A 121889-nucleotide genomic window follows, 5' to 3' on the forward strand; every position below is an offset into this window, starting at 1 on the left:
GAATGACGATTTTTTAACCGATATCATTACACCTCATAGAAAAACAAATCATGGAAAACATGACAAAAGGGGTAAATGGAAATAGAAATTGTTATATTATGCATAAAATTATTTTAATTTACTTTAAAATAAATCGTTATCATTTAACAAATCAATCCAGTTTGTCATAAACAATTAAAGATTAGACACAAATATGTACTAGTTCAAGTAGTCCCATTCTAAGATGAATGAATACTAAGTAAGGCACATTATTGCATTTAACTCATATATATATATATATATATATATATATATATATATATATATATATATATATATATATATAGAGAGAGAGAGAGAGAGAGAAAGAGAAAGATTAAGAATGAACACATCTCCATCGCTATAATCTATCTTCAGACGTTTAACTCGAGATCTTCAAGTAACTGATTAAAGTAATTGTGACCACATTTCACAATAGAAATCAATAACATATCAATGACTGAGCATTATTATTAGCAGTATTGATGGTAAGAGTAGAAGAATAAAACAAAGTCAAATCAACACATCATGTATAATTATGCATAAGTGAATAATAAAGTGAAGTACAAAAGTAAAACACTATTTGATTCTATATATTTACAGAAAATGTAGACGAAAAATTAGTAATTCGTAAAGTAATCATTTAAAATATTAAACATTTGATACTGTAAGAGAATTAAAATAAGTTGCATTGAAAAAATATCCGTCTTTTACTTCTGTATTAATATAATAACTGTGATGTCAGATAAGCTGTTGCCTTATAGATATTCATACTGTTTTTGGATATATTACACAAGCCAATATTATTCATTTGAACATAATTCTAAAATGTAAAATAGATTAATATAAAGAGAATTAAAGGACGATATGTGTTATATCCCGATAAGAATAATGAATGGTAATTTTTCGGATCTATTGATGGACCAATACTATGAGTATATTTTTATCGTATAATTGTTATGTAACTTAAACTGTTCACACATTCATGTCCCTCTTGTTATGGGTTTTATTTTGACCTATGAACTATTATTATACGATTTACCATTCTTGAATTATCCCCTGTCTGTTATTCACTACCTCCCTCATTCACAGCCACTTTTGGCTAAATATTGTACAAATGTTGTTTCATATTTTATGGTAGGTTGTGGTCTGTCTGGTTGATATATACCGAGTATGTTTGAAATAAATGATTCATATTGAGGAAGCTGAGATTGGTGTTCTGGACTCAACTGGCTGGGCTAGGTGGAAAGCAGGACCAATCAGGACTCTAGGCTGCTCGCACGTGTTTATTGCGTCACTAGTCCGATCGATAACTCACTGCTCTCTGATTGTTGATATCGTTGCGTTATACAATAAACAGGGCACACAGGTTCACAAGATATAACAATATGATAATTAACTATTAACTAATAGGATTAAATACCTCTCTGACAGTGGTGGTTAAAAGAAACCTTTAACCCCACACTGAAAATTATCATGTGGTCATTAGTGACCAGTTTTAAGAGGAAATTTTTGGAGTTTTATTGAGAAGCCATGATTCGTAAAACCAATCCGTGTCAGGTGTGAGGCAGTTACCCATCGAAGGCAAAGGAATATGGTTGAGGAATATCATGGATTGGTTGAGGTTAAATATTAGCACTGTTGAATGGAGGCTTAATGTTCTACAGGTTAAGCGTTCACGCGAGAGACCGAATGTTCGGGTTCGTTTCCAGCGTGAGGAGTCGTGAATGCGCAGTGATTAGGATTCCTGTACTATGACAGTACAGCCACCCAGTTCTTCTAGGTTCTCAATGGCGATCTATCTTGGATCGCTCCATAGCTTTAATGAAATTCAAAGAAATCTATAAATTAAAAAAAAGTCAACTGAATAGCTAACAAACATTTTCCCTATACCAATACCAAGTTGTGACTTGGGAAAAAAGCTCTACATCAATAACTATTAACTATGCAGATGATTCAGAAAAGAACAAAATAGTTGAATAACACAACAAATTGAGTCATAAGATCGGGTCTTAGTGAACACCATAAGTTCAGATCACAGGACAAAATTTTTGCGATAACAGTAATTGTGGGTTGTACAATATTCACTGATATAAAATCACATACTAGTATAACTAACTAACGTCTCGTTGATTACTTAAAAACAACGTACTAAGATATATATAACATTGATCAGTATATTGTACATGTTTGCGCCATTTCTATTAAAAATGCATTAGAATATATATTTTTTCCTTCCAATTCTTGTCAACTGGCAAAAATGATCATATTCATCAGTCAGTCAGCTACAACGTAGGATCAGGCACGTATATGCATCGGTCCAGGTTGCCATACTTCGTTAACACAACAAGATAGACACCGGATTCATAAAAGTAGTTAATCCAGTTGTGGTAATATATAAAAGAAAGATTGCAATAAGGATATAGTACAGGAAGAAAGAACTAGTTCATAGAAAGAGAGATATGAAGCGATTTTAATCTCTTAGTTTAAGGGAAGACAGAGAGTGTATACACCTACGCCATTGTGATCGATTCTGAGCAATGTCACCAAGAGTCTCCAACCATTGGTTACGATAGTCACGCGGACCCCAACCAAGTAGTCTACATCTACCAACATGGCTCAGACTAGAAGTTAGTGACTTCATGCACTGATGCCACATTTTGGTTTGGCCATCATATTCATCAGAAAATAAAAACGAATGTACTATAAAACAAAGATAAGCAATTGAGTAAAACATTATCAAAATTACTGTAATTTTTTAATACAATAAGATATAAATTAAAATTACCCAGTATAGCACAATATGTACAAGACATGAATCAGGGCAGCGGGGCGTAAAGAACAGTATATAAAAAAAGATCAAACATAACAAGTAACCTGTTAACATTTAATACAATAAATATGAATAGCTGAAAAACAGATAGCAACTTACATTATAAATATCAATTGAAGTTTTATCTATAGGCAACGAAGACGATGATGATAAAGTATTGAGACTAGCAAATTTATTTATATAATAATTATCAATTTGAATTGGATGTTTAATAAAATCTGTACGAAGATAATCTGTATGAAAATACAATATAATTGAAAAACAAAAGAGTAGAGATTAATTGAATATAGTTAGTTAATCATGTTTCATAAACACAAAAATAATACAATTTATCCATTATACTACAATTACAAACTAAACTGTAACATTAACATCTACCATTGGTTTTATTGTTTGTTTAAAATGAAATATTTAAGAAAATGTTGTTTAAACTATATTATATCTACATTATTTAAATAAAAAAAGGTATAGAATATTAATGTTTCATACACATGAATAGAGTCAAGCTTAAAAACAAGTTTAAAGTTTAATGGTCAATTTTATTAACCATTTAGCTAGTTCATGTGGTTAGTAAAATTGTTAAACCTAATTTGTATTAAACTATGTAAGTTTTTTCTTAAAATGATTTCATTTTTGTTATATCTAGAAGGTTGTTCTTGATATACCGCGTACAACGTGAGCACTAGAACGCCAGAACCCTTCCTAGTCACAATGAGAAGATAGAAGACTAATGAAAGGAATATTATTCCCAGACAGTGTAAATTATAGTACAAAACTGTCAAGTATTTATAGTTTTTAGTAAGAACAAATTCATCATTACAGTCCACCAATCAGCATACAGGGGGTTACTGGCATTGTCCAATTGGGAAGCTACACGTAGAAATTCTAGAATATTCTTCCGAAAAGTGATTGGAATGAATATCTTTGGCTCCTTCTGAGCCTCCTACAGCTTCCTCGAGTTCACCCGTGGTCCGTCGTCACAATTTTATTGTAGGATAATAAATGTCAGATTACAATTTTAATGTTTTCATTTTTTTCTTAATATTAGTGAAATAAAATTAATCATTTGTCTTTCCTTATTATTTATGTAATAAAACGAATAGAAAAAAAAACGTTGAAAAGAAAAAGAACTACTGATATTGTAGTGAACAAGAACACGAGTAAGAGACAATCGAAGGTATTTCGACATGAAATTACATAGCATCTCAATAAAATCTGAGAACCATATAGTAAATAGTTAGTTGCTGAAAAATTCCCATTAGATTAAAACACAATTGTATGAACGAAGAATATTCTTTTCAATTTTTATAAATTCCAATGATGTTTTCGTTTCTGTGAACTTTGCGTTATACTTCAGGAACTCATTGAATGCCTTCAACGCAATGGGAATTTTTCAGCAATTAAAATCTTGTGATCAACCCATTGCGTTAAAGGCACTCAATGAGTTCCTGATGCATAATGCAAAGTTCACAGAAACGAAAACATCATTGGAATTTATAAAAATTGAAAGGAATATTCTTCGTTCATATAATTGTTTTAGATAGTTAATTTGCAAAATATCAATCCATCATCTCAAACCTGACTGTTTCGTTTGCAAATATCGGTTCATTGTCTCAGATTTCATTGTTCATATATTTTCATACCAATTGCGTTCCGTTTCAGTTCCTTTCTTATCGATCTTCTACTGAAATACATTCTACGCCTGACCACCGTTATATATTAATTATGTGGATATAAGTAACCCACACCATAATATAACGGTAGAAAAGTTGAGTTACTATTATTAATTGTTGGCAAATAATAATAGATATTACACTTTACGTAGTAAACAACTTGCCTAGGATACGGTTGGATGGAGAGTGTTGGTGGGCGGCCTACGCTCCTCCATGAGGAGTAACAAGTAAGTAGTATATAACTATTTGATACACGAATTTTTATTCTTTTCAAATTTTCACCATAAATGATTGATTGTAATCAATGTTTGCTTTTTCTTTTTTAGTGAATATTATTACCATATTTTCAGTTAAAAGAATAAAGTAATAACTTTAATTATAGTGTACAGACACACATCAACAGGAATCATACTTGAATAGTGTAATAAGTTATTATAAGATCTAAATTAATATACTGAAGTACAAACACACTATTCAAGTTTAGCATATCTAGTTTTTCCGTTATACACTCTTGGATATTAAGTGTGAAGTTAGCCAATAGAGCAAACAAATGTTTACTTCCAACCAGCTTATCATCATGGATCTACACTTATCGATATGCATAAATATAATTAACAGTAATAAAACAATACCAACCGAGTAGTAGTGTTGTGTTGTATGCTACTTATGTTGATAAACATAAGTAGTATGCAACACCAAGCGAGATTGGAAAACCTAACAGCAGAAGGCTAAGAAGATCAAGCTGAAGATAACAGAAAGGAATTGTGAATCGGAAGAATTATACAGAATGTGAAAGACAAAGGATGCAAATTCGCCAATGAAGTATTCAGTGTATGGTTCTCTTTACCAAAATATTCTGTATTTTGTACTAAATAATAAGCCGGTTGTCCTCACCTGAGTCTCGTCCATTATAGTGTTACATAATGATAATACAATTTCACAACTGATTACGAAAATAACATTGAGTGATTAATTAGATAATTGATATGATACCGTAAATAATCAAAGCAATCAATCGTAGAAATCCCCAGACTAAACAATTTTTACCGTTGTAGATGAAATATATATATCAAGGTAGAGCCATGATGAAAAAAATAATTGAGAAGAAATATTTACACATTCTGTTTCTCTCTTTAGTACATATGCATTGTTGGGTTGAATAACGTAGTGTGAAGAGCACCAGTAGATATGCAATTAAAATACCGAATCAAGAAGGGTCTCTATGAGGTTGAACATTAGTTTTACTGATGAATAATTACCCGTAAAACAAAACATCAATCCAAAACTTTATAATGATTGGCGGCAAATGTCTTGTGATAAAAATGCTACCGTGTCGTTTCGTTTTAAATTAAACTCAGCCAACATCACAATAAGGCTTTAAATAGAAACTAATGACGAACTCGTGAATAGGTTGTACTATTTCACTGCTAAGAATAAACAGAACAATAATATCATTTATATACCTTCATAGACATGTTTATTTGGTAAATTTAACACGATCTCAGATGATGATACACAATTTGAATAGGTGGATTCAGGATCTTCTTTGGATTTACCAAGTTGGCCAACTATTGTTTGTTTTCGCTTTTGACGTTTTGTAGAATTTGAAGTATACGGGTAACTTACAGAATATCCTTTATTATCAAAATATTTGTCAGGTAGACGTTTAGATTGTATTACTGATAAGTCTGGATCAAGAAGCAATTGAAATAGATTCAAATCGGGCGGAAAGAAATTAATACAATTATTTATCGACTCCTCATAATCGCTAAAAGGAGAAAAAAATGATAATGTAAAACTTCATGCTATGCAATGGTCATTTACAATTAGTTAGTCATATTGTGAATACACATAGTGCGTTATTGGTTGAAATATTGAACTACTAACCATTTAATAGAAGGTTCGGATTCTGTCTAACCTATTCTATTTTGATCAGTTCGGAGTTATTTTTGTTCCTTGATATAACTGAGGGGATTCATACGATAACAGGAACATATATGTACGGAAAATAGATGGAACGATAACATATAATGTCTAACCCGAGAATTCTATATTTTACTGGTCTGTAAGACATCAGAAGATAAAAGCTAAATTAGTATTTATCTAAAATACTACTCTTTTTATATATAACTTTAGGTAACCTAAAATTAAGACGAACAAGTGATTAAACAAATTGTGTCTAATGGCTTAATCAAGTCATTCCAACTACGTAGCAGTATAAAATCGAAATATAGATTATAATAATTTTCGCATCAGTGATCAATCACTTAAAATGTTGATTTCTAATTCAAGCGCTATCTATTACCCTTACATATAAAGTGAAGTCCAAAGCCAAATACCTAAAAGTGTACTTATTAAATGTGTTACGTCAATATTAGTGATGTAACAATACAACTTTTAATTTCTATTCCACAGTTATTAGTAGACCATTCAACTTTACATGTTGCGAAGAGTAAAAAATCTATAACTAATTATCAGAAGGGGTTTGTGGAGATTTTAGAAATTTCACAGATTGAAATCATGAGTCAGTTGAAACTAGACCACCATGGAAAACCTGGAAGCACTGGACGGCCGTTTCGTCCAAGTATGGGACTCCTCAGAAACGCGAGTCCACGATCCCGCACCCCGCGAGACTCGAACCCAGGACCTATCAGTTTCACGCCAAGCGCTTAACCGACTAGACCACTGAGACGGCATCCAATGGTGTTAATGTCTAACTTCAACCAACCCACGAAGTTGCACTATCGTATACCATTGTCTTCAGTGAGCTTATATCTCACAACAGACCTGGTTGAACTCCACTGGTAACGGCTTCTCACTAGAACTCCAGGAGTCCCATACTAGGACGAAACGGCAGTCCAATGCTTCCAGGTTTTCCATGGTGGTCTAGCTTAAATTGACTCATGATTTCAACCTGTGATATAACTAATTAACGCAAAATGACGGTATGTAATAGCTTAAAAAGTGTATTTTTTAAATATTCTCACTCGTACAATGAAGAATAACTAAATAATTCAATTCATTATAAATCGTATGATTTTAATTCAAATTCATAAACGGTAAAGGTGTTAGCACATTTCCAAATTGTATACTACGCTCACTTAGTATCAAATAACAAAACGTTTATTGAAATCTATGGAGAAATGAACAATTATTTTGTGCAGTTATAATTATGCTCACATTGAATCATTGTTAAAATTGAAGGCTAATTAAGATTGAACAAGAATATATTAGACTTAAATATTAGACATTTCATTGATTTGTTTTTCTTTCAGAAATTTTGTTCGTTCTTTTTAAACTATCCTTCGTTTTTTCGCTACCAATGATATTGCCATTGTTTCGACACATTTACGATTCATCTTGTAAATTTTTTCTAGTTATACTGACATATGAAGTATGTTGTTTCAAGGGCAAGTGGATATTTTCACCGAGTTCTATATTATATCTGTTTGTCTATTTAATTATCAGTAAGTAGTAACTAACATCAAACTGTCTTATCCAGAATTCGGAAACTAGGACCTATGAGTAAAAGAGGCGAAAACTGAGGAAAAACTGTACACACAGGTATACTCAACTGACTGAAAAGTAAATAAGTAGATTTTTTTTACATTCTCTATTTACAGCCTGATGTGATATTTAGGTTTCATGAAGCTAGCTTGTGACCTTGATCGTGATGTATTATTTATTACACTCGCTCTATCACATAAGAAAATCTCATACAATTATTATAAATTAGAAATACTTATTAACAGATATTTCATTAATTAACACTACATACTAAAACTGTCTAAAAATGGAAGAGGTATCGGGTAATCAAACCAATTAGATGCCTTGTAATTGTATCAATAATTCAAACTTTAAAGTAGATAGTGATCATAATATTCTTAGAAAACAGCAAGAAAAGTTCCACAAATTATAATCAGAAAATTTGTGTTTGAAACTAACTGGTGAGATTACTTTTTTAAAAATAAATTATTATTATTATTACTATTAATGGCTTTACTCAATATTATATTTTGGTACAATATAGAATTCTCAGCACAGGGTATCTCAACAAGTTTCTTACACACAAAAAACAATAACATAGACAAGAAAAGGAATAAAAATGTTTAAAAAAAACCGAGGAACTGTACAACTTTACAAATTAGAGACATGTTAAGAATCTAGGTTATTGACTTGGTTAACTCTAACAACCTGTTCGTCACAGAGTATATTTGCTAGGTAAGGTATTATAGAACTTTCATACTTTTGCTTGCGTGCATGGATTTTAATGTAATTACGTCTCGTTCTACCAGAAGATATACAAGGAGAAAGATAAGAGTGAAGGGGATGGTTAGTATCTGATAAAATAACACCTGCCAGGAGTTTGCATGATTTTAAATGTCTATCCACAACCATATTAATTATGACTTCGAAAGATTCACCACACATCTTGCTAACTTCCTTCAACACTATTGATTGATCACTGGGTGGTGATCAATGTCATGCTTGTCTAGTCCTTATTAGTGCAGATCGAATGCTATCGATCATGTTGCAATGTGGCCACCAGTCTAGGTGATTCGACACTGCTGGCACTATGTATTGAGATTTAGATGGTGATTGGAGGTAGTCAACAGGAAACCCTGGACCTGGGTTTCGTGCTACTTGGCACTCGTCAGCAAGGTGTACCTGTAATCTTGAGGGAACTGATGCTCCCTGGCGGATTCGATCTCGTGTCACCCAACATGATCGATAGCATTCGATCTGCACTAGACAAGCATGACATTGATCACTACCCAGTGATCAATCAATTGTGATTACATCTCAGTCCTACAGGAGGTTAGTCACGGCTCGGATAGCTCAGTGGTAACGTCTCTGACTGTGAAGCTGGGTGACAAGAGATCGAATCCGCCAGGGAGCATCAGTTCCCTCAAGATTACAGGTACACCTTGCTGACGAGTGCCAAGTAGCACGAAACCCGGGTCCAGGGTCTCCTGTTGACTACCTCCAACCACCATCTAAATGCCTTCAACACTCTCAGCAATACAGCAAAGTCTTTTCTCAAAAGCCCGGGAATGACAATAACTGTACATTTTTAAACGCTGGTTTGTTATCTTTTAGGATTGATTATAATCTAGTTATGGGGTTCGGTGTAAAGTTTACTTAAAAATAATCTTTTGATATGATAGTCAGCGTCTGAATTGACTAGAAAGAAAACGATGCATAAAAATGATTGAGTTCAGTCACCTAAGACATTCGATTATGTCTATTTTTTTGTCATTATGTTATATATACACGTATGTTATTTTATTACATTAAAAAAAACTTTTTCTACTGGACACCTAATTTGTCTTCTGATATCAGTTCAGCTATGGGGTAGGCTAGGGGTTATGCCAATAATTTGGTTTGGTGAGAAAACAAAAATCAGCCACGTTATTGTATTAGATATGATCTAATTTTGCATTCTTTCCTTTCATTTTAACAGTTAAAAGTTCATTTACTAACGCCTGTTTTATAATATCACAAGATTCGATTTTAAAAAATACAACAGGATAGCTACGCAAGGTCTCATATACTTAGCTTTTAGTTACACTTTTGTACCTGTAGCAGACTACAAAGTCATAGTCAAGAACATTACGAGTGACTAAATAGGATCATTTCAACACCAGAACATTAATTATAGTGTAAAGAAATTATACCAACAAATAAATGTGAGTAGTAGCATTCATGGTACCTATCTGAACTAGATTTATCTTCATCATTATCACCGTCATCCTCAGCAACAACAGCAGATTTTTCTTGTTGTTTTTTGTCTATTTCATCATCGAAATTATTATTTACTGGACATTTGTCTTTTACTTTTTTAAACTTTTTTGTTTTGTTTAATTCAACATTACTAATTGAATGATTCAATGCTTCATTTGAATTGTTGCCATCTTTATAATATTTAGACGAAAGATTATTTCGTTTAGCAGACCAATCAAAATGTGGTATATCAGTAAAATTAGGAAATGAATGCGCAGCACATATTGAACGACCTAAATCCATGTAAATATTTGATAATGTAGGATAACTGCAGTTAGTAGGTTGATCTTTTTCAGGAATAGACGTGTATTTTATATTATTATTGTTGCTATGTTGCGAATGTAATTGTTCATTGGTCTTTAAATCTTGAAATAAAAAATTTGAGAAAAATGTGTAAATTTATGTTTTTGAATTAAAAAAGACAAAATAAATTAAAGTAACCGTTTGAATATCTCATAATACTGTTTAGTGTAACTCATCTAACACAATAACCACAGAAAGGTAGAGAGAGTCGAGGGCCTTTAAAGACCGAAACAGCCAATTATGTTCTGAGTCCTATTTTCGTCGGCTCTATTACATTACTCAAACATTTTAAAGGTAATTTTCGTCACGGGCTGATATTAGCTGAAAAAGCGCGGAAAATGGGGGACATTAGACAATTATTTCATACTTTTTGGGGACCCCTTATCGGGGAGCAGCAATGAGCCTATACTATCTTGAAAATGAGCCTAGAGGGTCTCCAGGATAAAGGAGTAACATTGAACTAATGAAATGATATCAGATTATCCAAATGAACAACTTCAGTTAAACTGTGACATAGGTTGAGCATCGTTTAACATTATCAGGGAGTAATTGCCTTACTCTCGAAGTGGGTAGTAAAATGCGATACTATGAAAAATAACCTAAAGGGCTTGGTGGGGACGTTTTTATTTATATTATTCATTTGAACACATAAATATTGATACAACGAGGCACCGAATATATATGCGCCACACAAATCTTATTTGATTTGTGTGTGGACTGTGATACCACCCGATGCCCAAAGAAAAGCAGGTGAGTTTCTCAAGAGGCCACACCCAGAACCTTCGACCTAAAGGTCTGATCCTTAAGGCAGTGGAGCATCGTAAGGAGATGCAATCCCATGGTAGCCGGTGACCAACGATTGGTTCATACGCCATTTGTTCCTTCAGGATATTGGAGCCCGTGTGCACCATTGGTTTGGAATCAGGGTTTTCTAACTCCCGTGGGTGGACTCTCCATGCCCACCGACCAGGTTAAAGCGCCGGACATTCGCTTTTCGTTCACAATTTCGTAAACAACACCCCGCCGTGAGAAGGCAGTAAGACTTCCCTGGCAATGGCTGTATACGTGTGGCCGTGTGAGAGCATTTCGAGAAGGAAAGCTAACTTTTCTCACTTTCGGTCGTACCAGGGCATGTGGGGGCGTGCAATCCCTAAATACAATTTATGAGAAAGAAAATCAATATCGATTAAGATGAATTGCTGTTACGTTGAATTATTCAATATAGACTCTACTTATGAACCTTTAAAATATTTTTACTATGATTTTTGTATAGCGACAAATACTCAGTTCAGCAATTCTAATCTTTAGTAATTGACATTTATTTGTGAGACAGGAAAGAAGAGGATAAAAGTAGTCTCGTTAGTCATATTGAAGTCAGGGTTGCGAAATCTTAGCATAACCCATGAATGTAACAGCACTATGAACACTCATATGACTATAAATTGTTCAAAACAACGCTAATCGATCTACTATAACGAAAATAACTATGATAACTCATAGGAGTTAGGTGTCACACAAGAAATATGAGCAAAATAAAAGCGAATTCAACCACGATTTAGGTATGTCTAGCATGCTCTTTGTATCTTTAAGAAAATAAATAATAGAGTGATGGACTAGTAGTGGGTTGAGAATTCGGTTTTCGACCAATAGGTTGCAGACACTTGTAGGCAGAGATCGGTGGTGGTTAGTATTAGAATCCGGGACGCACCTTTCATCGTACGTAGGACTAGTCAGCTGGATCTCAATATTGACGTCCACTCCAGGACTAAAAACCGATGCCCTTCCCTTAAAACCCCTTCAAGTAAATTAAGACAAGTTACAGGTTCAAATATCATTTTATCTATTTCTGCTCCGGGTAACCGGCTAGTAGTACCGACCCTCACACAGACGATGTTGCAGGAAGTGGATTACACAAAGCTATACTTTGCAAATGAGTTGGATTTGATAATATGGAAGACTGCAATATTCTGTGTGCGTCATATGTCGTACATAAAAACTAAGCGCTACACTAAAAAACTCATTGAGAACAGTCGTTTTTACAAAACTGAATTAAAAGTAAACCGTTACATATTTACTGACACACACACATAGGCTTTCCTAAACTGGATAAATTATCTAATGCTTACTAGCCTTCAATGGTACTTTAACTGGAATGTGAGGTGTAAAGAAAGTCATCTCTGTTAAATGAATAATCAAGTGAATTTGTTTCGCATAGTATATCTAACAATGATCAATGAAGCTGTTAAAACATGTACATATTATAAGCTATAAAACATTTTTAAAATAGACGGTTTGTGGTTAACAGTGGAATCCATGACGTATATTCAGTCCTATTGGTGTTAATCAAACTGATGTACCTGGATTCTAATGTTGATGTTGTCGATAATCGAATCCAGTACTATTTACTCCAAAAGCTAACGTGTCATCCACTGAGCTACTAATATTTAATGTCAGAATCGATCAAGAAATAAGAAAAGGAAATTTGTTGAAATAATTTTTGCTGAGAACTCTATATTTTACCAAAATATAATATTGAATAAAGCCATTAATAATAATAATAAATAAATAAATCAGTTCAAATATCCCGTTTTTTTCAACGTGTATGATTAACAGATAAGTACTTGTAGGAGTTTTAATTATCCCATTGCTGACCAGTCTTAGTTGACAATAGGTGAGTATTGCCTCGATATGGCTATATTGTCACAAGTTTTTTCTAGAATGGATGGACTGTGTCTAGCAACGGACAACAGGACAATTCAAACTCTTACCAAGAAGAGTATAAAATACTTAATATGGCATTTACGGTAATAGAAATAGAGAGAGAAAAGACGAAGTATTTACTTGGATATGACTTCGGAATCATATAATCACCTAAATGATGTTCAACAACAAGTTCAGTTGACCGGATATGGGGATTTGAGAAACGATCCAAATCGACATAAGATGTTAAATCATAAAATTCATTGAACCAATCAACTCTATAAAATGAAAAAATAAGACATTTGAATTACAGTGGATTTTTGAATAACATTACTCCTACTTGCTGACTATTATTTGGCAAACAAAGGGGGGAGTAAACAAGTTTTTATATTGTTCAGGTCTTAGTCAAAATCATGTGTACGTTTTGCTTTGATTCAGCTTACACATTAAACACAGTAGAGCTTTGAGATCAATTGGATAAGCCAGCATTTGTTACGACATATTAGGCATACGAATTTGATATTAATGATCAGACAACGTTAAAATACTTCAACTTACCACTATTCATAACAGCCCAAATGAAACAAATAAATGGAATTTTTTAGTCGAAAATGAATAATGTATAGAATTACGAAGTAAAAATACAAACACATATTCACTGTTATTACACCTGTCACGTTAATTCATTCAGAGTTTCCTGTCAATGGTTTCTTATATCAATAATCCCTACTAGGATGGCTATATATTTGCAAATATTTCAGTTACTGACTTCACATACTCTTACTGCAAACGAAATAGGATGTCAAGATAGGTAGAATAGTATGCATTACATCAGTCTTAATCATCAAAGCGAGTTTGGTACCGTGACCCCACCCATATTCAACCTTATCCCTATTAAATTTATGGTTAAAATATAGTAGTTGGATTGATTGCTAGCGAAGAGGAGAGAGCACTACATGTAAATAAAGTGGTTTGGGCACTTAACCACTTCATTTCTTATATATAAGTGGGCTAGCGAATACTCGTTTTAGAGAAATAGTTTGGCACTAGGAACCGAAACTCTCCAGACGTATAGAAAGCTGTACTTTCTAAGGGTTATTATTCAATGTGATCAATTTATTTATATGGTTTAAACTGATATTAGGGAACCCTGTAAAGATTCATTGGGTCAAGGAGCAACGAAAAGTAAGTACTTTTGGGATATCCTAAACTAGGGAGAATTGATTATCCAACGATTTATGGATTCCCAGAATTTTTTGAAAAACTAATTTCAAACAATAAATTTCATTTTACCACTTCAAACACCACTCACCTGATATCATTTGATGGTAATACAAGGCATCGATCATCATAAAGAACTGACTTTTGTGTTATATCCATTGCTCTGGGTAAACATTGTAAGAGATCACGAGAGCACCAATCAGTTAGTGAAAAGCGACTTGTTGGTAAACGTGCCCAAGCGTCCAACCAATGTAAATAAGCATCACTACACATATCCCAGATACAACCAGACAGTGAAGCAGCGACACTGGCTAGAATTTGATCTGTGTCTGAATGAAAGAGAGTTGGTATGTCTGATTTGAATGTATCAGTCTCATCTATTGAATACCTTGGAATTAGATGATTTTTTATGAAATCATATAGTGTACCAGACCATAAATTAGGACGATAAATGCGTAAAAATAAACTTATTGCACACTGTTTTTCCCAATCAGAAAATTTATTAGAATAATATCTGAAAAAGTCAAAAGGTAAAACCATAATAGATACTTGATAGGCAGATAAGAATAAATATTATATTTATTTATTTGAACACATAAATATTGGTACAAGAGGGCACCAAATATATATGCAACAAACAAAACAATGAAAATAGGAAGAGAGAAAAAAGAAGGTAAGAAGTGTAAAAAATAGAACAATAACGACCAGATTAGTGTAAGGTAGTGTAATAATAATAATAATAATAATAATAATAATAATAATAATAATAGTAATAGTAATAATAATACTGGGGAAAACGGAAAGGTACAACTAGAAGGATTCTTCCAGTTAAAGAACAAACAACCACTTTTACGAAGAAAGTAAAAGAACATTACAGCAGGATCGCCACTGACTTCTATTCTGAGCCATATCTGATAACGTCTCTCGCCACTGTGTTGCACCATCTCTCAGACCCCAACCATGGAGTCGTGAAGGACCAACACAAGCCAGCCCTTTGCAGCTTTCTTTCATACCACGACATTATGTCATGCACTGACCACCTCTCCGCTTCTTCCAACCAGTCCCAGAGTCGGCAAATAATGCACGACGTGGAATTCTCTGGGACGACATTCGTAGAACATGTCCAAGCCACCGAAGTCGGCGTTTCAAGATGGTGACAACAATTGAATTATCATCTCTGTACCCGAACACACGATGCCGAACCTCTGCATTACTGACATGGTGTTGCCGCTGGATGTCAGCACTCCTTCGGAGACAACGATGACCGAACACAGAGAGTCGTCTAACATCCTCAACTCGGAGAGACCAGGTTTTACAAGCTCTCACCGACGCGTTGTAGATCCGACCATTTACAGCCAGACTAACATCACGAGGGCGCCAAAGATGGCCCAGATTGGCATAAGATGCTCGGACTTTCATTATACGTGCACTGATTTCATCACTCACACCCCCACCAGCACTTATGCAGCTACCCAGATACACGAACTTCTCGAATACTTCTATAGGCTCACCATCCAGAGTGAGTACAGGATTAGAGTCCTGTCAGTCTTGTAGAAGTACTTTGCACTTCGAAGGTGCAAAGCTCATACCGTACCTACGAACACTGATTGCCAACTGATTAAGTGCGGATTGCATGCCTTGGGCATTATCGCACAGTAAGACAATATCATCCGCATACTCAAGGTCGAGAAGTCTTTCTCCAGGCAATAGATCCACACCGCCATTACTTACATTCATCAGAGCTGTTTCCAGAATGTCGTCGATGGCAAAGTTGAAGAGGAATGGTGAGATTGGGCAACCCTGCCTAACCCCACTGCTCGAATAGGACAATGGAGAAAGGTGGTTGTATGCCCTCACTCTGCCTGAGGTGTTTGTATATAGGGCCTTTAAGATGTTGATGAACTTCTCAGGCACACCCTTCTTCAATAGACATTTCCAGAGAACAGTCCTATCCAACGAATCGAAGGCAGCCGTGATGTCAAGAAACACTACGATTGTTGGCCTGTGATAAGTATGACAGTGTTCTAACATTTGGCGGAGGGTGAAGATATGATCAATACATCCTTGACTAGAACAAAAACCAGCCTGCCTGAAATCTGGGCACATAAAGTAGAGTTTACAGTGTATCCAGTTACGTATTGTTTCACAACTAGCAAATAATACCAATACAAATATATTGAGGTCAGTATTTGACAGAAATGGGGTCATTACTGAAATGTAAATTTTATCCTAGAATAAGAAAACAAGCAATTTATTATGATGATTTAGTTATAATTTATGTGAAGGACATGTTTCAGTCCCATGCCGGACTAGGATTAACACAAATGATGACTTATGGGTCTTCCTCACGTTGTTACTAACTTACAAAAGTCAATAGATCTAATGAAGTTATCATTAATGAGCCTAAAATATCAGACCACAATATACAATAAAGTAACAATAAACAACGAGAGCAATTAGGTAAGAAGACTATATGATGCCTAAATAATTAAAAAAATTGCTTCTGAACAGTAAAAAGATATCAGTTAGATTGAGAAATCAAAAACTAACTTATAAATATGGTTATATTATATATTCCTAACTATTTTGATATGTATGAAATAAATGAAAAAAATACTGCCGCACTATTATTGAATACCTATCGGGACGATAGGTATGCATAAAATATTCTTTACACCATTAATCACGGTTATTCACTGAATTTTATGAAATAACTGAATAATAGTCTAGAATCTGAAACCTAGTGAATTACTTCAATCTGATCTAATAGTTTAAAAGAACCCATTTTTACAGTTTACATCAAAAACTGACCTTAGTTAAACAACCATTAAGAAATAAGAAGTACTGGACAGCTTTTTTGTCTTAGTATAGGACTCTTAGGAAGTGCACATCCACTAACCCACTCGGATTTGAACCCAATACTTTTAGATTTTTCATCCAGCACTAATTATTTGGAACTAAAACTATAAACCACTGGATGGTGACCCACTGGTTTGAAGGTTAACTATAAAATCAATCTCTGTAAACCTCACTATTTCAAGAAGCTATTTTATTTACAACCGAATTAGGTGCCTAAAAATGGATAAATCTATGTAGTTGGTGAGAATATAAATCAACAGTATTGGTACCTCTACTTTATCACTTAATACGAACAAAAATGAGATGATTCTAGTTTTAAAAATTTTCAACAGCTCTCCAAATAAATGTATTAACTACCCACATTACAACAGGAATGTAACATAGTTGTGAATAAAGTACAGATGACATTGCATAAAGAAAATGTAATTTATCTATAAACTTACCGTGACAGTGTTTGAACAAAATCACGCGAGTGACTAGAGAGCTTTTTTACTTTACGATAAGTATTTATATTGTGCACTAATTGACTACCGCCATATTGTAAGGCCAGTGTATCTCCATGTTCATCATATAAATCCTATTAATTTTTTTTAAAATCCAAATCATAATTTGTACAAATGATCAGTATGTGTGTGTGCATGGGGTAAAAAAGATTAGCATGACTGTTTGCTAAAATCTGAACTGTACTGAAGTATACAAGCAGCTAGCTTTTGTTTGATAAAAGATTGTAAGCTGGTGGAAAACGTTCAAGGAATCACAAAAAAAGGATTCTAGAAATCTTAGAATATTTATATGATGCTACGATACTTGAATACAATCTGTTCATTTTAACAAACAGAAGAATTTGAGATAGTTTGATTAAGGTTATCAGATTACTTAATAATATTCTACATCTGACATCATTCATTTTCCAAGGTTTTATAAATCGTAAATTTATAGACACAAAAGAAGACTCAGAACTAACTACTTGTTATCCGCCTTTCATACTGAGTTTTTGACGAGTGAAACTCTATGGCCCAACAAGTGACAACAACTCATATATGTGCCGAAAGAAGTTAAATTAAATGACAGAAATTTATCACCACGATTAACATAAACCATTTAGTTTTGCCAACTCAAACTGATTAATCAAATCAATGCAAAATTCGAATCATTTGAGTTAATGGTTCAAAAGTAGCAGAAAATAATCAGGGAAGACAAATCAAGAGAGCAGAACTATAGTACTTAATTATTGTTCATCATCATCTACATCAGGATTAAAGGTGAATAAATTTGGCGTATCCAGCGAAAATGAGTCGAGATAGGTTAATGAACGCAGACGAAAATTTATGTATGCTGTAATGTACATTCCTCTATCCCTGTGTGTTTGATATAATACACTCTGTTTGCGTCTTTATCCGGTTACTTGATCTCCTGTTGGATATTTGAACGACAGAGTATTACACAATTAAGAGCTATTCTAGATTTTAGTCTTAACAACCTGATTATCTAAAAACTAGTTTGCAGTTTAAGATCGATAAAAGTGCTTATTTTTTCATCGTAACAGTATTTAAATGACCAATATCGATTTTTAAGGATGATGTTAGCTGACCATGGTGTTGTGACGTACGTGACACTTTTTTTCATTTACCCACAAAACAAACAAAAATTATCGGGTGCTACTAAATCACGACCGGATAATTAAGAACCTTTGTTAAATCTCAAACACCAGCGTACATTTAAGTTTACAAATAAGATCAAGATTATTCAGTTGGTTAGTAGATCTGACCATTGCTTTTATACTTAACTGAGAATACTATTCAAAATAAATATTCTAGAAGAAATTCATAGACATGATAGAGTGTAATGGATAGTTATGAAATCCTTATTACACATCATTTCTATCGTTTGATATTGTTCGAAGTAAAAACTACGAATAGGAAACACATTACCTTTTATTCGAGTAAGTTAAAAACTAAAATAAATGACTATTTTTACACCATGAGATCTCATGGTTATAGAAAACTATATCGATGCTTGAAAAGAATTAGGCTTTTACCATTTTATTGTTGCAATACAATATTTAACAAAAGTATAAACTACAATTTCGAAATATTTGAATTACTTAATCTAGTTGAATGATATATGAAGTTCGCTTTAAAAACAGCTTTCATGGTAGACTGAATTCAGCTGTAGAACAATGGGAAACCACGAGGAAATGGACCAACTGTTTCGTACTAGTTTGAAACTTTAGCATTCTTCGGTGCCAAAGGTGAATTTCAGAAAACGTCTTTTGGAAGGGTAGTATTAGTTTCCTGAGTTATACAAAGAGATTTAGGCACTCAAAATTGTCAGTATTAGGATATATATAATCAATATGGTCCCAACCTCTGAGTTACTTATTGCAATACTCAAGAACTAGTGGTAGTTTTAAGTTATCAAACTGTTAGAAACTTAGTTAAAGTGATGAATCTACTCAGTTAATTTTTTCATAAAATACATCAGGGTAAGAGAGTAATAACAGAATTGTGAACGTACTTTCTCCCTCTAGAAACAGTATCATGATCAATGAATCCCGACCAGTAAAAATATGGGAAAACGATGAGACATATTTGTAGTAGACTGACGCCTAAAAAATACCTATTATACACCAGGGTCAATATATTTTCCAACAAGGTTCCACTGTTCAATGATAATTACAAATGGAAATCTTGAAATGCTTAAGTTTATGAAATGAGCGGCACTATCAGCGAAGGATTTAGCAAAAGGGATAAGCAATCTCATTGATACCAATAGAAAGAATTTACAGAAATTAACTATTATTTACAAAAGAGAAGTAATAAATAGCAAGTTACCTGTAGTAATCGATCGATTTGTGAGTTATCCATAAAATCTGGCTCAGCTAAAAAGCCTAATCCATACAATTGATAAGCTAAAACAACTCGACCGATAACAAACTGTGCAGTGTTAGTTCGATCTAAACAGTCCACACAATTTACTCGGATTATTCCACATTGCTTAGAGCTGGAAGAAAATAGCAAAACATAAGATTATTAGTTGAGAAACATGAAACCTGATGAAGTGCATCAGTAGTAGTAACAGTACTCAGCCAATGATATTAGTGAATCTAAAATGGGATCAGGTTGTGGTAGCTAGTAGTTAACTGACAACCAACTTGTTAAATAACATTAACAATAAATAACTGCAAGGTTCAAAATGAGGTCACACGAAAGGTCGTAAAAGACTGCTCAATTATTATCATACTTGTTTGACATGGTGATGAAATTTTCATAACTAATGCATTTAGTTTTAAAGAGAACCCCAGAAAATCATGTTTGAGACCCACATTTACAAAATTGACAAAATACAACATTTTTAGAAGTGATACGCGAAGACCATACAACAAGGTTTGTCGAATTCCCCAAACACATCAGGATTACTTAGCTGATAAAAACAAGTGTAAGCATCAGAATGAAATATTTAATGAGTGGATCCAATGGCAATATCCATTCTAATACTGTTTGAATCAATTTAAATGTCCATAAATCAGATGATTTATTAGCAAAACTGTTCGACAACAGAGTTGTTCTTAATAACATAATCAGCCTAAACTCTATTTCCTTTTTAAAACTGTAACCAGTGTGTATCTACATGATTCTGTTAGTGGCAATTAACATGAAACCCTACATAGTTTGGTATTTGATCCCAATACTAGGTGTTGTCACTCAATATCCGTCCGTCAACTAAACGATGGGTTTAATGAGCAGCAGTTCGCTCTATTCTACTTTATATTTGAGAAACGTGAACTTTAGAAATAGATATTCTTAGGTTACTAGTATTTTATCATACGTTGCTTCGAACCATTGCTCATATATTTCAGGACCATCAAGTTAGAGATTTTGAGGCTAAACGAAGAGTACAGGTATAGCAAATCGACTGACAAGGTTGTGAACCGTTACTATCTGGAATGGTTAGAATATGTATTACGTGTTCTCATTCACCAACTACTTTGACGTGCAATGATGGCCGGTATAAGAGCAGGTCAGAAGAAAGCTACCAGTGGCCAAACCAAAGCATCAGTCTATTAAGACACTGACTATTGAACTAGGTCATGTAGTTAGGTGCAGACTACTTGGTTCGGGTCCGCGTGAATATCGTAACTAGTTGTTAGAGACTGGGTGGTATGGCTAGGAACCGCTGACAACGGAGCAGATACACTCACTATTTGTATCTTTTTAAATCGTAAGTTTCTAAACTTTTCATAATTTTGTTTGTTTTGGTTTCATTAAATTACACATTTTATAGGGTCGTATCCTCAATGTTTAATCGTTTCTATTATCACTAGTCATGTTATTACTTCTACTACCTTGATATTTGCCCTGACTATTTCATCTCTGTGCTAATAGCACATGTCAACGTCGACCGATGTACATATGTTTCAGGTTCTAATTTTCATTTGACTGACAAACTGAAGTGCTATTAATTCACCTACATCAAACGGTTTGGGATAAGTTTGTTATACTATAGAAATTAATACTAGTTACGCATATATAAAATTATAATTAGAATTTGGGCAGATGTCCCAAAACAGACTAGTATATAGAACACATTTTTTGTGTCATTTATAGCTGACTGTAATATGTGGTACTTGAGTTTAGACTAGAGTTATGAAAAGAGGACACCAATTAGAACATCAGAGTACTAAATAGCATGTCAGAGTTATGAGTTGTAAACATTGGGAAAACTATTATGATAGAAACCTCATTCTTATTCGATTTAGTTCCCTTTACAAAGCTTAGGCAGTCTGCAATTCAGTTTATAAACAAGTATATGATTACTTAGTTGTATTGATTGTCGCATTCTCTTTTATATTCTTTAATGTGAAGTTGCAATAATTCCTTTGAACAACAAGAAAAATTGGTACATAAGACTGATTGTTCCATGTGAAATAAAATACGCTGCATGGTAAATCATATAAATTTTGATAAAACAGAATTTTATTAACTCTCTTGAAGAAAAAAATCCATTTAGACACAGAAAAAAATGAATAGAACTCGAATATTTCTTTACAACGAGTCTGTCATATTGGCTCTCCACTAATACATGTGTTTAATAACAATAATAATAATAATAATAATAATAATAATAATAATAATAATAATAATAATAGAATCGAGATCAATGAAATACTACTGTATTCGATGAGAGTATTGTGATGTGTGCTACTGATATCGACATATAAGTAGTATGTATCATCAATAGAAAGTGGAATACCTGGAGGCTGAAGGTTGAGAAAATCGAAAAGAAGAGAATGGGAACAGAGAGTGATTGGTATGAAAACGAAGGAACAACAAAGTCTGAGACAATTGATGGACACTTCTCAAATGAAGTATTACTGTACGGTTCTCAGATGTTACTAAGAGATTTTGTAATTTAATATCCAAGTACGTTTGGTTGTCTCCACTGGTGTTCTCGTAAAATACAGTATTACCAATATTATTGTATTACTACTACTTGATACATTTCTAATTAATTAACATTGATTTTATCAAAGCTGTTAAACATACATATCGTTGTAGAGTCAAAATGAAAAACTAATTGGATAGAAATATTTCATTGTTCTATCCATTCTTTTTTTTAAACAAATAACTTACTTGAAACCAATTGTTCTATGTTTTTCAAATTGAATTTCTGAGATAGGTAAAGAAGCAGATGATGAGAAATATATTCCAGTACGACGTACACAATTGTCTATAATAGGTTGTAATTTATTTAAAACAACAGTACGTTTCATTTTTTGTACACGAGCGATATCAAATCCAATGTACATAATAGGTGGACTACTATCAATTGTTTCGATAAAAAGTGTATTTAATGAATCAGATGGTTGGAGAATTCTAGAAGGTAAAAACTAACAGAAGAATATTCAAGAGAATTATAATTATAATAAGTTCATATTTTGAGACTAACAATGAGTCAAAAACAAAAACAAAGAAATATTCTGATAACCGAGACTGAAATGTTTGATTTTTTTATAAAAAAGACAGTAAACTCAAGTAAATAGAAGTTTGCACTGTAAACTCTGAAGTATGTTGTTCAATGCCTCTTTGATTATAATACAAGACACAGTAGAAGTAGAAATGGTGTAGTAATCAAATAGTGTATATATTTAATGGCCACTGTAGTGTTCCATCAGAGTAAGCAGTCAAAATAATTCAACCAATAACTTAAAAGGATGATTTCTAAATCAGTCTTAACCTATCACAATGAATAAAGATACAGACAATAAATCTAATGAGATAAGGCGACAGGTTGATACTAACAGTAGTACATTAGTTTTCATTGTTCTACATTTTTGATAGTGAACAGGAATATAATGTTAATATCTTTGATTTACAATAAATGTACTATTGGTGTCATTTAATATCTCTTCTATCATCGACTTCTGTCAATCCTAGTTACATAAACAGTTCATATGAACATTTAACTATTTAATGATTTGATAACAGTATGATCAGCAGTTTAAAAATCCCCATAGAATATTCAAAAATGAAAAATGTTTGAGCGAACAATTGTTTTCAATAACTTCATCATCAGACTCTACAGTTATAAGTCCATAATTATAATATTTTACAAAGGCCAGAAATAAGGCATGTATTAATGAATTTGACAATGTTATGTGTTGAAAACATTATGATCAACAAAAAATAACGTTTACCTTGTGAATCACTTTCATTCACAATCACTAGATGACGTACATACAAAAACGGCATTGGGTCTTAACTATTAATGAAAAATTCTAAGATGCCTTTCTCTAAATTAGACTACACCATTTGCTAAAATTTATTTCAATTACAATAAATACATAACATTATTAGCTTACTTGACTTAAATAGGTAATTCCACGTTCAAATCTATCAGATAAAATTATTTCAAATTGTCTTTTCTCTCGTTTTTTCATTAAATTAAGCACAATAACTGGAGATCCATGACGTTTAAGTAAACTAGAAAAATGTAAACCCATCGATTCATAGAATGGATCATCACGCTGAAGATACGGAAAATTAATTACAATCATTAACAAATTAAAATCCCAATAAAAATACACCAACTAAAGTACAATTAATCATTAACTATTCTGTGATTTTAAATAATACAAACTATATTCTCCTATACAGTACTGTCCATAGTTTTTAAGACAGTGGAATTTCGAAAAAAAGATTTTGAAAATATATAGTTACTTTACTAAGTCGTTGAATATGAAACTGAAATATACTCTATGATAAATTTGTTCAGTTTCATTTATCTGAAGGCCCTTTTGTGTGCCACGATATACTACTTACTAATATAGAGTAGTTAATGTTCCACCATTTCCATTACTTGTATGCTGGAACAAATCATGGTGTTTTAACAGCACTTATCAAATCATTTTCTGATCCTATTTGAGTTATTAGTCCTTCTTTTAATTTTATCGATATTTCCTCTCATTATTATTATTTAGGATTTCTTTTGTGTACTACACTTTGAAATTTTGTTTATTTTGAATATTTTGTTAAATCTCCCAAGAAGGTTTAAGTTACTTTCGTTAATAGTGCAACAATGGTTGCAATTGCATAGCTTCTGAGGGGGAGATATGAGGAATCACTATGCCCTAACGTTAAAAAAAGTGATAGAAACATATTCTTTGGACCTATACGTGCTCTTTTGGAAGATATCGAAAAATGATGTACTAACTAAACTCGTATTGAAGCAACGTAGTCAATAATTTAAGTGACTCGATATTACTATAATCACGTCCTGATGGAGGATAACTGGAAGTATTCATCAGAAAGTTCTGCTCCAGTTAGGAGTCGTCAGAAAAACATGTCAGCACTCTTGAGAGGATAGAGTCACACAGTGTCAAAGTTAAAGATACAGACATCGCAAAATGAGCAATAAAAGGTAATAACGTTAGAACATGTTGATGTGTCACTGTTTAAAAATGTCATAAACTTACTAAAATTTCTAAAGGCGGTCTGCCAACAACAACTTTAGAAGACTCCTGTGACCAGAATAACGGTACAGAACCACGCATTTGTACATATGATGAAACGCGTCCATGACGAAGAAATGAATATGAGCTATCATGTACTATTTGTTCTGTTTCCACCTGAAGAAAAACCCATTTAAATTCACCTGTAAGACATTAGACATTGAAACCTATGAAAAAAGCACATATTAAACATCTAGTTGCTATTACACGATCACACGGTGGAAGGATAGACACAACTACATTCCCCAGGTATAAATGGATATAGCTGAATTGATTCACAATAAGAAAATGTAAAATTGTTATCAGACAGACCTTTCGCTACATTTAATCAGTAATCAGTAAGTTATCAGATACACTATCTATTTTGTAAGCATGAATATTGTACTATATATGCTACAGGGAAGCACAAGTAGCTAAAAATCGTTAGCATTATTTATTAGAAAATGATCATAAGTGGAATTACTGGGATAATTTAGACGCGTCAAACAATTATTAAATAATCGGTTCCCTTTACTGTGGCCAACAAACACCTTAACAGTTTATATTACTTACCACTGATGTTTTATGATTATTTCTAGAATGTCCAAAAATTAGACTAAAAAGAAATTTGGATTTTGGTGTAAAGACCAGTGACAAAAAAATAACTTTTCCAAGTAGGACTGTTGTAAATTCAATGGATAAGTAACGATAGATTACTTTGTACTGACTGATAGAAATAGTATTTACATGATAACTAGTTTGGTTCTCAGTTGAGTAGCACCAAACGTTGTTACTATTACTCAAACGCGTAAACATTGGTACAAGAGACACCATAATATATGCATCACATAATAAAAAAAAGATTGTGAAGAGATAAAGGAAGGTGCATACAACAAAAAATGAATAGAAATAAGTGCATGAGAGCGAATAATATTAATAATAGTCAGACAAGCAACTCAGATAAGAAAATTGCAACCAGCGAAAACTCTTTCATTAAAGAAATTGCACACACTTATATGAAGGAAATGAAAAAAGTTACAGCGGGTCCACCACTCGCTTCTCTTCTGAGAGATATTTGATAACGTCTCATACATGTAAACTGATAGACACAATCGCTTTCGTGCTGTTTGGGCTTTTGGGGAAGCATAGACCTTGTCTTCTCTATAGTGACAAGTTGGGCTGCATAAAATGTCCGATTGATAGCTAATTTAAGTCTTCGTTTCAACATGAGACTATTTGTGTCACCTGTGAATGGTAACGTAATATAAAATCGCTTTTTGGGTGCCAGAAGCATCATAGGTCTAGTCGTATTGCAACCGTTCCAGCGGTTTATGAACTTCAAAGAATAACCATTATTGATTAACGCATCAGTCAAGAGCTTCATCTCTACTTCAATAGTATCACTAGTACAAATACGATTGATTCTATTGAATAAGCTCTTTATTAAACCGCGTTTGTAATGAATAGGGCAGTGACTATGGAAATTAAGATATTGTCCTGTCCATGTTGGTTTTCTATATATAGAACGTTGGATGGAACCATTATCTCTCCTACTAATCAGGATGTCTAGAAAAGGAAGTTAGTTGTTCTTCTCTTCTTCACATGTAAGAGAAATGTGCTTTTGACTACTATTGAATTCTTCTAACAAGCGGTTTATGTCTTCACTTTTATCCCCTACGATTATTATGTCATCTACATATCGTTTATACAGACCCATCTTTCGAATTGAGTCTTCAACTAAATTTTCAACATATCCCATGAACACATCAGCCAGCAATGGTCCTAGAGGGCTACCCATAGCTACACCATCTATTTGTCTGAAGTGTTCACCTTCAAATGTGAATTTTACATTATCTGTACACAATAATTATTATTGTGTAACGCGCGAGCACTTAACCATTAGACCGGCGCGAAGCCAGTAGGTCCTATGTTCGAGCCCCGCGTGGTGCGGGGTCGTGGATGCGCACTGCTGAGGTGTCCCATACTAGGACGAAACGGCCGTCCAGTGCTTCCAGGTTTTCAATGGTGGTCTAGCTTCAACTGACTCATGATTTCAACCTGTGAAAATTTCTCATTACATTATCGAAAAAATTAATTTAAAAAATTACTAAAATGGTTGGGCGGTTAGTGATATTCATGACTCATCATTGTAACTGATGAAATATGAGAAATACTAGAATAAATATGAAATTATATAAATTTATTGAATGACAGGAAAGTTCAAGTTACATTCCACCTAGGAAGCTAGAATTTTTTGAATACCCTCTGAAACGAATAGAGAAAAAGTAATTTGTTTAATAAAATCCAGGTAGTTAAATTCTAAGCCACTAGTGCTTGCTAAATTTTGAAGTTTCCATAAAGGAGAGTAAGTTTATGACTACAAATTTATACCAAGGAATTAAATACCAATTTGAGTTTCACTTTGACTGTAAGTAATGTATTGTAACAAATTATACCAACGACTGAACTACATTTTAGATATTACTTGATCATAAATAAATAAAAATATCACCTTCACTTTGACATAATAGATAGTTTTCACAATGAAGTAACTGGCCTCATCTAAAGAACCTACGAACATTAGAGAATACTGGAAAGCTCTTTCATTTCTTTCCGAGTTTTCTTAATACAGCAGTGGTTGGCTTCGTGATCAAGCTTCTTAGAATTCGAACCCTAGCCTTCTACTTTGGTTTGAGCGATCAAGTTATGTCATTATACCTCATACATAGAGAGATTCAGAAAAAAATTATGACTCAGAATGTAGCGTCCAAAACCTGTACTAGATAAATGGATTACAATAACGATTATTGATCCCACAGTGAATTGAAATGAAGACATGAAAATCTTGTGGTAGATATGTCGCTGATCATTAGTGAAACAGAATCTGAAGATTTACATTTTTCAAATTCAGTCAACTAGTGATGTTAATGTGATAGAAAATAACTTTAGAGCTCCATATAATAGATGGACGGTGGCTAGTAGAGGAAACCAGAAAGTGAGTTTCGTCTTGTTTCAAACCCATTAGCTGGATATACCTTCATATCAGTGTTGATACTCACGTTGAGACTTGAATGTAATATCTTTCGTTTCAAATGCTAACGCGTTATTCATTGAGCTACTGAGTCAAACACCCACTAACTTGTTCAACGAGTATAATGTTTATATTACTATAAATAACAGTTTGAGCTATCTCGTGATTGGTATAAATGACTGAATTTTGACTATTGTTTGTTGGAGGATGTACATCATGTGTTGACTGCCTCAATGCAACTATTTCGTTCTAAATGGGCTAAAATACACACCTTGGATTCCACTGCTACCCACAATCCATCAGTTTAAACAATTTATGGCGAAGTGGCCATATAGAGGTGTGGAGATATGTCTGACAAGCTTATTTTGTAAATAGTTCTCAATGTTATTTGTATTTACTTTGCCAATTTTTCACTGTATGTACATTTATCATTAAATGACTGTACATGTTGTTTAAGTGAATGATCTTGAACATACTTTCCGTTGTGTAACTTACATAGCATGACATACTGTTGATTGCTAACAAATACATTGTTGCACACATATCCCTCGTTCTACATTCATTTGTGATTGAGTTAACTGAAGCCTAAATCAAATATTATCTACATTTACAGACTGTGATTGGGAATATATCATACCTTACATTGGATTGTATTATTGGAGAGTTCATCAACTTGGTTGGAATCATCAAGCATTTATAATTGTGAATTTTCAGCACCAGACCAAATCCGAACACGCATCAATTTGGTGAATTTAAGTAAAGTCCCTATTTTCTATTGTATTTGTAACAATTAACTTATATACATTAACATTACTATTGATCTTAAGTAACTTTGTTAATATTTTTAACGCTCGTACATTGTCTGGTCAACCACAATTACCTGATGAGCCTTGAATCCATTATAGAGGTTATACTGTTTACATTTTTTTTACTTGATACACTGGTCTATTTTGTTTTTCGTACCATGTACTCTCCCAATAAACCTATCGATATGGATAGCCCACCAACGAATCCTCTCAATTCATCACAGTCAGACGATAATATTTTAAGCTCGATCGATACTATTTCCGAGTTAAGACTACCGATATACAGCGTTAACAACCCTAGAATTTGATTCGCCACAAGCCACTATTGCGAGCATACAGTCCCGACAGTATAGATCCATTGCCAGAAAAATATCGTTGTCTAGACATCGCTCCATGTCTCCCAAGCAGGAAACTGGTATCTGCTGGTATCACTCGCAATGGTGGCTTATAGTGATGCTAATCGAGTTGTTAATTGCGTTAATTGTTGCTGGATGTCAAGGGGGGGTGTTCGTAAAATCTTTACTAGAAGTTTGTATGGCGTTTAGCCGCTGACTGTCAGGATAAATTTCCATCATTTTATCCGCCATATCAGCTAAATCATCTGGATTGACAAAGGTTCCTGATACGCTGAGGATTTGTCTGACATTGCGTGGTAACCGTTGGAACCACATTTGCTTAAGTAGTGTTTCGTCTAGCTTGTAGGGGCCGGCTAGCTGTTTCATGTGTCACAGCAACTGCTAAGGTCTCTTGTCCCCTAACTCGCATGCTGTAAGCAGTTGCTGTAAACGTTTTTCGTCTGAAAGTGATGTGCGCTGAATTACTACCGCTTTGATCTTGTCGTAAGGGTCGGTTTCAGGTACGTTATCGATCAATTCGCCAACTTCCGTTGCTATTTCAATAAGTAGTGCACCGACGACGTGGGCATATTTGGTAGCTTGAGAGCGCATACCTCTCGCTAAAAATAGTGCTTCTACTTGTGCGAACCAAATTCTAGGGTTGTTAACGCTGTATGTCGGTAGTCTTAACTCGGAAATAGTATCGATCGAGCTTAAAATATTATCGTCTGACTGTGATGAATTGAGAGGATTCGTTGGTGTATATACGTTAATTGTTACAAATACAATAGAAAATAGGGACTTTACTTAAATTCACCAAATTGATGCGTGTTCGGATTTGGTCTGGTGCTGAAAATTCACAATTATAAATGCTTGATGATTCCAACCAAGTTGATGAACTCTCCAATAATACAATCCAATGTAAGGTATGATATATTCCCAATCACAGTCTGTAAATGTAGATAATATTTGATTTAGGCTTCAGTTAACTCAATCACAAATGAATGTAGAACGAGGGATATGTGTGCAACAATGTATTTGTTAGCAATCAACAGTATGTCATGCTATGTAAGTTACACAACGGAAAGTATGTTCAAGATCATTCACTTAAACAACATGTACAGTCATTTAATGATAAATGTACATACAGTGAAAAATTGGCAAAGTAAATACAAATAACATTGAGAACTATTTACAAAATAAGCTTGTCAGGCATATCTCCACAGAGGCAATCTGCACAGGATGGATTTATGTCAGCAAAGATTGATCGAAGTTAAGTCTTAAATGTCCACAACCAGACAACTTAAGCTCTCACTAATATTGATATTTGTTAAGTCTCAATGAGTAGAACACAGAATTTCTGATGTTTCGCAGCATTATGTAAGTTGATTCTTCGGAGAATAAATAAATAACCGAATGAAATGGATTGAATTTGTATGCGATTATTATCGATTATAGCATTAACTTCATTGAAATTATGAACCTAAGTTAGACCACCAGTGGAAACCTGGAAGCACTACGATAGGACGGCCGTCCATGTTCGGTCGGCGTCCAGAGAACTTCAACGGAGCCTCCAGAGGCCCAGAAAGGAGCCGAAGGGCCCTAGCCAATCAGAGTATGATGGAACGTTCGAGAATTCCAGCTTGGCGTGCTACCATTGGTCGGTAGCATAATATGACGTTAACGGGTTGGCTGAAATATGATGTTGATTTAACAGACGCCAACATCTATAAATACCCTTGATTTTCTGTACTAAAATGAACCTTGGGATAAAGTGTTTTCTCTCATACTTGTGTCTTCTCTCTGGAGTTCAAGTCGCTGTGTAGTTCTAGTTTGCGGGTTACGGGAATAGCTTGGGATTCGTATATAGCGTTCAACCTACACGACTTATCAGTGGCGACGGGGATGAAAACCACAATGAATATTTCCTTGGAGCAATTAGAAGCTTATATGGTGCGTCAAGAAAAGAGGTTTGAAGAGTCCCAAATTAGAATCATAGAAACCCTGGTGCAGAAATTCTGCCTGTCCGAGAAAAACCCTGCTTCTAGTGAATCTCAAGTATCATATATTGATTCAGTCATTAATGCCATCCATGAATTTAATTTTGATGGTGTAGCAGGTGTAACCTTTGAGTCGTGGTTTAAGAAGTATGAAGATTTGTTTTATATTGATCTTTGCAAACTGGATGATGCTTCAAAAGTCAGAATACTTCTTAGAAAACTTGGGACTATGGAACATGAACGCTATAGTAATTTCATCCTACCAAAGAATCCAAGAGATTTTTCTTTTGATGCAACGATTGAAATTTCGTCGCAAATCTTTACTGAACAGTCATCCTTGTTTAATATTCGCTATCAATGTCTCAAGATGACAAAAGCAGGTGATGATGACTGGGTTAAGCATGCGGGTTTAGTAAACCGTGAATGTGAGCGCTTCAAACTATCAGCAATGACAGAAGACCAGTTTAAGTGTCTCGTGTTTGTGTGCAGCCTACAATCTCCCGAAGACGCCGATATTAGAACCAGAATTTTGAGTAAAATTGAACAATGTCCGAATATGACACTACAAGAAGTAACCACAGAGTGTCAGAGATTGGTAAACCTAAAGCATGACACTTCGATGGTCGAAAATAATGGCCAGTTGCCATACGTTCATGCTGTAAGCAGGAAGAACAGTTCTTGCTCAAGAAAGGTATCGCACACAGGCAATCAGCCTTCATCTCCATGTTGGTCTTGTGGGGGTTGGCATTATAAAAGGTTCTTCCCATATAAGGAACATTGTTGTAGCAATTGTCATCGGAAGGGACATAAAGAAAACTGCTGCAGAAAAAGAACCCATAAACGACATTCTTTGAAGCCCTACTCGAAGAAATACAGATATAGTGCTCCAACCAACAAGATATTGGTATCACATAACAGAGCACGAAGTTGCCACCAAAGAAAGTATGTGACCTTGAATATTAATAAACACCGTACCCGCCTTCAGCTGGACACAGCTTCTGATATTACTTTAATCAGCCCAGAAACATGGAAGAACATTGGGAGACCCACAGTTTTCCCAACAACACAGCTGGCACACAATGCATCTGGGGGGAAGTTGAATATTGTTTGAGAAGTGCCATGCACTGTTTCTAAAGGTACGGTAACAACAAATGCAACATTGTATCTTACTAAGAAGCCAGCACTAGACTTAATGGGGTTGGACCTTATAGAAACACTTAAACTAGCAGATCATTCTATCAACAGTATCTGCAGACGAGTAAGTACAGACAACACCCCAGAATGGAATCAGAAAAACGCCATGCTACAAAGACACCAAAACGTGTTTAGAGAAGGATTGGGAGAATGTACGAAGGCCAAAGCACTGTTAACTCTAAAGCCTGCAGCTACTCCCGTTTTTCGACCTAGGAGACCCGTACCATATGCTGCTCTACCAGTGGTTGAACAAGAACTAGAACGACTTCAGAAACTAGGTGTCATTGAACCAGTGAATTTTTCAGAATGGGCCGCACCGATAGTAGTAGTAAAGAAGACTAATGGTAGCGTTCGTTTATGTGCTGATTACTCAACCGGGTTGAATGAAGCCTTAGAAACTCATCAGTATCCATTACCCTTACCTGAAGATCTTTTTGCTAAACTGAACGGAGGTAAGCTTTTTGCAAAGTTGGATTTATCAGAAGCTTATTTACAAATCCCTGTTGCTGACGAGTCTAAAAACCTGCTTACTATAAACACACACAAGGGTCTATTCCGGTATAATCGATTACCCTTCGGAGTCAAGACGGCCCCATCCATATTTCAGCAAATAATGGATACTATTCTACAAGATGTTTCAGGTGCTGCAGCTTACCTAGATGATATAATAATTATGGGAGTAGATAGAGTAGACTTAGAAAAGAAGCTTGACCAGGTGCTGACGCGAATAGCCGAATATGGACTTCGACTTCGTCCAGAGAAATGTGACTTCTGTATGCAAAAAGTACGCTACCTTGGGTTTATAATCGACAAAGATGGAAGAAGACCAGATCCGGAGAATACCCAGGCAGTGAAAACTATGCCCAGACCGACGGATGTCCCCACACTACGATCCTTCTTGGGACTAGTTAGCCATTATGGAGCTCTTATTCCAAACCTTCATCAATTACGTGCCCCCCTGAATAACCTTCTGGTGAAGAATGTAAAATGGAGTTGGTCTGCAACTTGCCAAGCCGCTTTCGATGAAATCAAGAAAGTACTAGTCTCGGAACTGCTGCTCACCCATTACGATCCATCCTTACCCATTGTAGTGGCATCAGACGCATCAAACTACGGCATTGGAGCAGTTGTTTCTCACATCATGCCAGATGGATCCGAGAAAGCGATATCACATGCGGCTAGATCGTTAACGTCAGCAGAACGTAACTATAGTCAGATCGAGAAGGAAGCATTGTCGATTATCTTCGCTGTCAAGAAATTTCACATGATATTTGGACGTCAGTTCACCCTATTAACTGACCATAAACCATTACTAGCCATCTTTGGGTCGAAGAAAGGTATACCTGTATACACCGCAAACAGACTGCAACGTTGGGGAACTACACTCTTGGGTTATGACCTCAAGATCAAGTACCAGCCCACTACTGACTTTGGACAAGCTGACGCTTTATCTAGACTGATTGGTTCACAAGTAAAACAGAAAGAAGACACTTTGGTGGCAGCAATCGAGACGGAAACAGAAGTACATCGAGTCTTGGAAGACGCAGTTGATGGTTTACCGGTTACTTTCAAGGCCATCAAAGAAGCCACGGAAAATGACAAGACTTTAAGAGAGGTTAGTGGTTATCTTCTCACTAAGTGGCCGAACCATCGTTTTCAAGGAGAAATGCTACAATACTTTCGCCGACGGGACTCACTTATGATGGTCGACTCATGTATTATGTTTGGTGACAGAATTATTGTTTCAAAAGTATTACGCTACAAGGTTCTGAAACAATTCCACAGCGGTCATCCTGGTATCAATAAGATGAAAGCATTGGCTCGAAGCTACGCATACTGGCCTACGATGGATCAAGATATCGAAAACAGATGCCGCAATTGTTCATCGTGCCTACAAGCAGCCAAAAGTCCAAGTAAGTGTGAACCGCAACAATGGGAAAAGCCGAATGGTCCCTGGGAGAGGCTGCATGCAGATTTCGCCGGTCCAATACGAGGAAGAATGTATCTAGTCATAGTAGACGCGCTCACAAAATGGCTACAAATCTACGCCACGGTGAATTGCACAGCCAGTGAAACAATCAGCAAATTATCCGACCTGTTTAGCTGCTTTGGAGTTCCGCAGACGTTAGTGACCGATATCGGCTCACAATTCACTGCAGAATCATTCAAGCACTTCTGCGACGTTAATGGCATTGTGCACATACGATCTCCCCCGTATCACCCTCAATCGAATGGCCAGGCAGAGCGCTTCGTGGATACATTGAAAAGAGCACTTCTGAAAGGGAGAGGAGAAGGGACAACCGGGTAGGTGATCGCAAAATTTTTAACATCCTACAGATCCACTCCGAACCCGAATGTTCCAGACGGCAAATCTCCCGCGGAAGCCATGTTTGGAAGGCGCATTCGAACCGTCTTCGATGCCATGCTGCCATCCAAATTAGTGTATCAGCGCAGTCACGATCCAAGTATCCGAAACTTCAGTGTTGGCGACAAAGTTTACATTAAATCCTACATCGGGAAGAACCGATGGGAGCCGGGCGAAGTTGTGCAAAAACTGGGAAGAGTACTGTACAGAGTTCGAGGAGCTTTTGGGACATGTATACGTCACACAAATCAAATCCTCAAGGACAAAAGAACGGTGCAGACTCGAAGTAACCGGCCGATTTTTCCGTTAGATTTAATCTTAGACGCACCAATGCCACAAACGCCCAGGAACATTGAAAAGAAGCCTTGGACAAGGAAGACGACAAGAATAATGGGACGCCGTCGCAACCCAGTCGTCAAACTACAAGTAGATCCCAGAAAGAAATCTCATTCGGGGGAGGTGTTGGGTCGGCTTCCGGAGAACTTCAACGGAGCCTCCAGAGGCCCAGAAAGGAGCCGATGGGCCCTAGCCAATCAGAGTATGATGGAACGTTCGAGAATTCCAGCTTGGCGTGCTACCATTGGTCGGTAGCATAATATGACGTTAACGGGTTGGCTGAAATATGATGTTGATTTAACAGACGCCAACATCTATAAATACCCTTGGTTTTCTGTACTAAAATGAACCTTGGGATAAAGTGTTTTCTCTCATACTTGTGTCTTCTCTCTGGAGTTCAAGTCGCTGTGTAGTTCTAGTTTGCGGGTTACGGGAATAGCTTGGGATTCGTATATAGCGTTCAACCTACACGACTTATGAGTCCAGTGCTTCCAGGTTTCCAATGGTGGTCTAACTTAGATAGGTTCATAATTCCAATGAAATTTAACAATCTCTGGAACCCTATGCTGGAAATTTACCGATTCCGTGAAAGAATCAACTTAGACAAAGCCGAGAAATGTCAGAAATTCAATTTTCTACTAATTAGGATATTACAATTAAATCACTATTGTTGCTATGAAAATTTAGTAGTACTTTTATGCTCCTTGTACGACCGCTTCGCTGTTTATTACGAGCCACTCTATACTAAGGTTAACGTAAGGAGATGCAATCCCATGGTAGCCGGTGACCAACAATCGGTTCATACGCCATTTGTTCCTTCAGAATACTGGAGCCCATGTGCACCATTGGTTTGAAATCAGGGTTTTTCAACTCCCCTAGTTGGATCCTCCATATCCACCGACCTGGTTAAAGCGCCGGACATTCGCTTTTCGTTCACAATTTGGTAAACAACAGTAATGCCACGAGAAGGCAGTAAGACTTCCCTGGCAGAGGCTATATACGCGTGGCCATGTGAGAGCATTTCGAGAGGGAGGGCGGACTCTCCCCACTCTCGGCCGTATCAGGGCATTTGGGGGCATTCTTTATATATGATGCTCTTTAGTTGGATTCTAAATGATATTAATTAGTTTCGAGAATCGATTTTGAAAACGAATCACAATGCATAAGGAATTACCGTTATAAGAGAAAAGCTGCCTTAAAATTGCATGATAAAGTTAAAAGAACGGGCACAGAATCATACTTACTTCATTTGCAACATCACCAACCAGATTAACACCACGTTTCAAAAATCGCCGACCAGCGAAATGTCTTGATCTACGAGCAATAAGAGTAACCATCATTGGCATTCGGCAAGCAGATAAGGCTATTTGATTAATACTACCATGAAATAACAAAGTGAACCATTCAGGCTGATCACTAATGAGACGAGAGCCATTACGGTTACACCCTGGTCGAAATCTCGGTGGAATTAATCTCCAATTCCAAACATACTTATCATTGGGTATATATTTTGATGTTAGCAGATGGATATATTCTTGACAATCAGACTTAAATAACTTGAAAACAAAAAGAAATCAGACAATTACACACGCTCTAAATAGCATGATACCTATGTGGTATAGCTTATGGAATAGATACTCACAGATGGGACAAGAATTAAGTGTGAGACTTGCATGTTCACAGAATTATGAGCATACTTTGACTGGCATATATGATCGAAAACTAACTATGTATCGTTAAATCACAAAGTAATAAGGAAATCTAAACGAGATGCTCTGTAGAACATGTTTTATGAACAACAAATATATATTTTAGTGTTACACTGGAACAGTAATGTGAATAAAACTTGTGTATTTATTAGCGGAATGATATATTTTTTCATTGTGCAAAAAAGTAATATTCATAAGAACGAGAGGGAAAAATATAAATTCTAAAAGAAGTATATGTAGATGTTTCTAATAGCTGAGTGTTTATCACAATCCAAGAAAAAAGAGCAGGATATTTGGAGAACTACATCGTGTAATGGTAGATATCAACCATATCGATTACAGTTCGCCAGTATAATTAGAAACATCTACAACACTGATATTTTTGCGACAGGATTTTTTAAAGGAAAAACAATCTGGTTGGATCGTTAGTGAGTTCGAGACAAAAGTATAGGTTTTTGGATCATTAGTGTGTGGTTGACATAGGTTCATGTCAATAAGCATGAATGATGCCCAAACATTTCAACAAGTTTGCTTAATAACTATAAGAAACTAGCCATCAATCAGTATTCTTGACGTTTCTCAACAAAGAAACTTTACATAGGTGTTGAAGAAAGCTAGATAGTATAATATAAAACCGTGTAATCAAATGTTAAGTATGAAATTTCTGTTGATCAAAAGGCAGGACGACACACTTCGACATTGATAACTCTCTTTTTAAATGGTATAGGTTGAACACTAACCCGTATTTGATCCCTTCTATTCCATATAAATTTATTTCCACCTTGATCGCTTCCTTTAGGGTATCAGACTATACCACCCATTACTATTTGAGGGTTTATGTTGTTATCAACATCCGGATCTGGTAATATTTGATTCTTACCTATCGTAATGTACCGCTAATACTAAGCAATTGCATTTTACCTATTTAAAAAATATTTACATACATGTGATAGAATTCCTTTGCCCTTTTAATTATTTAGTTTATGTTATGGGTGTTACCCATTGAAACTTCGTTTATTCCAATAAAACCTATATTTTGCAAATTAGTGCAGAATAAATGCCAACTTACAGGCCTGATCAGGCTTATACAAATTTTTAGGTAATAATAGAAATAAATTCAAGTCTACTTTATCTGGAATAACATGATCTCCAAGTAACTTAAAAATGAGTATTTTGAATAAATTTTACAAAGCGAATGTGAAACAGTGAGTGTAATAGATAGCATAAAAGTTTGAGTGGAATGATTTTACAGTACGACATTTAGTGATTGTTTACACTCCATAGCAAAAGATAGATTCAGTGGTGATAAACTTATCAATAGTGTACAAACTGATAATATATGCAGAAATACTAAGAATATGATATGAATGAACCGTTAGTTATGTTTTGATATGGACGGTAGTACATGTTCACTAAAGACAGTACATGGAACAGTTTGAGCACTATAACTTTCAGTTAGTTTATTTGCACTATTTCACCGAACCATTATTGCCGTTTGGGACAGAGTTGAATTAAGAGGTACTGTAGTATATCCAGTTTCTCGAAAAAAAATAGGTATAACGACGAAGCAGTAACATTGTTTATGGGTTCCAATCAGGTTACTGTCACATACTAAAATGCCTAATAGCTCCTAAGATACCGGCTAAACTTGAGAGGGCGATACCAACAAGAAAAAAGTCTAGCTTATAGGTTGCAAAACTATCACGTATTCTGGAGACCGAAGTACAAATATCACCAAGCAGTAAGGATAATAGCATATTGTGATTTTATTTCTTTCCAGTTATAACATGTATGTATTCATCAGCAACAAGAAAAATAACAAAAAACAGGATGAGGAGGAAATCGGTAAAAAGATTATAGAAATACGTCTCATACAACACTATACACACACATTTATTCTACCTCAAATTTTATGTATCTAATTATTTCATATCAGCTTGTTTTCTGCAATTTTTCTCACTTTTTTTAACTATTTAGCCATTTGGTGATAACTAATGTACATTTAGTAGACAACGAAAATTAATAATAAATGAAATTATAGAACTTACAGGCTCCATATTATATTGTAAACTATGAGATAAATCATAGGTATAACTAAAGTAAAAGTTGCTAGCTAAATCTACACTGCTAAATAGCTTTAAATATCGCATTTCATCACTGGAGAGTTTCTTACGTCCTATAGAACTTTTAATAAGATGAAATAATCCTGTTTGTTGTTCATCTTCATTAGAGCAAGAATCGTTATCGAGATCTTGTGAAACTGTACTATTTAAAGAAGACATTGAAGAATAATGACTTCTGGAACCATTATTTGCAAGTCCACGTTCATCAACAAAATCATTGCCAGGAATATAAAGTATAGCAGTATCTTCAACCTTTGAATACAAGAAAATATAAAGTGTTGAGACCAATGTGCAATAAAAGGATAGTAAAGTGATTATACATCAAATTAGAAAGTCAGTGTAACAAGTTTAGATCATGATAATATTTACAATGGGCTGTCATAGGAATTAACAATGGCGATTTAGATGTATTACATTATTGAAATTTATCAAAGGGACTAATTGCTTTAAATGGCGATTTCGTCAAACTATTTACCAGTCAACTGGGTGTATCTGTTTCTGTCAGTGATATGCACTTAACAACCACCAAAGTATAATCATATGGGAATTTCTTACAAGGCGGAAAAGTTTATCAACTTTATTAGGTGTGTCAAGAACAGAAATACGGCTAGATATAGAATAGACGAAATATGGCTAGCAGCGGAATCTAGGACACGCGTTTTTTCTTATCGTCATAATGATCACATCAGGATAATCCGCGCAGGATGCCCATATGCCGACCAAAACTGATTGAGTTTCATTAAAAAATATCAACAATGAGGTAATCCAAACCATTTTAAATTGAGTCAGAAATACTAGTTTGAGAAGAAACGTACCGTTTATTTTCTGGAAAATCAACGTGTAGGTTGATAGGAAAAATCTACGAAATTAAGTTCCAAAACCAAAACACTCATTGTGTACGGGCTATCGATACTAACTATTTGCTTGAACAGAGTAAATTAACATATGAGACAACAAGAAGTTTTCATACAGAAACTAATGCAACACATAGTTTATTTCCATTTTCCGAAGGGAAATAGTAGGGATAATTATTAGTTTACGAGGCCTTTGACCGATTGTTTCTAACCAAATAAGTGACTAATCATAATGATACTTTAAAACAAAGAATAAATTGGACATCCTTCCATTTCATTTAATCCAGTCATTACAGTGCATCAAATTACTAAAACTTAAGTAAAAGTTGGAGGCTAAACAAATGAAGTGTTCTTCAATGCACATGATTAAATGTTTGGTTGGAGATAGTTACTACTACAAAGTAATATCTATCGCAAAATCAATGGAAATAATGAAAGGTTGTTCCGCACTGTCAGGCATATGCACTATGTCAAGACCTATCGATACTAATAAAAACCATGGAATTGAGTTTAGTGGATTCCATATCCTTTGAAAGTGTAGCTTCTAAACATTTAAAATTTTGATGAGACAAGTAATTAATGAAAATGTCTTTTTATGCGACTACAGGTAAGTAATTACTATGACATCGTAAAAATATAACCAATGATGATAATTTAAGTTGAAATAATAATGATTGCTTACCATATAAGTTGTTCATGAAGTGGTAAACTCCATGGAGAACTATGCTGTCAATTAAAATTTGAAAACTCCCAGTTGATGAAGTTGAAACTATGTGTCCTTTAGGAAGGGTCAAGCATGAAGTCACATATTGATTGAGTCATTTAATTCAGTTATTTTAAGCATAATAACAGTGTCTTATTAACTAACTAATAAAGCCCCGTTTTTCCAGCTGATTCGTTTTGAATGAAAAGAAAAACAAGAAAACGTTTAAAACGTGTACTGACCTTACAGATTTGATGTTCACCTAATTGTGCAACCACTGAGTATTTAGTAATTAAGATAAGGTAATAACCACGTAGAAATCGTACAACTCCAACGACCCCATAGCATTTTGTAACTAAAACTAGAGAACGTTTACTGCTGCCAGTGAACAGAGCAGAAGCTGCAGCTTGCTGTAAATCCTTTGGATTAGAAAGCATATCGTTAGATATATTTAAATTCGAAATAGATGAAGTTTCGTCGATTTTGGGCAAATGTTCCTGAGGCCGACGCTTTGAAAAAAGTGACCATTTAGGAGATTTTGATGGCTCCAACTTGTCGTTACCATGAGAACTAGTTTGTGAATGGAAATGCTACGAATATCAGAATATTTCACAGAATTACATAAGATAATTTATGAGTAGGGTTTAAAACAATATGCACAAATAAAACTGTAAGTGCAAATTAAAACAATTTTAATATTCTTATGACTACAAAACGAACATCATATATGCTATCTAAATTTCCATAATTTTGATGACTGGAGACATTTTTTACTCAAGTACACATAATAATTATTTGTCAGCAAAAATACATACTAATAGAATGAATGGGTTCTAAACTGATTGTCCAAGAAATAATTTATATTTAACTCATTCAATCATAGTTGCAATTAGGTCTGACACTAATGTATGTTAAGTTGCCATACTTCATATCAGTAAAGCGAACGAAATCGGAAAGACTAGAAGTAGAATGGAATAAAAAAGTAAATGCAACGACAGTGCACACAAGACAAACACATTTCGAAAAGAACAAAGCAGATCCAAGAAAGAAATCTGAGGAATGTCCCTTAACCCAAAGTCCAAGGGGAGATAGAGCATGAATGCAACTGCGCCACTGTGACCAATTTCGATCCATGTCACCCAGCACCTCCAGTTGTTGATCATGAGTATTACGTTGGTCCAAACTACGAAAAAAGTACCTTCCACCATAGGACGACGGGTCGACACTTCTTGTTTAGTTCATTTCCAACTATTCACAGCCCAGCCCTCAAATGCCCTGATACGGCCGAGAGTGGGGAGAGTCCGCCCTCCCTCTCGAAATGCTCTCACATGGCCACGCGTATATAGCCTCTGCCAGGGAAGTCTTACTGCCTTCTCGTGGCATTACTGTTGTTTACCAAATTGTGAACGAAAAGCGAATGTCCGGCGCTTTAACCAGGTCGGTGGATATGGAGGATCCAACTAGGGGAGTTGAAAAACCTTGATTCCAAACCAATGGTGCACATGGGCTCCAGTATCCTGAAGGAACGAATGGCGTGTGAACCAATCGTTGGTCACCGGCCACCATGGTATTGCATCTCCTTACGATGCTCCACTGCCTCGTGGATCAAACCGAAGGCTCCGGGTGTGGCCCCCTAAGAAAACCACCTGCTTCGGTTTGAGCACCCAGGTAGTATCACAGCCCTCACGCAAATCAAATGAGATGTGTGGCGCATATGTATTTGGTGCCTCCTTGTACCAATATCTGTGTTACAATAAATAAATTCGCAGCCAAATGGACATTAGGATAGACGGTATCTAGAAAAGAATGACAGAAGTCCCAATCACTTCAATCAGTAAGGGTTCATAAGCTCATCTACTGACTTTCCGCTTTCACTTAGTAGCCCACTTGGAGATTAGGCATTATCCAATGGGTAATTTTCATAGGCATGCGATACTTCGAAGACATGTACGGGGAAATAACTACAGCCTAAGTATATGTTGTGCTTCGACAGAGTACGCTTTAGTCGTACAACACTGATGCACATTACATTTGTCACATGACTCAGACAATCATAGCCACATCAGCATAAAGGAAGTCGAAAAGATGAACAGTAAAAAAGTTGGAGTAATAATGGTATTAATGGTAGTGAGAAAGGCTAGACAAATTCCAAAAAAAGTGAAGAGTATAAAGATTGTGAAATAGTATTAAAACTCAAGAACATCAGAAAGACGAAGAGTAAATGCACCAAAGTTACTGAGACTGACCACAATTCGTATCACTTATTTTCCAACCACAGAGTATCATTATTAGATATCATTATCGTGCGGATCCTAGCCACCCACTATACACCTACGGTGTTTGGACACAAATGACAGCTCTTAGTTGACAGACAGGCGTTAGAAAATGAGACTAGGTCGAGAACTTACAAAATCGTGACTTATGGTACGACCAAATAGCTATTTCATTGATTGTTTATCAATTATAATTGCATTTTTTTTATATTGAAAATTAGTATACAAAATTAGTTTAGTTTATTTTGGTTCGGAACCAATAATTATGACCGGCTACATAGTTAAGTAATCTGATCTAAGCCGTGTTTGTCTAAGACTATATTCATGAAGAGAAAGAAGAGGACAAGACGGTTATCTAAATCGAATTGTGTCACCTAGGATCTGACAGTAGTACATAATACCTCACGAAACTAAAAAGCAAAGTAGAGGAATTTTTACATAACTTTGTTGTATCCAGTAGTACATACCCGATAAATGAAATGGGACGATACTCACTAAAATTCTAAGTCGATATTGCAAACGTACCCGACTAGTTGCCTGGATAACATGCAGCAATCGTGCTAATTCTGATTTGGAATAAATATGAGGATCCTCAATTATATTCAGACGCCATATTCGATCAACTAAACTTTCTGCTTCAACAGTTGCTTCAGAAGCACTACACTCTTTATCAAGCCACAAGTGATCTTCCTTTAAGGGAACAGGAGCACGAGCGATCTTGAGAATTCGGAAATGGCGTTCCCCAACATCAGAACCAACGAGGTAGATGTGCGAGGGGCTTTCATAAACACTGATACTCCTCATCCAATTTATGTATGGTACCTCCATAGCTGGAAAAACGTACAAAGTGATCCTCAATAATATCGTTAGGGATAGAAAATTTCAACAAAAATGAGTGCATAAAAGTTGAAACGTATTTTAATAGTCACTCGGATGAAAATCCATACAAGAATCAGACACTAAAAGTGGGATAATTATTCACGTCTTCGCACATGGCTACAGCTCTCCTGGAAAACATATTCAAAAGTAGGTTCGATGAAGAGAGATTCTCATACCCAAGGTGAATACAGGCTTTCCAGTGTGCTACATTTTAAAGGTTAAACTGAAACTGGGTAACTATACATTTATTACCTAAGACTTAGCTTCATCTAGTTTGTAGAAAATTCAGATTATTCTACTGCCTTCTCCAGTAGAATCATTTTTTAGCAAATACACCAGCTTTACAACCTATCAAGATATAAATGCTTGGCCGATATATTTATAGTCAATCATGGCATCTAAATGATCGCTCTTACTTGTTTCACTAAGTCCTGCAACTAAACACCATATTGATACAGGAGCCAAGATCACGATCAGCGATATATGAACTTTGCTTGCTGATATAATGACCAAGGTCATAATTGACTGGGGAGTGAAAGGCCTACCATACATTTATATGCATGCATTTTTTTATATCACCTAAGCCAAAATTATCCCCAAACGATTGTTTTCAATCCACAGAGGGTTGCATAAGCTCTACAGTTAAGATGTATATAAAATAAGTAAATAATTTATTTATAACTTCAACCCCAATTCTACTCTGAAATACCTAATTGTAAATTCGTCTTTAAAAACTAGTAATCGTTTGAAAGTCAACATGTTGAAGTTTATACCTGGTTTGAAGGTACGGTTTATGTTGAAGGAGGACCTCCCTCCAGGCACGCGAGAAGCACTAAAATTTGATGGTGAAAGCAATCGATGACAATTAGCAATCAAACAAACGTGAAACTAGGAAAATAGTTTTAAACATACTTATGCGATAATCAATACTAGAAATTGTTAATCTGAGATCCTGAATTTTAAAGCACTTCTTATATGTGCATTGAATTGTTGAAGAGACTCACTTGTTTCTAATAATGTAATTCTAACTCTTCGCGTTCATCTAACCACTGACGAACCTCCAACCTTGAGATTTTCAATCTCGAGCCAACTTATTTCAGTCAGTCTTTAGACATCATTGGTAAGGATAGTAGGTTGGTGAACCTATGTTAATCCTGACAGATTGACTTCTAGTGAAGTTCCAGGTTCTCCTTGAAAATATTCACTAATGGAGCTGTACCACATGTACGGGTAACGCGTTCCAGACATTGACTACTCGATGAGAAAAACGGGACCCCACTTTAAATTTATTTGATCGCAGTTTGTGAACCTTCTTGCTATGACCTCGGAGATTATTAATGCTGGAAGGAGCAAAAAGATAAGACACAATAACACGCAGACCATAATTAAAGCTACGGGGTCATCCATAGGAAGACCACTGCCGTCATCGACTATGAGAGTCGTATGCTGGGAGGACTATCCCGCTCTACGCGTCTCGGATTCACTCATATCCTGATTCCAGAGGACTTCAATCTCTCTAGAGTCAACTTCGCGGAACATACGTATATTGGAGGTGAAAACTCAATTGAAGCCCGGTTCTTCAACATCATTGAGGATCTGGGATTATACGAAAATGTGTAGTCGGCAACTCCTTGGAGAAACAGTCAGATACCGTCGCGCTTAGGTTGTGTATTTACAAACGAAAAATTTCTAGTTGACAACCTCTAAATCATGGCTCCCCTGGGGAAAAGCGACCACGCCATTATAGCCTTCAGTCTTGTTAGCAAAACTGAGCTAAGATATCCCACCAACAACAGGTGCTGGAATTTCAAACGATTGAATGTGTCAGCTCTACACGACTATCTACAACAGGTGATTTGGGATGTTCACACTCAACTTGGTGTGGATGCTCATTGGGACGTTTTACTACACACGCCCTTATGTGCTACAAAGCAGTCAGTTCCTCAAACGGTCTACAATAGCTACAAACAATTTACAATTATCAAGACCACACCCTTCGTTTGCTAAGCCGCAAAAGGCACTCTTGAGCAGAATACAAACGAACTGACAATAAAGGTGCGTACATGCAATAAAAACATATAAGGAACATATGCACGAAGGCTATAAGAGAAGACAGACTTCAGTACCAGATAAAGCTTATGGATAAATTTGTCTCCAATCCGAAAAGTTTATTCCATTATGCAGCCTGTCTTCGTCAAACCAAAACTGGAGTTTCGCAACTGCTAAGTCTCAATGGCCCAACCAATAACGACGGCGAGGCCGCTAACCTTTTGGCTGAACAATACTCTCGGAAATTTCAACCGACCCACATTAACTATAGTGATGACAGCTTCATCTGCAACTTCACAGGACTTTCCGTAGTGAACCTGAGCGCTGACTTAGTGTTCCGGAAACTGCAGCACCCAAGAAAAGGCACTTCTCATGGCCCAAATATAGTTCGCTCTGCTATACTGAGGGAAGCAGTTCCAATCCTGTCAACACCGCTTAGAGAGATGTTCGCACACTCGCTAAGCTGAGGCAAACTATCGGAAATTTCGAAGCTGGCTCACATCACACCAATTTTCAAAGGAGGTCGACGCAGAGAAACTTCAGGTTACCGATCGGTGGACCTTCCCTCTTTACCTTAAAAAAATATGGGGTCCCTGATATGCGACGGTATACATGACTATTTACTGTCCTTAAATTTTTTCTCACCCCAACATCATGGTTTCAGGAAGGGCTACTCTTGTATAACTAACCTACTGACTGAGGTGGACAGATGGACAAGCATCCTTGATCGCAAGGGGAAGGTCGATATCATTTACCTTGATTTCTCAAAAGCTTTTGATAGGGTTGACCACATATATCTTATCAATAAGCTCAAACGATTGGGCATCAAACCACCTCTAATTGATTGGCTCACTTCATATATGAAAAATCGACATTTTAAGGTCAGGATTAACTTCACTGTCTCAGGCTGTGGAATGTCCTAGCGGGATTCCACAGAGCTCAGTACTAGGACCTCTTCTTTTCTTGATTTATATAAGTTATCTTCCACAACAGGTACAGTCAGACATTACTTTTTGTTGATAACGTGAAACTTTGTAGAGAGAGATACGCAACCAAGAGGATATACAGGCACTTCAGGAGGATCTGAGTCGAATTCAAAGTTAGGCAGACGATAACAGACTTACCTTGAACAATTCAAAGTGTAAAGTAGTCCATCTGCGACATGTCGCAGACTACAGTTACAACTTAAGGAACCCCTCTCTAGTAGTATACCAAGTCGAAAAAGATTTAAGAGTGCTGGTGCCCTATGATTTGAAGTCTTACGCTAACGGTGACAAAAATACCATCCGAGCAAACCTTGCACTGATAACATTGAAGTGCATTTTCGACCAGTTAGACGCAAGAACATTCCAAATAATTTTCAACAGTTTTATTCGTCCCCATTTGGAGTACAAAAACATAGTATTTCCTCTCTCACTCCAAAAGGATAAGGACACTCTGAATCGTAGCCAACGGTGAGCCACGAAATCAGTTCGGGGACTCAAATTTAAAGGTTACGAAGAGCGCCTCCATTCACTTAACCTTTACCCATTAGAGTATAGGCGTCTTAAACGTGAACTGATGGCTTACAGTATCCTTAACAGTTCTTGACATTCTCTTTAACACCCACTTAGGCTTAGTTCGAACACTAACCTAAGGGGTAACACCCAGATATTGGAGATACATTACAGCAGAACGGACTGTAGACGCAACTTCTACTCCTTAAGAGTTGTCAAATGCTGGAATTCGCTGCCGGCCGAGCTAGTCCAAGCGACTTCCCAAGAGTCCTTTAAGAGGCAACTTGATCTATTCTTAAGGACTAAGGATAGTATCACACTATGATTTACAAATTTCTTTTCCTGTTTTATTGGTAACGTACCTAGGTTCCTGCCTGGAGGATTTGGTGATCTCGTGCTACTAGACACGGAAGCCTGTTAAGCGAAAGCTTCTTCTATTCCATCCACAACCATTTGAACCATTTGAAATGCTAGTATAAGGTCACCTCGCGTCCGAAGATACGATAAGGAGAAAATGTTTAGGCGTTTTAAACACTCATCGTGAGGGAGGTTAGAAAGACCCTACACTGATTTTTTTCACACGCTCTGAATACGCTTAATTGACTTAGTATCCTTTATCAGACATGGGCTAGCTGATTGAATACAGTACTCTATGTGTGGCCTTACATAGGTGGGATATAAAATCCGAAATATTTCCACGTCAAAACTTTTGAATGTTCGGCGAAGTAGCCTTGATGTACGAAAACTTTGACAGCAGCTGCGTTGAAACGCGTAGTTGTTTTCAAGCCATGACTAATTATTCCTCCTAAGTCTTTATGTTCTTGAACGCGTGGAAGAGATGTTCCATCAATAGTATGATTGTAACTATTACCATATCAGATGTTCATAAACACACTTTCTAGAATTAACTTAGAAGCTCCAACCTTGAGCCCTTCTAACTAATTCATCCAAATCAGCTTGGAGATTCAGATGATCAGCCTCACTTATTGTTCTCTAGATTTTACATCATCCTCAAACAACAATGTCGACGACTTAAGCAACAGCGGTAATTCATTGACGTAGGTTAGGAAAAGTAGAGGGCCTAAGATGGTGCCTTGAGGTACACCACTTTTGACCGGCTTTCAGTAATTACGATAAGAGGTCTATCGATCTATATCAATCCTTGCAGTTCAGATTACTGCGAAGGTTCAATCTCGTTCTGAATATAAAAACAGAATATGTTGATATTACGTGCTCCGGTAGAGAACTCTGGTAGATCACTACTTGGTGCAAGAAACGGAACTCAAGATGTAGACGATTTGATCTCGGATTTGGAACCTTCTTAGAGTGTCCTCTCAGATGACCACTCTTCGATGGAATAAAAAGATAAGACATATTAATACCAAGGTCATCGTTCAGTATACGATAAGCCAATATTCGATCACCCCGTAATCTGTGGTAAGACAACGGAAATAAGTTTAGGTGTCTCAGTCTGTCTTCATAAGATAGGCTAGAGGGACTTTTGCCATTCTGATTTCTCGTCGTTGAACTAATTCTAGCATATCCACCTCATACTTGAAGCAATAACCCGCTGATTGAATCCCATATTACAAATGCCGTCTCACGAAAGTTGGGTATAATAATCTAAACATTTCTTCGTCCGAATTCTGAAAAGGCCTACGAAAAGCCAATAATACCCTATAGTATATTTAGGTAGCAGCCTTACAGTCACTTGGTTGGGTTTTAAATTTAGTCAGACTCATTTGGTAGGGACCAAAGGCTTATGGCCCATGTTATTCCTTTTCTAATATGCTTATGTGAGTGTTTAGTCTGCTCTCGAATAAGCTAATTGAGGGTGCGGACAACACTACTTCGGGTAACAAGTTCTAAGAATAAACGACTCGGTGTGAAAACTTGTATGCCACAGGTGATTTGTTTGCTCTTGTGCTCTGAGCCGTCCCGATCTGGTAGGGAGAAAAATAGAGGATATATCAGGTCCAAAATAAATTCTATACATTATGCGCATGAAAATCAGCTCACTTATCTGTGATAGGACAGAGTGAGGAGGTCTAGCTTTTCATCCGCTCTTTGTATAGTGAAACCCGGAGTTCTGGAACTGTACAGGCATATTCGAGTCTCATTTCAAACGGGGGTTTGTACCCTGAACTCAGTTGCCAAGCTTAGTACTGACGAAAAATTTGTATACTGTAGTGAACATGGCACTATCTAATTTGGTGAATATCCATCTTAAATCCCAAAGAGTTCTAATCTGTTTGGCTGCAATGTCCCGGAAGTGAGCCATGGTCTTAAGATCATAACTCACTGTCACCCCAAAGTCCTTTTGAGTCTGTGTAGACTACATCAACTGATTTCCCATTGTTTAGAATCTCTACCTATTGCTCCTTTGCTAGAACGAGACTTGTTGGGTAAGATAAATCTTTAATGAAGCCATGTTTTTCTCCGTTTAATAAGTTGTTACTTTTCACGTATACCGTTATTATCTTTTAGATCTTTCTTACCAGTATTTTAACTACGACACTGGTGAGACTAACAAATCTGTAGTTCGGTGTTGGTCCTGGTTTGTGTATTGAAGTGATAGTTGCATCATTCAGTCCGTAGGCAACTCACCTTGGTGATGTTACTGAATATCGCAGTTAGTGAGGAAGGAATATATTTTGCAATTTGTCTCAAGATTTTGGGGTGTAGTTCATCCGGCTCTGTTGAATTTTTCTTGTATAAAATGCCAAAAGCCTAAAGTAAATTGTCCCTATCAAAGTCCACGATTAGCTGACGTTTTATTGACTTTTATATTTGGGTCTAGTTCTTCGTCTAGAAGAGACTCATGGTAAAAAAACTGTCTCGAAATAGTTTGTCATAGCCTCTGCTTTTTTGTGGTTATTCTCTATCATTTGAGATCCAGCTCGTGTGATTACGGTACTTTTCGTGTATAGGATAACCCCACTTCTCCTAAGGTTTCATCTATCAGCCCCACTAGGAAGTACATCAATCAACTGAATTCTACTATCACACACTTTAGACGTTGATCATATTTAGGAGATGGCAATGACATCAGAGTTTTCTATGTCTACCACTGTCTTGAGCACCGCCATTTTATTTTCTAGGCTGCAGGCATTCGAATAGCACACCTTCAATTCTGTGAAGGGCTTCCTTTTATCACCAAATTGGTTTGAGGAACATTTTGCTCTGAATTTGTACAATGAGAAGACCCTGAAGTAAAAGGTTTTTCTCACCACTCGGAGCGAGATTGCTTAGTTCTACATTTGTCAGTCGTCTCTCAATACGATCAACCGGCATGAGATCCTCATGGATATATATTGCGGGTCCAGTTAGTTTGCGCGAGTTTTCCAGCATTCGGTTTCATTCTTCAACCAAAGTAGAGGTGACAGTTAAGAGGCGCCCATTAAGACTGCAGCACAGATCCAACGCCTTACACCACTCAACCACAAGAAAAATGATAGAAGGTGCGCAAAACTTATTTATCAGTTTATAATGACACTCCATACGTAACAAGTAACTTTTCTACCAAACTGAGATAATAGTACAACTTCCATTGTAAAAGTTGTCATTTCTGTCAGGTTCAATACCTATAGTGTTTGAACATCATCCACGCTAATAACGTAAAAATAACTACTCAGTAAGCTAAGTCGCTGTCTCACCTTTTTACACCTTAAATTCTGGTATAGCAGGGATTTCGTGCACCATTATAAGGATATAGGTAACATAAAGTTTAACCAACCCAGTAGATAAAGTTCCGAAACCCTATTAGAATTGTATGATTAACTTTGAAACTACTTCACTGGTTCCAACATGCGCGGGTAGTGATTTCACGATCATTTTGACCAGATTCTTGTAATGCAAACATAGTTTACCTTCCAAGAAAACACCCTACACTAGTAAAGCAGTTGTAGCGGTAAATAAATCCCCGAAATAAATAGTTCTAAGTTTTCGACATTGGATGCTGACCATATGTTTTAGTGGACTCATCTAGCTGAAGGCGCTCGGTCAGGCATCCGCACCAGATCACGTGTAAAAACGCCGTGCTCAACATCAACCGCAATCGCTAGCCAGATTAGATCAGAGAATTCCGATATATTGGTCATCGCCAAATATACTCTTCCGATCTCCTCGACTCTATCTTTTGATTTCCCTGGGTGGGAACGAATTATATTAGAAGGTGTTACTGGTAGAAGCGTTGTCAAACACTGAATACCTGTGACATCATCATTGGTGAGACTGACGTGATCTGGTACACCTATTTGCAACTGTGAGTCTGTTCCTTTTTGGGATTTTTTTATATATCATTGCCTTATTTTTTTTTGAACATTGTGATGTTGTTTTCGTATTTTTTTCTTGGATATATATATTTTTTCCCCTCGTTCATTATCGTACTTCATATATCATCATGACTGAACAGACACCCAAAGTACTCAAGCTTAAGACTTTGTCCCCGCCTTCGTTTCAACTCATGCCTTTCTGGCCCGACAACATCGAAGCCTGGTTTTGCTACGCAGAAGCCGACTTCTCCGAGCACGGCGCGATCGACACACGTGCACAATTCCTCGCAGTAGTCAAGGCACTACCACGCGAATTCAACAGGTACGTAACACCTAGTATGTTTACTAGTGATGTTTCCGATCCTTACGAAATCTTAAAACGCTCGATTCTTAAACGAGGAGACCTAACCGATCGACAAAGGTTAGATCAACTCTTCAATAACATCGACCTGCAACACAGTTCTGCGACAGACATGTTGCAACGGATGAGAGAGGTGATAGGCCTAAGAACTTTCGACGAAGGTCTATTCAAACAACTCTTCTTGTCAAAACTTCCCCAACAGGTGCAAGCAATTCTGGTCTCGTTCCAGAACAACGGCTTAGACGAGCTAGCTGCATCTGCCGACCGCATTTTAGAAATTACGAAACTTTCTACTACCGAGGTATTTTTAGTCAAAGAAAAACCTCAAACGACTCAGAATGACATAACCGAGTTATGTCATACACTCACGCGTTGTCTTAATCTTCGTACTGATGATGTCACAGGTATTCAGTGTTTGACAACGCTTCTACCAGTAACACCTTCTAATATATTTCGTTCCCACCCAGAGAAATCAAAAGACAGAGTCGAGGAGATCGGAAGAGTATATTTGGCGATGACCAATATATCGGAATTCTCTGATCTAATCTGGCTAGCGATTGCGGTTGATGTTGAGCACGGCGTTACCACACGTGATCTGGTGCGGATGCCTGACCGAGCGCCTTCAGCTAGATGAGTCCACTAAAACATATGGTCAGCATCCAATGTCGAAAACTTAGAACTATTTATTTTGGGGATTCATTTATCGCTACAGATCACTCCCTCCCTAGTGGGGCAGTGACGACCCTAAGACGTGGCCAGCCAGAAGTTTAAACCCAACGAGTTTGTCGTTGGTAAACACTCTTCTGATAGCTTACTAAGTGTAGCAGCGTCTGGCCGTCTTTCCTTACTATATGGGACCGAGGTACAACATAGTAAAAAAAAAGAAAAAGTTGCAACGAAAACTTCGACTCCTCGTAAACTGCATCGTTCTTTTCCAGCCGTCCTGGAAAAGAAAAAAGAAAGTGTAAGTGCATGTCGCAATACACTCGTATGTGCGTAAAAACACAATGTCGGCGAAAAAATGGAAAATATACTCGAGCACACGTAATAGCGTTAAAAAAATAATTTTTCTTTTTTTTTTTAAAATAAAAATATAAATATATAGGCATATTAAAATTGTTTTTTAAAGAAAAAATTTTATATCGTAAAAAGAAAAATCGAGATAATATAAAATGTCGAGTAGTGCCTTACGTGCAGTAGTCGTTTAAATGTTCTGGAAATCTTACTCTTCTTCCAGAACGCGTCGTTTTAGGTATATTTTCAGATACATTCGGAGTATCATCGCTAGTGTTGGTTGTCGGTTGAGGAATTATGAGTGTAGGAGTCGTGTTGTGCGATTGTACCGAAGGAAAATCGACGTGAATAGGATTTCCTTCTAAATACGCTGCTTTTAAGCGATCGATGCTGATGCTATCGTTTGTTCCGTTCGGAAGCGAGTGATTCCTAAAAGTGTGGTCAGACGACGGAAAAGTTCAGATTCAAACTGACGTCCGCGGTCTGTGGTGATGGTTGAAGGGCAACCGAAGTTTGCTACCCATCGTTCGACGAAGGTGCGGGCCACTGTTTCAGCAGTGATGTCCTTAATAGGTACTGCTTCTGGCCATCGAGTGAAACGGTCAACGCAGGTTAAGAGATAAGAGTATCCATTTGAATCTGGTAAAGGTCCTACCAAATCCAGATGAACATGGTCGAAACGAGCATCGGGAGTTTTAAATGAGCCTAAGGGACATTTATTGTGTCTGATAACCTTAAATTTTTGGCAGCTTACACAGGAGTGTGCCCACTCCCTCACGTCTTTATTCATTCCAGGCCAGCAAAACCATTCTGCTATAAGCTTGATGGTTGCACGGACGCCTGGATGAGAAAGTTTTTGCAATGTATTGAAGACATTGCATCGATAATGTTTCGGCACGATTGGGCGATCCCTACCTGTAGATGTGTCACAAAGTAAGGTTTCTTTACCTGTTCCCATCTGTTTGACGCGTAGTTTAAGTGTTGTGGACGATAACTCGTGCTGAAGATCAGTGTTTTCTTTTGGAAGCTCGGCGAGTTTAAGAAGGTCGATTCCTTGGAAACTGTTCAAAGAAGTTATGCGAGATAAGGCGTCTGCAACTACATTGTTTGCTCTAGAGATGTGTTGAACATCTGAAGTAAACTGCGAAATGTAGTCCAGTTGTCGAGACTCACGGGGAGAGTACTTGTCAGAAGGAGAGCTTAACGAGAAAGTGAGCGGTTTATGGTCCGTGAAAAGAGTGAATTCACGGCCTTCGATGTAGTGTCGGAAATGCCGTACAGCACAATACATAGCTACGAGTTCCCTACCGAATGTACTGTACCTCGATTCGGTGTCTAGCAACCTTCTAGAGAAAAATGCCAAGGGTTGCCAAGAGTTGTTAACCCATTGTTGTAAGACGCCTCCGATTGCCGAGTCGGATGCGTCTACTGCGATGCTAATGGGTGCTCGGGTGTCCTGATGTGCGAGCATTGTTGCTTTAGCAATCAGTTCCTTAACTGTGGAGAATGCTTTTCGTGCGGTGTCGTCCAAATTAATGGATTTCGCATTTCCACGAAGTTGGTCGGTCAGAGGTTTCATGAGTAATGCGCATTTGGGTATGAAACGTCCATAGAAACTTACGAGGCTGTTAAACGTGCGTAATTGCTTGACGGTGGTCGGTTCTGGGTAATCCAGAATGGCCGCCACTTTGATTCTAAGGGGTCGGATACCTTGAGCATCGATAGTGTGTCCCAGAAAGTCTAATGATTCGGTTCCGAATTGGCATTTCTGAGTGTTAGTCGAATATGGATAAACTATTGATTACCTGTGACTTACAACCAATGGGAGAATAGATTACAGATTGATTGATGTGCAGACACGCGCACAACCAGACTCACGCAGAAGTTTACATAGTGGATTAAGTATCTAAATTACAATGAGTAGACAAGTAATACCATAGTTCAATGGGCTTACTAAAACTATACACAATACAATACGCGGTCCACACAGACACACACGCATATGCATAGGCACATTCACATCCACATGCACTATCAACATCGAATCAGATCACACGGTCACAACACCTGATCGAAACCATCTCATTCTCACTCACTCACTCACTCTCTCACTCACTCACTCACTCACTCATCGTCTCACTTAATTACTCATCACCATACATCACAGTAGTACCATACTGTGAGACTATCGAATCGTAATTTTCGGTGCTTTCTCGTGACAGCTTCATATCAATTCTTATTTCTGCTATTAGGTATTTTTGCAATAATACCGGCAGCCAAAACATTATAGCTCTACACAAGAGGTAATAATGCTATCTTAGCTTGGTCTCTGGTAAATTCTTCACATAATTATACCTCTTCCGCATGATTATGATTTGTTTCCTGCAATATAATCATCAAGTGGCTAAAATATATAACTAGAAGGTGATATTAACATCTTGGTATGTGTTATTATCATCTGTAGCATATACATAATATTTACAACACTCGATACACCTAATGTTTTCACTATCAACCTATTTCTGTCATGAAAGTCGAAAAAAACAGTGAAAATCAGCCGAAATTGTGATAAAGACGGGAAAAACGATAAGTCTTAACATGGTATCGTTAGTTGTAACGCAGTTTTGGTAGCCTTGACGACTATAAAATTTTTATGACGATATATACCTGAATCATGATATTTCATATAAAAATAAAAGATTTGTTTACCATCAGTGTATACCTAAGTAGAAATAATTGCTAGTCTGCGATGCAAACACGAAAAAACTATTATAGCAACACCTGAATAATGAATTTTCAAGGACTTCGCGATACCATGTAACGCAAAATGAAAAACCCCGTTTTACCTAATTATGAAAACGGAAAATAGACTTTCAAATTTATTCATAATTAATTCCGAAATTTGGTTGTGCACAAAGCAGAAATGAAAAAGTAGCGCAAAAAGTGTCGCGATACCCCTGGAGCGCTGCCGTACAAAAATCACTGCCGTTTTTGAAACGAGCGCGTAAGTAAATTGAATAGTGATGCTATACTTTTCCCATTAAGAACACATGAGGAGTTGCGTTCTTTAGAGGCAGCTTTAGAAAATCAAAAATACCGAGATCATTTCGTAAGTTGTAAAAGGTGTTTGGATAAATTTTAGGTGGCAAGATTATGCAACCTAATGTGTGACAATACTCGGAAATCAGCTAAAGCTTGTCTTCAATACGTCCTGTCGCCGGAGCTCGCGAACACTTACACTTTGCACGGAACCAGGAGGAAATTCGGGATTAGTAAACACAAATTTTACTCCACGGTTCAAAGTAAGTCCACATTACTGTATCAACATATTTGTAAGTGCTTTGTGTTCACGTTTCCGGAGTGCAGCCTGTTCGGAAAAGGAGATCACGCACGCCATGGCCACAGCAAGCCAGGCCTTCTTGCATGACGCAAGAGATAAAGTGCATAAACGTGGATGGCGATCCAAAGAAAGGGTGAGCTAAAACTACGTAATATGTTTGTTATAATACATATGTTAACTTTGTCCCACATTGTTCCTACTCTTTTGTATATTGTTTAATACTACTTAATAAAATTCAGTAGTCATTTGTATTGCCAATAACTGAAGTTCAATTTGGGGATTTCCCCAAAATTCGCAGGATGTTAATTATCATTGTATTTATCACTATAATCACTGTACTTTAATTACTGTAACAGCTTATTACTTTGTGATCAATATTCAAAGTGATATAACTTGTCTCTTTTATGTTTCCCTTGCAGCTGGCTTCGCAGGCTTTATCGGACGTAACTGTAAGTTCTTTTTTCGCATTATTAAGAACATTGTTATACTGTTGGTACATCATCAACCTTTCACATATCTTGACACGTTATTATACACTAAAAATGATTTATTTATTTATTTTTTAGAACATTATCAATGACAGTTCTACGTCTAAGTAAGGTGTTGCTGTTACAACGCAATGAAAAACTTTGTATAAATGAATCATTTGTAATTTATTAACTGTAATAAACATTTATATATTTCATAAATCAGTCTTTTGATAATCCCGATAAATCGGTTAACACTAGGTTTCATTAGCAATGCGCGATTGACGAAAAGTAATAAAACATCCCAGTAAGAAATGTACGTAAGCATTCTCCCTAGGTCTTCCGTGATGTCGATAGGCTTTCGTGAAGCTTTTGCGTTAAAAGTTTTCCAGGAAAACCTAAAGATTTGTGGAAGCTTCCCCAAAATGATATAACTATCGTGTCCGTTTCCCTTTCACCTGGCTTCGCAGGGGATTTCCCCAAAGTTCCCCAGGTCTGCGGAAATTTTGGGTTTTTTTTTCTCATTTCCCCAAAATTTATTATAGCGGCTTCCCCAAAATTTCTCAAAAATGGACTAAATTTTCCCCAAAGTTGGGAGCCTGGGGCAGTATTTAGTATGAATTCATACTGAAGACAACAGGCAGTTGTTCATAGAAACACAGTTTACAGTACAACAAACGTTTCTTCAGCAAAATCATGCACTGACAGTCTATTTGGAAACAATCAACTATGTGAATAAACTCACTATGACTTGAGATATCATCCCAGCGTGCAATGGTCGTACAGTGTAACGCAGTCGGACGTGGCAAATAAAAAGTAAAAACAGAGCAAAATTAACTACGCAATCTAGTTATTCAATTAAAAATACATTATGAAATGACAAAATCTGTGGTTACTTGAAAGCACAGATGACCCTGTGCGATACATTAAGTTTACATGGTTGCGTTGAGGATAAGATCATCCCAATTGGTAGGAGCTTAAGGGCATGACTGATAGTGAATGAATAATGGAAGCAGGGAAACCATGTGTTTCATCATCTGAGAGTCCGTTATATTCATGACTAGTCTGGATATTAGATGGTCTGTAATAAAAGTCCTTAGTGCTGGGTGAGAATTATTACCCATATCGTGAAGTGATTTGAGTGACTGAACTTTACATTCATTTTAGTGAAGTAGTAGTTCATTGGGATGTTTTCTAAGATGCACGATCCCACACTTGTCGTGGTTAGATGGCAGTTAAAATTTTCGCCACAGGTGATAAGGTTCTTAGGGCCACTTTGAATCTGGGACACACTTTCAACTAGAGCCATAGGCTTAAACATGTATACTGTTTTCAGATCATTGGCGTATAAATATGGTCTCTCAAATTTTATGATGGAATCATTTCTGCAAAGTGATACAGAGATAAATAGGTGTAGCATATGTGAAGTGCCTTTACTCGTAGTCCGGTCTCATTTGGATCTTTGGGTGACAGTGGGTCATGATCTCAAGACCACGGCCAACTGTCGGGAGATTGCAGCCAAGGGGTTAAGAGCCATATAGGCTTTAATACGGACATTTACTCACTTAATTAATACCGTATTCACCATAGCATACACAACCTTAGTGAAAACTAAGCTAGAAAACTGCGTTCAATTTGCAAGCCCCTTCTTGATGACTCGGATACCTTGAAAAACGTACAGAAGGCAGCTACCCGTGCAACTTTAGAACTCCAAGGTTTACCATAAGGGGAAAAGCTAAACCTTTTTACTCTGTCCTACCGCAACTTGAGGTGATCTGATTTTGTTGTATGGAATATCAATAAATGATTATGAATCCAATATATACTCCCTTTTTATTCCCCCTAGATCTGGACATCTCAGAGGACATAGCTGGAAATCAAAAAATCTAAGAACGGACAAAAATGCCCGTGGCGTTAAGGTTTTCACACTGAGTCATCAATTCTTGGAGTCTGTTACCCGAAGCAGTGATGTTCGCCTCTTCACTTGACTCATTCAAGGAAATATTAGACACTCTCGGAAGCTCACTACAACAAAGAATGGCAAAAAACGCAGGCTTTCTGTTCTCAATACAGAAATACAAAAGCTCCTTTTATCTCTTTCAGGACCTTTTTAACCATTCCAACTTCAAGGTCGTTGCTAGTCTAGCATTCAACAATGATGACCCAGACACCAGTCTTATTACTTATTTGCTTCATAATAAATTTTATTCAGTCAACTGTGAACGGTACTCACCATTCATAAAGTTTCGTTATGTATAAAGATAGAGCATGCTTGTGTGATATCAGGCCATTGGTTTGTGACAAGTTCTGTCAATGTGACGCAGACTGCTTTAGTGATAAAAATAACTCGTTTTCCTCCTACATCTCTTTACAGAGGTAACTAACATCTTAACTTAATTTTGTAGAGAATCTTATGGTTCGAAATGGTGCATTCCAAAGGCACTTCATTTTTTATCAAATGCAGAATTTACTAGGAGTCAGGACAGTGAAACTATTTGTTTTTCCGATATAAACTGTAAGAATTACAGTAAATTATAAATAAAAGATTTGAGAGGGAACTACCTGCAGTTAAGTCGCGGTGCTGGTCAGTTTGGGATGAATTCTATTTCAGTGACTACTTTAAATTCGATAAACGGTTGTGTAATGTATTAAGTCCATAAGATATTTAGCTGCTGTTTTCTTATAGGCAGAAGACGATTTATGCTTAATCTATAGAAACAAGATACTTGAACGTTTCACATTACCGAGTGGTTCGGGATGTCACGTAGAGTTTTCACCAAGTAAGCCCTTTTTATCTTCCATGTACTAGGGACATTTTCGTATATTTCGTGTATTTGTTGAACTCTTTTTGACTCATATTTTTTGGTTTTGAACCACTGGAGAAACCTAAGCTCTATCCCTGCTTTTCTGACTTGAAAATTCCAATTACTCGAGTTACCCGGTGTTGGCTCTTAGGTTAGTTTGTTCCTCACCTTAGTTTCAATTTGGAAAGGACAGGAGGCTTGATGGTCTGTGTTAGTCCTGGCAATGGTGGTCTCTCAGTTGATCCAACTTTCTTTTGAAAGAGTCAACGGACGGAGCCTCAACCACGTGCTAAGGTAATGAATTCCACTCGTTGATGATTCGATGGGAAAGTCGATAGTCAACAGACAAGTAATTTGTCCTGGGTTTGTGAACTGATTTGGAGTGTCCTCGTAAATTTTTTCTCTTGCAAGACGAGAAAAACGAGAGCATATGAGGTGCGAATTCATCACTAAGCAATTTGGAAACTGTAATCAAGTCGCCTCTAGTTCTTCGATGTGACAACGGGAATAAGTTTAGCTTGGTCATTCGAGCATCATACGGGAGCTTCGCTATTCCGGGAATCAGCTTAGCTACTGTTCTTTGAACCTTCTCCAAAAGCTCACTGTCTTTTTTAGGCAGGGGCTAGCCGCCTGTATGCAGTACTCAAGTTTAGGAAGTACGAACACTGTATATAGAGTCAAAAGCGGTTTAGCGTCGACATGAATAAAAGCCCTACGTGTTGACCATAAGGTTCTAAAACCTTTGGAGGCTATTGCACGGCAATGTGCATTAGTCTTTAAGTCTTGGCTAACGATGACTTCTGAGTCACTGTGTGTCTGGACAGCAGTTAGCTCAGTGTTATTAATCGTGTATGTGTCTGTATCTTGATAACCAATATGCATTACAATACACTTGGAAGTATTTATTGGCAACTGCCAGGTTTGAGACCATTCAGATAATTTCTCCAGGTCATTTTGGAGTTCTAAGCTATCAGCCTTAATTCGTGTCGCTCTCCATATCTTTACATCGTCAGCATATAGCAAGACCGATGATGATAGGAGACGAGGAAGGTCATTTACATACAAGAAGAGTAATGCTGGCTACAACACTGTACCCTGAGGCACCCCACTAAGCACAGTTCCCCAGCTAGATAACTTTGAGTTCACCCTTACTCTTTGTTGACGCCCAACTAAGAAGTCTTTTATCCACATCAATAAATTACCTCCAATCCCGATATGTCTTAACTTATATAACAGCCGGTTGTGCGGAACTTCGTCAAAAGCTTTGCTGAAGTCAAAGTATGCTACGTCTACAGATAACTTTTGGTCCTTAAGAGTGTAGCAGCTTTCACGAGCTACCAATAAGTTAGTGAGAAAAGAATAACCTATTCTGAAACTGTGTCGCTTCTCCGAAAGGATCCGGTTTTCACCAACTTACTTAAGCAGCTCCTTCCGAATAATCTTTTCTAAGATTTTAACAACCACACTAGATAGGCTAACGGGTCGGTAATTCTCAGGTTTGAGTTTCGTACCTGTTTTGAAGACAGGACTTACTATGGCGTTTTTCCAGTCTTTTGGTAAACGACCCTGGGTTACTGATAGATTAAAGCATATACTTAAGGGGTTCGCGACAAAGTTAGCTGATTCCTTTGGTAGCCTAGGGTGTAATTCATCGGGCCCCGTGAATTTACCTATGTCAAGCTTACTTATTAGACCAAAGATATCGAGTTCTTTAATGGTCACGCTGTCCAGTGTGTGTATGGGGGGATTTGTATGGACTGATGGGGTATTTCTATGGTACATACATTGCTAAAGCAGTTTGAGAATACTTGAGCCTTACCAAAGTCGTCCTCCACTAATGATGAGGCAGTAGCTTTCTGTAGGTTACTTCGATCGGTGGTTCGAAATTCTTATTAAGAATACGTGTTTTTCTTTGCTCTGCATGACTCAAATTCGATGAGATCCTTGAAATATCACTACTTATCTTCGGAGAGTTGTTCTTGTCATTTATAATCCCTCTGACACTTATAATTAAGCCCGTAAGACCGCCTAATGGGACAAAATTTTTCTAGCTTGACTTCGTCACGCGTGTATGCAAATTGTAAATTATCGATGATTCCAATCCTCATAGTACCAGCGACTGAAAATTTACCACGTGGAAAGATGAACTCATAGAATTTTAACCTTGGTATATCTCAAGCCTAGATACTTTTGTAAAAACCTCTGTCCAGTATTTCTGTGGAAACTATGTTGTTTGTTGGTCCGAATGCGGCTATTATGTTTTTGAATGAGGGTTTTATTTAGAGATAAGTTAGTAGAATGACTGAAGTGATAATAAGGGGATAGTACTTAGTTTTTTACTAGTATTAAATTTCACCATTAATGTTATCATTTCTAGATAAGACATATAATGTGTTGTCACAACAGGTTTCGCCAGTTATTTTCATGAAAATGTAGGATCGCCACTTATTCTGTAAGAAAATTCAAGGAAAAATATAAATTCATCTACATGCGCCTCAGACTGAAGGATTAATCCTCACTAACTGTATTCGTTCCGTAAAAGTAGGGACTGACGGTTACCTCTGAAGAATTACTAATCAAGTAAATATTTAAAGGGAATATAGTATTAGTATAAATTACTCAGACACAAACATTAAGAATTCATGGTAAAGTTTACCCAGTTACACCATTCTTGACCTATATTGTGTTATTGGTCCAAACATCAAGTATTTCTAAGCATTTGATCACAGATACTTTTTGAGCGCTACAAGAGTTTGTTGGAATCAATCACTGAAAAGATGGTTTTCACCATACAGTTGAATTAAATGATGAAAGATCCTTTATGTCCGAACAAAAAATAAATGAATGATAGCTGCTAGAAATTATTTATGAACTATTATTACATATATAATTATTGAATAAATACTGAGCAACCAGATTATATATATATATATATATATATATATATATATATATATTCTTAATCTTTTTTATCATAAGCTTTCATTTGGCCCATTGGTTACTGTCACACGATAAACCATTCTCACTTCATTCCCGATCTATTATTTACAGTCTTCAATACTCACAGCCACTTCTTTTTTATTCTGCATAATTATTATTTTTCACCGTATGGTGTGATGTGGTCTGGTCTGCTCGCAAATAGGCTACGTATGTCTGCAATATACGATTCACACAGCAGGGGCTGATAATGTGTTGTGGACTGAATAGGCTGTGCTAGTTGAAAAGTTGATATACAGAGGACCAATAAGCACTCAGCGTTGACCATAGGTTGCTCGTGCTGGTTAATGCATCATTGGTTTAGCACAGGGACAAGGTCTTAAAAATCGGTATTCTGATTGGCAATTTTGCCATTTGATATTCACCGAGCCATAGTACATAACAAGAACTTAAATTATGTGATTAAAAACCAGTTTCATAGCTTTTAGCGTATTTAACCTTCGTAATCTTCGGAATCTTGAGTTCATTTTGAATTGGCAAACTTTCCGTCCCTAAACTTTATTCGACTTTTCCAAGCCGTTTCTTAAATGCTTAGGCCATCATTAGTACCACCACTATTTCTGTATTACAACTTTGCATCTTCTCTTTTTTTGGATGTAAGTTGTGTAAATTCAAGTTTATGCATACCTGTTTATAACCAATTAACTGACCAAAAATGTCTGAATTGTGAGAAATATTTTGAATTATGACTTAAAAATTTATTTTAGAATTCCTAAACAACATAACAACCAAGTGCACTCGCACGTTGAGTTTTAACGATAATGGTTCAAGTTGCACACAACTGCCAAGTGTCTTAATGTACACAGATGGATTAAAGTTTTTACGACTGCCGATATCAAAGCTTTTTAAAAACAAGAGCATTCCTTTGGAAGCAGTTATGGCCAGTAATAATACGATTTCAATTTGTTCATCTATTTGTAAGAACTTAAACAATGACGTAATACCCTGTCCAACATCTCCATCCTCACTTGATTCAACCAGCCAAGCGTGTATGTATGCAATCATGGGAGTAAGTTACCAGTCATGATGTGTATTTGCTTCTTATCATTGTTTTTCACAAATGACATATATTTTAAGGTCGAAACTGACTTGCCAATTGTTCTCTGACTACAAAAAACTAAAACTCCTTCCTATAAAAATTTCTATATTCTGTAGAAATCTTGGATATTGAATGATTGATATATGTTAAAGTAAAAGATGATGTATCATTCACCTTTCCTCTTCAGTCGTATGCTATATCATGAGCATTTCTGTCCGACAATTTGTTACTTAACTGAATAAAATCGGCGGGAAGTCCTGTATTTGCGTCAATTTGTGTGAATTGACGCTCAATACCTGGGAATCTATTTAATCTTTAGGAGATAGATGTTATGTCCCGATAAGCATAATGAATGGTAACTGTCGTAATCTATTTCTGGACTAATACTATGCGTATATTTTTATTGTATAATTATTAAGTAACTAAACTATTCATATTCGTGTTCCTCTTATCATAAGCCTTATTTTGGCCTATGCACTATTATTATACGATTTACCGTTCTTGAGTTATGTCCAGTCTATCAATTACTATCTCCCTTATTCACAGCCACATTTGGCTAAATCTTCTACAAATGTTGTTCCCCATTTTATGGTACGATGTGGTCTGTTTGGTTTGCATATAAACCCAGTATGTTTGAAATAAATGATTGATATCACAGAGACGGTGTTCTGGACTTAACTGGCTGGGCTAGGCAGGACCGATAAGTACTCTAGACTGCTCGCACGGGTTTTATGCGTCATTGGTCTGGTCGATAATTCGCTGCTCTCTAACTGGCGGTATTATCACGTCATACATTAGCAGGGTGCTCAGGCCACAAGTTATGACAATTGGCGACGGGGTGAAAACGAAAAAACTAAGGACACAAAACCACAAGTTATAACAATAGATGTATTATATAGTGCTTAAATCTGTATCATCCAGAGTTACAGTCAGTGACATCAAAATTGGTATAATTTGGCCGCAATAGTCTCCTATAGGGCGAACTAAGTTATCTCTAGATAGCAGTCATTATCGTATCATCTAGATTTTAGTAACGCCGAATTTTTATCTAGTGAGTTTCGTCATGGATACTAGCCAGATCTCATTGGGGAACGAACATCTCTAACGTTTGAGATATCTCTTACTGAACAGTGATGGCTCATACAGCTTCTTACCTTCGTCCGCTCAAAATAAACAACACAATGCATTATCACATCTACTCACTTGGTGTATTGACCAAATTATATCTTGTTCGATAGATTTGATTAGCAATATGAACTAGACAAACAAGACGTCCACCATTGCTGAATGGTTGTGTTATGACAACAAGTGAAATGATCATCCTAGATTATATATTATGTAGTGTGGGGATATTTTTAAACTTTCATAATTTACTCCACCGATTGATTTTAGTTAGAGAACCAGTGAAAACCAGGAAACATTGGACAGCTGTCACATTCTAGTGTGATACTTTTCAAATGTACAACAATCTTGTTCTATAATAGCGTGATATTACTGGTATATTTGTATAAATTATGTATAGTGGAGTAAATTTATAATGCGATTTTTATTTCTATGCTATTTTGTTTTCTAAATCAAGGTGAAGTTTAGTATTATTTATAATGAAAATGGTATAACAGACATCTCAGTTGAATTTACCATTACAAATGTCACAACTACAAAATTTAATCAGTTTCACACAGTACAATTTATTGAAGTAAGTTCTAATGAATATTCTGCTTAAACGTTAATTAATAATTACAATTAAGAATACTGTCTGACTGACAGTAGGTATGAATTATGTTTTATAATCAAGTCTGGCGAGACTATAATTTATAGACGAACCAGTCAGGTATAAGACAACATGTATCGGAATTCGGCGCGAAATTCACTCAAACATTTGGTTAGGTAGAGTCTTAACGTTATAGCTGATGTCAGTTCGTAATGAGAACCCTAAATCTAGTTCCTAACCTTGACCATCAACTGTAAATCATAATTCGAATTCCTCACACTAATTTATAACCCTCATTTGGTCCTAGTTATCAGGTGGACACTCTCAAGGTCAGTCTAGCGTCGCTCAAAGGTCATCCATAAATTGTAGTCTCACCGTCAAGTGAATCATTAAAACTGTATCATTCAATCAATTATTCTTTAAAAGACATCTCATCATGTTTACTGCTATGTACCAATTAATATGTGCATAAGTATGTCATTTTGAACTTTAAGAAAACTGCTGATTTTGGTGTTCAGTCTTTTAATAACAGTCCATTTTTTGCACTAATAGATTAGTATGGTGAACAGGTGTTATTTGATTATCATTATGCTACCATCTATTAATCAGGATTTCCGTCTGCTATAATTTATCTTATTATGACCTAACTACTCCTATTGCTTAGTACTCCTGGATACTTCACTTGAAAAGTCACCAAATCAGAACACGGTTGAACAGGAACGTACTTATATGTTTCAAAGCTTAATACTTTGGCAAACAAGCTTGAATTTCACTCATATTTTGATGTTAAAAATCGGATAAGATTCGTTAGATAAAACTATGTAAAATTAATTATGAAGATGTAAAATCTGCTTTTTGGGATAAAAATAGGTGATTTGATGACTACCAACGATAAGTTTCCAGTTTAGCGTAATTTGGAGGTGACCTCTCTAGCAACTTGACATTAACTAGAGAAACATTTAAAACTAAAAATCACCGAAAAGCTGATTTATTCTATCGATGTCATGGCTTCATTTATTTAGATGTCTCCAGGCTAAAGCTCCTTGTTTTTTTTTTCAATAAATTTCCAGTTAACATTGACTTGCTGAGAAAACCATCTTGGTGAAGTTTCGTTCACTGAGCTGGACGGTTTTATCAAGAAGCTTTCAATTTATTTCTAAACATCATCAGCATAAACTTCGCACAGAAGTGGCCTATTTGAATTTCTTCATACATGATTAACAGTTTATTTTGTTCACATAAAAAAAATTATTGGTGAACGAAGGCTTCACAACTAAACCACTCAGCTCAGAAATCAAGGCAACACCATCATCTTTCTAAGCTACAAATCTTCTCTAGAATTAATCCCAAGTTAAAATGATTTAAGTAAAAACAGTGTTATTGTTAAACCTAATGATGTCAGATTTACAGTTTACCGACCCAATCGTTGAGTTTCTGTTATTGTAGAGGAAGAAAGAGAAAGGTGAAATACACTGGTTGTAGTCGAATCTTGTTTTCATAGAATGTAAAAGCAGGTTTCAGTATGGTTCCTAACGGAAGGGAAATAAGGGCGAAACTCTAATTTATGGACGACCTTTGAACGAATCTTCAGTGACCTTGAGAAATATTAGCCAATCAGCAAACAGTCAGTACAGAGTAAAAATATGTTATACAAAACCAAGGAAATAAAGTGGATACACTTCTTGCACGTGGCTGAAAATCCTGTCAAGATTAGAAAGAGGTTCAGGGGTTCTAAAATCGTAATGCATGCAGTAAAGGAAATCATCCATACGGCTACAGAATAGTCGGCCTCTGGAGCCATGATAAAGTCTCAAAAACTCTTTCAGCCTCGACCACATAGCTTCAATATTGTTTATGTGCGCTCAGATTGTTGAGTGCACAAAATGCTACTTGTGGATAACGACACGATGCACATAACCAAACCTATGTAGGAGTCTGTACACTCTCCAAACATCCGTATATATTGTAGTACCTGGCTGCAGCCAGTGTTACTGGTGCTTTTATTATCCAGTTCGTGATAATTGTCGTAATTTGCCTTAGTTAGGAATTATATATGGGGTTTTCATCACGAACTGACATTAGCCAGAAATTTATTTAGCCAAATGCATGAAAGGCTTTCGCATTAAAATCCGAGATGTATTATCTTGTACCTGATTGATTCGTCCACAAATTATAGTCTCGCCGTTTTATTTGTTATAGCCGCTCAATTATCACGTTTTGTACGAAACTCCCCGTGAACCGATCGTACTTTAGCATTAAGCACTGAAGTTGGCGCTGTAACCTTGAAATCTCTAAAACGCCCCTGATTGGCTCGTCCATAAATCAGAGCCGCGCCGAAATAAGTTCTTTCTTTGAATAAGTGGTTAATTTTGGCTGTTAAACAATTATACGTTATCTATAGGTTGTGTTCATCGCGAACTCCAAGATTCTTGTTTCTATCTTCAGTGGCGCTGTGGATATGCATTAGTGAATAGTCCCATATTATGACGAAACAGCTATTCGGTGCTGTCTGATTTTCAATAGTTGTTAAACTAATATCAGTTTATCATGTAAATTATAAAGTTTAACAACCTTTACAAATGTCTTACACTAATATTAGTACCTGTCTATTAATTATTTACACTTCCACACTGTGACCAGTAGACTTCGATTAATAGTTAAGACTAGAATATTCTTGTTGAGATATTGACAGTATTAAGTCTTGTATTTTTAATTGGTAATATACAAAATGATAGATTATCTTCCTATTTACCTTGTTTTCGTATTCAGGAAAACAGTTTATCCAATACAAGTACATTAATAGCTACTGACTATCTAAGCGGAAATCTAGGTTACCTAAAAAATTATCCTATTCGAGCTGGTTATATAGAAAATAATAATAATACTACTACTCCATATATAGTAATGATATCATACCCATTAAATCCAACATTATATCCAAATGAATATGGTCGAATTAATTTTGGCTGGTGGCCTATACCGAATATTGGTGATTGTACAAATTTTGCTAGTCAAAGTAAAACAATATTATTTGGACAAAACACTTTTAGTTCCTGTGTGCTAAGGTGATGTTTTTTTCTCTTCTTTATTTATATTTGACATTTCTTATCATAATTTCAACTAAAGGTTTATCATTTTTCTAAAGTTCATAACTGGCATAATAGTTTGTTCATTGAAAACAATCAGCTTATCAACTATCATAGAGAGTAACCACATAAAGCTTGAATTCAATCTTTTAATTTCCTGTAACTTGTTATCCATCAAAACAATATCATTTTTTCTGTTATAACTTGTGCCCTGTGTTCTATGAATATATAACGTAATGATACTGCCAATAAGAGAACAGCGAATTATCGACCAGACCAATGACGCATAAAACACGTACGATCAGTCTAGAGTCTTTACCGCTCCTTCTTCCTACCTAACCAAGCCTGCTAAGTTCAGAATATCAATCTCAGCCTCTACGATATAAATCGTTTATTTCAAATATACTGGGTTTATATACTAACCAGATAGACCACATCAAACCATAAAATAGGAAACAACATTTGTACAAGATGACGCCAATGCGAATGTGGGAGATAGTAATTGATAGATTGGGCATAACCCAAGAACGGTAAATCGTATAATAATAGTTCATAGACCAAAATAAAGCTTATGATAAGAGGAACACGAATATGAATAGTTTAGTTACTTAACAATTGTACGATAAAAATATACGCATAGTATTAGTCCAGAAATGAAGACCAGCCAAATAGCAACGGAAATGAGGAGATACAACTTGGCAGTACTGGGAATCAGCGAAACCCACTGGACCCAAGCTGGACAGAAAAGGCTAGCTACGGGAGAGATGCTGCTATACTCCGGTCACGAAGAGGAAAATGCTCCACACACACAGGGAGTTGCTCTAATGCTGTCCAAAGTAGCACGAAATGCACTTGTAGGATGGGAATCCCACGGATCCAGAATCATCAAAGCATCATTCAAAACAAAGAAGGAGGGGATCTTAATGAATATTATCCAATGTTATGCACCCACCAATGATAGCAACGACGACATTAAAGATCAATTCTACGAGCGGCTGCAGTCAATCATAGAGAAATGCTCAAGAAAGGACCTCACCATTCTGATGGGAGATCTAAATGCCAAGGTCGGAATAGACAACACTGGATATGAAGATATTATGGGACGACATGGACTGGGAGAGAGGAACGAAAATGGAGAAAGATTTGCAAATTTGTGTGCATTCAACAAATTAGTCATAGGAGGCACAATATTTCCACACAAACGTATACACAAGGCTACATGGATCTCACCGGACCACACTACAGAGAACCAAATAGACCATATTTGCATCAAAAAAATTCCGAAGGACAATGGAAGATGTGAGAACCAGGAGAGGAGCTGACGTAGCTTCAGATCACCACCTAGTTGTAGCCAATTTAAAACTGAAGCTAAAAAAGAACTGGACAAGTGGACAAACAGCAATACAAAGGTTCAATACAGCCTTCCTTCGAGATACTGACAAACTCAATGAATTCAAGATAGCTCTCAACAACAGATTCCAAGCCTTTCAAGATCTACTGAAGGAAGAAGAAACTACCATGGAGGACAACTGGAAAGGCATCAAAGAAACATTGACTTCAACGTGTCAAGAGGTTCTGGGCCTAAAGAAACACCATCATAAGGAATGGATCTCTATAGAAACACTGGACAAGATCAAAGAAAGGAAGAACAAGAAGACAGCAATTAACAACAGCCGAACACGAGCAGAGAAAGTCCAAGCACAAGCTGAATACATAGAAGCAAACAAGCAAGTGAAGAGGAGCATTAGAGCCGACAGGAAGAAATACGTGGAAGAATTAGCAACGACGGCAGAAAAAGCTGCTAGAGAAGGAAATATGAAACAGCTCTACGATACAACGAAGAAACTATCAGGGAAATACAGTAAACCAGAGAGGCCGGTCAAAGACAAAGAAGGCAAGCCAATCACTGAAATTCAACAACAGCGAAACAGATGGGTAGAATACTTCGAGGAACTCCTGAATAGGCCGGCTCCAATGAATCCACCGAACATCGAAGCAGCACACACAGATCTTCCTATAGATGTCAACCCACCAACGACGGAAGAAATTAGAATGGCCGTCAGACAAATCAAGAACGGGAAAGCAGCAGGACCCGACAACATACCAGCTGAAGCACTGAAATCAGACGTCGAAGTAACCACAAGCATGCTTTACCCTCTATTCAAAAAGATTTGGGAGGAGGAACAAGTGCCAATGGACTGGAAAGAAGGACACCTCATCAAGATTCCAAAGAAAGGAGATCTGAGCAAATGTGAAAACTACAGAGGCATTACACTACTGTCAATACCAGGGAAAGTCTTCAACAGGGTGTTGCTGAACCGGATGAAGGATGCAGTAGATGCCCAACTTCGAGATCAACAAGCTGGATTCCGAAAGGATCGGTCGTGCACAGACCAAATTGCAACACTACGGATCATCGTCGAACAATCAGTTGAGTGGAACTCGTCACTATACATCAACTTCATTGATTATGAAAAGGCATTCGACAGTGTAGATAGGAGGACATTATGGAAACTTCTTCGACACTACGGAGTTCCTGAGAAGATTGTCAATATTATCCGGAACTCATACGACGGACTACAGTGCAAAGTAGTGCATGGAGGACAGCTGACAGATGCATTCCAAGTAAAGACCGGAGTCAGACAAGGCTGTTTACTCTCTCCCTTCCTCTTTCTTCTGGTGGTCGACTGGATTATGAAGACCTCGACATCTGAAGGAAAACACGGCATACAATGGACAGCTCAGAACCAATTAGACGATCTGGACTTCGCAGATGACCTAGCCCTCCTATCACGTACACGTGAACAGATTCAGATAAAGACAGCCAATGTAGCAGCAGTCTCTGCATCAGTAGGCCTCAGCATACACAAAGGGAAAACCAAGGTCCTCAAATTCAAAGCGGAGAACAGCAATCCAATCACCCTTGATGGCGAAACTCTGGAAGATGTAGAATCCTTCACATATCTGGGAAGCATCGTCGATAGACATGGAGGTTCAGATGCAGACGTAAAGGCGAGGATTGGCAAAGCAAGGGCCGCATTCCTACAATTGAAGAACATATGGAACTCAAAACAACTTTCAACCAATATCAAAGTGAGAATCTTCAATACGAACGTCAAGGCAATTCTACTGTATGGAGCTGAAACTTGGAGAACTACAACAACCACAATCAAGAAAGTACAAGTATTTATAAATAGCTGTCTACGCAAGATACTCAACATCCATTGGCCGGATACCATCAGCAATAGCCTTCTGTGGGAGAGAACAAACCAACTTCCAGCTGAAGAGGAAATTAGGAAAAGACGATGGAAATGGATAAGACATACATTACGCAAATCGTCAAACTGCATCACGAGGCAAGCTCTAACTTGGAATCCTGAAGGGAAGCGGAAAAGAGGAAGGCCAAAGAACACATTACGTCGGATAATAGAAGCAGATATGAAAAGGATGAATTACAACTGGAAGGAGCTGGAAAGGATTGCCCAGGACAGGGTTGGATGGAGAATGCTGGTGAGCGACCTATGCTCCTTCACGAGGAGTAACAGGTGTAAGTAAGTAAGTAATTAGTCCAGAAATAGATCCCAACAGTTACCATTCATTATTCTCATAGGGATGCAACAATTTCTAATACAAAAGTTGTAACTACTGTCAATAAACGAGTAAATAATGAACTCTTTAAACTGTTAATCTAAATAGGATTACGAACCCCATCAGAACACTTTCCTGTCTTTATGTAAATCACTCAGATGAATTGAACATTTTAATGAAACTAGAGTGAAAAATAACTATTCGACATTGAAAGAAAGTTGAGTAACATGGAGAATTGATCAAAGTTAGAAAGATTAACCAATCAGTGCCGTATCGATGGTCCGATGTCATATGGTGTCATGGATGCGCATTGTTAAAGAGTCTCATATAAAAATGAAAAAGCTGTCTAATCCTTCCCGGTTCTAGGTGGTTGTCTAAGATTTATCTTCAATGTAGATTGAAACAAGTAAATTGTCTAATCCTTTAATAATCACTCATTTGTATTACTACGGTGGTAGAATTTGAAAATCTAGTTCGAGTCACTGAATTTAAACCAGCTACCAGAATATACACCATAAGAAGTATTAATTCACTAACCAATTCAAATATGTCCTATTGATGAGTGTCAGCTGACGCGAAACACCAGATCCAGCACTTTGTAAAAGTGACTTTCAATAGCCAGAAGTACTGACAGAAATATTGATAAGAGCCAATAAAATTCCCTGTTGACTAAATATTTGCTGAGGAATTCTAAGCTTTCTTTGAAAACAGAAATAGTAGGATTGCGCCATGACCAAGACTTAACTTCATTATAATAAATTGAGTAGATTATTAACAAGAAAAATATATTTGTCAAGTTCTGATGGGTAGAAAATTGGAAACAACCATGGATTTACAATCTAACCTTTCAGCCCAGTTAACACATCGTTAAAATGCGATCGAGTTTACTATCAGTCAATCAAACGCAGAGTCTGGCACACATATACCTGTTCAAGTTGCCATACCATATCAGTGCAGCAATATGAAATTATAGATAGATCCCATAGTAGTAGAAGTCGTGATATTACCAGTGGTAGTGGGAAAGGTTTGACATAGGCTATAACATCCAAGATAGAATAAATTTCCAGATTACAAATAAGATAATTTGATGATCGAAATCAAGGAAAAGACTAGGAGTGAATGCGTATGGGCCGATCCTGAACTATGTCACCCGAAATCTCTAGCCATTGGTTCCGATGATCATGTGGACACCAACTATGGTAGTTTGGACACTCCAACACGACCCAGTCAAATAATCAATGACTTCACTAAAGATCATGTCCAGCTATTTAACAATCAGTTCGTTGCATAACTTGTGACAATAGGGTTTAATCAATTATTTTATTGATATTTAACAACCAAATAATTTGTAAAGAAAAAGCACCTCTGTTTAACATTGGTGTTCCTTTTGTAGACTAAAGCCATTGCGGGAAAATAATTATACAAATTGTAATGAACTGGAACAAGTCATTAGTATGTCATTAAATTGTAAAAAATCACCTATTACTCATGTCGGTATTTGGGGCAATGCAGACAATAAACAGATAACAGATTGGATTAAAGCGGATGTATTCAATGAAAAAAATAACATTGTTTTTTCGAATGGAACAAAATCTTGGTAAATGAATAAACTTTTATTTTCTGAAAACTAAGTCACACTTTCTTTTTTCCTTCATAGAATTAATTTATTTGTCTTAACAACAATTACTATTACTACTTTCCGTAGGTACGGCATGTGCTTTGCACCTTCGAAGTGCAAAGTAATTTTACAAGACTCGTAAGATCCTAATCCTGCACACACCTTGTGTGATGAGCAGATAGAAGTAGTCGAGAAATTCGTGTATCTAGATAGCTGCATAAGTGCTGGTGGTGGCTTGAGTGATGAGATCAATGCACGTGTAGTGAAAGCCAGAGTGGCTTATGCCAATCTGGGCCATCTTTGGCGCCTTCGTGATGTTAGTTTTGCCGTAAAACGTCGGATGTACAACGCGTTGGTGAGAGCACTTTTGCTCTATGCTTGTGAAACCTGGACTCTCCGAGTTGAGGACGTTAGACGACTCTCTGTGTTCGATCATCGCTGTCTCCGAAGGATTGCTGACATTCAGTGGCAACACCATGTCAGTAATGCAGAGGTTCGGCATCGTGTGTTCGGGCACAGAGATGATAATTCAATTGGTGTCACCATCTTGAAACACCGACTTCGGTGGCTTGGACATGTTCTACGAATGTCGTCCCAGAGAATTCCACGTCGTGCATTGTTTGCCGACTCTGGGACTGGTTGGAAAAAGCGGAGAGGTGGTCAATGTATGACATGGTGTCGTGGTATGGAAGAAAGCTGCAAAGGGCTGGCTCGTCTTGGTCCTTCACGGCTCCCTGGTTGGGGTCCGAGAGATGGTGCAACACAGTGGCTAGAGACGTTATCAGATATGGCTCAGAATAGAAGCCAGTGGCGATCATGCTGTAACCTTCTTTTACTTTCTTCATTAAAAAAGTGGTTGTAACTTCCTTAACTGAAGGAATTCTTCTGGTTTCGCCTTTCCGTTTCCCCATTATTATTACTATTACACTACCATGCATTAAGCTGTGGTTGTTATTGTTTTTTTTTTCATTTTACACACCATCTGGTGCCCCCTTGTACCAATATTTGTGTTCAAATAAAATAAAAGAATAAAACTGACAATAAGACGTGATATGGATATACAACCTCCGTTTACTCTTATGTGATGTCATGGTACTAGACTGAAAAAAAGCTACGAACTACCAAGCCATAATATAACATTAACATGTCGTGTCATTGGCTTTTAAGTTGATTCGTTTCAATGAATCCAAATCAACTCATTAAAATTAAGGCCATTTACATGATAAATGTATTTGAAGATTTTATATGATATGGCTTACAATCGATCGCATTAGCACCAGTGCATTCATTTCTTAAATTCTTATACTAGGTTCTAATATTATCTCATACATCGTATTCTTGGATTTCGATAGTTATTTTCAGGCTTTGTTGCTATTGCTATTGTTTCAGTTTCTTTAATTTTCATTTTATGAATTTTATTGCTTTTTCTCCATTCAAGGAAATAAGAAAAGTGTAGCATGTTAGATTGGGTGAACTAGTCGGGGCGAGCTGGATCTAGGTTTCGTGCTGAATGGGACTCGTCAGTCAAGAGTAACCGTAGTTTTGACAGAACTGATGCTCTTTGTGGGATTCAAACCTGCCTCAATGTGCTTCATGATCTGAAATGTTACTATAGACTCATTCGGGGAGCCACCACTTAATAACAACTGAATATAGTGCATGCGATGTCCAGTCATTTAGGTCGGTAGCCACATTGCAATTTGATCAATAAGATTCGATCAGCACTAAATGTCTAGATGAGCATGACATTGTTCACTGTATTGGTGGTGTTTCGTCTTTTAAGCTGAGTGTTTCAGTCTTCGAGCATTCAATGTTCTTCTGAACAAAATCAACAGAAAAAATTCCGAGTAGGAGTGATTTATCAACCATAACACTGTAGCATAACTAACAATCACTATAACAATAAATATGTTTTTGTAGTATACTAATGGGTAGGAAACTACATTTCTGACGTTTTGCAACGTAATGTAAGCCACTTTACTTTGGAGAAGTGACTTACATTACATTGCAAAGCGTCAGAAATACAATTTTTCCTCACTGAGATATCACAAAAATATATTTATTATTAACTTTCTACCCAATGCTAATTCTATTTGAAACTATCAAGTCCAACCTTAGTATTAATACCTGTTAACAGTGATTTTGTTTCCAAACTATAATCAGACTAAATATCAAGTGATAATAAGGAAGGTTATCCAAAGTGTGAGAAACTCACAAGTGTAATTCTTATTATGACAAGATTCACAAGAAATAATAATCAAAAGTTCGCTGCTACAATCTGGCTTAGTATCAATTAAGGATTGTTTTCGTCCTGAAATGAAATACTTAGAAAGGATGAATTAATGTTAACTAAGAAAACGGTTATCTTCTTCTCACATGAGACTCCATTCCATCAAAGAGATATAATCCATTTGAACAACAAAAAAAAATTGGAAAGATTTGAATTTACATCCGAATGGCCCTGATAACGACCACCTTGGTAGATGCTTTCTAATTTTCTATCTTAACACTATCAGATCCAGAAAAAAATTCAAATTATAACTGTGACATTGTTATGACGTATGCCACTGTCAATGATCACGTAACAGTATCGCCAATCAAAACAATAACTTATATGACCTGGTCTCTGTGCTAAATCAATGATGAGTTAATCAGCACGAGCAATCCTGTAATCTGGTGTACACTAGTTATCAAATGGTACTAGATATTTGATTTATACCATTCTTTTCTTTAAAACAAGTCTTTGTATGGTTATTTTTTTCAGGTCATGTCAAAATATCATTATAGGTCAAACAATTAACATTTATTATGCCAGGAAAGGTAGTGTATACGATCCACAAAATCGTATTATTTCAGTGCACAAAATTTATAAACGTGGAACTATTGGATATAAAGTAAGACTATTATTATTAGTATACATTACTTTCTTCTGTATAGGACAGTGATTTGTAATATTTATTTGTGGCGCCTATTTTAAATAACTCTACAAATAAACAAACGCAACAGAGTAAAAACCCTAGTAAAATACTACTTGAATTCTCGGCACCATACGTTTCAGCCATCAAACTTAAAATGTTTTTGATAGAGGAATTCATTGGTAACTAGATAAATTTGTCGGTAGTATATTTCCCAAATTGACGATAGTCCACTTCCATTGATGATAACTGACTTACATCCGACAGAGCTTAACTCTACCATACATGACTTCTTGACAGTATTTCTGGAACTCATCTCGAAGTAAGTCCTTGGTGAGCATATTACCAGCTTTAAAGGGGTTGTAAGTCCGCATGGATGAGTAATCTAATGGCTGTCCAGTATTTTTGTTTCTCAGCAGTAACCCAGTTGAGGCGAATCCGTAAAAAATACTGTTTTAACATTTACATTCAATCATCCACTTATAATACAATGTAACTAATCACAAAATAGTACCAAGAAATACTCCAAATAAAACAAGATTCCCCCCATATAATGCAGAAAAACGGGTGAATTCGTGTTTAAAGCAAAGATAAGTGATAAACCAACGTAGAAGCACTTCAATTAAAGTTGGAATACTGGCTAGCAGTGGAATAGGGGACGCGCATTTCGTATAATTTGAGAGAAGTCGGGTGGACTTGCCTGAATCCCAGCGTATATCTATACGGTAGCTCGAATGCAGTATCTTTCGCTTCAAACGCTCATCGTACCATCGTCTGAGTCCACGTAGCCACTTCCTTATGCTTTGAGTATGAATTTCACGTAAGCTTATATCCCTCCACTATCAATGTCATGACACGCAATTAATCAGTCTCTTTCAGCATATACACATCCTGTGCTGTTACAAGTTTTTAATTAAAGTCACAGTTTTATTTATTTATTTCTTTGAAAACATAAATACTGTTACAAGGGGGCACCAAATACATATGCGCCACACAAATCTCATTTGATTTGTGTGAAGGTTGTGATACTGCTTAGGTGCCCAAACTGAAGCAGATGGTTTTCTTAGAGGGCCACATCCGGAGCCTTCGACCTAAAAGTCTGATCCACAAAGCAGTGCAGCATCGTAAGGATGCAGTCCGATGGTAGCCGGTGACCAACGACTGGTTCATATGCCATTTTCTCCCTCAGGGTACTGGGGCCCATGTGCACCAATGGTTCGGAATCATGGTTTTCCAACTCCCCTAGGTGAATCCACCAACCCGGTTAAAGAGCCGGACATTCACTTTTTGTCCTCTCGATTTTGTAAACAACACCCCCGCCACGAGAAGACAGTGAGTAGGACTTACTTGGCAGTAATTGTGTACGCGTGGCCATATGAGAGCATTTCGAGAGGGAGAGCGAACTCTCCCCACTCTCGACCGTGCCAGGGCAACTACTGTTAGCCACAGTAGTGACTACATGACTCCCATTCCCTCCTATTCGGGACTCGTCAACTGGAAAGATTCCGTAGACTTAAAGGGTATAACTATTTATGAACTCAGACAAAAACTCATTAATGAATATGTTATAAATTCTACCTTTACAATGGACAACATCTTATGTTAAATAAGCATCGAAAATGCATTTCCATAAACAATAACACTGATTCCTTGAAATTCGATAAAATCCTATCCTAAAACATAATGACAAAACGGTCAAAAATTGATTTGTTATTCTCAATTAGATCTTTAATGAATTATCTCTGGCCTGAGAAGTTATACTTGAATATGTTCGTTTCATTCCTCAATATACATTTAATTGGTTAGCTAATGTTTCTATATTCTAATAACTATTCAGCCGTAAAGCAAAACAGCTGTGAAACGTGGCTATTAACAGTTGAAGATACTCGTAAGCTACTAGTATTTGACCACAGATGCCTCAGAAATATTGCTCGCATCTGCTGGGATCATCGGGTAAGTAATAGTAAGGTTAGACGCAGGTTATTAGAGAATGATGGTAAATCAGTTGATGAGGTTGTGAATCTACATCGACTCAGATGGTTGGGCCACGTGTTACCCATGCCTGAACACCGATTACCACGACACACAATCCTGACTAGTGTTGGAGATGATTAGAAGGAAGCTAGGGGTGATCAAACCAAAATGTGGCCTCAGTGCTTAAAGTCGCTAATTTATAGCCTTAGCCATGTTGGTAGATGCAGACTACTTGGTTGGGGTCCGCGTGACTATCGTAACCAATGGTTGGAGACTCTTGGTGACATGGCTCAGAATCGGTCACAATGGCGTCGGTGTATACACTCTCTGTCTTCTCTTAAACTAAGAGATTAAAATCGCTTCATATCTTTCTTTCTATGAACTAATTCTTTCTTCCTGTACTATATCCTTATATGCAATCTTTATTTTATATATTACCACTATTGAATTACCTACTTTTATGAATCCGGTGTTCATCTTCCTGTGCTAATGAGGTATGGCAACTTGGACTGATGCATATATGTGCCTGGTCCTATGTTGTAGCTGACTGACTGATAACTAATCAGTCAATCATAGTTTAAAGTATTAATAGCATGAATAAATTATCGATTCAGTCACTTTGATCATCATTTGAGTCCGTGTAAAATAGAATATGGTATAAAAGCCTTCCGCTAACCATATTATTAACACCTTTCAATGTCAGTGTTTTTACTTCGAATTCTCCACAACCCTACATTAAAACCAAAGCTTAATAAATAAATACAAAACTAACTTGGTTCTAGCTAAAGAATTAATATTCATCAAAGTAAACAATGCTGGTCGGCGGCCTATGCTCCATTAGGAGTAATAGGCGTAAGTAAAAGTAAAGTAAACAATAAAACATTTTTTTTTTACTTTTGGAATTCTTATATGACATATTTATCTTTATTTTAGTGTCAAGGCTATGCATGTATAGACAATAGTCAATTAAACACTGAACAGAAATTCTTTATTACTACAAATGTCCTATTTCATGATTTAACCTTATAATGAATATATCCGATCAAAGCAAATGTCAACAATTTTATATAACTGTCATTATTAGTATCAGTAATATAGTAAAATTTTGATTAAATATCTTTTATTTATTGCAAAAAGGTATGTATTTCCTACACAAAAGTATAAAACATTTCTATACATCTGAATAGAATGAATTTATCAGTTATCATTAAAACTATTGTTCTAACAATCTTTGTCACAATAATAAGATATATTTCCGCTGCCGTTTGCTTCAAACGAATATCTACTTGCTTCTCCATTCATTATTGACTACTTTGAAGAGAAATGATTTAGGCACTAGTGAAGAGTAATACTATGTATTGATAAGCGATTATACTGAAATAGTGATAACGCATATTAATTTATCGGTGTATAGGGTTGTGGAGATTGTTGAGTTTAGATTGATATCATGAATGGATCAATGTTAGATCACCATTGAAAACCTGAAAGCACTGGACGGCCGTTTCGTCTAGAGGTTAAGCATTCGCGCACGAGACCGAAGGTCCTAGATTCGAGCCCTGCGTGCGGGATCATGGACGCGCACTGCTGAGGAGTCCTGTACTAAGACGGCCGTCCAGTGCTTCCAGGTTTTTAATGGTGGCCTAACATTGATCCATTCATCAATTTAAACATAGTGATTTAATTTGTAAATGATTTTAATCAGTGAATATATGATGATATACTCTTTTATTATCATCCTAACTTACTACATGTTCGCTAAACCTCTTCATTGTATACACCGAAACAATTGATAAACTACATCATACTGTAAACCATATCAATCAGAATCTTAGGAACAGTAAGTACCCCGGTACTAATTTGTATGATTCAAACTTATATGCATTAAGTACAAAACTACAATATTAATAGTATGAAACTGAGTGACTGATTTCTGACTAATTTACTATAATTTAAAGATATATATAATCCTGGGACCATCGAGTAAGTAGTGAAGTTGTTAGAAAACATGTACTAGGTAAGGATGGTAAATCAATTGATGAAGTAGTGAAACTTCATCAGTTGAGATGTCTGGGACACGTGTTACGCATGCCCAACGACCGACTGCCTCGACGTGCTATGTTCAATGGTATAGGAGTAGATTGGAAGAAAGCTAGGGGCTACCAGAGCAAAACATGGCATAAGTCCATGAAGTCACTGACATGTGAACTGAGTCATATTGGTAGGTGTAGACTACCTGGTTGGGGACCGCGAGATAATAGCAACCGATGGTTAGAGACCCTGAATGACATGGCTCAAAATGGTTTGCAATGGCGCAGGTGCATCCACTCTTTGTGTTCTCCCAAATTTTAATCTCCTGATTCCTCCTTGTCTCTTTCTTATCTTCCCGAATTTATTTCACTGCATTATACTCTTTATATAACATCTCCAAACCCTAATCTTGCCGATTACTGCTTATACTATTACTACCTCTACCGCTACGGAATTTGAATCGACAACTGCATCTCTGTGTTAAAATGGTGTGGCAACTCGAACTGATGTACGTACGTATGAAGTTCTACGTTGTTACTGACTGGCTGACTGATATATATATAATATATATATATATATATATATATATATATATATATATATATATATATATATATATATATATAATATTGTTTTCAATTAGATCCTCATCAGGCTAATATAGACTAACATACAGTAATGTATTGATATGCATAAACGAAATTATTAAATTAATTAAGGCAGTTTATGAGACATTGATAACAGTGGAATACATTACATAACTAAACATAATAAGTAAAGAGTACAAATTGATCATGTAATGAAAGGTGTACTAGTTGTGATAAGAATAATAAAGACTTGAATTAATGTTTCATAATAGGATATAGGTCAATAACACTCATAAAAAGTTACAAGATTACGTAATAAGTGTTCAAATAATTGGACAATGAAGTGTATATTTAAGAAAGAAATAGGGGGGGGAGATGAGGAACAATAAACAAATTGAATATAGAAAATAATAATCAGTGAAATCTTTTACTGAAGTTATTTCTACCAAGGAAGAGATAAAAGTGTTGCACATTATTATAAGCATATATACTGAGCTCTCAGAGAATAACTTCCAAACTTTGACATTTTCATTGATACTTCCTGACTCAACAAAGTTAATAGGTTAGAAACCTACAATGGACTGCAATTCACTTCAAACTGTTGTATTCGTGATGTGTGGGCGAGAATGATTGGTTGTCTCTCTAGTCAGACATGTAGATAGTTGGACAGGTGTCAGATGAGTTATATATTCCCCTATCCTTATTGTTATTATTATTATTATTATTATTATTATTATTATTATTATGACTCACTTATTATTGGCTATTCATTGTTGTTGGATCGTATTGGGTTTTTAGTGTGGAAATATATTTACGTTGTGGTCAGGCTAATCACGTGTTCTTGATCTGAGTTGTGTTAAAGTCCTGTAGAATAGACAGTGAGGGGGAATCTAGTGTAGATATATGTTTAAGGTAAATTAACGTCCCATACGTGTAAACGTGCAAATCCAACCGTTATAACATCAGACGAAGCAAAACCGAGCGTTATAACAACTCGGTCTTAAGATAAAAAATGACCAGGTAGGTAGCGAAGGTTTGAAGTGAAAATTCTTTTTGAAAAATGGTATTCCTTTCTAATCTCAATAATAATGAACTTACAAAGAAAGTATGAATAAACTAACTATCATATAAAGATACTTCTTATGCTTACTAGGGTCATATTATTAGTATAACAATATCTTGATAATTAAACCAATCAACTTACGATGATTGGATAGGAATTCTCCTCCACCTACTTTGTTTCCAGTGATCGTAAGGTATCAGTCAGTCAGTCCATCGTAATCAACAAAGAATGTGGTACAGATGTGTATAGGTTATCGTTATCACATCTCACACTAGTACAAAGCAATGAAATTAACAGGGTATCAAAGAAGTGGAAGTAGTAGCAGTATCAGTTACAGCAAGACTAAATATATATAGAATTTATTTCGAAAAGAAGGGATGAAATAAAGGAATACAATTTATATACTTGCTTTAAAACTCAAGATTTATGGGGAGATAAAGTAAATCCAACTAAACTACGGTAAATAACTCTAAGCCATGTCAACAAATGTTTACAACTACTGACACCAGTTATCTGAAGGGTTTCAAACAAAACGTTTCTATCAACCAAAATACCTCAGAGTAACAGACAATTATTTGTTAAACTGACGGAACATTTTAGTTTGTCCGCAACCAGCTTTTATCCAAAATGATCCCAAGATAGTCATCATTGCACTTTGGGGTAGACAGAAGACGAGCAAATATAATGTATGTCATAGTCATCTTAACCAATGAAGTTGTACAGCTTCACCAATCGATATATCATCATTGCTACCTAGTAAATATGTATCTAACTTCAATACTGCTTATTTGATTGTTTCGAAAAACCCGGATAAAGCTTTGAATGAATCTATGATGCAAATTATCAAACAACTGATACGAAGATGATTTCTTTAATAATATATGAAGTATAATTATTCACTGAATTAATAAATTTTATAAAACATACAATAAAACATATCGTTTCATTCATTTACATGTGTTCGTTTCCTAATACGAGAGAGTAATTCATCTTGATCACGTTTTATACGATCAATCACTTTGACTAAAAGGTTTTCACTAGCCTGTAAAGCTGCTTTAATTTGTTTACAAGTGTTGTTGCTCTCCGTATCCTTTTCCTCCTTTTCTTGTTCATTATTATTATTATTATTATTATTATTATTATTATTATTTTCTATAGTCTTCTCCTTATGGTCTTTATTTTGCAATGTTAATAACTGACTTTTCATTAATTCAACGCAGATTTCCAAATCAAATTTAGCTTCATCCATTTTACCTTGATTAAAATAAGATTGAGCACGACGAAATAGTACTTTATGTATATCTTGATAAGATATTTCAAAATTATCCCAATAGAATTGAAGTTTTTCTTGTGAAAATAATGATGTATTAATGATATCTTGATGATAATAATCATTAGTTGATGAATATATAGAAGAATCTATTTGACATGAAAGAAGATATAAAGCATGTGAACAATTTCGAGCACAATATTCATTAGATCCAACTTTCAATTGACATAAAGCAACATTTGAAAGGAGGCTGCGGAAAAAAAACATGAAAAGACAATTAAATATGTTGAATTATTTAAAACCTATCTATGTAAGGAATGAGAGGAACTTCTCATTTTTCATGATTAGGACGTAACGATGTACGTTACGAATGATTTTTTAAAACTAGGTTTGATTTCTGCTATTCATTGAAACATTCAATCCTTTTCATAAACCAATATTATGTAACTAAAACTCGTCATTAGTTATAATTATTTTTGTTTGAAAGTTATTAAATCGATAATCATCATAGGCTATAAAACAGTTTTCAGTGTAGAGAATGACTAAGAGTAACTAGGTCCAACTTACCATGATACATCAGCATGGCGTGACGAAATTAATGAAATGAATAACAAAGTTGGAATAATAATGGTGTCAGTGATCATAAGAAAGAAGAAACACCCATAACATATAGGAAAGAAATGAAACAATGCATGAAGAATTACTGAGAATTAAGATTTAGTTGAAGATAAAGAAAATGAATGCATCTACGTCATTGCAAATAATTTCGATCCATAACATTCAGAGTCTTCAGCCACTGATCCTGGCCATTAGGTGGATCATATCCACGTAGTCTACGTTTGTCAATACGACTTCGTTCAACGGTTCATGATTTCATGGACTAATGACATTACTTGGTTTGTTTACCTCAAGTTTTCTTCTACCTTACTCTTATGTCAATCAATCAGCGCTTTGAGAGCCCATAACTTATAAAATGGACGTATTATAGAAATAAACACTAAAGGTGTTTTTTAAAAAAGGATAACTGTGCTAAGTATAGTGAAATAATGCAAGTTATTATAATAAGGAATTAATTATTGAATGTGATTAACCTACCAAATAAGGGTTGCTGAGATTGACAACAAGATTTCGGATAGAGAAATGTAAGTTGTTTGACAAATTTGAAGAATTATAACTACAAGAATAGTCGGAATGTGTTACTTTGGTCTAAAGTTGATAGTTTACGTTGATCAGATACCATACTATATTAATGTTATGGTTTAGTAGTTTAAACATCTAAATTTTAACCATTATAAAAGAGGATCAAGTGACAGTCCTCTCACGTAACAAATATATCTCAAAGTCTAGTGCAAAAATACGTACTTATTTATATTCGACTATGAATATGATGTACTGGAATAGAATGACTATTACTTTACTAAAGATAAGGAAATGCTTTAGTAGGGTGGCCTAAACTATTTGTAAAACATAAATGAGTAGTGAACCACTTATTATCAAAAGTAAGACTTTCCAACTCAGTCATTATGTGAACTTTAAAATTTCAGTTCAAATTTCAGTTGGTTTCCCTTTTAGAAGAAAAAAAATCATTCTCTTCATGGTGTTAAATAAACTTTGTTGCTATACTAGTGTACAACAGATTACATACTTATTTTCAAATGAAAGCTGATAAGTCAATTAGAAAAACAACGAACTGTTTCTTGTACAATAGTGGTGGGTAAATTAAGAAAATAAACTGGTGATAAAGTCATGTTTCTTCATCACTTATTGAGTCTTCATTATTATGATAAATGTGCTTCGTAAATTGAGAATTCACATTTATGAGTATTGAATGATGGTGTTCAATGTTAATCTAGATTAAACAAAATAATATATTTGTCATATAAATGTTTCACAATATTAGCCAAACATTCGATCACAATTTTATTTATACAAAACATCAACTGAATAACCTACAAATGGTTAATGAGTAATAGTAGAATCTAAGCAACCGGTGATCTCTGTCCCAAATAACAGAGGTAACTACTAGGCATCTAGATCACTCTTACTTGGTTAACAATACCCAGATATCGAAGTTGGTGATATCTAGCTATTTACATGTTTCATTAATTAATTCATTGGTTTCTAATACTGAGTAAAGTGAACAGAATTACGGGCCTGTGTCTTACTGACTTCTGATGAAAGAAATATTAAGTAGTGAAGATTATATTTGATGTTGAACAAGACGATCCCGAGTGCTGTTAAAGGCGATTGTCATACTCCGGTTCCCCATACCGTGGACGGATACTCCTTCTTGAACGATATGAAAAAGTAAACTAGGTTAGGTCGATGCAAATGACTTGAGAGAGTGACCGTAGTGCTCAAGGGAAAACTGCTTGAGGCTGGTTACGCGCCGCCTTTCTGTTAGCTGTTTTACATGTTAGCTATATACTTATAAGGCCTTAGCGCGGAGGATGCAAATCTATGGTTTAAGGTGAGGTGCGAAATATCCATAGACCGACTTTTTATAACCTCTTTCTTCCGATGTGGAAAGACAGTGTCGCCCCAGATGTTGGTTGTTTAGAGGAAACATCTTACCGTCGTCACACCCCTGTACAGTCGAAAGTGTGACTTTGCCATCAAACCATGAAGGCTTCTGATACTAAGCTTTGATTATGATGAAGCTGCAGTTAAGTTTTTAAAACACTCGGTTTTTAACCAGCAAAATCGCAAGATTGAACGGCGTCTTACCTACTTATGTTTAGACAATCGGTTAGTATAACAGGCCTACATAGGGTGAGAGTTAAATTCAAGTAAGTACACCTATACTTCGTAAATGAATTACATCGACTATTAGTTAACTTACGTATTGAGTATGTGAAATTGATCAGCAGCTTATGAATTTAATAAAGTGTCAAAAACTGACTCTAAAAAAGCATTACTTCACAAGTTACGTGAACAGTATACCTCACAAAAAAAAGTACAGTCGAACGAAAATCAATTCAAAAACTTACATAAACATCAAGCGTAAAGGTTTACATTGTAATGGAAACATAGTTTTGTGATCAATATCCCCAAAACGATCCCAATCTTTGTAGTCTGAACTGTTCAATTTTTCACCGTTATTACAAGTTATGGATTTTTCACCTGATACCACTTGAATCCAGTGTATATTATTATTTGTGTTAGTTTTATTTTTTGTACAATCATATCCATTTTCGTCAGTTCCCATTGGTAAAACATCATTTACACATGTTTTTTCAGCCCAATAAGCTAATGAAACAAGCTGTAAAGCTCTGGAATAACATGCAAAAGCTGATGACCAAATGTATTTGAATAATTCCTCTCTGTTATTATTACTATTTGAATTGTTCAAGTGTAATGTTACACATTTCAAATGATGATTTACCAACCAAGAACCTCTTTCTTTTAAATACCAAGCTCGATATAACCATTGAATTGTTAAATCAGGATTCCAGTCAACTGTAGTATTTTCTCTTAAATCCGATTCTAATATTTTAGCATTAACATTCATAGTAGGATCGCCACAGATCGGTGGAACAAGTACATAGTCAACGCGTAATGATAGATGATACTCCTAAATGAATAAAATATATGAAAACACTCTAAAAAGTTATCTAATGTCTAACAGCAATAAGAAATAGTTATTAAACGATCATATGAAATATTTCTGCAATTTACCATTCAACTTCTTTTTACTCCGAATAAAACATAATGGTTACTAACAAGTAAATAGTAAACCGAAATACAAACTATATATTAGTCTGTCAAATATACAAAAATGGAGATTATAAAAACTATATTTTACTAAATTCCCATTTATGGCAATACATGTTTTATCTTCGTTCTTGTAGTTCAAAATATCTTTAAAGGTACATGTTAACCATTGCCTTAACACGTTACGATTTCTAATGATAGGTGTTGTTGTTCGTTCTACTATTATTTAGTAAACGTTAATACTTTTATTTAAGGTGTGTGAAACTATATATCCCTCCAAATACAATGTTGTGGAGATGCTGAACTATTTTAATTGCATCTTAGTTACTCGCTATAGACCTGTCTGCTCAAAAAATAGCCAATCCTAACCATTAATGATTTTGACATATATAATGTAGCCCACTGGATTTCTTACTGAGAGAAGAACAGTGGATACTACCTTTTACATGGATGTTCTTAAGATTCCGATTAATTATGTACACTTTACACAACCGAATTTGTGACTTTATTGTATGGCACATCCACTGAGATATTATGCATATACACTCACTAGGGATTGTTCGCGAGTTTCTGGCCTATATTTTGATCAATACACTTGATTATGTTTACCAGAACGAGTCATATTCAATTTCTTTTCATTCCCCAAATACAGTATATCATGAGAGGGAACAATGGAACAATGTAACAACTTTAAAATGAGACAATAAAACAATTGGTGAGTTAATATTTCACAACTGACCCGGTTGAATCCACTGGTCACTGCTTCTCACTAAAACTCTAGGATATACCTCTTGAAGCTAGACATTAACACCGCTGGATGCTGGTTCAGCGTTCTGGTGGTCAAGTGCTCGCGTGCGAGACTGATAGGTCCTGGGTTCGGATCCCTCGATGCGGGGTCATGGGTGCGCACTGCTGAGGAGTCCCACAATAGGAAGAAACGGCCGTCCAGTGCTTCCAGGTTTTCCATAGTGGCTTAGCTTAAATTGACTCATGACCTCAACTATTGAAATTACTACAATCTCCACCAAAACCCCTTCAGAAGAATAATTCTTTAAAACATTATGCGTTAATGACATCGAGACATGATTGCATATCAATTAATAAACACTATCTGTAAACCTAAGGCAATTATCATTTTACCATAAGTTTTATACATAAAGATTTGATTTTATTGAGTACAAAAGTAACTAAATTTTCTGGTTAGCCGTGTTGTCACATGATATCAGCTTATTTGTGAAAAAAGGCCTTGAGTTAATATAAGTGGGTTTTGTGAGCAGCTGCTGTTTGATCAGTTTCAACTGATTCAAACAATCTATTTTACAATGAAAAAAAAAACAAAATATTTCATACAGTCGTTATCCCTTTTTAAGTGGACTAAATAGCCATCAAAAAATAGTAAACTCGTTTCCTTTTCAAGAACATAGGAAAATCATACTTTTCGATGACCAAGGAACATTCACTGAGATATGGATATTAACAAAGTTTCTCATCTTAACCGTTTTAAAACCTATTTAAAATTCCTATCTTTAATCCCTTCCAATATCGACATAATGACATTCCTGTCACTGAACAAATTTGATCTAATCGCCTAGTTGGAAAGGCTTCTAGACATTTAAAGCAAATGAGGTTTGAAAAGATATAACGTCCCCAACTTAAATGGCATATCGTTAGGATAGGTTTGTCTTAAAATTATAGTTACTATTTAGCCTTATTAATTCAAACTGCAGGTGGTTACGTTACTCAAGGAACACACGAAACATTTTGAAAACAAAGTATGGTAACTTTAAGTAGATCTTTTACGCTGTAATTACACAGAACTGTCAGTTCATTTTCCCATCACAAACAAGCGATCATCTTCAAAATCAGATTCCAAGAAGTGATATTCGTTCAGAAACACATAGTGACATCTTGTTAAATGTTTTTCGTCCCCATCTTTCTGCTATAAATTGCTGCCACTAATCTTATCTCTCCAAAGGTATTTTTTGATCTCCTTTGCATTAAACGAGGTGCTTTGAAGATTCAAAAACCTGGTGATGAGAACTGACATGCACATGCAAAGCATTGAATAATATAAAGTGGACCAAACTGGAACTGGTATAACTTCTACCATGGTCTTAATGGCTCATAATTTTCTTCCTTCACAGCCATCAGATATCCCTTCTATCTTCTCTATAGACCTTTTACTCCCAACAGGTTTACTTCTGTTCCTATGATCTTCCTGATTATATTTCATCTCGATTTCAAGATTATATCTTGTAACGCTGGGCCATCCTTTCTCAATTATAATTTCCCCGCTCGAGCACTTAGCAATAAAACTATTATTAGTTTCCCTGAAGAAAAGTTTTAATACCTTTGTTTATTCAACTTCACTGTTACCATATTTAACAGAATTTTATTACCACTAGTGTTTTATTATCATCCTGAATAACATGTATATATATTTGCGATTGTATAGCTTTGAGAATAAATTCCCCGAAAAGAGAAGTCTTCACTGAACCAATTTTCCTTAGCTTAAAATCTGTTTAATCTACTCCGACTAAAGATGCCAACGATAGGGATAATTACATGATAAAGTTTAACTAGAGGTTAATAAACGATTGTCTACATTATAACTACATACGCACATTGAGCACACAATAATATATAACCCTCAAGAAATATGGAAAGTGAGGAAACTTACACACGTAGCGGAATTATTTACCAATGTATCAACATCCTATCTGTGACCAAATATATTTAGCTATTTACAAATTAGTCAGTATATTATATTCAGTTGAGGCTTGTTTCACACTGCTTTACGACCGAGATATATGACCACAAAAAGCGGAAGATAGAGGTGCTTGATCATGGGTCAAGTGATTCAAGTTGGTTTTTTATGCAAAAATGTTTCCAACCCATTTATCGTGATTACATAGATTCAAAGTTTAACCTGTCTGGACAAGACACTAGTTGAATAATCCAAAATGAACACTGATTAAACACCCACGCATTGTCAAACAAAATTAATATTGATGAGGGGTATTTCTGGACTCCACAAAACAAAATGGATATCGTTAATATGATCCAGATATCAATTCATTATACGGCTCATAGAATTTCGGGAAAGCCAACAAACTGTTGGTAATTCAGAATTGATAAATATGATTGTTTTACATCTGATAAGGACGTATTGAAACTACGCAAGTCACAAACTGAGTAAGAAAACTGTCTACTTTATTTGCAAATAATGCACTCTTTAAAATTATTAAAAATTCTTCTTATAATAGGTAAGAAAACATGAGAATATACACAAAAATGAAAACAGAATATAGATTTGGCTCACTGTAGGATCTTTGTGTTTTTCGCCTCTCTCAACGGATTCTATATCTACATTGAACACGTCCCCGGCTGTACAATTAAAGAGGATATTCTCTACCACACTTCTTAAAGAAAGCTGTTTCGAATTTGGCTGTTTTTTAAATTGTGTAGTGTCGGGAGAATTACCCAGAAGAATGAGAAAGCGCGAATTGCTTTTCAGAACAATGGGCTCGCACTGTATATTAAAAAGCGAATGAAGTGGGCAGCATTCTAAATCAAGACCAGATTCGTGACTGTGGTTAAAGTCTATTACTGTACAGAAACATAGAGATCCATCTGTAGCTTTGTAGCACGAGGTCCCAGTATCTGATGTACTATGTTCGAGCTTTTTGATGCGATACATAGCGCACTGAGTGGCCATTGCCTAAACAGAACAAACTTAGTAAACATTTTAGCTGATTTCGTCAAAAAAAGAACACGTTTAGGAACTACGCAATATATTCTATAAAAAATATCGGGATGTACAAAACCAGTAACATATATTACAAATACAGTATCGATAAACTACCAAGTTGTGCTGTTTACACCGTGAGCGCAATCATAAGTGAGTATCCAGGATACCATAAAGCATGCAAAAGCTGTCATTAAACCTTCTTTAATGATCTCCCCATATCCACCATATTCATCCTCATCAACACGTTGATAAATTGCAGCGTATGCATAGACAAAGCATATGTTTGTTACAAAAAACATGAGGATTGCTACAAAACCCGTAAACGAGGCTACACCCCAGACAACACCGACTATAATGGCAAAAACTTGCCTAAACCAATACACGACATCCAAAAAGTCGTTTTTGTCGTCAAATACAGATTGCATCTTCAGCGCCTTGAGAAATATACCATAGTTACTCACAAACTGAGTTTTCGTATTCGCCTATTTTTCATAATTAACAACTCCTTACCAAATGAACATTGCTCACCTTTGAGACCATTTTTTCAATACTCAATATCTTTGTCACGAGCTTGTATAAACTGATAAATTTCTTAGGGCTTGCTTCTTGTTGTTTTGGTACGGTTTCAGGTATTTGGTTATATCCGATGGGTGGTAGTTCAACCACTCGACTCCACTAATTCCAGTCGGTTTGGACTTGTGTATCTTGTAGTTGAGAAAGTGCGTTTATTTCAAGGCAGTAGGGTTTCTGGATACCAGCAGCTATCACAAAACCAGGTAGGAGGTTAGTTAGTTGCAATGTGAAAATAATTAAGTGATAATTAGAGTGATAAGAGATTACTATTTCAAGAATAAATAATTAGTTTACTTAAATGACAATGTGTAAGAAGACGTAGTGTTCGTCCTTCAATGTGCAATCATTCGAGGGTTGCCTCAAGGAGCATTGTGATGATATTCTGGTAATATGATGCTCGTGTTGGGGTGGCTTGAAGAACTTAAAATGTTGTGTGCCATCGTTAGATTAACTCTCCTGTAGCTCAGAGAGAATAATTCCAGGTGCTGAAGTCTGTCCTAGTAAGATTTATGTCTCAGTCCTATCACCTAATTAGTTGCCCATCTCTGTACTTGGTCTAAGAGATTCATACCCCGACAACATTGTGGACTTAAAAGTGGGACCGTGAGTACCTTTAGAACAGTGTTAGGGAGAACTTTGGGGTGACCACTCCAAGTTGTCTCTGCATAAAGTGGAGAGTTATGTTTGCCTTAGCTGCATACCCTGTGTACTTTGAACTAGTGTCTAAGTTCTCTATGGTTGCAAATCCGAGATCACTCTCTGAGTAGAAAATCAGGAGAAAATCTACATTGAGTGTGTGTGTTCTATGTCAAACGAGGCAGAATGTTCATGGTATGACATTCCGATAAATTAAGTTTTAATCTGTTGTCTAATCCTTACTTTACTATAGTTGTAAGGTTCTTTTGAAGCTCGAGCTAAGCCTTTTCTTTTTTTATGGACCTCCAGTTTTGCGTCCTCTCCCGAACTAGTTTTATCTAACAGATCGTTAATAAAGACCAAGAACAGAAGTGGACCTAAGATTGTTCCTTGTGAAACTATCTATATTAAGACCTTCCAACTCATCTGCACTCTTACCTTGGTACGAGACATTCTCTAGGTTATTTCGCAGCTAGAACCGTTGCTGCTACTTTGACGTGGTGGTCGGGATCATCTATAATGGTGAACCCATCGAGCTATACTGGCTGGAACAATCGTTCCTCAAGGTCCTACCATACCAGACAGGTTGGTTGAAGAACGGTAAGACTAAAAGCAAAAAACCATGGTCCGAGGGCGAAGTCATACTGCTGACTGTACAGAGGTGTGACAGCAGTAAGGTGTTTCCTTCAGAAAACTACCACGACAGAGGGGTGGGGTTAGAAAAGGTCGAACTTAAAAGTGCACACCTCATCTCATTTCACGGATGTCCGTCTCTGACGTTAAGGTCTCAACAAGTACGGAGCTAACACAAAAACTACTCATAAAAGGTCGTGTGTGACCAACCTCAAGCAGTTGTCCCTTGGGCACTGCGCTCATGCTCTCAGGTCACTAAGACCACCTCTAACCCAAATTCCTTTTCAGGTACCTCTAAAAAACCTTCCATGGTATGGGCAACCGGGAAGTAAAAACCACCGACATACCTCTAACAGCACTCAAAATCGCTGTATTCATAATCAATCTCCTTCTTCAATTCCTATTATTCCTCCTGCCTCGGCTTTCAACTCTAAACTTCCTCTTTTGGCTTCCCCCTCAAGTGTCACCATAGCCAACGATTTTAGAGCTCAAAACACTGTCCCAGGTCTACTGAAACCTCGCTCCAAACTACACACCGGAGTCTTCAACGTATGCACCCAATGTCAAAACGGCCAGCAGGCCTCCTTGGCTAGGACCCTAGAATCTTGTACCATTGATGTATGCTGTGTCTCCGAAACACACACAAGACCCTAGTGTAGTTATTCCCTTGACCTCACCGCGCCAAAACGGGGAGCCGACGAGATACACCCTCCGTGTATCTGGCGGCCGTAGGCGTAGCACTAAGCACGAGGGCAGAACAAGAACTATTAGAATGAATCCCCGTCAATAGTCGCCTATGTGCTGTTCGGTTAAACGGCTCCGTAAGAACTCGAAGAGATAGAGACACTCGTTGCTTTTCCGACGTTCATGCCTACGCTCCCAGTGACTGAAGCCCGGACGAAGCGAAAGACCAACTTTACAGAATGCCTTCTGAACCTGTTCAGAAAGCTAAACGCTCAGACGTAGTACTAGTAGCAGATGACTTTAATGCCCAGGTAGTTGGCTTGAACCAAGCAGAAAGACATTTAGGTGGGAATTTTGATATTCCGGCTCAGCGAACAAATAGTGGTGATCGTCTGCCGCAACTGTGCTCCGACAATCGTTTATTTTTAGCAAAGAATAATTTTAGGCATAAGGATGAACATTGTCTAACATGGCGACCTTCTGCACCAAACCAACGATGGACTCAAATAGACCATATTGCCATCAGTCATCGTTGGAGGGGCTCTATAGAAGACTTCCACTCGTTCTGGAGTACGTGTTTAGACTCTAGTCATGCTTTAATACGAGCATGCATTTGCTTGCACCTCACTGGACGCAGAAAAACCACGTTAAGAGGCCCATTAGAGTTGAACTCAGTGACGAGAAAGCCGAAAGCAGATCCTAGGAACGACTGAGGTAACACTTAGGTATTTCTGGAAACGAGGCTGACCCAGATGTTGATTGGAAAGATATACAAACAGCTGTAGGAACAGTAGCGATATCTATCAGTGATTTGAACCAGAGTTATGGAAAACCAATGGATTTCTACTAAGTCTATTGCACTGATGGATTCTCGTAAACTCATTCCATCAGGCTTTGAACACGATGAATAACGACAACAAATCAGATCTAGGTTAAGCAAAAGTCTATGGAACGACCGTGAGCAGTGGTGGGCAACGAAAGCAAAAAAAGATAGAAAAGGCGGCGGCTATAGGTAACGCAAGACAGCTCTACAGACTAATAAAAGAAACTGGAATTAATAAGTCAAGTGTACGTGAGACGATCTCGCAAAAAAGACGACAATATTATCTGCTCTCAGCCCATACGTTTAGAACGATGGGCGGAACACTAAGGGACAGTTCAGCTGGCCTTCAACTACTCTAAAACTACCCATCATTTCCAAACAGCTTGAATGGAACGTTGAAGTAGGACCCCCGACTCCAATTGAAGTTCACAAAACTATAGCAATTTGAAAAAAGGAAGAGCAGCTGGCCCAGATGGATTAGCTCCAGAGATCTTAAAGGATGGTGGTCCAGTTTTAGCGATTAGTTTGACTAGTACTTTAGCTCAAATATGGGAACTGGATGTAATCCCATCTGACTGGTCATAATCACTTATTGTCCCAACATATAAGGGGTCAAAATCATCACGTGATAACCATAGAGGGATTAGTTTAACTAATATAGTATCTAAAATACTAGCCTCGATAATTGTCAGACGCCTAAGACTCGTGAACTGCAAACACGAGAGAATCAAGCTGGCTTTAGACCTGGTCGTGGCTGCATCGACCACATGTTCATCATTCGTCAGGTCCTAGATAACAGGCATGCTTATCGGCGTCCGACAACGGTCTTTCTTAACTTAAAAGCAGCATTTGACTCGGTAGACCACGAGATTCTGTGGCAGTCTGTCATTTAAAGGTGTACCTCAGAAGTATATAAACCTTGCGAATGCTCTTTACTCGAACACTATTAATCCATCAAAGATTATGGCGAACTGTCCTCTGATTTTGCAACCTCAAGTAGTGTCTGGCAAGGCTATCCGCTATCTGTTTAATTTCATCATAGACCTACTGCTGGAAATAACGCTCTTGTCAACTGAATTTTCGGGCATCGACGTCCTATCAGGTTCACTTGTTGACTTAGAATACACAGATGGCAGTCCTGTTTGTTGAAAATCCTATCCTCAGTCCAGGTGTGGACGCAGGTAAACCCTCAAGCAACGATTTGCATTCAGAGGGAGGAAATGCATGTAAAACATCCTGGCACTGTTGCTCAGTGGTGCCGGAAGACTGCATCTTATCAGGGTTCAGTGAGGCTATAATTTATGGACGACACTAGAGAGGAGACAACGTGACCTTCAGAATGTCCATCTATTACATAAGACAAAATGATGGTTATAGCAAGTGAGTTGTATGAAAATTAGGATTTACAGTTGATGGTTAGGGGTTAGATTTAGGGTTTTCGTCACGAACTGAATTCAGCTAAAGTGCCAAAACCCTATTTGACGAAATAAATAAATGACCTTCGTGTCAAAACAAAAGACCTTTTACCTTTTATCCGATTGGTTTGTCCAAAAACTATAATATTAAACTAAAGCGAAACAACTTAGAGAGGCACCCGAGACAAAAGTTTCAAAAGAGAAAAATAATAAAGATAGATGGTTGCATGGTATATGAGAAAAGGATCTAACAGACACTCAAAATTGCAGTTACCTTTGACCGTCCTAGAAAAGCAACTTTGCGTGGATCCACTAGCTTATCCACAAGTCTCACGTTTTTAAGGAAGTGAAAGTATATTACAGTTGGAGCAATTATGAAGATAGAGGTTGACCGAGACGACAAGACCTATCGCGCAGGTTATAGGAGAAAGTCCAACAAGACTGCCTGAAGACCGTTACGCCAACTCGAACAGCGCGCATCTGTAGACGTTCACAACCTTACGTTATTAGCCTGAATAACCATAGATAGAAATTTAAGTACTGTTGTTTAATAATCTGTTTTTGGATAACAATAATAATAATAGCTGATTTACCACACGTCAAAACAAGGGGTCTAGAGCATGTTGTCCACGGATGAACTGATGTTCAGAGAACTAATGGTTCAAGTGGTTCAAATGGTTGTGGACGGAATAGAAGAAGCTTTCGCTTAACAAGCTTCCGTGTATAGTAGCAGGGGATCACCAAATCCTCCAGGCAGGAACCTAGGTATGTTAACAATAAAAGAGGAAAAAGAAATTGGCAAATCATAGTATGACGCTGTCCTTGGTCTGTAGTGACTCACATTTATCACGAGAACACGACTGGTTTAATAAAAACAATTATTATTATAACCAACTGTACCAGTGCTTGTTTTAATGTGCTTTTGTTTGACTGTGCTAATTATAGCCATTTTGTGCTTCCATTACCTTCCATCATTGTTCCGCTGTTTTTGGTACTGTTCGTACATACTCCTGTCTTCTGCTTCCACTTGTACCATTCCTTGGCACGATCTCGGTATTCGTTCAATACCACGAGATCGCCAACGAAATAAACCTGGTTACGTCCAACCTCCGCCTTCTGATTTACCTGGCACGTGTTTCTTGGTAGCGGTGTTCATAGTTAATCTCAACTCGACGCCACGCTACAATTGGTGATCCCAAAGTTTGGAACACGCCTCAACTTCTGGTCAAATCTTCCAAAGAAGCCAATTCGGTGAGTCTATGATTTATCTATTCACGTCTGTCGTATATTTTCATATTTTTTAATATATAATATTCGCGACATGACGGATAACGATAAGAATAGTATTAATGTAATAGACTCACATGTATGTGTACCGAATCCTTGTCACTTATTATTCGCATGACGATGAATTCCACGCTTTATTCGAGAAATTTTCCCCTATGAACTATTCTCCTCGCTGACCCGGCTGCTTGGTACGGAATGCATTCGCATAAGCATTAACGTCTACCTCCCAGCATCAAATGGTTAAGTTGAACGGTTTCATTGCCAACTTAAAAGTGCTCTACGAGCACACGAGAACGACAACTGGAACGAAACCTTATCGCTCGTCCTCTTAGGTATCCAAACGAGCCTGAAGGCAGATATACAATGTTCCGCCGCCGTACTGGTATACGGCACGACATTGCGTCTGCCCGGAGAATTCACACCACGGAGCAGACCTAATTTCGGTAAATCAGACTACGTCCATCGACTGTCTGCATTTATGCGAACGCTGTCTCCGGTGTCAACTCGAATACAACATCGACAGGTCGCTCTCTCTCGAGAGTTATCTACCTGTTCACATGTTTTTGTACGAGTAGATTCGGTACGCAAACCTTGGCAACAACCTTACGAAGGCCCTTTTCACGTGATCGCTCGTCACGAAAAGACCTTCAAGGTTGATCGATATGGACGCGTCGAGGTCGTCAGCATTGATCGTCTCAAACCAGCACACGTCGATGACAGTGCCCTATCTGATAACCTGAGATTCAATGCTAGACCTAGCAAACCTACTAGCGGGATCCTCAAACCATCTTCAGGTCCCACGCTAGATACATCTGAGACCTCATTCTCACGTCCCGGTCAACAGCACGCGTCATCTGCACCGTCTACGGACGAGACGATAGTCTCACGTCCAGATCAGCAGACCACGCTGCCTCTGACCTCGGATGAGGTTGCAGGCTCACGCGATACGAACGAGACTGCCGTCTCACGTTCCGGTCGCCGAGTACGGTTGCCCGTACGCTTCCGCGACTAGCCGCACAGTTAACAAACGATACGGTGTAGGGTTATTCATATACTACACGCGTGCTACACTCTTCTCTTTTTTGATTTTCTTTTTGTTTCCTGAGCCCACGCCTTCGACCATCTCCGTTTGGTTCCATCGACTTCAGTCAACTTTGGCGAAAGCTGGACTGGCCACCCACGCTCTTGTCAACGCACTCAGTCGATATATTGGTTTCGAATGCTTGGCATACGCTTGGTCTCGAACTTTGTCGTTATGGTCGCTTCTGGTTCATCGGCTCAACGTGGTTTCGTCCTTCGTCTGCAGAGTTTCTGGTCCGGACCCCTACGAACGCCATCTTCAGATTCTGGATACAAACCACTCTCGAGTAGCATGCCAACTCAAGCAATACATACAGCACATCGCTCCTGGTACCGTTCTCCGAAAACGACCCTCGTTGGCAACTCGACGATCAACGATCGCTTTCCTGTTCGCCAATTCTTTCCGTCCTACAATCGCTCGTCAGCCGATCAGTCCCACGATTTAAACCGCTATTTATCGAAAGTGTAAACCCTTTCTAGCGGGGGCTCCTGTAGTGACTCACATTTATCACGAGAACACGACTGGTTTAATAAAAACAATTATTATTATAACCAACTGTACCAGTGCTTGTTTTAATATGCTTTTGTTTGACTGTGCTAATGACAGCTATTTTGTGCTTCCATTCTTATACTTGCACTTTTGATTGTAACTTCGTGCGAATTCGGTTACGTTCTGTAACCAAGCTTGTATCCTGGCACGATCTCGGTATCCTTTCGATGCCACGAGATCGCCAGCAAATAAACATCGACTTGGTCCATTAATTGCCTTCTGGTATTTGGCTTCTCGGGGATTTTATGGATCTATTTGGTTACGTTCAACCTTCGCCTTCTGATTTATTTGGCACGTGTTTCTTGGTAGCGGTGTTCATAGTTAATCTCAACTCGACGCCACGCTACAGGTCCTTAAGAATAGGTCAAGTTGCCTCTTGAAGGACTCCTGGGAAGTCGCTTGAACTAGCTCGGCCCGCAGCGAGTTTCAACTCTTAAGGAGTAGAAGTTATGTCTACACTCCGTTTTGCTATGTTGTGTCTCCAGTTTCTGGGTGTTACCTCCTAGGCTAGTGTTCGAACTAAGCTTAAGTAGGTGTTTGAGAGGATTTCCAGAAGTGTCAAGCATACTGTAAGCCATTAGAACGTCACCTCTAAGACGTCTATACTCTAATGGTTAAGGTTGAGTGATTGGAGGCGCTCTTCGTAATCTTTAAATTTGAGTCCCCGAACTAATTTCGTGGCTCGCCGTTGGATACGCTCCAGAGTGTCCTTATCCTTTTGAAGCGAGGGAGGAAATACTATATTTCCGTACTCTAAGTGAAGACGGATGAAACTATTGAAGATTATATGGAAAGTTCTTCCGTCAAACTGGTCAAAAATGCGCTTCAATGTTACCAGTGCAAAGTTTGCTCAAAAGGCATTTTTGTTACAGTCATCATAAGACTTTAAATCATGGGGCACCAGGACTCCTAAATCTTTTTCGACTCGGGATACTACTAGAGAGGAGTTTCCTAACTTATAACTGCAGTCTGCGACATGTCGCAAATGGACTACTTTACACTTTGAAGTGTTAAAGGTAAGTTCGTTAGCATCTGCTCAACTTTGGAGTAGAGTCAGATCCTCCTGAAGCGCCTGTATATCGTCTTGATTGCGTATCTCTCTCCAAAGCTTAACACCATTAGCAAAAAGTAACAATTCTGACGTTACCTGTTGAGGAAGATCATTTATGTAGACCAAGAAGAGAAGAGGTCCTAGTACTGAGCCCTGGGGCACCCCATTAGGATATTCCATAGCCTGAGATAAAGTGAAATTAACCCTGACCTTAAAATGTCGATTTTTCAGGTATGAAGTGCGCCAATCTATTAGAGGTGGTTTGATACCCAATCGTTTGAGCTTATTGATAAGACGTGTATGGTTAACCTTATCAAAAGCTTTTGAGAAATCTAGGTAGATGATATCAACCTTCCCCTTGCAATCGAGGATGCTTATCCATCTGTTCACCGCAGTCAGTAGGTTGGTTATACAAGAGTAACCCTTCCTGAAACCATGCTGTTGAGTTGAGAATAAACTTAAGGACAGTAAATAGTCATTTATACCATCGCATATCAGTCTAAGCGCGATGTCTGACTGTTTCTCCAACGAGTTGCCGACTTTACACTTTCGTATAATCCCAAGTCCTCGATGAAGCTGAAGAACCGAGCTTCAGTTGAGTTTTCACCTCCAATATACGTATTTTCCGCAAAATTGACTCTGGGGAGATTGAAGTCCTCTAGAATGAGGATATCAGTGAAACCGAAACGCGTAAAGCGGGATAGTCCTTTCAGCATACCACTGTACTACTCGATGTCGACAGTGGGCTTCCTATAGATGACTCCGACTAGGCACCTCGAAATAGTAGACAATCTTACAAAGCACCATATGGATTCTTCAAGATTGGTAAACTCGAGGTTATGAACTTGGTGTATCTCCAAGCACGATCGTATGTATACGGCTACTCCACCTCAATTTCTGTTTTTCTGTCGTTGCGAAACAAAGACATCCCAGGTATTGCTAGCTCCTGGTTCATAAAGCCATAAGATATCCAAGATTCAGATATTCCTATTAGATGAGCACTAGTAGCATCGCTAAGTTCACGTAGCTCATCCATTTTATTTGGTAAACTCAGGGCGACCATGTATAACCAGTTTATGCTTTCAATTTGAAACGTGTGGGCCTCTTCCTGTTTGTCTATGTGAGCCTTACGTGAATGGACAGGTAGCCTACCTATATGAAGTTTGCCGAGTCGGTAGGCCCTGTCCTTTACACGCTTTTTATCATCAGGACAGTCCACAAGTGAGGTCGTCAGCTCCAACTTGCTTTTGTGCTTGATCCTGGCGTCATGTGGCCTATCCGGGTGCATATGGATCCCAGTTGGCAACCAACGTCTGTCGGTACGAAGTGCTTCCAGAGTTGAAGCCGCCATATGGGAGGATGGGAAGGTTATCCTCATTGGTCGGGGTCTGGAGTCACCGTCCTTCTTGGCTAGTCTCGTCACGTGTTGAGTCAGTATGGTTTTGAGCCTCAAGGACTGTTTAATGAAGTTCCATTCCCTGATATCGGAGTTTGCTTGATTAGAGTCCGTGTTTTCCGGTACACCTTGCACAATTATATTCCTTCCACGGAGAAACTGCTCGCGAGATTCTTTGGGGATGTTCCGGACGAGATTGCGCTCAGAATACGGTACGTCGGGCAGTATTCTTACATTCCCATCGGATTTCAGAAAGTCGGTCTCATTCTTAAGTGTTGCACGAAGTAGCCTCGGGTGATTTTGATGCTTAGATTCCTTTCCCCGAATGAGCCGTGTGACCGTTATAGGCTCTAATCTTGGAATTTCAAGTTTCTTGTTCAATTCTCTTCAGTGCATCCTGTCATTTTTGTCCTGTAAACTGAGAGGAAGGTCAGGGTTGTCTTTGAGGTTTATGATTATGAGAGTCATCACGGACCGGTTTTGTTTTCTAGGTTTTCTGGTGCGTTCAGGTTCAGCACCTTGTTGTTTGGAGGTCGAAGCACGTTTCTGAATCCTAGGCTCTTTGATGACTAAACGGACATTCTTGGGGTTAGACTGTGAGATCAAATCAGTAGTTGATTTCCATACAACACCTTGGATTTTCAATTTGGGCGGTGACGCCTGGTCCTTTTTAGCCCTTTTGACGTAGGTTCAATTACCCACAGGTATCTGTGAATATATACGTGAATACTGTGTGCAAAGGTATAGGCGTAACATATAAATGAAAATAAACAAATACTACCGCAAAGCATATATGCACACGGAGTTTCCTCACATTAGCATACATATACAAATACACATAAGATCTTATTACTGTAACACATAATGTTTAAAACTCCGTAATGTGCAGGTTCTAAACTCAAACCTCCTTCACATCATATAGCATCCCGAGCTGTACTTTAGTTTACACATGTTTAGTTTCATAGTCGTTTAATCAACCTTTTCAACAAACATTGTCAATTTTGTTGGTGAAACCTGCTCATATGGTCACGCTAATATACCCGTGCTTCTATAAACGTATGTGCTTGGTTGCCTGTTACAACCTACACATATATTCCTACAACTACCTTAACTGTTGGCTATCTAAATTTCTGGATGACTCATTCGATTGCTTAATATACTTACTTCACAAATCCTACTGATTAACTCCTCAGATTTCGTTCACTTTCCCCACCATTCGCATTTCTGTTTGCATTCGCCATGTGTGCTTGTGATCTGTGCAGTACGATTACAATCCTCGACCAACATTTCTTATTATCTTACGACGTTTGTAAATTGTTCGGAGTTACCTAACAACGGTTATCAGAACGACTGACATATGAAGCTTAGGAATTATCTTGAATATATTCTACCGTGAACTGAATATAATTTGTTTTCCATTCCGAGTATATTTTCAGTTGTTCTTTGTGAGCACGTTCACGAATCGCTCTGTTTATTACAAAGACTCTTATAGGTGAGACCTTGAGCGAACATTGAATTTCGGATAACTTTAGTCAGTTTACCCACTGTACCACAAAGAAACTTAAAGATACGGGAGGCCTAGAGGTCCTTTTACTGGTGGACAAAGCGACAATTTGATAGTCCATCAGGAATGAAATGGATAGAGAATAAACGACGTGTTACTTTAAGATAGTGAACATAATTCTAGGTCGGCCTTACTGTAATATTAATGACAGTAATGATTTGTTCTCAAATAACAATATGTTGCGTGCGTTGTGCCAGTTTACAGGTGATATCAAATCGTTACAGGTGGTGCAGTCTTCACTGTAGCAAGTTACTCTGTTAGTCTGATATGTTTCAAGGCACACTGGTCATAGAATCAAAGGATGACACTTCCCACATATAAATATAAATAATGTTAGTAATATTAGAATCGGCACTCTATGAAGGTTGCGTTGCGACGTGCAACCGACGGCTGAAAATGAATCCGCCTAAATTTGAGAGCCTCCGGGAACCGTAATTTTATATCCTTCTGGAGTGTCTAAACATTAATGATGGTAAAAGACAAAGAAGCGTGTTTTACATATGCCTGGTTTTTACTCATTTACTTTAACAAATAAATATCGGTATAAAGGGGCACCGAACATATATGCGTCACACAAGTCACTTGATTTGTGTGTGGTCTGTGATACTGCTCAGGTGCACGGATCAAAGCAGGTGTTTTTCTTGAGGGGGCACCACCTGAACCTTTGACCTAAAGTTCCGATCCATAAGGCAGTGTAGTAACGTAAGGAGATGCTGTCCCTTGCTAGCCAGTGACCAATAATCGGTTCATACGCCATTTGTTCCCTCAGGATCCTGGAGCCCATGTGCATCATTGGTTTGAACTCAGAGTTTTCCAACTCCCCTAGCTGGACTCTCCGTGTCCACCAAAATTCGAACAGCCAGTCTGAGCGCTGTTCTACAAATAGACCCAAAGATAAGGCAAACTTCATTGACTGCGGAATGTTAATATTACGGGCGGCATAGTGGTCTTTTTACTGGAGGACAATGCGATTGCTCGATAGTTCATAACGTATGTATTTCACTTTTGTGCCTCATAATTTATGCAGGAATGGAGTAGTTCTTCAGGTTTGGTTGGTTTTCATCATTATCTCAGATGTAGATTCTTCTTTATTTTTTACTTGAGGGAAGCTCAAGAGGCAGGTGTGTAAACACCTGATAGCCGGAAAAAGAATGGAAAAATTGAATCTTACCAACATGGTGTTGAATAGCCCTCTCGCGGCACTTCCTCAGATATTCTTGTTTCATTTTCCCACACTTTTTCTCTTGCGAGCACATAGCGAACCGTCAGCGATAGTTGTAGAAAAAATTATACGCTACAAAATAAGGTGACAAGCTAGCAAATGTAGAGACATCCATGGACTAAAGTCGATTCCTGACGAGTTAGGTCCTTGATTGGAAGTCAAACAGTGAGCGAGTTGATAATTCTCCCTTGGGCTGCTAAAACAGAACTAAGGTGTTTTTGACAGATAGGTTAATTGAACCGGCGTTCATACGGAAGCTAATGTAACAGCTTGCATTGATTGGTTAAGAGTTCACCTCAAACAAATAAGCATATATCAAAACAGTAGAGCTTAAGTATTCATTCACTTCCTTTCCTATAATCTTATATTGAATATTGAGAGGCTTTGTTTGTCTGAAGAGGTAATCCCACGCTCGGCTGTGACTGCGCGAAGATCTAAATAAAGACCTATTCGCTACTTGTCTGGTTTCTTTTATCAATAGCACGAGCGTTACCTACTGGCACGAAAAATCCTCTGGGTATTGGCGAGCTGTAAGATAAATGGAAAAAAGGATGCAGAAACGGGAATTAACAAGTATGTAGGGGCATCGGGCCATAAACATACAATTCCCAAAGCTGAACACGAAACAGCTTGGAAAATGGATATTCACTATTTAATGCGGAAAAAAATCCAACGATATATAAGGCGGGAACAATGAATTGAATTAGTTCGAGTTGATTGGATGACTTGGTCTTGCAGACGTGGTCCCTGTTGAACATTACCTTATATCTTTTATTCATATTACATATATTGTTCTATCTCTAGTCCAAGCTTGTTTTCCATCATGTATTGGTGATTGTTACGATACGAATGAGTCGAGGTAGATAATGATGTGACTTCCACGTAAGATCCTACAGATTAGGCAGCTACATCATGAAAAATGTACAATTTAAGGATTAGGTCTTATTGGAGCAGCACTAATATCATAGTAGACCATAATTCTACAAGTAATAACAAATTACTAGGACGTTCAAAGTAGAAAGTCAGGAAATGTCCTTGATAGATTCTGTTCATGAGTGTCGAATTCTAGTTGTATCCGTGTTTAACAGACTGACTGTAAGTACAAAAGTATAACGGTGAAAAGGAGTGATTTCATCGTCCGAAGCTATTGATCAGTCTTAGTCAGAATTTGAAAAGTCGATGTTTGTTGGTATAATCAGTAAGGGTCGAAGACTACAGATCGAGAGCGAAGATGGCACGACGAAGTCTCTATAAGATGACAAATGGTGAGTTCTGCACTTTTTTTCGATAAGTGAACCGAAAAATATCCAAAAGAACATAAGACGTATTTCGTGTATACAACTGTTCATAGACACATGTAGTTCTCTAAGTCTCCACCCCATACAGTAAAACTGTTTGTATCAGATCCACCGTGTTCATCAATGATGCTGCCCAGATATGTAGACGTTTTTACATCCTCCAAAGCTTCTCCGTCAAATGTGGTTTGATTGGTGCATGTTGTATTGTATCGGAGAAATCCTGCTTTTTCTCGTCTTCTAATATCATTATCGAAATTTATCAAAGGGACTAATTGTTTTAAATTTTCTGTTTCTGTTTGTTGAGACCTACTGCTTCTGAGGTTGCTGCTACACTGGTCGTCTTCTCCTGCATTTGTTGTTGCATGTGTGATTGAGGAGCCAGACCATTCGCGTAGTCTAAATCGTCCAGCTGCATTCTAGCTGTCCACTGTATCCCATGTTTCCCTTAGATTTTGACGTCTTCATTTTGCGGTCGTTCACCAAGAGGAAGAGAAAGGTTGAGAACAAGCAACCTTGACTGACACTGGTCTTTATTTCAAGTGAGTTTTTGAACTATCTTCAATGAAGGATTTTACAATTCAATCCATCATAAGAACTCCGTGTGATGTTGACTATCTTCTGAGGCACTCCGTAGTGTCGAAGAAGCTACCACATAAATGTTTGTTTCTAATAAAATGGTTTGAAGGCACAATACACTCAGTCATACTTTTGAAATATTAGTTCCAGGTGAATTAAATTTAACTACTTTTCAATAAAGCAATTCGTGGACGTTCATATTTTCGGCGGTATGATGCTTTAACTAGAAAGTATTCACGTTTTCGAAGCCTAAAACCCTTACTGTCAACTTAGGGGGGCTTATGAAATTGTCTTATGAGTTCACAACAGTGTTGTAAAGCCACCGCTAATCAGGTTTTGGTAGACAACTGTTTTTCCCCAATGTTTTTGCAAGAACTGTTGACAATAATTTCTTACACATAGTCATTTTTCTCTGCTTTAATTAGCTCTTATATTTTAAGGTGTTTTCTTTTTCATCCACTTTAGTTTGTGTGTATTTTAATGGTTGAGTTTTAAGATGTAGGTTAATATTCTGTTTGTAAAATATCATATTCTTTTCGAATTTTCATTTCTAATTTCAAGTGTTTGCACGTATTATCTTTGGATACTCAATATCGAATTTAGTCCATAGCCTTTTAAATGTAAGCTTCTCAACTGGATGACTTACTGTCGCCAAAATTTACCAGTTGACCATGAAACTTGATACTGAGAATTGTGTGGAAAGGAAAATGTATCCTAAAATCTGGATGATAACAACTGACAAACTTTCAGGAGAATGTTTTCAACCTGAGAACATACTTTATTACCATAATGAATCACTCAGTATAATGAACACACTGCAGATAAATTAATAGAAGTTTATTGGAGCTATCGACCAGATGAAATAATGGTAGCAATTGAACAGATAATCGATGTGTTGTGTGATAACAAATACAAGAATAAAATTGGATGATAGAGTAAAACGAGAAGTGTTTGAACTAAAGGAATAAAGGTTTCGACATGGACCTCATAAGATGTGGTAGCAAAGTAGAAAAAAGTTTGCTACTGAATATTTGGAATCAAAATTAACAAAATGATAATTCATTTGCAACAATGTCCTTCTAAATATATGGCAGAATTATCCAGTCAACCTTGAATAAATTTCCTGATGGATTACCTATTAGTCGATTGGAGAACGTGTGGATAAAATGAAAAGTCCTTTTCTGAAAATGTTATGAAACTTAAATATTGTTATTTGGCTTGTAGTGTGGCGTCGAGTCGCGGTTGACTATGATCACCACTACAGGAAAACTACGTGCCAGTTAACCGATAAGATCCCCCGTAGGCCAAGTATCAGAAGACAGTTGATGGCTGTAGTCGAAATGTATTTGTTGGAGATCTCGTGGTATCGAAAGAATACCGAGATCGTGCCAAGGTTTACAAGTGGGGTTACTGAGCGTAACCGAGTTCACGCAAGGTCACATTCTACAGAAGAATGTATGCATTTTGGTACAGTGAAACAAACAAGTACAGTAAAATAATCTTTGGTACAATTGGTTATAATAATAACTGTTTCCATTACACCAATCGCGTTCTCTTGATAAAAGTAGATCACTACAGGCTTGTGACTCATTCGTGATCTATAGTGGGTGTTCCTATTTGAAAAGCAATAGCATTTCAGTACACGCACATCTATAGGAACGTGAACCAGTTGATTACTGATCACTTACTTACTTACTTACGCCTGTTACTCCCAATGGAGCATAGGCCGCTGACCAGCATTCCCCAACCCACTCTGTCCTGGGCCTTCTTTTCTAGTTCCATCCAATTCTTGTTCATTTTTCTCATGTCTATCTCCATTTCTCGGCGTAATGTGTTCTTTGGTCTTCCTCTTTTCCTTTGACCTTCAGGATTCCATGTGAGGGCTTGTCTTGTGACGCAGTTGGGTGCTTTCCTCAATGTGTGTCCTATCCACTTCCAACGCTTCTTCCTGATTTCTTCCTCCACTGGGATCTGGTTTGTTCTCTCCCACAGTACGTTGTTGCTAATAGTGTCCGGCCAATGGATCTGAAGTATTTTGCGTAGACAATTGTTAATAAACACCTGTATTTTCTGGATGATGGCTTTTGTAGTTCTCCAGGTTTCTGCCCCATACAGTAGAACTGCCTTGACATTTGTATTGAAAATCCTGACCTTGGTGTTGGTTGACAGTTGCTTTGAGTTCCAGATGTTCTTCAGTTGTAAATATGCTGCTCTTGCTTTGCCGCTCCGCGCCTTCACATCTGCATCAGATCCACCTTGTTCATCAATGATGCTGCCCAAATACGTAAAGGTTTTTACATCTTCCAAATCTTCTCCGTCAATTGTGATTGGATTGGTGCATTCTATGTTGTATCGGAGAATCCTGCTTTTCCCTTTGTGTATATTGATACCTACTGCTGCTGAGGCTGCTACTACACTGTTCGTCTTCTCCTGCATCTGTTGTTGCGTTTGGGATAGTAGGGCCAGATCGTCTGCGAAGTCTAGATCATCCAACTGCATCTTAGTTGTCCATTGTATCCCGCGCTTCCCTTCAGACGTTGATGTCTTCATGATCCAGTCGATCACCAGGAGAAAGAGGAAGGGTGAGAGTAAGCAACCTTGCCTAACACCGGTCTTCACTTCGAACGACTTTGTCAACTGTCCTCCATGCACAATTTTGCAATGTAATCCATCATATGAGTTCTGTATGATATTGACTATCTTCTGAGGCACGCCGTAGTGTCGAAGAAGTTTCCATAGTGTTGTTCTGTCCACGCTATCAAATGCCTTTTCGTAGTCAATGAAGTTGATGTAGAGTGACGAATTCCATTCAATTGATTGTTCCACAATGATCCGTAGAGTTGCGATTTGGTCTGTACACGATCTATCCTTACGGAATCCTGCCTGTTGGTCACGAAGTTGTGCGTCTACGCAGTCCTTCATCCTGTTTAACAATACCCTGTTGAAGACTTTTCCCGGTATTGAGAGAAGAGTGATGCCCCTGTAGTTATCACACTTGCTGAAATCGCCTTTCTTTGGTATTTTGATCAGAAGTCCTTCTTTCCAGTCTGTTGGTACTTGTTCCTCATCCCAAATCTTGCTGAAGAGAATGTGGAGTATACTTGCAGTTGCGGCTACGTCTGCTTTTAGTGCCTCTGCTGGGATGTTGTCTGGTCCTGCTGCTTTGCCACTCTTGATTTGTCTGGTGGCAATGGTGATTTCTTCAATTGTTGGTGGGCCAACATTGATTGGGAGGTTCGTGGGTGCTGCTTCGATGTTGGGTGGGTTCAGTGGAGCTGGTCGATTCAAGAGTACTTTGAAGTGTTCTACCCACCTGTTTCGTTGTTCTTCAATGTTGGTGATTACCTTGCCTTCTTTGTTTTTCACTGATCGTTCTGGTTTGCGGCGATTTCCAGAGAGTTTCTTTGTCGTGTCATACAATTGTCTCATGTTTCCTTCTCTTGCAGCCTTTTCTGCCGTCGTTGCAAAATCTTCCACATATCTACGTTTTTCGGTTCTGATGCTCCTCTTTACTTGTTTGTTAACTTCTGTGTATTCAGCTTGTGCCTTGGCTTTTTCTGCTCTTGTTCGACTGGTATTGATTGCTGCCTTCTTGTTCCTCCTTTCTTGAATCTTATCCAGTGTATCAACAGTGATCCATTCCTTGTGATGGTGCTTCTTGTGACCCAGGACCTCATGATATGTTGAAGTGATTGCCTCTTTGATCCCCCTCCAGTTCCTCTCCACAGTAGTTCCTTCTCCATTGAGTAGATCATGAAAGGCCTGGAACTTATTGCTGAGGTCTATCTTGAATTTGTTGAGTTTGTCAGTATCCTGAAGAAAGGCCGTATTGAACTTTTGTGATATTGTCCGCCCCGTTGTCCAGTGCTTCTTGAGTTTCAATTTCATCTTGGCGACCAGCAAGTGATAATCTGATGCTATATCAGCTCCTCTCTTGGTTCTCACGTCCTCTATAGTCCACCTGAACGTTTTGTTGATGCAAATATGGTCGATTTGGTTTTGTGTAGTGTGATCCGTTGAAGTCCATGTGGTTTTGTGAATGCGCTTATGTGGGAGTATGGTGCCGCCTATGACCAGCTTATTGAAGGCATATAGATTTGCAAATCTCTCACCATTTTCGTTCCTTTCTCCCAGTCCGTGTCGTCCCATGATGTCTTCATATCCAGTGTTGTCCGTTCCAACCTTGGCGTTGAAATCTCCCATCAGAATGGTCAGATCCTTTGTTGGGCACTTCTCGATGATTGACTGCAGCCTATTGTAGAATTGATCTTTAGTGTCTTCATTGTAGTCGTTGGTAGGCGCATAGCATTGGATGATGTTCATTGAAATACCCTCTTTCTTTGTTTTGAACGAGGCTTTGATGATCCTTGGTCCATGAGATTCCCATCCTATAAGCGCATTTTGTGCTTGTTTGGACAGCATCAATGCAACTCCTTGTGTATGTGGTGCATTTTCATCTTCATGGCCGGAGTATAACAGGAGCTTTCCTGTAGTTAGTCGTTGTTGTCCAACTTGTGTCCAATGTGTTTCACTGATCCCAAGTACCTCTAGGTTGTATCTCCTCATTTCTGCAGCAATTCGGAAGGCTCTCCCGGTGTCCCACATTGTACGAACATTCCATGTACCTAAATAAATGGTCGCTCTGATTGTCAGAAGGAAAATTCGGCCTCGTAACTTCCGAAGGAATTCGGCTTTCATCATGAGGCATCATAGTTCTTCTAAATGAAGACCTTCTGACTCCTAGGGCAGAGTTTAAAAGGTTTGAATAATTTTTTCTGGTTAGCGTTTTTTTAGCGAGTTAGTTTTCTACGGGATGAGGACGCTAACCCCATGCCCAACCCTGCTCCTTTATCCGGGCTTGGGACCGGCAGTAGCCCACGAAGGGACTCCAGGCGGAGACACTGTATCACTTACAATGTCAAATTAAAGGTTTCGATCAAAGAATCATTATATTTGAGTACAAACTTGCTCAAGCACTGATAACTTGGAGTTATTTAAGAAGACTCAGATACCGCGGTAATGACTAGCATCATTCAATTGGTTTTAAAGTGATGTACTTGGGAGTTTAATTCGAGTGAAATAGAAGAAGGATCAACTGAAATAATATAATGTTTTGAATTATTCGAATTATAGTACGAACTAAGAGTCCCAGAAATAACGCAATTGAATTAAGAAGTAAGACATAAGCACAAGCGAATGTATTGTATTTGGAATTCGAAATCGAGCATTCAACAAGTACAAAGGTATCATTAGTTCATTCAAACACCACAAATAAACATGCACTTTGCCTAATTCAATAACCACATCATCATTTCTACAACTGATAGTTGATTATAGTGAAAATTCCCATTTTGCCATTCGGTAAATAAAGAAGGAACGAATTGATTATCTGTTGTGAAGGTGTGTCAACACTGAATAGTGATGAATTTGTCAAATGATAGTTGGCATTAATTTCTGAATTTAACACACAAAGTAATATCGAGAGTAAATATTTTGACTTTGATTTGCTAGACAGTTTCATGGATGATTGACTTCTACGAACAAACATTCTGATCATTATGTAGACTGTTTCAAACTATTTATGCCGATAAGATATGAAGAATTACGCTATTCTGTTTGTGTTTAGGATAACAATTAAATCTACCTTCAATGTCCCGTTTTTTCTGGACAAAATGCGTACTAGGCTATCTTGTTTGGAATTCATTTCAGTTGTCGTTAAATGGGGGTTGAAATAAATGTAAATATTTGGAAATCCATCAGTAACCTGAACAACGTTTGAAAATACTTCAATCAAGTGATGATTGCCTTAATGTGTCCTGCTAAGGACACTGTATTTCAGATGAGACTACTTAATGCACAATATATGTCACATTTATTCGCAACAACGAAATGACTTTAAATGGATGGTTATTGGGTAGTACAGGGTTGTGAACAGATGTTTTGTTGTTCCGAAAATCTCCAACACATAATGTACTTTATCCCTCTATTTTAATCAAACGTTTCTTAATAAACAGTTCTGTATCACAAGTTCTTTCATCTTCTGAGGTGTGTGCTACTCATGAGTGGAAGCCATCAGAGAACCTAAGTCAATCAAGGTTTCCTGGTGACTACCTCTAAGTTCCTAAAATCAAATCACAGTGCCAGTGGTGTTGAGTCACTTAGATCAGCAAAACACTGTAACCTGATCGAGAGACTTCGGTTAACGCTAGAGAACGGGATAAACATGATATTGGTTGTCATCAAGTGAACGACCAATGGTAAACATCCCAATCCTACAGGTGGTCAGTCAATGCACGTGTATCTCAGTGATGATGTCTTGGGTTGAGAAGCAAGGTTTCAGGAGACCGAATTCACTGATCAGCTTAATTTATATTTGAATTCGAGGTTCACTTTGTCGACGATTACCAAATATATATCCAGAATTTCCAACAGACTACCTACAACCACCTGACAACCCAAGCACGTGTGATCACCTTTATCTCGTTTCACTGATTACCTATCACGTTTCAGAAATTACTCCACTTCGTGGAAAACCATTAACCAAATTTCTCCTGTTTATACAAATAACCTTAATTGTTGAAACTATATTAATTAAGTTTATACCACGACTTCTAGAAATAATAACCCTCATCAATTTGTAGCTCCATATGATGATTGTAGTTAATTATCAAGGACATTTTGATCATTCATTCTTGTACCAAATCTTTGCTTATTCGTAATCTGTGAGAGATATAAACAACAAAAGTAGTCACACTACTTTGTTTCAATTGATGTATTTACATTTTCATTGAAACTGTACAAACGTATTCTCGTGTGACAGCGGTTTAAATCTTCCGAAACGTATGACGGACATGTTGGTTGGTAATAACTGGATATTTGTTAATGAATAGATTTATCCAATGCATGAATCATTGATGAAAATAGTCCAATATAATTTACTAAAATACATTTCACTTGACACAAAAAAACAACAGATTCACAATTGATTGATCACTGGTTAGTGAACAATCTGATTTATGTCAAGTCGTTCTTTGTATTGATCAAGTTTTAATGCGGCTTGAATTACTTTTTTCTAGTTAGCAGTTTTTTAAAGTGTTAATTTTCTACGGGATATGGTTGCTAACCCCATGCCCAACCCTCCTCCTTTATCTGGGCTTGGAACCAGCAGTAACTCAAGAGAGGATCCAGGCGGATTTTCAATGTGGTTTCTAGTAAAGGTGAATTGATATTCTAAGCATTATATTGAGATGTAAGATGGTGGTTGGAGGTAGTCGACAGGAAACCCTGGACTAAGGTTTCATGCTATATGATACTCGTTAGTAAGTAGTACCCATACTCCTCATTTCTGCAGCAATTCGGAAGGCTCTCCCGGTGTCCCACATTGTACGAACATTCCATGTACCTAAATAAATGATCGCTCTGATTGTCAGAAGGAAAATTCGGCCTCGTAACTTCCGAAGGAATTCGGCTTTCATCATGAGGCATCATAGTTCTTCTAAATGAAGACCTTCTGACTCCTAGGGCAGAGTTTAAAAGGTTTGAATAATTTTTTCTGGTTAGCGTTTTTTTAGCGAGTTAGTTTTCTACGGGATGAGGACGCTAACCCCATGCCCAACCCTGCTCCTTTATCCGGGCTTGGGACCGGCAGTAGCCCACGGAGGGACTTCAGGCGGATTTAGTAGTGCCCATAACCTTGATGGAAATGATCCTCATTAATTGATCCGATCATCTGTCACCCAGCTTTACAGTAAGTGTCATTACTGTTGGGCTATTCGTAAACGAGTGTCAAATGCTATAAAATCTTAGTTTAAGGTATCCTGATGACAAACTTATTTCAAATATTCATGTCATGTATACAAATCCATGTCGTTTTATGTATAATATATATATGCACCATAGAATAATTGATCATTTTTAAGATAAGCACAACAACTGAAACATGAAACTAGTTTATTGAATCATTTAACTTTAGTAATTAGTACAAAATTGCAATTGAAATTGAAATTTCCATGTTTTCACATAAAATTCTCACTATAGCGGTTAATTTAACTGATCATACATAAAGTATGTATGTTTTAAGTTTGAAATGTAGGGTGGTGATGGTGATGATGATGATGATGATGATGGTGGTGGGGTGAATATTAAAACTTATTGAGGACTTTGAAACATTGTTTATATTACAAATAAATGGTGTGTTTTTATCGATTTTAATAAAAACTCAATATTCATTCATTATCGATTTAATTTTATTAAATATGTGGAGGGAGGGGTTGTTGGCTTGCTTTGTCGTTAAGAGAGAAAAAAAGTTTATTCTATTGACATATTCTCTCTCTTCAGAATATGTATGATCATTGTAGTAATATAAAGTACAAATGTGAAATTGTCGAATAATAACCTGATACAATTAGTTCCCTTTATAAATCTAAATAAAGCTAAAATGAATATGGATACAGAATAATATGAATTCATTATATTTCATAGTTTCTCATTAGTTGCTTACAATCAAATATGTAATAGAATTTTATATAGAGGTAAGATATAGTGTGAACTGATTGATATAATTGAATGTAAAGAATTGCTTCCAAATGCTCTGGTATGATAGAGAGTGGGAAGAGTCTAGTCTACCTCTCGAAATGCTCTCATATATATTTAGTTAAAGCCTTCAAATAAGAGAAAAAAATCTATCCACATATCAAATCATTTTTCATCTAATTGGTGAAACATGGAAATATGTATGTTCCAGTGTTTAAATACTAGTCATGTCGTTCTGAAGAATATTTAAATTAATGGCATAATTTAACAGAATATTCGATTAAATTGTCCCTAACTGCCCTGGTACGGTCGAGAATGGGGAGAGTTCACTCTCTCACTCCAAATGGTCTCACATGGACACGCGTATACAGCCCCTGCCAAGGAAGTCCTACTTACTGTCTTCTCGTGATGGAGGCGTTGTTTACGAAATCGAGAGGATGAAGAGCGAATGTCCGGTGCTTTAACCGAGTTGGTAGATATGGAGGATTCGCTTAAGTGAGTTGGAAAACTCTGATTCCAAACCAGTGGTGCACATGGTTTCCAGGATCCTGAGGGAACAAATGGCGTTTGAAGCAATAGTTTGTCACCAGCTACTATGGTGGTGCATCTCCTTACGTTGCTTCACTGCCTTGTTGACTAGACCATTAGGTCAAAGGCTCCGTGCGTGGCACCCTAAGAAAGCTATCGGCTTCAGTTTGGGCACCCGGGTAATATGACAGACCACATACAAATCAAGTGACTTGTGTGGTTGATATGTATTCAGTGCCCATTCGTACCAATATTTCTGTGTTCAGATAAACAAATAATGCAAAGAATTGGGATGACAAAGGTTATCAATAATAACTATTTATATACAAGAACAGGTAGGATGTCTTTGGTGTTAGAATAAAAAAACATGATGAATGTGTGACGTAATAATTAAGTGAATTTCAGAGACAGATAAGATAAATTATGTGATAATTTCAGAGGTAACGAAGGGTTTGCACAAGATTTCTGGAATTAAAAAGAACTGGGTGGTTTAAATGTACATAAAATAAGAATTCGGTGGTGAAAGAGAAATATAACAGACTGAACATTAACAAAACTAATGACCGAACAATTGAATTACCAGAGTACTAATAGGTTTATTAATATCTCTTTTTGAATACATAGATCAGGTTTGAGTACGTTTATCGCAATCGCTTCAGCAAACCGAAAGGAAACAGTATTTCTTTGTCTGCTAATAATTTGAGGAATGTCAATGGTATGCTTGGTGTCAAGTAAATGCCAAGCTATTGCAATGTTAAGAGCCATTGCCCCTCGTAGTCTCAATTTCTTTAGAACATGCTCGGATATACGAACATGTACTCTTCTCTTGAGCCTCCTAATATATGTGCTTTTGCATATATATGTAAATTGGCAAATGCAGTTAGAGCTACTGACAAAAGAAGACCTGTCAATTTTAGTTTGTTTAAGCGAGCAGTTCGTTTCCCATAGCGTCGTCAATTTCGCTGATGAATAGGTCACCTTCAACCTGTAATTTATCATGTAATTAGTTATTCCAATAATTTCATTTCCTTTGAAATGTAAGCATAAGAAACAAATTCTTTTATTCCATTCTATCATATTTAACCCGATGGTTAATTTTGGCATATTTCTAGATATGCATTTTTCACATAGGCAATTTGTAATGAAAGAAATTTCATCTTCCAAGCATTTCTTTGAGCAAATTTTGCGTGCACGGTCAAATTAATAATATATTTACAAGCATTTAACCCCTTCGATTAGTTAGTGAGACCTAATAACTAGGACCAAATGATGGTTATAAACCAGTGTAAGAAATTTGAATTATGATTTACAGTTGATCATTAAGGTTAGGATATAGATTTACAGTTTTCATCACTAACTGATATCAGTTATAATGCCAAAATTCTACTAAGCCAAACGGATGGGTGAATTTCGCGCCAAGATCCAAGACCTGTTATCTTATATCTGATTGGTTCCTCCATAAATTATAGTCTCGTCGATAAGTTTTGATCAAATGAACAAACTCATTTTTGGATTATTATTATTCTTATTACATTAAGATAGTATATATAGTATAGTTATAATGATGTCCTATCCATTATTACAACAGAATCAATACAATATCAATTATATTAAACAACCCGCTAAAATCATTCAAAATAATCAATCATAATAATCTTAAACTATTATTAATAAAACAATATTCATTAAAACAAAAAAAACATCAAGTATCTTGGATAATAAAAAAAAATTATTTTTTTTCTTTTCCTTATTCATTTAAATATTGATTAAATGTTGTCAAGGTAACTTTGACAATGGAATGTATCCCATTGGATACTAATTCAATGATACATGATTATGATATTGTTCAGATAATATCTCATAATCTAATATATATGTTACTATTTTACCTGGTTCAATAGTTAATATAACATTGCTTGATTTTATATTATTTGTATGACATAATTGTTCCCTTTCATAAGTTTGATTATATGGAAAATGAGTTTCAGTAGGCCATTTTAATCTATTCTGTAGAGATTCACATTTTAATTGATCCCCAGTTAATGTTACTTCTTTCATACCAATTACTTTTATACCTTTAATTAAATGAGTTAAATCTAAATTGGATGGTTTCATTGATAATTTATCTGTAACTGGTTGAAGATTTTCTAATCGAATTAATATTTGATTTGGTATTCTTGGATCAGATAATGAAACTCGATTTAATGGCCATGAAGTTAAACTTAACAAATGAATATATTCTGGTAATGCTATATTGATACCACTCCAACCATTTACTTCAGTTGATTTTGGTTGATGTTTAGCTTGCATAAATAATGGTATAACTGGTTTACTAATCATTTGAGCAGTTATTCTATCATTGGATTCAATAATTTCTAATTCATCAAATCGTATTTTATGTATTCCACGTACAATAAGACCTTGAGATTAGACAAGGAAATTTGAAGTAAAATGATTATTGATTAAATGATAAACAAAAAACGGTTTGTAAGAAATAGTGGAGCGTTCCATATTTTTCACGACTAAACCATCCAATTCAGAGAACAAAACTCCATCAAAATCATCTATCTGAGCTACAAATCTTCTCTATCATCTCAAAATCATATGAGCGTAATACGCTTCTCACAGTTCGAAAACGGGAGAATTTCACCAAAAGGCAGGCTACCACTCGAGAACAACTGTATTTACTCCACGGCACAACCAAACCATCCAGCTCAGATAATAAAACTCTGTCAAAAAAGCTTATAATCATTCAAAGACTTGTTAATGGCTTTTTAATTAGTGATCACGACAATTGTGTTTCGTTAACTGAATGGTAAGCATTATAAGATTATAGCTGTTCGATTATTGACTATGGTCAAATGAAAAAATAGAACGTGACACATATCTGAACTGATTCAAACAGCCATACCATAAAAGTACATTTAGATGCAAGATTATTATAGGTGTGACGCGTGCTACTTATATTGATATAAGTAGTATATGACGCGAGTTAAAAACGTAATGTCTGGCAGCTGAAGATGGGGGAAGATCAAGAAAGGAAGACCGGAAACACAATGCAAGTTGTAAGAAAACGCATGAACAATGAAATTTGAGACAAAGGATTGATGTTTGCAACAGAAACAGTACGGTTTGATGGTATGGATTGATATTTATATATATTTATATATATATGGTTTTTCTATTTTATCAAGTAGCTCTGTAATTTCAAGCAAATACGGTAATTCTCACCTATGTTCTCCTCCACTATATAGGTAGTAAAGCTACTTGTCATAGTAGAAAAGATAAGACAACTAAGATACGATGGTGAGACTATAATTTGTGGACGGCCGTTGGTCGACGCTAGACTGACCTTGAGACTGTCCACTTAATAACTAGGACAAAATGAAGGTTATAAGCCTGCGTTAGGAATTCCAATTTCATTTACAGTTAATGGTTAAAGTTAATAATTATATTTAGGGTTTTCATCACGAACTGACATCAGATATAATGTTAAAAGCCGAGACCTGTTTTCTTATACTTCATTGGTTCGTCCATAAATTATAATCTCACCAATATGATTCTAGAAGAAAATACCCAAGCTGCCAGCTTTGGGGAAATCCCCAAAATGAAATAGTTTTCCCCAAAGTTTGGGGAAGCTTCCCCAGGTCTGGGGAAATTTTGGGATTTTAGTCTCATTTCCCCAAAATTTACTGTAGCGGCTTCCCCAAAATCTCCCCAAAATGGACCAAATTTTCCCCAAAGTTGGCAGCTTGGGTAAGAACTGATGAAATAAGAAATATTTTCATAAGACTGTTAAGAAACTTAGTGTTGTAACTTGACTAAATGCTGATTCTATTATTAGCATAATTGTTTGTTGTTTGACTACAACCTATTACTTTTCACAATGGAACAAGACTGTTATACCGAGAAATGGAGGAAAGCAGGTCACTAGTTAAAGATTGATTCACTCATCAGTGACTGATTAAAATGATACCAAGAATAATAAAGAAATATATAACATTTTAATAGTTAAGATCAAAGATCATTTTGAACGTATTGAGTGATAAGCAGTTAACAGTAGTTGGTCAATAATTTAATGTGCATATAATTTACGTAACTAATTAATCAACCATCTTAGGTGTGAGATACAACTCATTATTAAATTACATATTTTTCATTCTTTAACGCTTATGACCTAAGAGAATGCCCCCATTTGTTGTGGTACGGAGGAGGGTGGGGAGAGTCTACTCTCTCAAATGGACACGCGTATACAGCCACTAACAGGGAAGTCCTACTCACTGCACTCTCGTGGTGGAAGTGTTGTTTACGAAATTGAGAGGACGAAAAGCGAATGTCCAGCGCTTTAACACGGTTGGTGGACACAGAGAGTCCACATAGGGGAGTTGGAAAACCCTGATTCCAAACCAATGGTGCATATGGGCTCCAGTATCCTGAGGGAACAAATAGCATATGAACCTACTTTTGGTCACCAGCTACCGTGGTAGTACATCTCCTTACGTTGCTCCGCTGCTTTGTGGATCAGACCTTTAGGTCAAAGGCTCTGGGTGTGTTCCCCTAAAAAACCCACCTGCTTCGGTTTAAGCACCCCGGACAATATCCTAGCCCTCGCACAAATCGAATGATTTATGTGGCGCATATAGGTTTGGTGCCTCGTTGTGTGTTTAAATAAATAAATAAATACAACCTAAGAGAACACGTACTCAAAATGCACCATTGTGAATCATTCTGAGTTATTTCATCTAAATATCCAGCTATGGCTTATGAAAACAATGAGGATAGCAACATGGATGCCTGGGCCTATTTACGTAATACATGTCTCATCAACTCAGTCGGTAACGATTCATTACCTAATCAATCGATTTGCTGTCCTTTCCCAGTAGCCTGAGTCTAAACCGAATATTGTTCACTTGATGGTTTTAACATATGCAAGCAATTTTTCGAAGTCATCTATGATCAGATGCTAAAAACCAACAAGTGTGCTCTATTTTAAATGACCATGTTTTGTAGTCATAATGTAGCTTGGAGCAAACTGATGCTTATCATACTTGTCCTTTAGTAGACTGATACATATCTCAGCTGAGCCACAAGTGACACAAATTTTCTAAAGCTGACCGAGATTTCTGAATCAGTGTTGAGATTTAGTCAGTCAACAAGTCACCATAGTTGATGAGACTTAAATGTCTATGAGTTTAACTTGAGTTATTTTCCGAAATCTCTCAGTGATCGATCCAATGTTTTAGGTGGGCAATTACTTCACACTTGAAATGGATAGTCGTTTTCCATGAGGAATGGTGGATGTGAGCTGGTGAGTAGTCCCAAGCTAGAACAAACCAAATGTCCCAGTGTTACTTCATTTTAATATTTGTTCAGTTCCAAATAGGAAACAAGATCAAATTAACGTATTTTATCCCAGCCAGTTCTGTTAGGAATTTTCTATTAATCCCTTTGACATATTTAATTTAACTAATTTAGGCTACGGTTTGTGAAACAAGACGACTTTGTGAATAAATTTATACAAGACACTAGGACTATTCGTCATTTAGTCTCTAATCACAACTAGTCAGATAGCAACCATAATTCATTATCATAGTTTCATGTGTGAATAATCACATATTATTATTACCACATTGGAATATGGCCAGACTAAAACGTGGCACAAAGCCATGAAGTCACTGTCAAGTGGACTGAGCCATGTTGGTAGGTATAGACTACCTGGTTGGGGACCGCGAGATGATAGTAATCGACGGTTAGAGACCTTGAATGACATGGCTCGAAATGGTTTGCAATGGAGCAGGTTTATCCACTCTCTGTGTTCACCCAAATTCTAATCTTCTGAATCCTTCATGTCCCTTTCTTTTTCCTCTTTCCGAATTTATTTCACTGGATTATACTCCTTGAATAACATCTTGAAACCGTAATGTTTCCGATTACTGCTCATACTTTTACTACCTCTACCACTATGGAGTTTGGATCGACAATTGTATCTGTGTGCTAATATGGTATCCCAACTGGAACTGATGTACGTACATACGAAGTTCTACGTTGTCGCTGACTGACTGACTGATGGTTACCAGTGAAATGCAGAACCCACATTTTGTCCCGTTCAGGATTCGTCATTAGAATGTACCTGGATCACACAAACAAATTATGCGTTACAGATATTGACAACTGTTTTATAACCTCTAATTTGTGATCGTTGTAGATGTAGATACATCTTAGTTTTATTCAAATCCCGTTAAATCCTTTGATATTGTGCATATTACTTACCCGGCGGCCAAACCAAAATATGGCATTACTCCTTGAAGTCACTGACTTCTAGTCTGAGCCATGTTGGTAGGTGCAGACTACTTGGTTGGTGTCTGGATGATACGGCTGTCTTATTTTAAACTTTGAGATTAAAATCGGTTCATATATTTCTTTCTAAGTACTAAATCTTTCTTCCTGTACTTTATCCTTATATGCAATCCTCATTTTATATATTACCACCTTTGAAGTAACTACTTCTATGAATTTGGTGTTCATCTTGTTGTGTTAATGAGGTATGAAAACTTGGACCGATGCATATATTGTGCCTGATCCCACGTTGTAGCTAACTGATTGACTGACTAATATTACTTACCCAAATTCTAACCTTCCATTAGTAGAAGGTTAAGTATTAAATATTAGTGAACATTTACAGTTAGCAATTTGAATTATTCTCTTATTCAAAATTTACATACCTCGATAATCTAATCCATTCTCCATTAATGGTTCACTTACACCAAAACCATCATCATTTACTAAACGACGATGTAGCATTAATTCAATTTGTCCATCATTTAAACTTGTACCACCTTGTGCACGATCTGTATAAATTGCTAATCCTAATAGAATTTCATCATTTTCATGTTTTTTATTTGGCTT

General features: G+C 36.9%; 5 protein-coding genes across 6 annotated transcripts in view; 2 read left to right on the forward strand and 3 right to left on the reverse strand.

Moving 5' to 3' along the window:
- Nucleotides 1–553: 553 nt before the first annotated feature.
- FIG4 (phosphatidylinositol-3,5-bisphosphate 5-phosphatase) lies at nucleotides 554–45069 on the reverse strand. The gene is made up of 16 exons (XM_051212338.1): nucleotides 44994–45069; nucleotides 43636–43940; nucleotides 41080–41427; nucleotides 39206–39532; nucleotides 36693–37004; nucleotides 25367–25519; nucleotides 24254–24418; nucleotides 23025–23281; nucleotides 20226–20394; nucleotides 17835–17968; nucleotides 14624–15046; nucleotides 13453–13589; nucleotides 10238–10673; nucleotides 5988–6292; nucleotides 2951–3084; nucleotides 554–841 (listed from the first exon to the last, which is right to left on the reverse strand). The coding sequence occupies exons 2-16, from the start codon at nucleotides 43936–43938 to the stop codon at nucleotides 740–742; spliced, it is 3705 nt and encodes a 1234-aa protein (XP_051072514.1). The 5' UTR covers nucleotides 43939–43940; nucleotides 44994–45069; the 3' UTR covers nucleotides 554–739.
- A 14045-nt stretch (nucleotides 45070–59114) lies between these two features.
- On the forward strand, nucleotides 59115–81292 carry TCTN1_5 (Tectonic-1). The gene is made up of 11 exons (XM_051212339.1): nucleotides 59115–59215; nucleotides 59252–59366; nucleotides 59396–59505; nucleotides 59536–59630; nucleotides 59677–59770; nucleotides 63499–63800; nucleotides 65410–65526; nucleotides 68311–68606; nucleotides 73609–73812; nucleotides 76598–76727; nucleotides 79656–81292. Exons 1-11 carry the CDS (start codon nucleotides 59146–59148, stop codon nucleotides 79749–79751), a joined length of 1629 nt encoding a protein of 542 aa, XP_051072515.1. The 5' UTR covers nucleotides 59115–59145; the 3' UTR covers nucleotides 79752–81292.
- Nucleotides 81293–81398: 106 nt separating this feature from the next.
- On the reverse strand, nucleotides 81399–96661 carry MS3_00004428 (uncharacterized protein; the record flags this gene model as incomplete). Of its 2 annotated transcripts, XM_051212340.1 has the most annotated exons (6): nucleotides 81399–83920; nucleotides 86661–87244; nucleotides 90707–91617; nucleotides 91664–91896; nucleotides 96174–96454; nucleotides 96493–96661. In XM_051212340.1, 3 exons carry the CDS (start codon nucleotides 91100–91102, stop codon nucleotides 83344–83346), a joined length of 1557 nt encoding a protein of 518 aa, XP_051072516.1. The 2 variants fall into 2 exon arrangements, with proteins under 2 accessions (XP_051072516.1, XP_035587116.2); XM_035733434.2 differs by lacking the exons at nucleotides 91664–91896; nucleotides 96174–96454; nucleotides 96493–96661 and having other exon boundaries at nucleotides 83344–83920; nucleotides 90707–91105; nucleotides 91267–91617.
- Nucleotides 96662–96864: 203 nt separating this feature from the next.
- On the forward strand, nucleotides 96865–99058 carry MS3_00004429 (uncharacterized protein). The gene has a single exon (XM_051212341.1). It carries the CDS (start codon nucleotides 98110–98112, stop codon nucleotides 98710–98712), a length of 603 nt encoding a protein of 200 aa, XP_051072517.1. The 5' UTR covers nucleotides 96865–98109; the 3' UTR covers nucleotides 98713–99058.
- A 17430-nt stretch (nucleotides 99059–116488) lies between these two features.
- The window catches only part of MAN2B1_1 (Lysosomal alpha-mannosidase), a 19504-nt gene continuing 14103 nt past the window's right edge, over nucleotides 116489–121889 (reverse strand). Inside the window, exons 4-5 of the mRNA XM_051212343.1 lie at nucleotides 121706–121889; nucleotides 116489–117403 (exon numbers count right to left, since the gene is read on the reverse strand). The exon at nucleotides 121706–121889 is cut by the window's right edge and continues 161 nt beyond it. Coding sequence (XP_051072518.1) covers nucleotides 116799–117403; nucleotides 121706–121889 — 789 coding nt within the window. The 3' untranslated portion in view covers nucleotides 116489–116798. The remainder of the gene's footprint in view (nucleotides 117404–121705) is intronic.

The sequence above is a fragment of the Schistosoma haematobium genome, chromosome ZW, assembly GCF_000699445.3.
Source record: "Schistosoma haematobium chromosome ZW, whole genome shotgun sequence".
NCBI classification, from domain to species: Eukaryota; Metazoa; Platyhelminthes; class Trematoda; order Strigeidida; family Schistosomatidae; genus Schistosoma; species Schistosoma haematobium.

Bases quoted from the DNA above. Each gene is read 5' to 3' on its own strand.
- TCTN1_5 (XM_051212339.1), top strand. From the start codon at position 59,146: ATGATGACCCAGACACCAGTCTTATTACTTATTTGCTTCATAATAAAT. The intron at 59,216-59,251 runs GTACTCACCATT...TTATGTATAAAG, and splicing joins TATTCAGTCAACTGTGAACG to ATAGAGCATGCTTGTGTGAT. The intron at 68,607-73,608 runs GTGATGTTTTTT...TTCCTTTTGTAG, and splicing joins TTTAGTTCCTGTGTGCTAAG to ACTAAAGCCATTGCGGGAAA.
- MS3_00004429 (XM_051212341.1), top strand. From the start codon at position 98,110: ATGAGGTTGCAGGCTCACGCGATACGAACGAGACTGCCGTCTCACGTT.
- FIG4 (XM_051212338.1), bottom strand. From the start codon at position 43,938: ATGGAGGTACCATACATAAATTGGATGAGGAGTATCAGTGTTTATGAA. The intron at 25,520-36,692 runs GTAAGTATGATT...GTTTTTCTTCAG, and splicing joins TTGGTGATGTTGCAAATGAA to GTGGAAACAGAACAAATAGT. The intron at 15,047-17,834 runs GTAAGTTTATAG...TGACTTTTTCAG, and splicing joins TTTGTTCAAACACTGTCACG to ATATTATTCTAATAAATTTT.